Source organism: Rhinoderma darwinii, chromosome 12, assembly GCF_050947455.1.
Source record: "Rhinoderma darwinii isolate aRhiDar2 chromosome 12, aRhiDar2.hap1, whole genome shotgun sequence".
Taxonomy (NCBI): Eukaryota; Metazoa; Chordata; class Amphibia; order Anura; family Rhinodermatidae; genus Rhinoderma; species Rhinoderma darwinii.
The window spans coordinates 76,512,865-76,657,043 of record NC_134698.1 but is presented as its reverse complement, the minus strand read 5'-3'; the positions used below and the strand labels follow the sequence as shown (position 1 = coordinate 76,657,043).

Here is a 144,179-nt window from a genome sequence, read left to right as displayed (position 1 = left end):
TATTGTTAATAAGGTGATGTTCAAGTAATGTCTACAAGTGCAGACACAGGTACTATAATTACAAGGTCGTTACACTTTATGGCCTCTAGGGGGCACTGCCCTGTTGCGCTTTGACAAGTCAAGCTCTGCACTGCCTAAATATTTGTCTCTAGTAGTCCCAGCTCAGGCATGGATCAGTGGTGGTCCCATCTATCAGAATCCCACCCTAAATGGATTGAGAGAATTTGTTCAGTTCCCCCCCCCCCCCCCCTAGTGACATCGCTTGTACTCACTTAAGGCCCCATTCACACGACCGTAAAACGTCTCCGTAATTGCGGACCGTAAAACGGTCATTCAGTTATTTTGGTCGCGGACACCTTTCTGTTTCGCTACGGCTAGGTGTCCGTACTTTAGAACTGTACCGCAAAAGATAGAACATGTTCTATCTCGCGTTTTACGGGCCGTGCTCCCATACTTTGTATGGGGGAACGGGCCGAAAATGCGGGCTGCGGCCGGTCGTGCCAGCAATCGTGGGCCGTGATTACGGGCACGGCCGTGTGCATGAGGCCTTACTATAAGGCGCTCATTAGGATTAGGGGGATCTGCTGAGTGTAACTAACAGGCTGGAAGTGAATTATAGCCGCATCATGTCTATTTTAACCGGACAACAGATGCCATCTCGCTCTCTTTCTGTGCGACACATATTTGGCCTGTAAGGCTGCAATGCTTGCTTCACTTTCCCAAATCTCTATTGGAGTTGTATTTGCTTTTAGCAGCAACTTTTTGAACGTGCCTCTGGACCTCCAACGTTGACGCAAGTCCAGCGAAACTTGCGTAATACTGCAGAGAAAGACGCTAAAACGCTGTATCTATTGCACAAAGGGCTGGACTATAGAGCAGGCTTAAGGGGCAAATGACCAGGGGTCCCAACCGCCTACTCCCATCCAGAACTACCCAGGTAATGAAAGCATCCAGACGTGGACATTTCAACAATTTAAGGGCGGATTTACACGAGCGTGTGCGTTTTGCGCAAAAGGCACTTAACAGGTCCGTGTGTCATGTTCATATGGTGCGCGGCTGCGTGCTTTTCGCGCAGCCGCCATCATTATGACACTCCGTTTGGATGTTTGTAAACGGAAAAGCACATGTGCTTTTCTATTTACATTCATTCTTTTACTGCTGTTCTGTTGCGCGAATAATGCACGTCCCTTTTTTAAATTAACTGGACATGGAGGGTAGTGTGTAGTGATGGCTACAAAGGAATATCAATAAAAGGGGAGGGGGGCACCAAATTTTATGCCCAGGGGGCTCCTCAAAGTTTGATCTGGCCCTGGATTGATTTATTACACTGCCATCTACTGGTAAGGCAAGAATTACTTCATTATCTAACCAATAGGGGGCACTGTATTGGTGCATGAGGCTTTGCAGAGGAAGATGAATGGCTGACATCATGAAGTCTGGAATGTCCTTCGTGTTAGTGAATATTGGATTTGTCCACCATCAAAAGCTGCTTCCACGTCCTTGGTGACATAACGAAGTTGACGTCACTGCATTTAAAATGAGATCAGTCATAAAGATATCTGCATAGCTGACATTTATGGAGAACTCCACCCAAACTGTCACCGACTACTCAACAGACTGCAAATAACTGCAAGCGTGGCCAAAGGGGGCAGTAAGACTAGGAACCAAGGCAATGTGCTATTATCAATATATTTACATTGTACAACTATAGATTATTCACAATATTTGCTGTTCCCCCTTTCTGTGTGCTATGGGCAAGTCCATATAGAACCATATATGCCACATCAGGAGGAATGCCGGGATGGGCGCTATGGATGCCTACTGGGGTTGCCCTGGTATGCTGTTATTCAGGGTTAGACATGGCTGCTTTCTTCCAGAAACCGTGCCATACCGGTCTATGGGTTGTATCAGGAATTGCAGTTTAGCTCCATTGTAGGGAATGGGATGAGCTGCAGTACCAGACACAACCTAAGGACAGGCAGGCAGTTTAACATCTGCCTCAAAATTCCTGAACTAGTGTGAACAGAGCCTAAGGGTGTGTTCACACGTCTTATTTTCGGGCCGAAAAACGGGCGAAAAATCTGAAGCAGAGCGCCTCCAAACATCTGCTCATTGATTTCAATGGGAAAAACGTTGTTCTGTTCCGACGGGCTGTTTTTTTTTACGTGGTCGCGTAAAAACGGCCGCGTTAAAAAAGCCAGTGAAAAAGAAGTGCCTTTTTTAATTGACTCTAGAAAAACGGGCCAAAAAAACCGCTGCGAAAAACGCGCGTTTGATAAAAAAATAAAAGGCTAAAAATCGGGTGCCCTTGAAAACAGCTCCGTATTTTCAGACGTTATTTGTTAAGCGTGTGAACATACCCTAAGGCTGGGTTCACACGACCTATTTTCAGGCGAAAACGAGGCGTATTATGCCTCGATTTACGCCTGAAAATAGGGCTACAAGACGTCGGCAAACATCTGCCCATTCATTTGAATGGGTGTGCCGACGACCTGTCATTTACGTGTCGTCGTTTGACAGCTGGCAAACGACGACGCGTAAATGGACTGCCTCGTCAAAGAAGTGCAGGACACTTATATACATTATATGCGGGACACTTGTATACATTATATGCGGGACACTTATATACATTATATGCGGGACACTTATATACATTATATGCAGGACACTTATATACATTATATGCGGGACACTTATATACATTATATGCGGGACACTTATATACATTATATGCGGGACACTTATATACATTATATGCGGGACACTTATATACATTATATGCGGGACACTTATATACATTATATGCGGGACACTTATATACATTATATGCGGGACACTTGTATACATTATATGCGGGACACTTGTATACATTATATGCGGGACACTTGTATACATTATATGCGGGACACTTGTATACATTATATGCGGGACACTTGTATACATTATATGCGGGACACTTGTATACATTATATGCGGGACACTTGTATACATTATATGCGGGACACTTGTATACATTATATGCGGGACACTTGTATACATTATATGCGGGACACTTGTATACATTATATGCGGGACACTTGTATACATTATATGCGGGACACTTGTATACATTATATGCGGGACACTTGTATACATTATATGCGGGACACTTGTATACATTATATGCGGGACACTTGTATACATTATATGCGGGACACTTGTATACATTATATGCGGGACACTTGTATACATTATATGCGGGACACTTGTATACATTATATGCGGGACACTTGTATACATTATATGCGGGACACTTGTATACATTATATGCGGGACACTTGTATACATTATATGCGGGACACTTGTATACATTATATGCGGGACACTTGTATACATTATATGCGGGACACTTGTATACATTATATGCGGGACACTTGTATACATTATATGCGGGACACTTGTATACATTATATGCGGGACACTTCTTTGCAACGTAATTTGAGCCGTTCTTCATTGAAGTCAATGAAGAGCAGCTCAAGATTTACGAGCGTCAAAGACGCCTCGCATAATGCGAGGAAGAGCTTTTACGTCTGAAACGAGGCAGCTGTTTTCTCCTGAAAACAGTCTGTCTTTTCAGACGTAAAAGCCACTCATCGTGTGCACATACCCTAATGGGAAACTGCTCCTGATTTTCAGCCGTTTTTTTAAGCAAACTAGTTTTTTTCGCAGCGTTTTTTACGGCCTTTTTTTGGTGCTGTTTTTCTATAGTCAATGAAAAACTGCTCAAGAAGTGACATGCACTTTTTCGCGGGCGTGGCGCGTTGGAACAGAACGTCGTTTTTCCCATTGAAATCAATGGGCAGGTGTCTGGAGGCGTTCCGCTTCCAATTTTACGGTGTTGAAAATAAGCCGTGTGAACATACCCTAAGGGTGTGTTCACATGCAAACTCAAACGTCTGAAAATACGGAGCTGTTTTCAATGGAAAACAGCTCCTGATTTTCAGACGTTTTTTTTTTTCAAGCCACTCGCGATTTTCGCTGTGTTTTTTACCTCCGGTTTTGGAGCTGTTTTCAATAGTCTAAGAAAAACGGCTCCAAAAACGTCCCAAGCATTGACCTGCACTTTTTCACAGCCACCGGGACTGAACGCTGTTTTTTCCCATTGAAATCAATGGACAGATGTTTGGAGGCGTTCAGCTCCCGATTTTTACAGCCCGAAATACTGCCGAAAATAAGTCGTGTGAACACACCCTTACTGTTACCGTTTCCATGTTGATTTTTGCAAAAAAATAAATTCTTTATATACAAACTGAAAATCTCAAAATAACATTTAGAATCAATTTTAATTTTTTCTTCCTTTTGTCTTTCAGTACAATGTCTGGAGCAGATGATTTTTCGGTAAGTGATGTTTGATTGTTCCTTGGAAAGGTTGACTACATAAAGTCTTCTCCGATTCTTTACTGAGGAGGCTGCTATATTTCTTGGCTGAATAAATATGCCATTGGTAGACTTCATATAGTGTGATCCCTCAAAAAAAATATATATATATATGTCTGTCCCATTTTGAAAGTATTCCAATCATTATTTATATTAAACTTTTTTTAAATTTAAAGGGCTTTTCCATATTTATTTTTTGTAAATAAAATTTTATAGGAGTTCTACTTGGGTAGAGTACCAGATGAACGTGCATAGCCAAGCACAGAACCTATTGACTATGGTGATGGTTTACTTAGTGTTTGTTTTATATAACTTCTTCCTTTTTCTTGATAGCTGGCAGATGCCTTATCAGATAATGTCCCAGCAAAATCTAAGAATGTAAGCAACCCGAAAGATGGTCAACAATCGGGCGCCTGGTCTGGATCAAACCCTTGGGGAACGAATCCCAGTGCTCCTTCGGCTCCTGGTTCCACACCTTATGGACAAGGTCAAGGAGGAGGACCTTATTCTAGTGGCGGACCCCAGCCATCTGCTGTGCCAACACACCCCTACCCATCTGGCCCTCAGCCAGGAGCACCATCACAGCCGTACCCATCTGGCCCTCAGCCAGGAGCACCATCACAGCCGTACCCATCTGGCCCTCAGCCAGGAGCACCATCACAGCCGTACCCATCTGGCCCTCAGCCAGGAGCACCATCACAGCCGTACCCATCTGGCCCTCAGCCAGGAGCACCATCACAGCTCTACCCATCTGTCCCTCAGCCAGGAGCACCATCACAGCCATACCCATCTGGACCTCAGCCAGGAGCCCCGATACAGCCATATCCATCTGGGCCTCAGCCAGGAGCACCAAGTGCACCTTCAGGTCCCGCTGGGCTTTACCCAGGAGCTGCACCTGGACAACAGCCTTCTGCCCCAAATGCCCCATATCCTGCAGGACCTTCTGGACCCTATCCAGGAGCCCCTGCTGGACATCAACCAAATGCCCCATACTCTTCAGGACCCTATCCAGGGGCTCCTGCTGGGCAGAAGCCAGTGGCACCAAATGCCCCGTACCCTTCACAACCTGCTGGGCCTTATGCAGGAGTGCCCACTGGGCCACAACCAGGGGCACCCACTGGCCCATATCCTAATGCACCTGGGCAATATCCTGCAGCTCAGTATCCTTCAGGGCCTGCTGGAATGCCAGGACCCTATCCTAACCCTTCTGGAGCTCCTAATCACCCATATCCTAATGCTCCAGGCCAAGGTCCCTCACCAGGTGGTTCTTATCCTGCGCCTTATGGTCAGTCAGATCCTGGACAGGGTGGACCTTGGGGTTCTAATCCATGGGGATCGCAGGGTGGCCAGTATCCTACACCCTCAAATATGCCATACCCAAGCTCTGGTCCATTCCCAACTCCTGGTGCTGCATCATCTGTACCATGGGGTACTGTGCCCCCTGGTCAGTGGGGGCCATCGGCTCCATTTTCTGGAGCTCCTGGATCATACCCTAATCCAGGCTCCTATCCATGAAGCAGTCTGTTCCAGTGACTGCCTCCAGACCCCATAGACCCACCCCGGTGAGTATGTTATCCTTTCTGTAGGATGAAAGTAATGACTGACTATGTAATGAGTGACAAACCTTTCCAGATATAATTGTAAACTTCTCAGAAATGTATTCGATTTTTTTGTATCTATGTCATGCAGTCTGATTGCTGCTCATGGATCTCATTATGGGTTGTGTGCCTCTCTTTAGTATTTCGGTGCATAAGGGTGTTTTTAATGGGTTGTAGATCTGATAATTCATTAAAGGGGTTGTCTCCTCTGGACAACCCCTTTTTGCATTAAAGCCACCCCAGCAATGATCAACTCTGCACCATGTGGATGCTCATTCAAAATGTAGTAATACACGAGGCCTATTCAAATAATTGAACAACCATGTATTACATGGCTGCGTCTCCTCTGGCTTTTAAAAAGGAGTCTCTACTTGGGACCCCTCTCTGACTTCTTAGCCGACTTTGGAAAGTGCTTGTCCAGATCAGGGGCGTAACTAGGAAAGAATGAGCCCCATAGCAAACTCTTGACTGCCCCCCCATGTGCCACACGCAGTCCCCCCTTGTAGATTGTGCCATACAGCCCCCCTGTGGATAGTGCTACACAACCCCGCATGTAGACAGTGTCACACCCCACTTGTAGATAGCGCCCCCACCTCCTCCTTGTAGATAGTGCCATACAGCTCCCCCTGTAGAGATCGCCATAAAACCCCCTCCATTTTAGATAGTGCCACACACAGACCCCCTCCCTTGTGTAGATAGTGCCACAGCGCTCCCCCTTGTAAATTGAGCCATACAGCCCCCCTAGTAGATAGTGCCACACAGCCCCCCCCCCAAGTAGCACAAAGCAATGACGCATCCGAGAAAGTTGTACCAGCCAGGGGGATGTCAATCAAGCATGGAAAGGTGGGTTTCGAGGCAGGACTATGTGACTCTTCAGGATGGCAGCACCGCCCCATGACCCTTTTAATGAGTAATTAGCATATAGTGTGCGCGGGTTTAAAAGTTGATTTTATAGATTGTGCTGCATCTGAAAAAAACATACATTTGGGAATACTGTCAAGTAATGTATTACTGCATGGTGTTGGTTCAACGGGTTAAAAGTACCAGACCGGTTCCCATGAAATATACAATGAATTTAAACAAATTCCATCTGCCCTGCAATTTTGTTAATATATCCTATATAATTACAGCTCCAGAACAAAGCTCCGTACATATATACAGCTCCAGAACAAAGCTCCGTACAGATATACAGCACCAGAACAAAGCCAAGTATATAATTACAGCGTCAGAACAAAGATCAGAACATATATACAGCATCAGAACAAAGCTCAGTACATATATACAGCGTCAGAACAAAGCTCAGTACATATATACAGCACCGGAACAAAGCCAAGTATATAATTACAGCATCAGAACCACGATCAGTACATATATACAGCGTCAGAACAAATACAGCTCAATTTAGTGCAACCCCCTACCGTATAGGTTTGTATGGCGTAAAACTACAGCTCCCAGGATGGCCCGAACAATGGTAAGGAGATGCTGGGAGATGCAGTTTTACAAAAAAAATCATACCACCCATTATCTCGCTGCATATCATACAGTACTGAATAGAGGCAGAATAAACACTTAAATTAAGTGACTCACCAGTGACGTCTCAGATTCTAGTTCTTTTTCTCTTTTCTTCTCCCTCTGGTCCAGACCTCTATGATGGATTTCTCCCGGCCATGACCCATTTCTGCAGTTTACCGCTCAGACGTCTTCAGCTTCTCACTTTTAAAACATTTCTGCACCTATAAACGAAGATAAAATTCTCAACACCTCTAACTATAATAGCGCCATACACTGTGTCCCTGATTATAATCGTACCATGCACTGTGTCCCACACACACCATGCCCTCTGTAGATTGTGACCCCCATAGCCCCCCTGTAGGTAGTGACCTACATAGAAGCCCCTGTAGATAATGCCGACGTATGGACTCCAGAGCTGCAAGGCAATAGTGCTAACCACTGAGCCACCATGCTGCACTACATATAGCTGCCCCTATAGATAGTGCTCCACATATAGCCCACCTCTGTAGATAGTGCCTCACATATAGCCCACCCCTGTAGTCGGTGCCCTACAAATAGCTGCCCTTATAGATAGTGCCCTACATATAACTCCCCCCTGCATATAGTGCTCAACATCCCCACATATAGACCCCCCTCGTAGATAGAGCCCCCACTGTAGATAATGCCACTCACAGTTTTAGTAGAAAAAAAACCCAAAACTTTACATACTCACACTGATCCCATTCCCGCGGCGTCTGGTGGCAATGCAGATCTGCTCTTCAGGTCTGCTGGAGCTGAACGATGCAAGCGGCGAGTCGTTGAAAGGCGCTAATTGGCAGAGTGACTTGCCCCGTCAATCAGGGCCTTTCAACCATCATCGCGCCGCTAGCGTCACTGAAAGGCGCTGATTGGCGGGGCAAGTCATCTTGCCCTGCCAATCCACGTCGTTGTAAGGCGCTGAATAGTCTGGCACAGAACATGCCTCAGCGCTAATACATATATGGAGGTACAATTGCTGCAAGAGGGGGTGGCTGCTTATCAGCTGTTTTGAAAGGGCTGCGGCGCTCGTATGAGCGCTGCTCCCCCTTCATTATGGTCATTGCCTGTACTGTGAATCTTAGACGCACTTGCAGCGGCGGTTCACAGTTTTTTAAATGGGTTGTCCGCTATCGGACAACTGATGACCTATCCACGGGATAGGTCATCAGTAGATCATTAGTGCGTGTACCACACCCGGACCCAAAACAGTTAAGTCGCTCCTGCTGGCACCGGACGTACATGCCACAAGCAGTTGGCTCCGGCCCACGGAATAGCGGCCAAGATGCAGCTCTACTCCTACTCAAATGAAGAGAAGCCGTTCTTCAGCACGGCCGCTATGCTGCTTCCGGCTCCGTACATTACATAATGAGTAATAACCTCAGGTGGCCGCAGGTGTCTGGGTGTCGGACCCACACCGATGATATAGGATAGGTCATCAGTTGTCTGGTAGTGGACAACCCCTTTTAAAGCCTTCACCCATTCAAATTAATGGGAGAAGGCTGTAGTACTGTGAACCACCGCTAGAAGTGTGACCACCCGTCTTGCCCTCCAGCCGAGGAATCAATGGTGAGGTGGTCATGCATGTGCACGGTTCTCTCCCTTTTTTTTTTTTTTTAATATATATATGGGAGTTACGGAAACAGCAGAGCAAGCTTGCACCTCAGACCTCATATGCCGTAAATGTCTACGTTCGGAATACCCCTTTAATGAACCTCTAATTGCCGGGCAGCTCAGCATCTAAATAGTATCCGGTATTAATACGAAGACTAATAACGTGTCAGCAGCAGCTTGCTGATGGTTTCCAGTGTCGTGGAAGTCAATGACTCAAAATATATTAGACTGAAATTTAGACGAGTGTTCCAACAGATATTCACGCCAGGAACTTTATCCAGCATCCTAATCAGGAGATTTCATACCGAGAGAGAGATAGATGAGAAATAACACACAGACGCTGCTGGTATGCTCAAAATACTCCTCTGGGGGGTTTATTGCCAAACTTAATTACAATAATATCATTCAAAAGGGGTGTAGGCTCAGGCAATATGACCATTTATTCTTATTCATCCAATAGCAGACCATAAGAATATTTCAAATACAGAATTATAATTCTTCATTAAAATGCTGACATCAGATAACACCTGGAAACAAGTATACAATGGGGTGGTGTTAACAGTTCTTTCCCATGAGGGAGCTTGTTGCAATAACGACCAAATAGTTGCATTTTATGTCTAGGCGTTCAGCCAACCCGCTAGCCATTGATGCATGAAGGCCACGCGATGAACAAAAAGATAACACATTTCTTTGAGACACGAGCAGAACTATGTAGCGGAAAGGTCATTAAAATAATGGAGAATACATATTTTAGTAATTTGGCATACTGCTTGATAATTCATAATGTAATTTAATACAGAGAATATAAGCAAATAGACCATCCTTCACACCAGTATACAGCAGACTTTTCCATATTGCACCCAGAACTTAAAAATTAAGTAAAAAATATAATGGGGATAAATGACACATGTTAGATTCTACACTGGATCATTATATAGCCAATAGTAATCGATGGTGGAGCTCCACTTTAAAGTATTGTGAGCTGTCTATATTTAAGAACTGTAGGGGGTTATGTACTTTTTGTTATGTAAATGTTGATGTTCTCTTTCCTCTTAGATTTCCCTGTATTGAAGAAAAAATCCTTATGACTAGGCCATAAATTCAGGCCATCGAACGATCTGCAACAGAGATGATCAGAAGCCAAAGAGAAATTGTATCTCATTCTTTGGAGAATTTGAATCCAATCTACATCAGATCTCCTTTACCGTTTTCTTGTGTGCCAATGTATCTGTAATATGGAACTCTTCTCCAGGTTCATTATATAGACAATGTTTTGCTTCTACAGAAACAAGGAAAATATATTTGGATACAAAGATAATTCTGTAGCTTCTTGTATTTTTTTTTCTATAATGTTCATGGATGAGCTCCACTTTAAAAAAAAAATAGTATATAAAGGATTAAATAGATGAAATTTATATTTTTGCTTTTCTTTATTTCTTTTGATAATATATACAATCACTAGGAAAGTTCATGTAACTTAAAGGGGAATTCCACCAATATCCTGAGATGTCCTATAGACGTGTCAGAACATAAACATTTATTTTTTTACGGGTACCCCAATGCTAAGAAGATCACAGGATGCCCTTCTGCTGGGAACCCAAAAACATGCGTTCAATTTCCTTGGAGCACCTCTACAGGGGAAATAAAGCATTGCACAGCTCCCATTTTAAATCCATGAGCTGCCCGTGTAATGTATGGACAGGCCGGGTCCTCCTAAGTGAGAGACACTCTTAGTAGCCGCTTTCTAGTAGTTTAGAGACCAATATGCGTAAAGCCACAATATGGCATTAAAATGGGCTTTCTAAACCAGACTCCCTTTTATAAGATGATCTACTGATTTCCGTCTTATGATCATTTAGTGAGGGATTAAGGCCAATTGACCAGAAGGTAGGAACAATGAACATGGAAACCTAAAATAAACAAAAGTGAAAACTATTTGCGGTTTTAGGCTCTGTTCACGTTGGCGTTATTGGTGTCTACAATTCTATTTTTGATATAAAAAACGCCGGTCCCTCCAAGTCAATGAGGTCTCTGATAGATTCGTAAAAACAGATCCGCCATAACTGTGGGGTTCAGAGGTTGGATCATTGTATATATGTCCAGCAGTATGTCTCTACACTACAGCGTCCATTATTATTTTGGAAGTGGTGTATAACAAAATTAAAGGGGTTGTCGATGGTGATATCAAACTACTGACCGTAATGTGCCGATTGTGAAAAAATAATGAACTTACTAATGGGATTTAAAACTCTGCCGGGGTCCCAGTGGCCAAATGTAAACAATGATGATGTCACAGTCCTGTCTCGTCCAGGCTTACATCATGCCCATTAGTCATGGGACATAGTCATGTGACAGCATCGGCCAATGGCTCTAGTGCAGCAATACTGGCATGGCTTTTCCACCCAGGATAGTTAAAACCCCCCAAAAAATTTGACTCCCTATTACCTGCACGTTCTTCTCTGTAGTGTTATATGGCCATATTTTAGGACAATCCCATCACACATGGCTATGGATCACGAAAATGTAAAGAATAATCTATAGACAATCTGCAGGGCGGGGGTAGAAGTGCTAATTACCAAAACATGGCGTAACTTTCAATAGGCATGTCTATTTTTGACCTTCAAATTTTTTGGGTTGTAATATGGAGTTAGAGGATTTGTGCGGGACTCTGGCGTGTTATGGAAAGAGGTATTGGGTCCCTGGCACCAGTGAGGATACCGGGTGCGGGTGGAGTGGTGCCTATGTGGACAAAACTCTATACTTGAATTTAATTTAAGGGGCTGTCTTAAATTAGCAAAAAGGGTCTGCTTGTTTTTGTTTTCAAGACTCTGGTTTGTATCTGGTATTGCAATTAAGTTCTTTTCACTTGGATGATGCTGAGCTGCAATACCAGGCACAACCTATACACAAGAGTGGCGCTATTCCTGAAAAATAAGCTGACTTTAGTTTAAGATCCATGGTCTTATCTACAGTGGGTTACTGGCCGGTTCACATCTACCACAAACAGGTATTTATTGTGTGCTGTTCAAGAGGTTTACACATTGTATTATTGCTGTGTGACTAACCTGGGTGATTTATGGCTTGATGTTAATATATATTTCTGCAGTTATAAAATATTTTTTTGGGGGGGATAGATGTAGAAGAATGTCGGCATTTATTATATTTGCACAGTGTTTTTTATAATAGGAATTCAATAAAAGACAAATTTATCTTCTGCAGTACGTGAATTTTGATATATATAAATAAAGGAACAATAATTCAGCATGACGTTCCAGTTCTGTCATCATTCACAAATAGCGGTGTGGAATTAAAGGGGTTCTCTGGGGCTCCTTAGGATTAGCCACCAATGTTTGATCAGTGGGGGTACCACCTCCAGGACCTCAATCTATTCCTAGGTTTGGGGCCACTTGATCAGTGTGTTGGGGATTAGTGCTGTGAACATGTCAAAACCGGCCGTTTCAGCATTCGATAGTAAAATAACGTTTAGGCTCTGTTCAGACAGAGTTCTTTGGCGTGGAAACCGCGCCAAAAAAAGTCCAAAAATGCCTCCCATTGATTACAATGGGAGGCTTTTTTTTTTTTCTCTCTCCGGCAAACGGGGGAAAAAACGCTCACGGGAAAGTTGTCATGCCCTTCAGGCGTTTCTGTCTCTGACCTCCCATTGACATAAATGGGAGGCAGAGAGAGTGGTTTTCACTGCGTTTTTTGGCCCGCGGCGCTCAATGGACGCGGCCGAAAAACGCAGCAAGTGTTCTGCCATGTGGTCAAAATTTCTGAAGGACATTTGAGGCAGATTTTTCTGCCTGCAAAAAAAACACTCAGTGTGAACTAGGCCTTATGGTATGTTCACACGTAGGAAATTTTGCAGCAAAATCCGCCGTGTGAACTAGCCCTTAAAATTACTTGAAAGGAATCCGGAAAATGAACCCAGCGGCATGCGGACTGTGCAGGTGAAGCCGAAGACCGTGCATGTCACTTTACCGCTAAAGCGAGGCAGATTCTTTATGCCTGTTTCCACTAGAGGGCGCGCATTTGTTACATAGTGTGTGTGTATGTATGTAATGTATATATACACTTATATTTATGCACTTTGGGTTTAAAATTTGAACGAGAATTTTCAATGTGAGACATCGGTCAATTGGGCTAATTTGCTAAGTTGCAACATGTCATCTGTGCATGTTCCCAAAGTGGATTCACACGGTGCGGTTTTGCCACACTACACAACCCTATGCGTTTTTACCGTGGTATCCATGCTAAGGGTATGTTCACACGGCCTATTTCCAGCCGTTTTTCGGGCAGTCAACTCCCCTAAAAATGCGGGGGCTGAACGCCTACAAACATCTGCCCATTGATTTCAATGGGAAAAAAAGGCGTTCCGTTCCCAGGAGGAGTTTTTAAAAACGGGCGCATAAAAAAAAACGCCTCAAAAAAACTGCATGTTACTCCTTGAGCCGTTTTTGGAGGTGCTTTTTCATTGACTCAATAGAAAAATCGCTACAAAAATGGCCGAAAAAAACGCTGCAAAAACGCAAGTTGCTTAAAAAATGACTGAAAATCAGAGGCTGTTTTCTCTTGAAATCTGCGTCGTATTTTACAGACATTTTTTATTTTAGCGTGTGAACATGCCCTAACTAAAACTGCTGCAAATCGCTGTCAAACCACACCATGTGACTACACCCTTAGGCCTTATTCACACAAACGTGTATTACGTCCGTGATGCGCGCGTGAAAATCACGGACCTATGTTAGTGAATGGGGCCGTTCAGACAGTCCGTGATTTTCACGCAGCATATGTCCTATACTTGGCCGTTTTTCGCGCATCACGCACCCATTGAAGTCAATAGGTGCTTGAAAATCGCGCACGGCATACGGGAGCACTTCCGTGTGACGTGCGTGATTCGCGCAACAGTAGATAAAGAAATGAAGGAAAAAAAATAAAAGCACTTCCTTAATTTCTTTTTCTAGACTTCAAAACCGCGTGTCATAAGGGTGGCATATGCGTGAAAATCACGCAGCACATACTGATGACACACGTAACTGCAACGCGCAAAACGCAGACGTTCGTGTGAATAAGGCCTTAGGACAACTGTTCTGGTAACCGATTGTTGATACAGCAGTCGTGTTGATGGTTCCGATCGCAGTATGTGATACTATGAAATACAGTCCAGAGGAAAATGATTTGCTGTTCATTTATTGATCAGACCACCCCATAGACCGATCGGTGTGACACCTAATGTTGAAGTCCTGACTATGCTCCATCCATATACGTGTGTATTGTAAGTGGCGTTACAGGGAGTGTCGCTTTAATTACTCTTTGTATGGTAATAATTATATATGACTTTACAAATGTTCCATTTTCCTCGTCTCCACACATGAATGTTCTAGTTTCATGCTCCTCTTCAGGTCAGGGAACGGCTTAACAAAAACAATCCAGGGTGCGAAATCCAGCCCTAAAGGTGTCCCATCTCCTGGATCCAATTCTGGTTTTGGTTTAAATGCGTGCAAAATCTGCAATGTGTGAACAAGGACTTGAGGCCCTTTTACACCGGCCAATTATCAGGCATTTATATGAAGGCTCGTTCCCGGTCATTGCCCTGTGTAAACAGGGCATCGATCAGACGACGAATGATCATCGGCTGATTGTATCGTTTATGCAGCGTGAAATATTCTCGTAGTCATGATGGAAATGTATGGGGATGAGCGATCATAGTAACGATCGCTCTTCCCCATGCATGGCTCCTTGTGAAAGGAGCAAATGAGCACCGATCAACGAGCCACCGTACAGTTCTCATTGTACCTACAGGTCATAAGGCTTGAGAGGTTTATGTCACACAACCCCAAAAAAGTGTTAGACCCCCCCCCCAAACAGGACGTGACCTGCTCTGTGAGCGTCTAATGGTCTCGTGTTCTGCTGGTGACCCCCATGAGGGCTCTGCTATATCTGGGCTCACTGAAGGATCCATTAGTTCAGCCCAGGGAACAGCATTAAGAAAATAAGTACAATATTTCACCAGGTAGAAATGAAGTCCTGCTCAGTCACCCTCCCGGCAGCGCTCAGTATCTGTAAATAATTGACGGCAGGTCGTCTGTATCCACCGCTTCTCCTGTTACTTCCACTGTATCCCGGGGCTTTTTACACGTATGTTACCACAAGTATAGAATTAGCTTCACTTCTAATGAAGGTTTCTGCCGCAGGACATCACGCAGGATGTGGGCGCTGACGTGCGCTTCCTGTGTATCCATCTCCTTCACAGATTATAGGTTTGACCAAGGAAAATATGGACATTTATTATACGATGAATGAGAAGTTGTATCTAAGTGAACACTGCGTCTAAATGCTGTTAGGGCCAGTTCACACTGAGTTTTTGACACGTTTTTTTGACGCGCAAACGCGCCAAAAATGGCCATTGAGCGCCGCGGGCATAAAACACCGCAAAATACGCTTTCTCTGCCTCCCATTGATGTCAATGGGAGGTCAGAGGCGTAAACGGCAGAAGATAGGGCTTGTCCCTTCTTTCTCCCAAGAGACGGTTTTACCGCTCGCGGGAAAAAGACGCCTCCGCCTCCCATTGAAATCAATGGGAGGCATTTTTGGGCCGTTTTTGCCGAGTTTTGCGCTGCGCGGTTTCCGCGTCAAAAAACTCTGTCTGAACCCAGCCTTAGAGTAATTATATAAATTGTAGAAATGTTATCAAAATAGATATAGAGATATGTTTTAGGATTCCCCATCATTTGATTACATAGGATAAAGATGATGTCATAAGGAATTCCAAAGTAATGACGACCAGATGCTCTTGAAGGGATTCAAGGAGGAAGAATCTTGTTACCTTGTATAGCAGTGGATTACACATTGTGTACTTGGCATCATCTGATTGGTTAATGTGTGTTAAGTGAAGACATGAACCTATAAATAAACGCTCCGTCCGCAGCCATTTTCGATTTCTGTCCATCAGACCATTGTATGTGCAATCTCTCCCGATCGGTCATTTTTGTGAATTTGAATGAATCCTTGACAAATTCTGGTATCGAGAAAAGGAACTCAAGAATGATGGAGGTCACTCTAAGGCCTTATTCACACAAGCGTGTGCGTTTTGCACGCGCGCGTTGCAGTTCCGTGTGTCATAAGTGTTTGGTGCGTGGCTGCGTGATTTTCACGCATATGCCATCCTTATGACACTCTGTTTTTATGTTTAGAAAAATAAATGAAGGAAGCGGTTTTATTTTTCCCTTAATTTCTTGATCTACTGTTGCGCGAATCACGCGCGACACAAGGAAGTGCTTCCGTGTGCTGCGCGTGATTTTTTGCACCCATTGACTTCAATGCGTTCGTGATGTGCGAAAAACGCCCAAGTATAGGACATGTCGTGAGTTTTACGCAGCAGACACACGCTGCGTGAAAATTACGGAATGTCTGAACGGCCCCATTGACTAACATAGGTCTGTGCGACACGCGTGATTTTCACGCGAGTATCACGGACGTGAAATACGCTTGTGTGAATAAGGCCTAAGGGTCACACGCAGTTTTCAGACGTAATCCGGGCGTTTTACGTTTCGAATTACGCCTGAAAAAACGACTCCATTGCGCCTACAAACATCTGCCCATCGCTTTCAATCGGTTTTACGATGTTCTGTTCAGACGAGGTGTAATTTTACGTGTCGCTGTCAAAAGACGGCGTAAAAAGACGCCCGCGTCAAAGAAGTGCATGTCATTTCTTGGGACGTTTTTGGAGCTGTTTTTCATTGCCTACATTGAAAAACAGCTCCAATAATGTCCGTAAAAGACGCCGCGAAAAACGCCAGTACTTGCAAAAACGTCTGAAATTCAGGAGCTGTTTTCGCCTGAAAACAGCTCCGTAATTTCAGACGTATTTTGCTACTGCGTGTGAACATACCCTAACAATGCTTACGTTGAAGCTCCCGGCATATACATAAAATAAATCCATAACCCCCAATTTACTGGATGCCCGGTCGGTATGTGTCAGCAGAACATTTTTTTTTACTGTATAGGAAAGCATAGCGGACTGCTCTTTCATATACAGAGGGCCACCGCAAAAAAAGTATACTGGCAGTATGTTTTTTTGTTTTACAATGAAATCCTATGGGTGACAGATGTGTCGTAAATGTATACCACAAATGCTGTGTATACAGAATCTGTCATGTGTGATTCTGGCTGCTGAGCCCGTGTATCTAAACCTATCAAGTGTGATACTGTTGGCAGAGCCAGTGTATCTAAGCATTTAAAGTGTGATACTGTCGGCTAATCCTGTGTATCTAAGCCTATGATGTGTGATACAGGGACATAATGCCACACAGCACTACATGCCCCATCATCTGTTAGTGAATTACGGGATAGCGCCGGATGACTGGATCAGAGACGGGACTGGCCCTGTACGCACTGAAGAGATGGAAGTCCTGTTTACAGGAGGAGTTGCCTTTTTGTTTGCAGCTGAGGTGGATGGGAATCCTGCACGTAGACTCGTGATTCAGCCGCATGCAACATCAGGTAACACATGGATGATTCATATTCTTCAGCGCTATTATTACCAGTATACTTATCACTACGCAGTGAACGTGATGATGGAGAAGCGGCCATGTGCCAGAAACCACCAATGGCTGCAAAATTAGATTGTTAGCCCATTGGGGGACAGGGACTGATGTGAATGATGACCATCTCTGTAAAGCACTGCGGAATATGTCGGCGCTATATAATAAACTGGTAATTAAAAATATCTGGTATCAGAAGTAGATACTGTGTATCTATAGGACTCCATCTTGAGTATTTATTTTTTTACAAATAAACACCCCAAAAAAATTCTAAAAAATAAAGTGTCACATTCTCTACAAATATACGTAAAAAGAGGGGGTGTATCATCACAAGATTAGGCAGATCTGCCATACAGGAGTCTGGGAAAGTGGGGTGGCACCCATTATGGCTACAACTAGGCTGAATCCACATTTGCTTTTAGGTCCTGTTCACACAGAGTTTTTTTGCAGGCAGAAAAGTCTGCCTCAAAATTCCTTCAGGAATTTTGAGCCAGATTTTGACCTGCCTGCACTCTTTGCCGCGTTTTCCGATCTCGGCCATTGAGCGCCGCTGGCAAAAACCGCTGCCAAAACCGCTCGTTCTGCCTCCCATCGATGTCAATGGGAGGTCGGAGATGGAAACGCCCGAAGAAAGGGCATGACGCTTCTTTTTTCCGGGAGCGTTTTTTTCTGCTTGCGGAAAAAAACGCCTCTGCCTCCCATTGAAATCAATGGGAGGCGGTTTTGGCGCGGTTTCCGCATCAAAAAACGTGCCAAAAAACTCTGTGTGAACAGGGGTGAAGGGAAACCTCCCCAAACTTTTCCATTGGAGCCGTTTCTCTTATCATCTGTAAAGGGATCCATTCCTGTTTAGTGGATAATGATGAACTGGAGAATGGATTTCCTGGTGATTTTTATGTATTTTTTGGGGTATTTTTAGGGGAATATATTTAAACGGAGCCTATATGGTAAAGCACAGAGGCCGTAGGGCGCCCTGGTCTGCTACATACAGGCTTCGTCGTGTGCTGTATGTATGGAGATAGACTGCCATAGAAGCAAAACTATGAATACGTCCGTACATACGGAGTCCGATGGAGCATGCCACCATTTTTTTCAGAGAGAAGACCCGTCATATAAAATCAGAGACATATAGGGTATGTTCACACGCACTAATTACGGACGTAATTCTGGCGTTTTTGCCCCGAATTACGTCCGAAAAATGCGGCTTGAAAGCGTTGACAAACATCTGCCCATTGAAAGCAATGGGCTGACGTTTGTCTGTTCACACGAGGCGTATATTTACGCGCCGCTGTCAAATGACGGCGCGTAAATAGACGCCCGCGTCAAAGAAGTGACCTATCACTTCTTTGGCCGTAATTGGAGCCGTTATTCATTGACTCCAATGAAAAGCAGCGCCAATTACGTTCGTAATGGACGCGACGTTCAAGCGCCTGCACATGCCGTTACGGCTGAAATTACGGGGATGTTTCCTCCTGAAAACATCCCCGTAATTTCAGCCGTTACGGACGCTGCCGTGTGAACATACCCATAGAGGTACAGCAGAGGCCCCAGGCACCTCTATGGCAGTCCTATTACTACTCCTAATTCAAAGGCAATAAAATAGTAATAAGATATTGAATAATATTTTTCTGACAAGTCATAGTGACATGTTAGAAGTTTTGATCGGTGGGTGTCCGAGCACTGAGACCCCCACCGATCGCAAAAACGAAGCTGCAGAAGTGCTCGGGTGTGCGCTGAGCCGTTTTGTTTCTGATCGGCTTTTCACGATTGAGCCGGTACACCGCTCTGAGGAAAGTCGAGCGCTTCTGCCGTTTGCACACGTTGTATAATTTGATGCGGAAAATCTTCATCAGAACTGCAGGTGAACACAGGTAATTCGACAGGTGAAATGCGAACTTCATACTGCGGGTTTGAGGCGTTTTTAGTTTTGTTTTTTACCGTTTGATGCGGAAATATGTGCCGTCTTTATGCTGTGAATTTTGGTGCGTTTTTTTTTTTTAAACTTGTCAGATAAAATTTTGAGAGGGAAACGTGAGATAAATTTACACCTCCGGTCAATTTATGTGTGGAAAAATTCTGCAAAGTAGATGAGATTACTTGACATCTCGTATCTTTTGCTGGCACTGCATTACCCTGCAGGAAAATGCGCAAATAATACGCATGTGGCCTGAAAACTGCGCCCCAGTAGGTTGCTATGGGCAACGACAGTTTTTCCCTATGATTTCATGTCTGTATATGTCTCCGTCCACCTGCCCCTTTACACGTATTGTTTATTTCCCAGCAGCCATTGTTTTATTGTGGTCACATTGGAAACATGAATGATGATGCAATGTCTCCTGTCATGAGAGGATTCCCCCCCATCACCCAGCGGCGGCGGCGAGGAGTGGGCGTGGCGTTCGTTTGTTTATAGACACGTGCCGGTCTCTGCACACGTTTACGTCACCCGTGACGTCACGGAGTTCCCGCCCCCCCCCTGCCCAGGGCCACTTCCGGGTTCGGCTGAAGCTGGTGAGTGATGCTGCTGCAGGGAACCAGTGTGGACATGAGATCCCTCATCCTCCTCACCGTCCTGTGCTGCCTGCTGCCATGGGGGGCACACCAACACAGACCAGGCTCTGCTGCCCACAGCTGCTTCTGCCAGGTGAGAGGTGCCAGCTCGGTGGGCATTCACAGCAGGGGGGGGTGCTCTATTCCCTTATTATATATGCAATAATTAAAATATTGCAGCCTTTGTTCATTTCCTGATTGGTTGCTCTGGTCAGATGGCAGAATGCATCATATAGTGACCTCTCTAGTATTGTGACTTGCTTATTGGGCGTTGTACCTGTCACATGATGTGACTTTTGTATGATTCAAGCCGCCCGACTTTCTCTTTTAACTTGGAGATCTATGGATGGCGATATTGTCAGATGGCACATAAGTCGCAGGCAGATGCAATATTTTTGGCTTTGTTGTGGATACATATGGACTTGTTTTATAAGGTGGAATTTAAGAAAAAGTGCAATGGTAAGGTAAAGCATGGTGGATGATGTACACGGCTTGTTTATAATGGGTTATGACAGGTAGATAGATCTGCTTGGTTATGTGTTGATACTTTGTTGCTCCTAGTCTCCCGCAGGGATAGATCTCCCTGGTTATAGAGTGATACTTTGTTGCACCTGTATTGTTGAATTGCCAGGAAGATTTTCTTGAAAATCTAGTCTAGAAAATCAAGATGACATCCACTATAGGAGCTGGAATGGCTGCTGTTGTCACTTTTTGAAAACATAGAAGGTGCAGAATGTAACAAAAAGACTTTATGGCTCAAGGCTGCTGTATAGAAATATTATATCTGTCATTTATAGGGCTATTCCCATCATAAACATGTCCGTAGGATACAGAGCTGGATCAAAGGTGGGGTAAATAGGGCATTTACCATATGGCCTCTGTTATCTAGTGGCATCAAACTGCCCGTCTCCACTATGTACCACCTAAAACGTGCGTTTAGGTTCATGGGCATCAAAATCATGAAGGAAGAGGCTTCCATCTGGTGTAGACCCTCCCCGGGTATATTATATGGGCACTGTATAGCACAGTAGGATGGTATTATTTAGGCATTGTATGGTTATGCGGGTAGAGCATGATGTTGACCGTGGGCCCTGACACAATGCTTTGCTCTCACAGGATATGGGGGGTACAATTTCTGGGACTTCCCAATCTCTAGAATGGGGGGGGTCCTGTGTCTCTCACTACTAGTTCCTGATGGGGAAGTGAAGTTGTAAAACTTGTGTAACGCTCGGCCGGATGATGCAGTCATTTCGCAGCTACCACCAGTTCTCCTACACTTGTTGTTTTTCTTCTAGGTTGCCGGGTACCTTGACGATTGCACGTGTGATGTGGAGACTATAGATGAATTTAACAACCATAATCTTTATCCCAAACTACAAAAACTACTGGAAACAGACTATTTCAGATACTACAAGGTAATTCATAAGATTTTTTTATTATTTTTTTTCACATTCATTGGTGCGTCTCTCTGCTGACAATCCGGCACTGCTGTTCTATTGCTGCCAGATTAAAGAGTAAGGCCCCATGCACATGACCGTAAAATCGGCCGTACGGGCCCATACATTTCTATGGCCGACGGACACCTTCTCGTATGTCTAAGGGAGGGTGTCCGTACCGTAGAAACCTGCCGAAAAAAATAGGACATGTCCTATTTTTTTTATCTTATGGACCGTTCTCCTATACTTTATAATGGGAGCATGGCTCGTAAAAACGTCCGACTGTCCGCGGCCGTCCGTGACCAGAATTACGGGTCATAATAACGGGCACGGTCGTGTGCATGAAGCCTAATTGCACTTTTGCCTAACTTTTGATATGTCCTAGAGACATCAGAAGGTTTGATTGGTGGGGGTCTAGGTCCTGAGACACCCACCATCGCTAAAATGATGGGACAGAAGCCCTCAGCTGAGCGCTCTGCACCTTCGGCTGTAATTGGCGCTACTCCCCCCCCCCCCCTGACTGAAGGGCTCACATAGAACGTCTATGCGCCCGTCTTCAGCCTAACAAGGAGCGTCAATCACAGACTTCTGCCCCATCATTTCAGCGATGGTGGAAGTCTCAGCACCTGGACCCCCACCAATAAAAACTTCTGACATGTCACTATGACATGTCAGAAGTTTGTTGAACGTTTTGTTACCCTCTAATCTTGGTGTTATAATTCATCTCCGTAGTGTCAATGAAATAACGTGTTTTTTATGTGTAGGTAAATCTAAAGAAGCCATGCCCGTTCTGGAAAGACATCAGCCATTGTGGAATAAGAGACTGTGCTGTGCAGCCTTGTCCGACGGTAAGCACTGCCGCCTGCCTTTGTTCTCCGGTGTGCGCCGTCCTGCAACTTGATTGCTTGCAAATATCTCTGTGTCATAGTGATGAGATGTCATGTGATCACATTTTTGGAGCCTGTCCAAACCCTTCTAGTTTAACAGCTGGAAAGCCATAGGTTTTATAGACCTGATCTAATTCTCCATTTGCCTGATTCACTTCCGGGTAGGAAACCTTTCACTTACCAGCTGCTACCGAGCTGAAACCTCCCATGGGGAATTATAGGTTAGCAACAGCTGGAGAGAAGCGGCCGACACGCAGGTGATCATGTGTGATGGATGTCCGCAGACGCACCTGTAAAGAGAGAGCACTGGGTGCTTATAATTCTGCACTTGTATCATGATTCAAGAGACCTAAAATGTTGTGCTTCATGCGGCGTAAGCCTTATAGCTCCAACTCAAATGTCCGCATGAGGTGCACCAGGTTAACCATGTCCATCTTGGTCATATACATTGGTCATTGTTAAAAAGAATGTTGTTTTTAGGTCTAAAATTCTGCGCTGAATAATTTCTTAATATATCTTTATAGCTGTCTGAGCTCAGTTCTCATGATAACAGAGCTTCAAATCCCCTGCATAGCCATAGAGTTAAATAATAAAATTCTCTCTGCTGGCAGTCACCACTAGGGGGAGCAAACTGCATACTGTTTATACAATGAACCAATTAAGGGGTTTCCCAGCCAATAAAAATTGATGGCCTATCCTCAGGATAGGCCATCGATAGCTGATGACTCCCGGGACCCCCGCCGATCAACTGTTTTGAAGGGGCCGCAGCGCTCGTACGAGCGATGCTTCCCCTTAGTTTCTTCTTGTTCACTGTGAATCTTCAACACGCATTTAGCGGGGATTCACAGGTATTGCAGCCGCCTTCTCCTATTCACTTCAATGGGAGAAAAGGCTGCGATACCTGTGAATCTCCACTAAATGCGTGTCGAAGATTCACAGTGGTCAAGAAGAAATTAAGGGGAAACGGCGCTCGTACGAGCGCTGCGGCCCCTTCAAAACAGCTGAGAGTCGGACCCTGACCCATGAGCTATTGGGTCCTGAGGATAGACCATACATTTTTACTGGCTGGAAAACCCCTTTAAGGCAGTAAGCTCTCCCAAGTGGTGGCATAATTTTTGGGATTTGGAGCTCTATCAGAACATGGAGCTCCAACTGCTGTAAATATATATTCGGTAATTAATCAAATAAAATGGTATTCAAGGGTGGACATTCACTTTAAGTCGTCGTTGTACTATAATTACAGTGACTGCAACGCAACTAAAATATTTTCCCATGGGGAGGGGATGTCCAGTACCATTATAATAAAAAGTCAGACATGCTAACTTTACAATAACTTGCAGGCGATGCTATGTTGCTGTGCAGACCTACCAGAGCAGAATTAAAAATGGTTTAGGTCCGAGCACCAGAGCGGCTGAAAAATATGCAACCTTATGGATAGGTCATCAGTATGATTGGTGGGGGTCTGACAACCAGACCCCACACCGAGCAGCTGTTCTGGCTGCCTCCGGGCACCTGATGTTATGCAGTGGTCGGTGCTGGAAGCAGAAGACACTGGTCCCAGTATAGCGGCTGTGCTGCACTATTCAAGTCAATACGAGCAGAGCAGCGCACGGCCGCTATCGGTGTACGGAGCCATTTGCTTCCAGCACCAACTCCTGCATAACTTCCTGTGCTCGGAGGCAGCCACGACAGCTGATCGGTGTGGGGTCCGGGTGTTGGACCACCACAATGATATATCGATCACCTATCCTGCGAATAGGTCGTCCATATGAAAAACCGCCCTATGTCCGGACAACCCCTTTAATCTGTCTGTTGTGACTGGATTGTTACTGATTTATTATGTATTCATTTTTATTTTTTAATCTTAGGATTCAGTTCCGCTTGGCATAAAATCTCCTGGATTTAAGGTTAGTTTTAATTGTGTTGGAAACGATGATATTCCTTTAATCCGGTAACGTAGAGACTCTTTTATATATCGTAGATCTGTGCTGCAAACAATTGCCAGGCTAAGGCCTCATGCACACGACCATAAAAACACCCGTTATTAAGGGGCGTAATTACGACCCGTAATAACGGGCTCATAGACTTCTATTTTCCACGGGTACCTTCCCGTTTTCTTACGGGAAGGTGCCCGTGCCGTTGAAAAAGGTAGAACATGTCCTATTTCTGGTCGTAATAACGGCACGGACAGCCCATAGAAGTCTATGGAGCTCCCGTAATGACGGGTGGCTACGTGTGTGCACCCGTCATTACGGCAGCGTTGCTAGGCGACGTTGGTAAATAGTCACTGTCCAGAGTGCTGAAAGAGTTAACTGATCGGCAGTAACTCTTTCAGCACCCTGGACAGTGAATTCTGATCAGAATATAGAGCAACCTGTAAAAAAAAAAGACGTTCATACATACCGAGAACTTCCTGCTTCCTCCAGTCCGGTCTCCCGGCCGTTGCCTTGGTGACGCGTCCCTCTCGACATCCGGCCCGACTTCCCTGGATGACGTTTCAGCCCATGTGACCGCTGCAGCCAATCACAGGCTGCAGCGGTCACATGGACTGACGCATCATCCAGGGATGTCGGGCTGGATGTGAAGAGAGGGACGCGTCACCAAGACAACGGCGGGGTAAGTATGAATTTCTTTAACTTTTATTACAGAAAGGGCTGTCCCTTCTCTCTATCCTGCACTGATAGAGAAAAGGGGCTGCCGATTAGTGCAGTGTAATTTTGCAGCCAAAAACGGGTCGAATACGTGTGACACCGGACCCGTATTTACGGGTAGAAAAAAATACGGTCGTGTGCATGAGGCCTAAGACTGTATTTGTACAGGACGGAAAGGCTGCAGATGTTGCACCACAACTCCGCAGCGAAATCCGCATGTGTTACATGCAGATTTTCTTTCGGCTTTCAACTTATCTACATTGAAAAGGGTGAAACTCACCGTGAACATCCAGAAAAGGGGGAGCATGCACTGATTTCTGTCCAAAAAAATGTTCAGCAGCATGTGGATGCGATTTGTTAAAATCTTATCCACATGGCTGGGGCCTTATTCACACGGGTGTTGCGCATCTCGGACGTGAAAAACTACAGTTTTTCACGTCCGAGGTGCATCTGTGCTCTGCGCTGCGGGTTGCGATATCATGCATCCCCATAGACTAGAGTCTATGGGGGGATGCGTGAAGCGTAAAAAAATAGGACATGTCCTATTTTCTCACGGACCCTTCACACGGTCCGTTGAAACAATGGCCGTGTGAACGGCCACATTGAATTATATAGATCCGTGTGACGGCCGATATTTCATGTGAATAAGGCCTTGGACTGTAATCCTCTGCACGGAAAATCCACAGCATTTTCCGTCTTGTGTGAATCCAGCCTTATGTGGCACTTCACAAGACCTGAAGTAGAAACCTGAGCAAAGAGAACCGCTTAGGAAATCTCATGACGATCCAGAATATTTGATATTCCGCAACTATTATTCAATTGTTGCCGGATTAAAGGAATTCAGTATTACATCGCAGCAGTTGGTTGAGATACGCTGTAACCCTATAAGATAAGGAAGCCATCTTTTCTGTACGATCAGATATACGATGCAGCTGCTGTGTCAGCCATATTCAGTTTGTTTCCTTCCTATCTGGAGGGTAATGATGGTATCTGATTTAGCGGTGTCTGGTTTAATTACAGTTTTGTGTGCCTTTTACGTTTCATATTAGTGTGTTTTACTATCTGAATATAATACCACCATAATGTGCACAAGTTATACCGCTATACAATGCTAAAATAGTGACAAGCGGTGCCTAAATATTCACACCATACAGTGCTATCATTGCCTTTTATGAAAATAATATTTTTGATATATTTCCCTCCCTGACTCTCTGCCGTTCCTGTCTGTCCTTTAAAGGGGTATTCCCAACTTAGACATTCATTGCATATCCATATGCCATAAGCGTCTTATAGATGCGTGTCTGAGACCGCACCTATCCCGTGAAGGGGGCTCCGTTATTTCCGTAAGTCCCATTGGAATCAATGTATAGAACCACGCACATTTCATACATGCTTTCTCTGGATGTCGCGGCCACCTCACCAGACGGGGGACTCTCACCTATCGTACATTTATGACCTATCCTGTGGATTTGCTACATATGTCTAATGTGGGAATAACCCTTTAAGCTTCCAAGCACTCCTTGTTTTCCCCGGTGCTCGATGACTTCTACTTGCACTGTGACATTTCGTCCATAGTTACGTCGCCATGGTGGGCAAAAATTGGCTGTCGGGGTCACGTAACATATCAATGGATGGCAGGTCATCTTACAGGGTGGGGTGCAGGAGACCGGCAGTTTGGGAACGATGGAAAATCAGTGAGGTGAGGATATTTAAAAAGTTGTAGACTTGGCCTGTCCGGGGATTCAGGGAGTTGTAGTTGCGCAGCAGCTGTAATGTCGCAGATTGCAGACCACCGGTCTAGATGTTAAATTCAGTTCTATATGCCATGTGGAAATACATGTAACTTCAGAAGTGTGAGGAGGAGCCCTCCCTGTGAGGGTATGTTCACACGCGGAGTCAAAAAACGTCTGAAATCGTGTCTCTTCTGCCCTACATAAATGGTACCCATCTGTACCTGACACATTTTGGCGATGTGGGGCGTTGGGGGGATCCATGTCTCATATTTGGTGGAGTTGCCCCTCCTTGCGGAGTTTTTGGGAGGCGGTTCTTAAAATAATACTGGAAGTCTCTGGGGTCTCGGTCCCTAGTTCTCCCGAGGCAGCCCTTTTATTTATGTTCCCTATGCCACTACCCATTTACAAATGCTCCCTAATTAGGCACCTCCTTCAGGCTGCCAAATCGGTTATCCCCTGCAAGTGGAAAACGGCAGTTCCTCCACTGTTGGATGAATGGTTTCAAGAGGTTGCCTTGATACAGCGTATGGAACACCTCCTGGCTCAATCCCCGGCTGCCTCTGCACGATATACGGACGCTTGGTCTCAATGGCTTTTGTCTCTCTCTTCTCCCACCTAACCGTACTGTAGTGGCTTGAGGCCCAGTACCCATCCTCCCCCATGAGACTTCATCTGAGAGGGAACTACATGCGGGTGCGGAGGGTTTTGCTTGCTCCACCCAGGTATTTATCAGGTGCATAGCTGCTTTTTCTTATTCTTATGTACCCATGCTTTTCCGGAACTGGAGTCCAGGTTCACCATTAACTTTCCTTGTCTCTCCCTTGCCTTTTGTTTGTCCTTTCCTTCCTTTTCTTTTCCTTTTCTTTCTTTCTTTGCTTTCTGTGATTGTGCTCACATGCTATGGCCATTGCATTTTAGGATGTGTAGGAAGTTGACTTATTGTATGTTTCTTTCCCTTTACTTTTAAGCAATGCTCCTTCCTGTTATGATTGCTCAGATGGCTGTCGTACTGTGTGCTCTTCATGGGTTGTGATGTTTACCCTTCTGTTTGGGCTGTGCCCTATTTGTCATGTTCTTTTTATTATGGGGACACATTTTCTCCGAATGTTTTTTTTAATTGTTTGTATTAAAACCAATAAAAATTTTGAATTGGGGAAAAAAAACGGCTGAAAATTCCGGAGCTGTTTTCAGAGAAAGCGGCCTCTGATTTTCAGGCGTTTTTGAAGCTGAAAATTAAGCTTTTCATTTGGAGCTTCTTTTGTGGCGTTTTTCAGTGTTCAATGGAAAATGAGCACCAAAAAACGCCTCAAGAAGTGACGTGCACTTCTTTTTACAAATGGTCTTTTTACGCTCCGTTTTTTAAACAGCGGCGTAAAAAGACGCCCCGTATGAACTAAATGCTGTTTTTCCCATTGATTTCAATGGGCAGATGTTTGTAGGCGTTCAGCTTGCGTTTTTAGTGGCGTAAACGGCCCGGAATACGCCTGAAAACACTGTGTGAACATACTCTGAGCAGTGTGTTAATAAATGTTTGCAGAGGAAGTGCCACGGATCGTGTGTTTGCTGTAGCTATGACAGCCATGTTTATTTATCGTCTTCTCGCTTGGTTTGCGGTATGTGGATCATTGAGGGAAGATACATCTATAAAGCTGCAGATCAATATCTTGTACTAATGGTGTCTTTCAGAATTGTGTGGGGATTTTTATTTGTATGTTGTAAGAGGAACAATTATCTCTTTACAAAACTTCCTTCCTTCTGATTATCTGCATCAGCAGAGGTACATCCTGTGCTCCTGATAAGAGACATGCGTTTACATAAGCTGAGATTTTTAGAACTGAGGCCATATTGTTTTTTATAATATCTTCTTGCTAAGTGACACCAATAGTCCATAAAGGTGGATACTGAGGGAGCCCTGAGGTAGATATATATATATATATATATATATATATATATATATATATATATATTTATTAGTGTCCCCAATGACATGAGGCCTTATGTAGAAAATCTAGTGCAGACAGAACATGAAGCAGTTGCCCATAGCAACCAATCAGACTGCAGCTTTTATTTTCTAAACTACTCAGGTGGAATTAAAGCTGGAATCTGATTGGCTGCTATAGACCACGCCTCCAGTCTATGTAAGAACTACAAGAGGCCTGTAGTGTTGTGGTTGGGCCTGGCTCTGGTATACAGCGGATTTATCGAGCTTAGACTCCATTCACACTGCGTTAGTAGCGTATGTTTGGTGTATATGCTGAACATATCCACGGGGCCCCATTGACACGAAGTGCAAGACAGTATCCATAGTTCACTATACTATTCCATGCAGTGGCATCCAGTAAAAAAGAATACACTGTGTGGCAGTGTGAATAAGCCTTGATCATTCACAACAGATTAAAAAAAAGTCAATTCCTTCAAGTAAAAATAAAATTACCTGTAAATAAGTCCTTGAATTGTCGTCTTCTGTCAAAATGGCTATTCACTATATATGTTTTTAGTAAAGCTGGGTGAATGTAGCATCGACTTCGCAGCATAAGGGCTGTTCTCCAGCTTTCTTAGGCTACATGGACATGTTGCGGAATTTGATGTGAAAAATCCGCACTAAAACCCGCAGATAAGCGCAGGTAAAATCCGCACTTGATATTGTGTTTTTTTTAAAATCCGTTTTAGGTGCAGATTTTATATTTCAATGCAGAAACGGGTGCAGTTGTTTTTTTTTTTTTTGTCCTATACATTTTTGAGAAAAACAAGGAAAGGTAAATTGGAATGCTACGAATTTTTATATTCGCCAGCAGTTACATTTCCGTGCGGAAGATTCTGCAACGTGTAGATGAGATTACTTACTGTCTCTACTTTGTTGGTACTGTATTACGTGCCGATTTACCTGCATGTGGCCTCAGTCCGGTTCTGCCTAATTTTGCAGCAGTAAGTAAAGGGGGTTGTATCACTGCCTAAAAAGGGAAGTCCGGCCCTGTTTGCTTCACATCTAGGGGCTATGTTCGGCATATACATGTTTTTTTTTTTTGTGGTAGCCAACTCTTTGGGAAGGGACAGCAGGCTACGCTTTTTCCATATAGGAAAAATAAGAAAAAAATCTGCCTGGCGGGTCTGCGGACACATTCACAGTCCTGGCGCATAGGCTGAACGTGGGGTAAATAGAGCCTCAGACTGGACTATGGGTCTTGAAGGGGAACAAGACATTGGGACATCATGGAAGCTCTCAGTAGTTCGCTATAATTGAGCTGGTGAATTATGAATGATGCTTTGTGTGGCTGAAGTCAGCTGGCCGCACGTAATGGAGCGCCTGACTGGCACATGGTATAATTCACATGTGTACCAGTGTATATGTAGGGTTAAAGAGCAATACACTGCCGTGCCGTATAAATGATCCGCAAAATATAGAACATGTCCTATTTTTGTGCGCTACTGCGGCACAGACTACACTATGGCCACTTCCGCAATTGCGAACGGCTACGGATGTGTATCTTAGCCGTCGGATCCGTATTTGCTGACAGTAAAAACCCTTACGGTCGTGTGCATGAGGCCCCCGTTAATGCCTGGGCAGATTTGACGTTTAGGAGCCTGGGAAATCTGGGTGACCACTCCGGTGTGGATGTGATGGTGGCTTTATCGTTTCCCAGCCATCCAAATAAGTGACACATTTGCCTAGGTTTGCATGAATATAAAGGTATGTTCACACGGCCTATTTTCGGCCGTTTTTCGGGCCGTAAAAGCACGAAAAACGGCCAAAAAATCGGAAGCAGAATGCCTCCAAACATCTGCCTTCTGATTTCAATGGGAAAAACAGCGTTCTGTTCCGACGGCCCACTTTTTTACGCGGCCGTTTTGAGAAACGGCCGTGTAAAAAAACAGCCGCGTAAAAGAAGTGCCGTTTTTCATTGACTCTATAGAAAACCGCTCCAGAAACGGCTGTAAAAAACGCAGCGAAAATCGCGAGTGGCTCAAAAAAACGTCTGAAAATCAGGAGCTGTTTTCTCTTGAAAACAGCTCCGTATTTTCAGACGTGTTTGAGTTTGCGTGTGAACATACCCTAATAGTGGTAATGATTTACTGACTATGCAGGATTGCCGTTTGGGACCCAGGAAAAGCTGGGTAACAACCCTTATGGGAGCTACAAAGCCGCACATAATGTCACCCAGTTCTGCAAGAAATGGACAGTGTGTGTAACCGGAAATGGTGTAATTTTTATTGGGTAACTATTATCGGGAGCCCTCCACAAGCTGGAAACCATTGCCCCGGGCTACTTGTATTTGAATATTTGCTTACATGTTTAATTTGCAGTTTGCATTCCTAATAATTACAGATAAACCATAAAGGGGAAAACAAATCAGGAAATTATTGTATTTGGCTGGCTCGTTGCCTATGTTAATATTATGATAACTGATTAGTTACCATGGCGATAGCTCTAAATCTATTACACGGTAACTGCTGTTAAACTTGTGTGTTTATTTTTCTCGATGCAGTACGGCTATGTTCACACGGGGTCTTTTGCCGAGTTTTTTGACGCGGAAACCGCGTCGCAAAACTCGGCAGAAACGGCCCGAGAACGCCTCCCATTGATTTCAATGGGAGGCGTCGGCGTCTTTTTCCCGCGAGCAGTAAAACTGCCTCGCGGGAAAAAGAAGCGACATGCCCTATCTTCGGGCGCTTCCGCCTCTGACCTCCCATTGACTTCAATGGGAGGCAGGAGAAGGCGTGTTTTATGCCCGCGGCGCTCAATGGCCGCGGGCGAAAAACGGCGCGATAATTGCTGTTCACACGGAGTATTTTGGGGGAGGAATATCTGCCTCAAAATTCCGTTTGGAACTTTGAGGCAGATATTCCTCCCCCAAAATACTCTGTGTGAACATAGCCTTATTTATACCGGAGTGTGTATTATACTCCAGAGCTGCATTCACAATTCTGCAGACTTTTTTTTTTTAGAGCTGAAATCTTCCAGTGTTTCCTGCTTGCTCTGGTGATTGGCATTCTGGGAAGTGTTCTTTTTACACCAGCCATTGCAGAGTAATCGGGTATAGGAAAATCAAACTGCTTTCTGTATTATAAGGAGCTTAGCTAAGCTAAGCTGTAGGTGTGTATCTGTCAACAAGATTGCTGGCTGTTTTCAATGACAACCACCAGAATAGTGAGTGCAGCTCTGGAGTATAATACAGGATGTAACTCAGGATCAGTACAGGATAAGTAATGTAATGTATGTACACAGTGATTCCGCCAGCAGAATAGTGAGTGCAGCTCTGGAGTATAATACAGGATGTAACTCAGGATCAGTACAGAATAAGTAATGTAATGTATGTACACAGTGACTCTACCAGCAGAATAGTGAGTGCAGCTCTGGAGTATAATACAGGATGTAACTCAGGATCAGTACAGGATAAGTAATGTAATGTATGTACACAGTGACTCCACCAGCAGAGTAGTGAGTGCAGCTCTGGAGTATAATACAGGATGTAGACAGAAAACAGTTATGACCCTGGGTAGTCGGCAGGTACAATAAATATGATCAATAGGAGGAATGCCTGCAGGCAAACAGAACCCTCTTTCCCGACCACCCAATCATAGTATAGGATAAAGTTAAAATTTTTATTAGGCTACGTGTACCCCTGAGGACGCTACTAGATAGCGAAACATGTCGGGGGGGCTCTATGTTTTTTAATTTCCTGCCTTGGCCGAATTCACTTCTTTACAAGTCATATGGTACTTGCTGGCTGTAACTGACTCCTTGTATGTCGGCCAGCATCTATCTCTGGGTGATTTAATACTCTGCTGGATCTCTCAGCGTACCACTTTCCACTCTGGCTTCAGGCAGTGACAGTTTTAAATTCATATATGTGGTCTGGAAAGAGGGTTCTGTTTGCCTGCAGGCATTCCTCCTATTAATACAGGATGTAACTCGGGATCAGTGCAGGATAAGTAATGTAATGTATGTACACAGTGACTCCACCAGCAGAATAGTGAGTGCAGCTCGAGTATAATACAGGATGTAACTCAGGATCAGTACAGAATAAATAATGTAATGTATGTACACAGTGACTCCACCAGCAGAATAGTGAGTGCAGCTCTGGAGTATAATATAGGATGTAACTCAGGATCAGTACAGGATAAGTAATGTAATGTATGTACGCAGTGACTCCACCAGCAGAATAGTGAGTGCAGCTCGAGTATAATACAGGATGTAACTCAGGATCAGTACAGGATAAATAATGTAATGTATGTACACAGTGACTCCACCAGCAGAATAGTGAGTGCAGCTCTGGAGTATAATATAGGATGTTAGTCAGGATCAGTACAGCATAAGTAATGTAATGTCTGTACACAGTGACTCCAACAGCAGAATAGTGAGTGCAGCTCTGGAGTATAATATAGGATGTAACTCAGGATAAGTAATGTATATACACAGCGACTCAACTTTTTATGTAGATTAGTTCTGTATATAAGCTGTAAAATGGCGTTCAAAGGTGGACATATATACGCTTTAATGATTATCATGCTTGTGGGGTTATACTGACAGGTGTAGATAGATGGAAATATTTTTTTATATGTATTTCTTTTTAACGACCAACATCAGAACACCGGTTTTAGATTTGGGGAGGGGGCATCGTCCTCCCATTTATATTTGGCATCTGATCTTTCTTTGGTATATGGTGTCGATGCAAATTCGTGCCAAGCGGTTAGTGAAGCGTTTCTCTGCACTTTCACAATGACTTGTCTGCAGTAACTTATCAGCAGATCGTTTTGTTTGGTTCTTATTGACATCATTGGATGTTATAATTTCATTGCTTCTTTGCTTTCTATACAGAGTTGACACATCATATTGGATATCTATGATATTTAAAAAAAAAATTAACTCCACATTGTATAGGTTAAACCGAAGTGGACGTCCCTATATCCCGTCTACCCTGACCAATTCGTACACCATTTATTTAAGCCAAATACCATATTTGCCCTTATATGGAAAAATGTGTTAAATGCCGCCACATTCCTGCCATCTGAATGCAACTTTACCGTAACTAGAGCAAGGGGAAGTGACGCCGTCCCATAGTAGAAAGATTCCTGCTTTTATTTTTTAGATGCCCTCTGAAAAAAAAACAAAAAAACGAAAGCAGCAATCTAGAAAATCGTTAATAAATTTGTTGCGATCGCATATTTGTTGTGATTTTTATGGAAAATTGTCTGTGACCTCTTGTAGCTCAAGCCTAAATAAGGCTTAAAGGGGGTTGTCTCATCAGAGAAATCTCCCTTCAGAAAGGACCCGGGTCCGGCTCCCGCGCCCCCAGCAAACAGAATTTTTTTACAATTATTATTTTTTTTTGCCGGGGAAATCCGTGGCTGCTGCAGGGGAAATGCAGCATTACATGGTGTCGATGAACTGCCCGAGTCCACCAGACTGGGCATTGCTCTTACAGAGCGGCTCTCTGTTTTGGCTCCTAGAGGGGAGTCCTGAGTTGAGCCCCGCCCCCCCCCCCCATCATTTGCCATAATCGCATAGTATAAAGTTTTGCAACTTTCTGATTTTACGTTGTTTCAATTTCTAACCATCTTTAAGATAAAGACCTGATACTTCTCACAGCTGGGGGTTTGTTACAATTGTATCCAGTCTAGACCATTCTATATAGGATAAAGAGCCTGGACTATAGGCTGATACATTTTACCACCACTGATACATTGTAGCAAACTATTAGGATAGGAGAGAGATTTGTGCTGCTGCTGATGTATGTAACTCAGAGACTTAACCGGACTGGATACAGTTGTAGCAAACCCTCAGCTGTGAGTATTCAATCTGTGCAGGTTTTCAGTCTTTGCATGTAAGCCATTGAATGTTTCTATTCACTGGCAGCAAACAGAGCGCTTGAAAATGGTGAATTGATACGCAAAGTATATTAGTAAGTTGTAGAACTCCTCATATTCAAGCTTTTATTTTTTTTTAAAACTATTGGGGTGTTTTCACGTATTTTGTTTTTTGCTGCAGCAAAATTTTGTGGAAATTGCGTAAATGACCACAATGTGTGACTACACCCTCGTATGTGTGGCCTGATCCACCATGGACTGACGCAGCTGTCGTAGAGGTCTATAAATGTTAAACCTGTCTGGAGAGGAGGATCGCCTCGGATCATTAACATTACTGCTATTTGGAGAAGGTTTATCACGTTTGTGAAGGTCATGGAAAGTGTCGATTTCTTCAGGTATTCTAGAAAGATTATGGAGCCGGCGGGACTGGTGCCAGCCGATCTAATGGATATTTTGGAAAGTCCTAAAGGAAAGTCTAATCCATGTTTGCACGTGAACAATCGCGTCCATCCATGGTATGTTTGTATCCTTCACCTCTATGGGGAAAAATGTGAGATCTTCAGTTTTTGGTAAAGTTTTTCCATGATTGCACATGATTGCAATTTTCGCGGCGTTTTTTACGGCCGTTTTTGGAGCTGTTTTTCTATGGTCCATGAAATACGCCTCAAGAAGTGACATGCACTTCTATATCGCGGCCGTTTTTCAAAAGGGCCACGTAAAAAAAACAGCCCGTTGGAACAGAACGCAGTTTTTCCCATTTGAAATCAATGGGCAGATGTTTGGAGGCGTTCTGCTTCCGATTATTTGACTGTTTACGACCTGAAAAACGGCCGAAAATAAACCGTTTGAGCATACCAAAAGGCCTAGTTCACACTGAGTTTTTTTTACGCCAATCTGAAATCGCCTCCCATTGACTTCAATGAGAGGCGGAGGCTTTTTTTTTTTCTCGTGAGCGAAAAAAAAATAAAAAATCAACATGCTCTTTCTTCAGGCGTTTCCGTCTCTGACCTCCATTGACACCAATGGGAGGCAGAGAAAGTGGTTTTCTCTGCGTTTTTTTGCCCACGGCGCTCAATGGCCGTGGCCAAAAAAACGCAGAAAATTTAGTGCAGGCAGATTTTTCTGCCTGCAAAAAACTCTGTGTGAACATACCCTAATAGTGTCTCTTCACAGTGATGATACTTACTTTAGTACCCTTGCACAGTTTAATGTTCCTATAGTGCCACCCCCACAATATAATGTCCCAATAGTGACCCCCGTGCACACAGTATAAGGCCCTCATAGATCCCCCCACAAACAGCATCGTGCCTCCAAAAATAAAATGATCTATCTCCGTTCTCACGACGAATATAGGAGATCCCTCTGCCGGTCTCCTCCAGTCTGTTCTGTGTGGCTCGGTGCAGGCACAATGACGTCACTGAATCATGTCTGTGTGCGCCTAGTCGCTCGTGGTGGCGTCACAGGGTGAATGGTGGAGCAGAGCGCCACAGCTCGCGGCTCCACAATTGTATTCAGCTGTATCTGCACCCTGAGGATACAGATACTGTTGAAACCAGCGCATGCCGTCGGCCTCCCGGGACATCGCCTGGAATCCAGGACTGTGCCGCTGGATCTAGGACGGTTATGAGGCATGCTGATACATTGTAGCAAAACTATCATGACAGGCAAGCGATATGTGGTGCTGAGCTATCTAGTTCACAGGGGACCGGATACAATTGTAGCAAACCCTCAGCTGTGTAAGTATTGGGTCTATACAGGTTTTAATCAAAGAATATTTCCATTCACTGACCAAGTCGGTATCTTGAAAATGAGGAATTGAAATGCAAAGTATATTAGAAAAAAAAATTGAGAACGTTATGATCTAAATCTGCAGAAGAGGAAGCTGTAATACTTGTTAGGCAGTTAATATTTTTGCTTTTTATTTGACAGTACACGGAAACCGCCAACACGGGCAATGGAGAACTGGAGTGTGAGAAGGAGAAGAGATTGGGTGCGGTGGATGAATCCTTGAGGTGAGTGACACTGAGAATTTCCTTGCAGTGATCGGGGCCGTACCTTTGCCAGAGTTCTAACTGGGTGCTCAAAATTGAACCCAGGACGCCCCCTTAACACTCATATTATAGTAATCTTATTATGTGGCAGAGAGCCCATTGGGCGACTGCAACCTCTGCACCCACAGCAACAGCAGCTGATGGCGATATTGCACCCACTAAATACTCCCAACACCCCCTCCCGAATTTCCAGGAGCGGTGGGCATTATGGTAACAAGCACATCTAAGGGTATGTTCACACGAGGGCGTCCGTTACGGCTGAAATTACGGGGATGTTTCAGCCTGAAAACATCCCCGTAATTTCAGCCGTACCGGCATGTGCAGGCGCTTGAACGCCGCGTCCATTACGGGCGTAATTAGCGCTGCTATTCATTGGAGTCAATGAATAACGGCTCCAATTACGGCCAAAGAAGTGACAGGTCACTTCTTTGATGCGGGCGTCTATTTACGCGCCGTCATTTGACAGCGGCGCGTAAATTTACACCTCGTGTGAACAGACAAACGTCTGCCCATTGCTTTCAATGGGCAGATGTTTGTCAGCGCTATTGAGGCGCTATTTTCAGACGTAATTCGGGGCAAAAACGCCCGAATTACGTCCGTAAATAGGCCGTGTGAACATACCCTAATAAATAATCACACAGCTAGCGCCACAGCATCTTTACAAGAAGGATGCATTTACGGATTTTTAGTTTTTTTTTTTTTTTTAATACCACCCAACCCCTTTGAAGTCGTCCCACTTCTGTCTAGTATTGTGAATCCTGACCTGATCGCTGTTTCTCCTTGCAGTGAAGCGGCCCAGGAAGCTTTCTTTCAATGGAATCAACATGACGATTCCAGAGATGATAACTTCTGTGAGCTCAATGGTAGGCACCCGCGTATCTTCTTATAGAAATATATCCTATATTGAAAAGTGTTAAAGTTACATCCTCTGTAGTTATTTTATGTTTCAAATCTATTTATTGAACTTTAGCGAAAGTCCGATACAAAATATGAATATTATAAGTAATTGGTATCCAGCAGGGTAAAGCAATATAGAGAACGGTAAGAAACCAAACTACTTCTGTAGGTATTTTAAAGGGTAACTAAACTTTCAAAATACTTTTGACATATCCTAGTGAGCGCTGAGCTACTTAGTTTCTGATCGGCTTGAGAAAGGTTCTGTTGAGCTGAATCATTGCCTGGGTGAATAAATGTTCCTTCTTTTTTTTTTTTTTTGGGATGTGCTGCCTTGTCTCTCCTGGATCTGACATGTCAAATGTTTTTTTGAAAGTTTAGTTACCCTTTAAGGATAGAGCTTCATGGTGTCTTGGTTGTGCAACAGTCGTGGGATACTGTGGCCTCGGTTACCCTATGGGGCAGGAAATTGTGCGAAAATCACAAGAGTTCCAAAATAGCATGTATAGAAAGCAGTGGGGTATGTACAGTATGTGTGATATATATATATATTTTTTTTTTTTTCTCTCACCGTATGAATCCAGGAAAGCTGGTAGACAATACCCTTTTCCAGCTACACATGATGGCGCATGCTCCTATTCCAGCTGAATGACTGTCCACATCTCTTGTTTTTTTTTCCAGACGAGGAGTCACCAGATGCAGAATACGTCGACTTGCTCATTAATCCTGAACGTTACACTGGTTACAAGGGAGCCGACGCCTGGAAGATTTGGAACAGTATCTACGAGGAAAACTGTTTCAAGTATGTGACTCTTTAAGAAAAAATAGTGTGGCTGTGACTATGGAGGGAAGGGGAAGTGTCATATCGGTAGACCGAGAACTCCTCTTCAACACGAGTGTTTGTTTGTATTAGTTATTTTATTTTTTCCAAAATTGCCGCAAAAACACAATATGACTGCATTTTGTGAATACGCCTTTCGGGTCCATGCAAACCGCATTTTTGTGGACGTGGACCTTGTATAACTGCACACAGTCCTTGTATTTGCACTTTTAGGCACTCTGTGTAACACTATATGGTGGATTGGGAGGGCGGTTTGCTCAGCAATACAACATGCAGTCCTTCAGGGGGAAAAAAAGAGAACCTTTTGTGTGCCCCGGTAAAACTGGAGGTACGGTGCGAGCCTGCATGGGCGCATTATAGATCCATACAATACAGCCACATACATGATACATTATTCCCTAGACAGCAGTTCTGCCCTGGTGGATATTGCAGTACAGTCCATGCAGCACATTCAGCGTTTGCATAGCTAAGTTTGTTTAGTGTGCGCTCTGCTGCGGCCCCTTTTTTTTAATTTATTTTTGTTATTGCCAAATCTCTTCTTGTTTGTCTAATGTAGATAAAGCTAAAACTGCACATGTAGTCCAGGACAACATTCATTCAAGTCAAATATCACAAGTCGAGAACAACCCTAATCCTCAGGAGGTGCAGAAATAATCCCATGTCTTCCATATTCTTACGCCTCATGCACACGACCGTGTGCGCAGCCCAAGTCCCGTCAGTGATCCCAGGAAAGATAGGACATGTTCTATATTTCCTCGGATCGGAGACTCGGACCATTTTTCACGGACCCGATTCACCCGCTAAAGTGAATGGGTCCGTGAAGACGATCGGATGCCGTCGAAAACGGCCCAAGTGGCACAACGGTCGTGTGCATGAGACCTCATACTTGCTGCATGACAGTCACATGGAAATCTCATGATTGCATGTCCATGCAATTTACTCTGCAACTGTCCTGCTACAAAAAGTCTGTGTGACGTCGTCGTCGTCCACCAAACAAAAAAACTATTTTTTTTTTTCTCTAATAAACCCTCGATAACCTTTCATGAAGTGCTGCAGCCACTTTATACCACTCTCCGTCCCACATGCAGAACTTCCCTTTTAAACATTTCGTAATGCTACAGAAAAAGTTGAGTAACTTTGTAAATACTTTCCTTATCTTGTACCTATTTTGACCTATGGCTTTTTATTCATCATTTGCACACACAGCGAAAGCAAGGGTATATTCACACGCAGTGTTTTCAGACGTAATTCGGGCGTTTTACGCCTGAATAAATGGCTCCATTACGCTTACAAACATCTGCCCATTTCTTGCAATGGGTTTTACGGTGTTCTGTTCCCATGAGGTGTAATTTTACGCTTCGCTGTCAAAATACGGGGCGTAAAATGACACCCGCGTCAAAGAAGTGCATGTCTCTTCTTGGGACGTTTTTGGAGCCGTTTTTCATTGACTCCATTGAAAAACCGTTCCAATAACAGCCGTAAAATACGCCGCGAAAAAACGCGAGTTGCTACAAAAACGTCTGAAAATCAGGAGCTGTTTTCGCCTGAAAACAGCTCCGTATTGTCAGACGTTTTTGGTCACTGCGTGTGAACATACCCTAACACTTCTTCTGGCTCTTCAGAATTTGTATATGGTTTATCTCCGCTCCACTGACAATCAAGTGACCGAACCGCTCTACTCTAAAGCTGCCCATACACATTAAAGGGTCGGAATCAGCTGACGATCTAATTTGCATGGGGAGAGGGATTAAGTATGTTGAATTGGTTGTCCCAAGATTAACATCACATCGCCTAAATGGTGATAAAGGTCTGATCGCTGGGGGCTACATTGCTGGGACCCCCACTGATCACTAGAATTGTGGTCCCAAACCACCTGTTTATCCTCACTGCACGATCGCATGAATGGAGTGGAGTACAAGCATGTGCACCGCCGCTTCATTGACTGTCTATAGGGCTGACCGACACAGCCGAGCACTGTACATTGCTGACTCCGTCAGTCCCATAGACTTTTTTTTTTTTTAAACTCGTTTTATTGAACTTCAAGCTTGCAATAAACAATATACAATGTTACAGCAAATCATACAATAGTAAGGGTAGAATTGACACATATTATTCCATACATTGTCCTACAGTACATGTTACAGATCATACAATACAACCGAGCCTTACATGTTCAGGAAATTTCCAATTTAAATCAAGGTTTATTCCACTATACATACATTTAGAAAGAATTGTTCTAAACAGATTTACCCAGTATATCGGTACTTTCTTCGTACCTTTCTCACTCCCTTCCTCCCCCTGATATTCAATGCAATAAAGAGTGCATACTGCTTCTCGCACCCAAGGTTTCTGATGTTGCAAGCCAACCATCCCAAATCTTCCCAAACATATGTTCACATTTCCTATTTCTGTATACGACTCTCTCAAACGGTATGACGGTATTAACTAGTGATTTCCATTGCTCAACCGTGGGATTTCTATCCGCCGTCCATCTTAAGGCTATAGCCTTACTAGCCAGAAATAAAGTTTCCCTAAGAAACACCCGAGTATGAAATGTCCAGCTCTCCTCCTGCAACTCGCCTATCAAACATACTTCCGGTGTCTTGGGTATGGGCACCAAAACATTGCTATTCAAAACCTCAAGTATCCCATCCCAGAATAAGCTAATACTCGAACATCCCCAGATGAGATGCATGAAGTCAGCCCCAGAGGAATGGCATCTATGGCATTCAGAGTTTGGCATCCGACCCATGCGATGTAGAATAGTCGGTGTAAGATGGCACTGGTGTATAATATACAGTTGGGTCATTCTATTATTAACAGAAGGAGATACCAGTATAGGAGACTCCAGAGCCTCCAACCAGTCTGCCTCTGACAAACCTGGGATAGCCTCCTGCCGTGCCATCTGCACAGAGAGCGCTTGCGACTCAATTTTTGCATTCAGGAGATGGGTGTATAGTGCCGAGATCATACCCTTGGGTCCCTGTGTCTTCAGAACTCCAATCAGCGGGAATTTTGAAAGAGACTTGAGATTGCACTTGGAATTGCGCGGTCAGCGCATGTCTTAATTGCAGATACCTATAGAACTGGGTGCGGTTTAAACCATATTTCTCCATCATTTGAGTAAATGACAGCAACACATTGTCATTATAAACTTTCCCTAAACACCGAACTCCGTTGACCTTCCAGTACTCCGATCCCTCCAACTAATGTAAGTGTGAGAACATGGGATTACCCCACATCGGCGTCCCTTCCTCCATAGCCCCAAAACTACACATCAATTTAGCTGCCTTCCACACCTGATGCGCTAATCTGTGAAGTAAGAGCAGGTTCCCTCTAAACAAAGCGGGATTCTCCAGCACCGGCCACATGACGGATATTCCCAGCACCTGACCCAAAGCGTAGTCGGGAAAGGATTCCGTGCCGTGGCTAATCCACTCCTTCAAATACCGCAGTTGGCCACTCAAAAAGTAAATGTAAAAATCAGGCAGTGCCATCCCCCCCTATCCCATGGACGCTGTAGCTTGGCCAGAGCGAGTTTCCTTCGAGACCTCCCCCATACAAAGCTAGCCGTAAGAGAGTGTAACCTATCAAAGAAATATCTCGGAATGGGACCATCCGCATGTTCCAGTAAATATAATCCCGGGGGAGGGCAACAACAACCAGATGTTTTAAAGAGATTGGGTGCAGATTTACTTATGATAAAATTTAGACGGCAAAAACGTAGTCCAGGCAGTCAGAAGTTGCACCAAATTTATCACAGTGGTTCAAGCTATATGTTAAATTTGGCGCATCTTGCTAGACATGTTGGACTCTTTCCTCTTCCTTATACCTCTAGGTTGACTTAGTTTATGACTGTATTTTTTCAGCAAATTGTGGCGCAATTTGACCCCTGCCCCTTTTTTAGACGTTCATGAAAAGTGTCCTACTAAGACGCAAACGTCTGTTCTCATTGGCGCATTTGCTTCATGATGGGTCTAAAACGAAATGTGACATTATGCGCCTTAAATGTGCTACATTTTCCGACAAGGTCTTGGCGCAATCTGCCCTACTGCCTCATTATTGATGCTGGTAGCGTATCGCTAGAACGTTCTACATCAGCAAAGTGTTGAAATTGCGGCACTCGGCGATCTGTCAAAACAGTCTCTTTATTTTATCCGTTTAAAACATAGTGCGGTAGATACAACCTTCTGACCTGGGCGCTAGAATACGTCACCAATGTCTGATCGCTAGAATTAATTTACAGCTGTGCTAGGAAAGCTTCGTGCCACGTGGCCATCCCATTATAATCAATATTATAGCGAAATGCAACTGTCTATCATGAGACAACCCCTCTAATGTGGTGAGTAAGTTTTCACAAGATTTCTCCTTTAAAGAAAAACTGAAGTTTGGAAACGGCAGAAGTTTCTAGCATCGCCTCCCAGCAGGCTTCCTGAGACAGTCGGGCACAATTACATAATTCTGGCTGCTTACTGCCCCCTGATTGGCTTAGATTAGGCTACTGCATCCAATAGGACTTGACCATTTGGCAGCTGTTCATTCTGTAAACACTGAAGGTCTATCCCCGGAAGATTGGGCTCTGCTACATCTGACAGCAACACACACCGTTCAGTCAGTCTTATGTAACTTCTCATGATAGAAGGTAAAAGTAGCGGCAGAGACAGACAATATAGAAAACATTCTGGATTACTGGTGGGGTTCTGGATTCAAAGTTGTTTTTGGCGTTATTTATCTGCAGTGCCAGAATTGTTGGAAAACCACAGTGTTCATATACCCAGAGCTGATACCGGAATATATCCATGCATATATAGCTGAATTCTCCTGCTGCACTCTACCACTGCCTACTTAGGAGACCAATTCAAGGGGACGCCCGGTTTTTAGAAAATTATTATTATTATTTTTTTTTGTATAATTAAAAAAGTATTACAATCTTCCAATATTTTTTCTGTATTAATTCCTCACTGTTTTTTAAGATCTCTGCTTGCTGTTCTTCAATAGAAACATCATTGTTTACTTCCAGTGGATAAAATTCTGTCCATGGTCATGTGATGTACACACAGGTGCTGGGATCGTTACAGTATTTGTAATAGAGCTGTGTCTTGTAACGATTCCAGCACCTTTCTGTCCATCACGTGACCAGGGACCGCATTACATCCACTGGAAGCAAACAATGAATGTCCCTACCGAATGACAGTCCGGTTTCAGCAGTTACATGGTTGCTTGCAACTTTTTTTTTTTTTTTTTTACCATAGGAAAACATTGTCGCAGCACGGTTGCAGTAATCCTGCGACTTTTGCTTCGACTTGCAGGCAACCGCTTGTAGCTAATTACTCAGCTGTAATTGAGGCTTATAGAGATTCTGCGTGTCGCCGTACAGTGTCTTTGCGGAAAGCTTTGATACGTGCATGGACCCTAAGGATAGGTTCCCACGGTTTCATGGTTCGCGTTGCAGCAACATTATTAGGCTAAGTTCACACAGAGTGAAACCGCGCCAAAAAACTTGTCCAAAACAGCCCAAAGATGCCTCCCATTGATTTCAACGGGAGGGGGAGGCGTCTTTTTCCCGTGAGCGGTAAAAAAGAAGAGACATGCCCTATCTTCGGGCGTTTACGCCTCTGACCTCCCATTGACTTCAATGGGAGGCAGAGAAAGCGTTTTTCTCGTAGTTTTATGCCCGCGGCGCTCAATGGCCGCGGGCGAAAAACGCCGCGAAAATCGGCGTGCAGGAACAGGAAAATCTGCCTCAAACTTCCAAACGGAATTTTGAGGCAGAAATTCTGCCTGCAAAAAACTCTTTGTGAACATAGCCTTATTACTGCGATTCAGGGGGGGGAGTCGCCTCGTGACCATCGCAAAAGGACCCTGGGCTTAGGGTGACATGGTCACTAACTCCAAGCCTCCTGTTCCTCAAAAATTAGCAAATTATCGCGGGAGATGCCTCTGCACCTGGACTTCTTTTCTGACACTGCAACTCTAAGGCTATGTTCACACGGGGTATTTTGCCGAGTTTTTTGACGCGGAAACCGCGTCGCAAAACTCGGCAAAAACGGCCCGAGAACGCCTCCCATTGATTTCAATGGGAGGCGTCGGCGTCTTTTTCCCGCGAGCAGTAAAACTGTCTCGCGGGAAAAAGAAGCGACATGCCCTATCTTCGGGCGCTTCCGCCTCTGACCTCCAATTGACTTCAATGGGAGGCAGGAGAAAGCGTGTATCTCGCTGTTTTATGCCCGCGGCGCTCAATGGCCGCGGGCGATAATTGCCGCGAAAATCAGCGTGCAGGGAGAGGAATATCTGCCTCAAAGTTCCAAACGGAATTTTGAGGCAGATATTCCTCCCCCAAAATACTCCGTGTGAACATAGCCTAAAATTGACAACCTGATCCGCCATCTTAATCCTGTGGCTTCTCATTGACATGATAAAGGTAATTCTATAGATAAAACACGCTGCCTCCTGAGTGGGATTTCTCAATGTTTAGACGCTCCGCGTTGATCGCTTTCTGTTATATTACATCACCTTACAGTACGTTAAGTAACTGCCGCCTTTCGCCAGATTGTGGCAGGATGAGGGGGGGGGGGCGGGGTCTTTTCTTTTCTTTCACACTTTCTTCACCCATCCCCTAACAGTGTCTGTGTATCTGATTGCCCTATTTATAGCCGAGATATATAACGTTACCATGGAAGTTTTGAGGGGCTGTCCTATGAGATTGCCATTGTATTTTTGTGAAGTATAAGGCCAAATGCACACAATGCGGATTACGTGCGGATTTGCCATGCGGCAAATTTGAAGTGTTCTACAGTACCAGCGACGAAAATGAGATTTCAAGAAACCTTCTCTACATGTTGTATGTCAATTTATCTTGCGTTTCCGCTTGCGAATTGTTTCTGACTAGTTAAAACAAACAAACAAACAAACCACGCACCAAAATCTGCAGCATAAAAACGCACCAATTTCTGCATGAAAATGTAAAAAACGCATTAAAAATGCACTATTAGGTGCGGATTTTACCTGCGGAATTACCTGCGGTTTTGATGCAGATTTTCCGCCCCAAATTCTGCAACGTGTACATGTGGCCTAAGGGCTTGTCCACACGTGATGGAATTGCTGCAGAACATTTCTGCAGCAATTCTGCAGAAACTAGCAGGTTTTCCGCTGCAGAAAAAACGCACAATTTCCTGCGTTTTTTACTGCAGAAAATAGTGTGAATTTTGCTTTGTTTTTCTCAATGTTGGGAGATGGTGACATCTGAAAAATGCAGCAATTTAGTCCATTTTCTGCAGCAGGAATTGACATGCTGCGGTCCGAGAAATACGCACCACGAGGTCAACTTCTGCTCGGAAAATTTTCCGTAGCGTTGTTAAATCTTTGCTGCTACTGTATTCTGCGTATCTTCCGTCCGCAATTCTGGACGGAAAATATTCAACAATTTCGCTACGTTTGGTTTGGACAAGCTCTGTTGCCGCCATGTTGCGAACACCCCTCCATTATGGGGTTGTGTATTTCTAGCGGACTTATCCGCTCACACGGCTTCCCAATGAGCATCGCAATTAAAATATGGAGGCAAAATGATGTTTAATACACAGCAGGTCATATTTTGCAGATATAAAGGGCTTGTCTAGTTCTATAAAATCTGTGTTGATCTTGCCCATTCTTGCAACCACATTCCAGTACGAGCGATTAACGAGGCAAAAGCTGATGGAATCTTGACCAGATCTACAGTGATTGAGGGTCATGTGATCAGGTCGTCCATGACCTTGGACCGATTATATCCATCTGCGTATATACGGAGATCACTATGAAAAACCTCCATAGATATGCGTGGACGGTGCGGTCATGTACGTTTATTAAAACCACACATGGTTGGGAGAATTCAGGTGCTGGACTTTTTGAATTATTGGGTGCCAGATTAAAGGAATTTGAATATGTAAATACAGTCTCATTGTGAAGGTGTATGCATGTATATAATCGGTATGGATGAATAGCATGGCAGTATGTCCGTTGCCACCAAATGCGAGATTATTGAACATGTCTGATCTTTTTTTATTTATATATAATATATATATTTTTTATAGGCCCAAAGCAGTAAAGCGGCCATTGAATCCTCTGGCGTCCACACTAGGTAAATATGGGATCAGTCTATCACTGGGCCTCAGGCCTACGCACTGTTGTAAGAAACCATGTCAGTGTAGACCATAGCAACCAATCAGGTTTAAGCTTTCGTTTTTCTACAACAGGTTTGAAAATGTAAGCAGTGATTTGATTGGTTGCTATGGGTGACCCTGCTTCTTGAGGCCTTTATATGTTTTATGATCTTACAATAGAGGATTTATATGTTTGTATGTGGTGTAGTAACAATGGCCGCTTCACTTGACATTACGTTACCCATGTAGACAGACAAAATTTGAATGGCCGTTTCTAAGTTCTGTCCGTTTCTGGGGAAGATGGGTGACAATCAATATGGCTGCCGTTACTGCTTGTTCAGGGATTGTCACCCAGCTTTCCTAGAGTCATCAATGGCAATTCTGCCTAATTATGGAAATGTGGGAATGTACCACGGCATAGCTATGTGGATGATGGGTGACTGCTGTCGTGGCACCCAAGCTGGTGATAAGAGATATATACTATATACTATACAAGGTCCTGGTCACGGCTATTGTTTTATGAGATGTTTGTTAGGTAATTAAACGTAATATAACACAATGTGCCGTATTACCTCTATTATATGGCTGCAGTCCCTTTTATATGATTAGATTATAGTTATTCTTTGACTCTTTCACCGATCTACTTTTTCCTTTTGCTTTCAGGTGAAAATGACGGTAAGGAGAATATAATATAACGTTCTTCATATTGATCCTATTTCGGCTTTCCTATGAGCTGGGCCCTTTTGAAAAGCACGGGTCTGCTTGAACTGGGCCACGTCTGGCGTAACTTATAAGTGGAAATGACTTGCTGAAGATTGGGCAGAAACTGAGACTAAAAACTAATGATTTGTAGGGTATCTAAACCAGATAATTTTACTAAATTATGATTTTATGTACGGACTTGGTGGATGCGGGGCCCGGGGGACCCATTGCTGGGTAAACACAATATAAAATTGTAATGAACATTGCCACCTGCTGGCCAGCTATTGTATTGCATTCCTTTTATAGTGGATTCATATTTGTTTATGATGACATTAACTTTGTATCTTTTAGGCTCTGTGCACATCACGTTTTTGGCCTACGTTTAACGTATACGCCTGGAAGACCTGCCGACATATACCTTAAATGTAGGCTGTGACGAATTCCTTATTAGTGACATCCGTCACCATGGAGTTTAATGGTTAACATACGTGTCATGAACTCTCATGACCCTATTCATGAGGTATATGTTAAACGGATACCAACATAGTCGCCCATAGAAAATGCTATTTTATTTCATGGGCATATGCCGCATAAACGCTATAATGGTATCGGTTAACTTATAAGTTGTAAAGATTATGGTGTAGATACCTGTGACGTACGCTATACAGTGGCATACGTCGCCCATAGGCACCCATGTTATGTTTGCAGGAATCCATTTTATTAAAAAAAAAAATTGCCTCTGGAGTGAGTAATAATATCAGAATGACCGCACATACTAATGATTATAATCCTGTTCGCGGTCTACGTCTCTATAACCGTTTCTTTTGGTATTTTGCAGAGATCATGTTCTACAGCTGGCTGGAAGGTAGGTCCTTGAAATTTGGCAAGAGTCCATATATTGTAAATCTATCTTGTATTTAAAGGGGTTTTCCAAGATTTAACAGTGATGGCGTGCCCGTAGGATAGAACATCAATGTGTGATTGGTGGGGGGGTCTAATCTCCAGTACCCTCACTGATCAGCAGAACGGGCAGTGGTTGTATATGGTACTGCAGCTCTGCCCCAACGTCACTTGAATGATGTGGAGCCGCTTAGTACACGGATGGCGTTGTGTTGTTACTACAATGAAGGGGGTGCGGCGCTCCAGTGAGTGCTGTGGCCCCTCATTTCTGCTGTTTAGTGGGGGTGCATCCATGAAATGTCATGTGATCACGGCTGCCAGTTGAGACCCGCCATTATAAGGTGATGTCTATGCCGACGTCGTGTCGTTCTGCGACTGCCTGCTGCTGTTACCTGACGTGTCATGGACCTCCTGTCATGGCGTGATGCCGAATATATTACTATTTGATTTATTTTGCTTTAGTGATCTTGAAACTATATATAAAGTTAAAATCCATGGTTGTCCATTGACTTCAATGGACAACCATGATCCTCCATAGTCTTCGCAGAGGCTTCGGCTGATTGAGGTACGAGAAGAGGGTTCCCCCTGCCCCTCTCGGTCATATTAAAACCCCTATAAATGAATTGTATTAAAGTCCTGGAAAACCCTTTCAGCGTTGGATTTTAATGTATATCGGGTTGCCTTGTTTTTTTTCCCCTTTTTTAGATGCAAGTTCTTCTTTATTTTTGTGCGTTTTTAACACGCGTTCTTTATTTTATTTTTCGTTCAGGCCTGTGCGTCGAGAAGAGGGCCTTCTACAGGCTCATTTCAGGACTGCACGCCAGCATCAATATTCATCTCAGTGCAAGATACCTAATGCAAGGTAAAGATGAGGGGCGCTAGCTGCAGGCGTATATGATGAAAGTTGCTTTATATAAGGAGCGTGTAACTTTAAAGTGGGTATTTTTGGAAAAACCCCTTTTAAAAATCCTGCATTTGCCCTTGAGTTAGTTGTTGTGTATAAACTCTACCATTGTTGTGATTAAAAATCAGCTTTCCATGCACTGACATCCTGGAGGGCTTGTGCTTATATACAGGAGACAATGTGAGCACACAGAGCTGCAGTGTAAAGCATGGGGGAGGGACTGAGTAGTCGTCTGATGAGGCAGGTGGTAGATTTCATTAGACAATGCAACTGTTGTCCTTATCACAGCTCTGTATGGAGCAGTGCCCCGTTCCGAGGTTCAGGTCACTTCGTAGCCGCGCTGTGTAACCGCTATTTGGTCTTTTTGCACAGACACATGGATGAATAAAATTTGGGGCCACAATACCACAGAATTCCAGATCCGCTTTGATGCCACGCAGACCCAGAATGAAGGTCCAAGGAGACTGAAGAACTTGTACTTTATCTATCTGATTGAGCTTCGAGCCATTTCCAAGGTGCTGCCCTTCTTCGAGCGCCAGTCTTTTTGGCTGTATACCGGAAACGAAACACAAGATCTGCAAACCAAGAAACTTCTGCTCGACATTCTCCAGAATGCCAAGTAAGACCCGTGTCACTGCTGCATTTATTACGCTTTACTACAATGCTGCTTTACTACACTGCTGCATTTATTACGCTTTACTACACTGCTGCTTTACTACACTGCTGCATTTATTACGCTTTACTACACTGCTGCTTTACTACTCTGCTGCTTTACTTCACTGCTGCTTTACTTCACTGCTGCTTTACTTCACTGCTGCTTTACTTCACTGCTGCTCTACTTACTTCACTGCTGCCCTACTTACTTCACTGCTGCTCTACTTCACTGCTGCTCTACTTCACTGCTGCTCTACTTCACTGCTGCTCTACTTCACTGCTGCTTTACTTCACTGCTGCTTTACTTCACTGCTGCTTTACTTCACTGCTGCTTTACTTCACTGCTGCTCTACTTCACTGCTGCTCTACTTCACTGCTGCTCTACTTCACTGCTGCTTTACTTCACTGCTGCTTTACTTCACTGCTGCTTTACTTCACTGCTGCTTTACTTCACTGCTGCTTTACTTCACTGCTGCTTTACTTCACTGCTGCTTTACTTCACTGCTGCTTTACTTCACTGCTGCTTTACTTCACTGCTGCTTTACTTCACTGCTGCTTTACTTCACTGCTGCTTTACTACACTGCTGCTTTACTACACTGCTGCTTTACTACACTGCTGCTTTACTTCACTGCTGCTTTACTTCACTGCTGCTTTACTTCACTGCTGCTTTACTTCACTGCTGCTTTACTACACTGCTGCTTTACTACACTGCTGCTTTACTTCACTGCTGCTCTACTTCACTGCTGCTTTACTTCACTGCTGCTTTACTACACTGCTGCTTTACTTCACTGCTGCTTTACTTCACTGCTGCTTTACTTCACTGCTGCTCTACTTCACTGCTGCTCTACTTCACTGCTGCTTTACTTCACTGCTGCTTTACTTCACTGCTGCTTTACTTCACTGCTGCTTTACTTCACTGCTGCTCTACTTCACTGCTGCTTTACTTCACTGCTGCTTTACTTCACTGACATAATAATAATCTTTATATAGCGCCAACATATTCTGCAGCACTTTACGATTCAGAGGGAACATGTACGGACAATATCAGACATTACATAGTGAAAAAACGTATTAACAATTCAAAACAAGAGGGGTGAGGACCCTGATTCCAAGAGCTTACAATCTATGAGGAAAAAGGGGCTGATCCAAGATTTAATTTCTTGTTTTGTACAATGGTCCAGCCATCTTTACTACACGAACACTTTATTTTCTGCATCAAAATTCTGTGTGCCCTGCAGGGTGCCTTTATTACAGAGCTTTGTCTAGTTCTTATATACAGGAGACAATGTGAGCACACAGAGCTGCAGTATAAAGCATGGGGGAGGGACCGAGCAGCAGCCTGTGCTGAGGCAGGGGGTGGGTTTCGGACTTCAGACCCTGCAATGTAATATGTACTCTAAATGTCCAGTAGTCAGGAATTCCCCATAGGTCCAGTAAATTCCGTAGTCGTCTGGAGCATACAAGATAATGGTCTTTGTTAGGAGGTGCCAGATTATTGGGTTTTTATTTATTTAGCTCCAACGTGTTCTGTAGCGATATGCCAATATATGTTCTCAAATGTTTTTTAATGACTTGTTCTCAATTATTGTAGAGATTTCCCTCTGCACTTCGATGAAAACTCACTTTTTGCTGGGGATAAGAAACAAGCGGATAGATTAAAGGTAAACAAACGATCGAATATATGGGAAATATAAATTGTCCTGTTACAGCCACAACTGCGCTCCTTCTCCTACTGTTCTGCCTGTGTCAGTCTTTACTGTAGTTATGGCATTCTATTCATGACTGGTGTAATAAATCTAGATGACATGAGACTTGGGGTACTCATACACAACCCGACATGGGCCGTGTAAACGATCGCCGATCAACGAGGCAGCTCGTTGATCGGCGCTCGTTCGCTCCTTTCACAAGGTGCTGTGTATGGGAATGAGTTCTCGTTACTACGATCGCTCGTCCCCATACATTATTATCATGTCGGCAGCGAATATCCATGTTTACACACCAAGATGTGCTGCCGATAACGATAATATTTCTTGCTGAATAAATGATCTGATCGGCCGATAGAGAATTTGCCTGACAATTGGCCCGTGTAATAGGGCCTTTCGTGGTCCAGGGATCATCAGATGGCGATCACATGCAGGGGCCGTGGTTTATGGGTTTTGTTCACATGATTGAAAAATTGTGTATCATCTGGATGGACGACACCCCCAGCCAGGCTGTTTCCAGTGGAGTAAAGGAAACTCCGCAAGATCTGAATGTAATCATTTTTTCTTTTTAAACCTACATTGTTCCCTGCCTGGTGACTCTTACAATTTATATTTATAGCGGTCGGAGCTCAGTTTTTCTGATACAGAGCACCAAATCCCCTGCATAGCCGGGAAGTTAAACTATACCATTCTTGCTGCCTACAGTCACCACTAGAGGGAGCTTACTGCATATGGTTTTATTATTGGGCTCCATGAAAGCTGTATATACTGCTGTATGCAGGGAAGCCGGGAATCTGGAGCTCTGTAGCAGGAAAATGGAGATATATTATGAAATTAATCGGCACAGAATTTTGGTGTTACACTTCGTGTAGTTAAACGTTTGACAAACTTCTGACATGTCATAGTGACGTGTCAGAAGTTTGGATTGGTGGGGGTCCGAGCACTGAGACCCCCACCAATCGCTAGAACGAAGCGCTCGTGTGAGTGTTCAGCCGCTTCGTGTCTGTTCTGCTTTTTCCGGAAATAAATGTATCGGTGTACGAACTCAATAGAAAGTCTATGAGCCCGTACTCTGATACATCGGCTTTCCAGAAAAAGCCGAACAGACGCGAAGCGGCTGAGCGCTCACACAAGGGCTTCAGGTGCTTCGTTCAAGCGATCGGTGGGGGTCTCCGTTCTAGGACCCCCACCAATCCAAACTTCTGACATGTCAGAAGTTTGTCAAACATTTAGCTACCCTTTAAATGGGTCCTATTCGAAGTTTTAAAATGTTAAAAACCAACTCAAAAATCCCTGTGGTGTGGATAATTCTGCACGAGGTAGAATCTAAATGGTGGTCGTGATTCATTGATGATGATGATGATGACGATGATTGCAGTGTTCTTTTTCTGGGTTCCGTTACATTGTATTTGACGCCTGAATATAACACCATTTTATCTCTTACAGGAGGATTTCCGACATCACTTCAGAAACATCTCCAGGATAATGGACTGTGTCGGCTGCTTTAAATGCCGGCTTTGGGGGAAGCTGCAGGTGGGTCATGTGACACATAAGATACCGCGGTATGATTGGGTGGTTACATTTAAAGGGAAATGCTGGGATGTTGCATAGCAACAGTACACGGATGGATTAGGTGACACCTGCAGCTCCATCACAGTGTCGGCCTTTGTCACTCAGATCCTCCTGTCCCCTGCAGGTCACCTGTTACCATACAGTCTTCTAACTCCCCCTCTGCAGAGGAGCTCACACCCCCCCCCCCCCTTTAGAGCTACGAATAGGCGTCAAGTAATGACCCTGTCTCGCTGTTCCCTGCCATTAGAAATATAGATGTCAAAAGCTGGGTTACAAAAGGAAAAAAAAAATAATTACACTTCTCTTGGGGGTGGGATGAGAAGAGCACCATGGCGGTAAGGTTAAGTGGTGGGGGTAAAACGTATTTTTTAATTTTATGAATTTTATTTTTTTTTTTTTAAACCATTGAATTCCATCCCGCAGACTCAGGGGTTGGGTACAGCCCTGAAAATCCTTTTCTCAGAAAAACAAATTCAGAGAATGCCAGAGACTGGACCTTCATACGGATTCAACTTAAAGCGTCAGGAAATCGTGGCCCTTCTCAATGCTTTTGGAAGGTCAGTGCGCTCGCTGGTCCAGGGGGGGTTAATTCATTGCCTATAAATAACTTGCATTGTATATTGAAGTTTTTTTTTTTTTTACCATACTTTTGTATTAATGTGTAACAAATTTGCATTCACTGACAGCAGAGATCTTGAAAACTGTGTAGATATTCTGTTATGTCCTGCTGACACTATATCAGGATTTTAGTCTCTGGGTGTAAACCAGAGTATTTCCATTCACTTACAGCAAGCAAATGTTTTGAAAATTGATCAGAATTGAAACACAAAGTATATGAGAAAGTTGCAGAGCTTTTCATTCTACAAGGGCTGTCAAAGATGAGGAAAACATGGCTGCTTTCTTCTAAAAGCAGCGCCACATCTGTCCATAGATTGTGTCTGGTATTGCAGCTCTACTCCATTGAAGAGCATGAAGATGAGCTACAATACCGCACACAACCTCTTGACAGGTGTGGCACTGTTTTTGGAAGAAAGCAGCCATGTTTTTATAGTCCAGGACAACCACTTTTAAGCTTTATTTACTTTCTACCTGTAAACCTCTTAATCCGATCTTACCCTTAGGCCCTATTCACACGACCGGGATTCTCGGCCATGTGACAGCCGTTCTTTGAATGTGCGTCACACGGCCGCAGTAGGAACAATTGACCCCAAATGGAGCTATTCACACGGCCGATTTTTTGATGGCCGGTAAACCGGGTCGTCAAAAAATGGGACATGTCCTGTTTTGGGCCGTTCTCCAGGCCGCACGGCTCCCATAGAAGTCTATGGGGCCGTTTACAGCACAGCTGTCACTCTGATGTGATCCGACTGATGGCCGAGCTTTCTGCCGCTCGCTCACTCTCTTCTCCTCCTCACAATTTTGTTGCTCCCTGTAGGAGCGGAATCCCCAATCCCCGGCCACAGCATTTCCGAAGCTGTGGCTGGGGATTCTGCTCCAGGAGAAGTCCCTGACTTCACTGTCCATATATGGACAGTGAAGTCAGGGACTTCTCCTGGAGCAGCGGTCACCTGCACGAAGGTGCAATCTATGGGGGGTGGCTATGTACAAGGGTTTTGTGTGGCATTACCTACAGGGGGGGGGGGGGGGGGGGGCAGAAAATTTACAAATTAAATTCATCCGGACAGGGAAAAAAATGGATGCAAAACGGGTCAAATCAGCCGTTTAAAAAAAAAAAAAGGGAAAGCGAAAGGAAACGAAACAGATGCAAAACGGATGAAAAACGGCCGACACTCAGGCTCTATTCACACGACAGGGACCAAGTCCGGCATCCATAGGACTGAACACTCACGGTGGCAGCTGCAACCAGCCGAAACCACACCCTCATGCAGCGGCTAATGGACGAACAATTGACGGAGAGATCGTGCAGCATTTACCACCGCGTGGGGGCGTGGTTTCAGGCCATGGGCGGCTGCCGCTCCATGTGTTCTTTCCATAAGGCCGGGTTCCCACATAGCGTAAACACTGTAGAATTTCCGGAACGGTATTCTGTGCGGACATTCCGCAGCATTTAGAGTAGCAGCTAAGTGGATGAAATTTGTTAAGTCTCATTCCCGCGCTGCAGAAAAAAAACGTTTCTGTTGATTTTCTGTTGCGGTTTGAATTCAATGGGGGATACAAAACCTACAACAAAAAGCCCAGTGTTGTGAGTTTTGCGGTGGAATAGCAGTGATTCCGCCGCAAAAATCGCAACTCGGGACAAAAAAAAATTATTCATACTTACCCAGAACTCTCCTTCTTCCTGCACAATGTGGGGTGCGGTTTTTCGGATGGAATGTCCTTAGAGTTCGAGGTCTGATACGCGCAATGATTTTTACACAGCGTATCTGACCCGTGGGAACCCGGCCTAATAGCTCCTGATCAGTGCTCCCCAATTGGTGCCCCCCAGTCCGCTCCATGTGGTGGTCTCGCTCTTTGTGGCTACAGATGCTATTGTACACCAGTGGCCGCAGGCATGAAATGGCATCAGATCCGCAGCACCAGCACCTAGTCAGGCTCCTATAACAGGGAATGATTACAACCGTCATTGTAGAACTGGACTTTGATCCTTCCCTCCGACCAGAGTGTGCGCCCTACAATCCTTCTCTCCTAGAATTGACCTGTATTGCCAGGGCTCCTTACATTATAACACCGCACTGCCATTAAACCCACCAGATGATAGTCTTTTTAAGGTGCATATAACAGATCCACAATTTCAAGACCTGCAGATGTAGCTGAGCTGAGTATGTAACTCTTTTGGGGCTGCATTATTCAGATTTACAGCACATTCATACAGGTCTGTACACTTTTTGCCAAAAATGGGAGCAGATCTTGTCATCGCAAAGCAGGGACACCTTTAGCCACGCCCTAATAGGAAAGGATAGCAGCTGCAGTCCTATGTAAAACCAAAGATAACATTATTTGGTACAGTCTCTGGTTGAAACACAAACTCCTCTCTGCTACATCTGGGTCCTTATGTTTGCCATATATTAAAAACTATTTTTAAATCTTTTCCTGCAGAATTTCTACAAGTATAAAGGAATTGGAAAACTTTAAAAGTCTTCTACAGAACGTGTGATGAGACGGGAAGAAGATCTGGAGGACAGAACTTTGCACTATCAAGGCCCCTTCATGTTTGACAGTAACTCTTGGTCAAAGTCTGAGAATTTTACATTCTCACTGTGAAAACTGGTCCTTGAAGGACCTTCCTGTGTATATTGTAAAATAAATATGCTTCAGATTTTCTATTTAGTGTGACTTCCAGCTGCACTTCTGCTGAATCTCCTGAAGAAACGCTCATCACCTCTCTAAAGTTAGGATAGGTTTTTCTATCCTAAACCGTTAAGCCCAATATACCGTGCCCGTTTCTGTCCAGCGTCCATGCCCTTTTACTTTTTTTTTTTTTTGTCCACACCCAATACTTTATGTATTCTTCCCAACCCTCCATTACTGAATCTTTCATAACCCAGATTGGTCATTATTCCTGCTGCATGAGTACAGAATAGGGTGTTGAAAAAAAAAAATAATACGTCTCTATAGCGAATGTCATAATTTGAAATTTGCTTGATCATATCCCATGCAACCAGCTGGTAAAACAACCCTATTTAAATGCATTTTTAGATTAAAGTTGATCATTTTTCTGTAAATCTGTACATACTACTGGTACTCAGGGACCACTAACAGTTCAGATTCTTATTATACTCCAGTTTCTGTGCAGTTTTAAAAAAATAAAAATTCTGCATGATTTTGCAATGTCTTGCTTATCAAGCGTAGAATGGAAAATATGGCCAGTTGTGTGCTAAAGCTGCCATCTAGTGGTAAATCTTTAAAACTACATTCCTGAAGTGCATGCAGTTTCATAGATTTACCACCAGATGGCAAGCTTAAGCAGGAGCACCTCCTAACTAAGCTTTACAAATTCATAGTGTCTGCATGTAACTGTCTGTTTCCCAAGGTGCCCATACAGCGGTTTTACCACAATTTTGCGATGCGGTTTTTGGCTGAACAGCATGCTACTACTATGTGTATGGGCATCCCCAACTTCTTTTCTTACTTGTCCATTCCAATGTTCTTGTTCAGGGCCTTGTATTAAAATCTCTTAAAGTCCCCCCTAATGTATGTGTTAAAACTGGCGTTCCAGACGCCAGTTTTACTCAAAAGCTCGCTAGAGTTAGGCCGGATTTACACGACCATGTTTGGTCCGTACGTCGGCTGCATTTCCCGGACCAAACGCACTGAGGGAGCCGGGCTCCTAGCATCATAGTTATGTGCGACGCTAGGCGTCCCTGCCTCGCTGCGGGACAACTGTCCCGTACTGTAATCATGTTTTCAGTACGGGGCAGTATTTCTGCGGGGAGGCAGGGACTCCTAGCAACGTACATAACTATGATGCTAGGGGCCCGGCTCCCTGCAGTGTTCGGTCTGGGAAATGCAACCGACATACGGACCGTATATCATGGACCGAACACGCTCGTGTGAATCCGGTCTAAGATGCACATAATGTATGAAACGCGTCTCTGGTCGAGCGCTAGAAAGTCAAATCTACTCCAGCTGCGAGCTGGAGTAGATTTCCTCTATAACTTACACCAGTTTCTGGCCTAAATGATAGAAAACGTATTGGCCTGCAAAAGGCCATGCCCCTTTTGCTAAGCCCCTCCCTTTAATAAAGTGCTTAGAGCATCAAAAAAGCCTCATATCAAATGTTGTGCAAATTGTGGCATTTGCAACTTTTCTATGCCAGAGAACCGGCATAGATTGTATCCCCACCCCCACATTATCTGTACATTGTCCCACTTATCGTTGTTAGACATTTATGACTTAATTACACCGCCTGTCCACAAGAACGAGAATGGAGAATCCGGGCGCTTTAGGGTGTATTCACACGTGGCAGATTTGTCTGTGACTGAAACATCTGCTCCATACATGTGAAGGGGGTATTGCTGCAGCATGTGCATGGATTTCTTTACCACCATTCGGATGAATGTAAGGGTATGTTCACACGGCGGGGGTCCGTAACGGCTGAAATTACGGGGATGTTTCAGCCTGAAAACATCCCCGTAATTTCAGCCGTACCGGCATGTGCAGGCGCTTGAACGCCGCGTCAATTACGGCCGTAATTAGCGCTGCTATTCATTGGAGTCAATGAATAGCGGCTCCAATTACGGCCAAAGAAGTGACAGGTCACTTCTTTGACGCGGGCGTCTAGTTACGCGCCGTCATTTGACAGCGGCGCGTAAATATACGCCTCGTGTGAACAGACAAACGTCTGCCCATTGCTTTCAATGGGCAGATGTTTGTCAGCGCTATTGAGGCGCTATTTTCAGACGTAATTCGGGGCCAAAACGCCCGAATTACGTCCGGAAATAGGCCGTGTGAACATACCCTAACAGTTGCAGAAGTTTCTGCAGCAAATCAGCTGCGTTTCGCTTCACACTTAAGGTCATAGCATTAAAAGTGAGCAGATCACACGCAAACTGTTGTAATGTACAGCAGAAGTAGCAGAGCTGAGTTTGCCATTTGGAGCAACCCTTGATACTCTGATCTTACATGATATTCTGTAGTTTTACATAGGACTGCAGCTAAAACCTCCTGCATTCATGTTATGGATGTGCACAAACAGCGCAGACCTAAAGACAAATGCAGCTCCTCTACCGGTGGTCTCTTAAGGGCTTATTCAGAACGTGGAGGAACTCAGACGTGAAAAACCAGCTGTCTTTCACGTCCGCGATACCCCTCGGTGGGTCCCACTTTCACGGATCCCCATGGACTTGAGTCTATGGTGGGATCTGTGAAAACGGAATAAAATAGGACATGTTCTATGTCTGTCAAACAACGGCCCCATTGAAGTACATGCGTCCGTGTGACGGCTGCTGTTTAAATGGCCATCACGAGGACGTATTAAACGTTCGTCTGAATAAGCCCTAAATCTGTACCATGCATCATCCATGTAGAAACGAGGCCATGGTCAGTCACTGGCAGCTGCCGAATATCAGATTTCAGCTCTGATCCTATATAAAGTCTGATCACCGTGCTTTATACTGCTGCATTACTTGTATGTGACCACAGGTGCTTTGGTTCATGCACTGATATTTCATTACAGTACAGTCCCAGAAACTCTTCCCCTATAGCAGTGGCCTCTGGGGTAGACAACTATTAGTTATCAATAGCTGCTCTATTGCCTTAATTTCCCTAAACAGTGCCACTCTTCTTCACTGGTTGGGTCTGGTATTGCAAATCAGCCCTACTCACTTAAGCACTGCAATACCAGGCAGCGCCTGTGGATAGGAGTGGTGCAGTTTTAGAGAGGGGGGGGGGGAGAGGTCTGTCTAATGTAGTTGCAATTGACATCTGTGAAGTGGAACTGCAATATTGGTGCACACAGTGGACCGTAAATCAGAATTGGTGCAAAGGAGTGAAGTCATGAGTTGGGGGTATAGTCTATAATGGCCATATATAACTGTCCAGGCTCCTCGACTGTTCTCCAGGTCCGGGTGGTGCGGAGCATCTTTAACCACCTTGCGCCACCATGATCTGTCTCTAGATTGTAAGCTCCTGTGAGCAGAATGGTCAGTGCCATTTTGTACTTGTATGTGATGTGTATTTATTAACCCTTCCCACAGAACTGTTACAATGTTGGCACATTAAAATAAATTTCATGTTGATAACGCTGAGTCTTGTATGTGACGATCTCATCACTTCCCATCCCCAGGTGGGCAGCGCACCAGGACATGTTGGAAGTAGCCGGCTCTTAAAGGGGAGGTCCAGTTACTACTGAACGTCAAGTAAATATTTCCTGCAGGATATTGTACTGAAACGCTTACCCATAGAGCAGGCCTGGCATGAAACATTGTATGAGGAGAGCGCAGGGGCTGTGCATTACTATGAAGCCCGGGTGACTCATCTAGATTTGATCTGAACAACTGAGTCACGTGTAACAGTCTGTGGCAGTGAATCCCTAGTAACTAAACTTTTCAATGTGGTCGTCAGGCAGCGTATCCTTAGAGACCAGTCTGTCTCAGATTACACAGGTCGTGTCTAGAAACATTCCTAATAATAATAATAAAAGTGGTGCAATGTAATCTTCATGTAATACCGGGGACTTTTGGTATTAAGATTCATCAAAAAAAAAAAACAGCCTGGTCTTGGTGATTTCTTTTCATCATTTAATGGTGTTTCAGTGTGTGATTATATATATTTTTTTTTATTCATCGCACAATTCGCACTGTAAGAACCACCACAAAAGTGTATTGGTTTCCCATTACCTGAACAGTGCATTGTGGGAGCTCATAAGGGGGAATTTGGGGGTACGCAGGTGCCAAACAAACTAATCTGCTCAGGCCTAACTATATACAGGGCAGCAAACAATCCATTACAAAGCTAGGCTTTACCTGGAGCAGTTACACGCGGCTGGGCTGTTAAGTCACATGTCTGACAGCAGTTCGGCTTCACCCTGTTGTCAGTTTCCAAGGGCAACCAGGAGAATTTCAAAAAGTCTCTTATCTCTACATCTCCGGTAGCTGCTGGGACTGATTGATGGACAAGACCTCAGACCGCAGAGTGCATCCATCTTCCACAACTGGTAATAAGCTTCCAAGTGAGCCGGGGGTTGTGGGTGCGCACAAATATACACACACGGGTGATTTTACTGCAGATATGTTTATTTCAGTACGGTAGCGCTTAGTTACAGATTTAGTGAAATTACTCAATACATTCATTGGCCAATGCAGGCTATAACCAGCAAGTAGAAAACACTGGTAAACCTCTGCTAGCAGAGGGGGTCGACGACATCGAAGTCTGTTGCTGGCAGTCACAGGGTTAAAAAACATCTTAAAAAAAAAATAAGCAATAGCTGAGGTCACACTTGGGCCAATACCTAAAAATGAGGGGAGCCTGAAGTATTCACCACAGCCAATCAGATCACTACTCTTAAAAAACACTAAGTAGGAGCACTGGTATCTGATTGGTTGCTATAAGACTCCTCCCTTTCCTTGTGCCAATTAAAGTAGGCCAATTTTCTGCATTATAAAGGCCGCCATCTTGTAGATAAATATTGAACAGGCCACAGACTACTCGATCCTTCACGGCAGCCGCGTTCTTGTGTCAAAATGGCGGCCACCACTGTAGGTACCAGATAAGTGGAACAGGAACATTAAACTGGCCTAAAATACCGTGAAATTAAAAACATAGTAATTCACAATCGTACAATTTATTTTTTTAACCAATCAGGAGAGGAAGGACCATGAAAGAGGGAGGGGGTGCAGACTAACGACCCGAACTAACCGCATCATAAGGATCCATTAAGCTTGTGGTCAGGCCGGGACTTGCAGCCGGAGAGTATTGAATACAAACAGTATAAGTCTGGGTTCACATGTCGCTTTTTTTTGTAGCATCCCGTGGGAAAACCAAAACCGTTTCAGCATGAATTTTGCCACAAAACTGCAGAGATTTGCTGCAAATCATGGCAAACCCACACTTGGTCTGCGGCGAGTGAACCCCGACTTACTGCCGCCTGAATGGCCTCATCATTCCACGCGCACCGCGGTCTCACATCCCAGCGCAACAATCAGAAGACAAAACAAAAACAACCTGTGCAATAATTAGTTAATTTGTCAGCCCCCTTTTAAATTAGAAACTTATTTCAGCTGCTGGTACCCGCACTGGTAGCGCTGCGGCAGACGCCATGTGTCAGAGCAAAAAAAAAAGTTTGATTCGTGGCTGCACGGCCATTACCGCTCCACGCGCACACCATGTCGGACTAGGACTAGAAAACACTAAACCAGAGTGGAGCTCCGCCTATTACAAAAAGCAAGACCCCCAAATCCTTGATGTTGTTTCACACGACCACATTAACGTCCGTAATTGACGGAACGTATTTCGGCCGGAAGTCCCGGACCGAACTCAGTGCAGGGAGCCGGGATCCTAGCATCATAGTTATGTACGACGCTAGGAGTCCCTGCCTCTCCGTAGAACTGCTGTCCCGTACTGAAAACATGATTACAGTACGGGACAGTTGTCCTGCAGCGAGGCAGGGACTCCTAGCATCGTACATAAGTATGATGCTAGGAGCCCGGCTCCCTGCACTGTGTTCGGTCCGGGACTTCCGGCAGAAATACGCCCGTCCATTACGGACGTTAATGTGGTCGTGTGAACCCAGCCTTAGGCCTTTTTCATTTAATGGTCTATGCAGTGCGGGGGGGGGGGGGGACGGACGGGGGGTGCTAACTGGAAAACAAATAAGCTGCTGTTGACTGATCCCATTCTTTGCTTTTTCTAGGGGTGAGAATGTACGTAATTAATTCAAGGAACACTGTAGCGGACGGGTCTTAGGGCACCTGCACAACATAATCTAATAGATTTAAGATATACCAAGAACAGTTAGAAGCAGCTTGTTGATGGTTTCCATTAGCAGTAAATTCTACACTGGGGGAAAAAATACTACTAATGAAACCAGCAGGAAAGGTGAAGAAATATTGTAAGGAAGTAGACATTTTTATAGCCAATATTAGGGGAAGGTGGAGCTTCCAGTATGACAGGACGGATTAAAAATCAGTGCAAGTTATAATCTAGAATCGGAGACTACGCAGCCCATTGGGCAGAACACAGCAGAGGTCCTCCTCCCAAATATTTACCGAGGTGGTAAACTGTATGACAGCTTCATCTCCTGTTTACCTCAGATATGAGTCAGGCCTGTCAGCCTGGTTGCTAGGGAGCCACTGCCTAACTACTGTATTCCCAATGGTATAGTCAGGCAGCACATCCATAGCAACCAGGGTCTCCTGACAGGAAACTGGTTCACCAGATTTTTATTTTTTTTTGTGCAAAAATATTGGCGAATCCTGCTCCCGGATACATTATTGAATCAATATTGTCCAAGAGGGAATATTCTGTAACTTCACAAGCCCCCCCCCCCAGTGCAAATATTAAGTGCCCTATTTGGTAAGACCCCCCTGTAACCCACCAGTCTGTGATAATTCAAAAAGCCATACCACCAGTGTCTGCAGAGATAAACCCACACTCACGAGAGGTGCCCCATTGATAAGGCGCAGCGCACGCGCAACCCCCCCCCCCCCCAAAAAAATAAAATAAACCTGCACCTAGGCCTCTAATGCAGTCCATCACCGGCGTGTAGAATAGGCAGAATACATTTTAATTGGGAGGTACTTTGTGGCTCATACCTCCCCCCAAAGTCCCTAATCAAAAGAACTGCACAACCAATATAGACATTTATCTGCTGCACCCAGTAGAACGCATGAGAATTTGAACTATCACCCCCCTCATGCTATCAGCTGACATGAAGGCGGCCATTGTACAGACCACACAAAGTAGGAATTGTTCACAGCTCTTGTTTTCAGTGTAAGAATATTTAAGCAGTAAGAAACTTTTTCTAATCAGCTACAAATAGAAAATTGCACCAAGTCGAGGGCGTGGGATTGAAATGAAACAGTTGGATTATAACTCGCGCTATACCCTACACCACCAGCAGAGGGAGACATTTCATAACATGTCAATTAAACTGATGTGATGGCCATGGGAGGAGGAAGAGGAGAGCGGTCATTTGAAGGTAAAGGGGGCATTTTAGGATGTGCCCCATCCAGAGGGGGCACCCTTACAGAATATAGCGATATATGGTTATATGGACCTTCACCAGTCAGTACTTGGCATATACAAGGGCAGTTTACTTTTGGCTGTATGGGAGGCAGAAAAGGTCCAAGAGGACGAACCCCATCATAATGGCAAAAGTAATAGATATCAGTGCATGAGTCCAGGCATGAAGGCTGCACTAAAGCTAAGGGGGGGGGGCATTTATTGCATATCCGCTTTGATTTGTACTAACCCAACGTTTCACAAACTGCACTGAAAGAGCCTACAATTGTTTATTCTATTACAAATGTGCAAGAGATTTAATACAAGAAAAAAAAAAAAAAAAGTCCCCGTATCTTATGACGTTTCGGGGAGTTTACGGCCCGAAAAACGGCTGAAAATAAGCCGTGTGAACATGCCCTAATACTTAAACAGGCTGTTATGGTGACACGTCCCTCCTGCGCAGTCCAGTCTGGCCTCCCTGGATGATGCTGCAGCCCATGTGACCACAGCAGCGGTCACATGGGCTGCAACGTCATCCCAGGAGGCTGGATCAAGAGACTTCTGGGTAAAAAATAAAATTCCCGTAGTTTCGATTTTTGCAGCATAATCACTGCGATTACGCCGCATCACTCTGAATTCAATGGGGATGCGAGTCCCGCAAAAGAAAGCAATGGCAATCAAATAGATCTTTATACATTACCCACTGATTGCGAGAACCGAGGACCTGAACACCCCCCCCCCCCCCCCGCTTCCTTACTGCTCGACAACATTAAAGGAGGAGCTTGAATGGGAGCGGCAGTGGAGCATGTGCGGTGCTGCTTCATTGGACGTGTAAGGGACTGATGGAAACAGCCGGGCGCTGTCCCCTGCTGTTTGTCAGTCCTATAGATTTTGAATGGAGCGGCACTGCACATGCTCGACCTCTACGCTCACAATGGGTGGGGTCCCAGCAATCAGAAACTCATCACCTGCGGATATATAAGAGGGTATTCACAGAATCTACAATTAACTTTATGCAGAGGATTTGGCGCTCTGTATCAGGAAAACCGCTCCAACTGCAATAAAGATATTTAAAGAAAATTATTAAAGTGTAACTAAACCTTTAACATGTCAGAAGTTTGGATTGGTGGGGGTCCGAGCACTGAGACCCCCACCAATCTCTAGAACGAAGCACCTGAAGCCCTCGTGTGAGCGCTCAGCCGCTTCGTGTCTGTTCGGCTTTATCCGGAAATAAATGTATCGGAGTACAGGATCAATAGAAAGTCTATGAGCCCGAACTCTGATACATCGGCTTTCCGGAAAAAGCCGAACAGGCACGAAGCTGCTGAGCGCTCACACGAGTACTACAGGTGCTTCGTTCTAGTGATCGGTGGGGGTCTCAGTGCTCGGACCCCCGCCAATCCAAACTTCTGACATGTCACTACAACATGTCATAAGTTTGTCAAACGTTTAGCTGCACTTTAAGAATAGAAATCTGAACCTGGTTGATGTATTACGGTAGTCGGGTTAACATTCATTAAGTATTTCCACTATGAACACGCTGCCTGCAAAGTAGTAGCCATAGCGCCATCTATTACAATAGAAATTTAATATGAAAAAACAAATCAGAGCAGAATTAAGATGGGAAATTCTGAACACCCCTTGGCATTTCGTCACTACTGAAACACAGCGAGTCTCCCCTTCCATGAAGATGCCCAATGGCATTTTACACCAACGACAGGTGTTTTTTTGGAAAAAGAAAAATCCTATAGAGAGGAGTCTCGGTAACTACAACCATAATAACCTCCCCACGACTAGATAAGTCACCATCAACCCCTTTGTAGAATTTCGCTGCCAGGATTTGGTTTGCCGGGACCGGAGAGGGCAGGAGTCAGTCTTTCCGCATGAAACATTTATGTGCAAAAAGAAACAAAAAACGCACGGTTACAGAATTCCTTAAACAAGAGCCGTCGGCTGCCGTTCCGCTCCTGAAGACCTCTCTAGTACCTCAGCAAGTCTTTAGGACGTTCGCATCCAAGACCGGGGTTCAACAGTCTCGAAAAAGGAAAAAGACAAAATACGGAATGTGTATGCGCGAACGTAGCTTTAACGTAAACATAAGGTATTGGACGCGCCTTACTGTGACAGAGCAACGGACGGCCGCAGAAGGTGCACGTGTAACTGTCCGGTCAGTAGGGTCACGCCAGTGTATTTGCTCCACAAGTGAAGAGGATCGGAGTCCCTGACGGCGGTTCGCTCAGTAGAGGGGGGGCCAGCGCGCAGCTGCTGGTCGGACATATTGCGCCATACCATCCAGAGGATTTTGGGGTGGATGATAAACTGAAAGATAAGAGAACGGATGTTAAAATTTAGACAGAAGACACTTCCCAATGCCACAGGGTAACAACTATAAATAAGTGAACATTCCTTCCTCCCATGCTTATAATTTGACTGCAGGAATCCTCGTTGGCAGATTTTGTAACACAAAGTGGATTTTACCATCTTCTGAGGGACACGTCGCAACAGTCTAATGTGTTTCTGAATTAAAGGGGGTTCCAAAAACAGCGCCCCCCCTGTACATAGGTTGTGTCTGGTATTGCAGCTCAGCTTAATGGGGGCGAGCTGTAAAACCATCCAAAAACTGGACAGATGAAGCGATGTTTATTGGAATAAAGAAGCCATGTTTGTCTAATCCTGTACTATGCGGTATTCATAGACACATTGACATTTGGTATTGCATGGCCTCCATTCAAATTGATGAGTGACTAATACACAATTCTGCAGAGGTGAGCTGCTCTAATTGAGGGAGTCCCCACAACGTCCATATACCCCAGTAGACCATACAGCAAGGGTCTGTCCTTTATACATTACATATATAAAATCCCAGTGTGTACGGAGGACATGGCTGGAAAACTCACCTTCCTCTCTCGGCTCTGGTACCCGCCAGTCTGGGCAAGTCATCATCACTGTCATATCGTCTGGGATTGTCAAAAAAGTAAGCTCTCGATCCAAAGCTGTGACTGTTAACCATACCAGCTGGTTCCTGCAGGAAGAAAAAAAATAAGTGGGAGTCACTGGGGTACACAGAAGTGAGGGGGTCCCTGTAGCAAAGATTAAACGGGACCCCCTCATTATGAGAGAGGTGGAGAGAATCACCGTGCGATCAGCCATGAAACACTCACAAGGTTTTGGTTCAGCTTCTTAGCCCGGAAGAAATAAGTCATCAGGCTCATCGGCAGGAACTCGCAGAACAGGAGAAGAATCCCAAAAATGAGATATTCCAGACTATTGGACTCTTCTGTAACAGCCTAGAGGAGACAGCCAGGTTAGAGATTAGAGTCTCCCCTTACGCTACTAAATGTGTTACCCCCCCCCCCCCCTACAGATGTAATTATCATAAATGATCCAAGCGACTTCGTATAACAGGCCTGACAATCATTACCTTAAAGTGATTGGTTCTGACCCATCGGTGGCTTTGAAGTATTTTTATTTCTTTTTTTATACTCTCAAAGGGTTCAAAAGTATTTTGATTAACTTCATAATATATCTTCATAGGGGGTTGGAGGGACACAAAGCTCCAAATACGTATCCATAGAGTTAGTGATCAAATCCTGACTGCCTACAGCTACCACTAGGGGGAGCTCACTGCATACGCATTCATTTTACAGGATTTATTGATAGCCGGTCCTAAGGATAGGCCATCAGATCGGTGGGGGTCTGACTCACAGCACCCTCACAGATCATTCAACTAAAGGGGCCTCTTCGTAGTTTAACAGACACATCCATAGTGGCTATGCCTGCTAAACTATTAAGAGGCCAGGGCGTTTGCGGCTCTGCAGTCAGCTCATGGGTGTTGGGAGTCGGACCCGCACCAATCTTATGTTTCTAGCCTATTCTTAGGATAGGTCATGAATATCAAAGTCCTGTAAAGTGAGTATGCAATGAGCTCCCCCTAGTGGTAGCCCTTTAGTATGACGTATGACTCCATGTCCATGTTTCAAGCAGTCTTGGTGCTGGGGCCCTTTGTCATTTATTATCTCCAGAGAAATTACTCAGTGACTGGTGTGTCTGATCTGAATAATTATGGGGTACTTTATCGCCACTACCCCCTCCATTACTGCCATATACCCTAAACGAGCATATGGAACAGGCTTAAGCAGAGAAGACAGGTTAGAAAACCCCTTAGATAAGTGGCCAAATCTTAAATAGGGAGAACCCCCTGTATATAATCCTATAGATCCAATTACTTACATGATCGGAGACCCCGCTCCAGCCATAGCTGAAGGGACTTGGCTTGTTCTCTGGCTGGATGGAAACCACAACCAAGTTGTACAAGGCTCTTAATATATAGAGAACGCTGATGACGGAGCCAGTTAGAACGGCTTGACTTCCAGAGGTGCCCTAGATAAAAGAAAACAGATCAGGACTCAAAACACACCAACGTATATCGACAGTGAGGTTTCCATCTGCGGGGGGGGGGGGGGGTGGTGTTCCCTTCCTTTAAGAGGCCCATATAAGTTTAAAACCACAGCAGAATTTCTAGTTACATGCAACCCACTACCATCGGGTGACACTTACCTGCGCTTATTTGCTTCAGTTTCATCTGTCTTTTTGCTCCGTTTCGGCCCTACCTGCTTTCCACGAACGCCACTATAGTAAACTAATGGATTAGGACAGTCATGATCAGCGACTCCAGCTTAGCTGCATGGTCTTTTGGATTCCAAAAAGCCATCTAATTTCTTGTTACAGACTCCGGCTACTTATGTCCCTCTCCCATGCTTTACACTGCAGCTCTGCTTGCTCAGATTTCCTGCAGTGCTTGGACACAGCAGCCAGTCAGTACAAGGAGATCTGATTCCCATCAGTCAGGACAGCCTGATTATAAGAGGACATGCAACTAAACCTCCATAGGAGAAGATCATCAAGTAAGCTCTGCTTACAGAATAGGAGGGGCCTCAAGAATGGGGAGGAGCCTAGATATGGCTTTACGGCACAGACTTTGTTCTACGCGTTATATAACTCCACATTGTAGATTTTGTTCAGTTTCACACACCGTTTTAGGCTCTAGTATTTTCCGTGTACTTTGCACGCCGTCGCCAGACGCTTTGAGCATTGTTATATTTTTTTCTTTGACTATATATCGCTAGCGGTATAAACGCTGTTAGTCACCCTATCATGGATAGAAAGGAGAAGTCCCATATAAAAGCTCCTTTATTATTTCCCCTTTAAAGATGGTATGTGCCAAGTCATCAGCGACAATAAAGGCCATGTATGAGAAGGGCTTCCGCCCGGGTGGTTCAGCTTTGCCATAAAACGGGGCATCAAACATTAGGGCAGAAGACCGGATGAGTTACCCCCTTTTTTTGTTGTGCAGGTAAGAGCTGGATCTGATCAGTTGCCATGAGGTCCAGCGGCCCCATGATAACACTGACATACCCTAGCCTTCCTTATACAGACAGCACGAACGCTGCTATAGTTGCTGGATACATACCTTGGATTCTAGGTAGACATACGCAGGAGACATGTTGGCAATCCTATAGGTGTTGTTGGCCAGGGAGATGGAACAGGCAGCAAAAAGACAGTCGCTAAATATCATCCTGATCATCGTGATCCATCCATGCTGCTCATCTGACCAGTTACCGATTAATATGCAAGATAAGTTTACGATTAGGAAGGCAAGACTAGTGAGCAGAAATCCAAAATGTAGAGGGAGCCTGTGAGGAGAAAACAAAGAGTTAAGAAATCTTCCGCCAATTATTTGGATCAATACTAGAAATTGGCCTCTTTCTGAACACTTGTCATTCAGGGTGTGTAGCAATGAGAGTGACAACCCCTATGGGCAGTTTAAAGAGGACCCAGCACTTCTCCTGACATGTCTGTTTTAGTAAATGCTTATATTCCCCCATAATTTTTTTGGAAACATATTTTCTTAGAACTCTGCATTGTGCCATTCCTCTGTTATTCCTCCTAGCAATTTATGAATACATTGACAACTGGGTGTTACCAGTCCCCTTATCCAAGGGGAGTGTCCCTAAACAGTCTGAGAACTGATTGGACAGTGTCAGTCTGCATAGGGACACACCCCCAACTGGTTACAACCAGTTGTCAATGTATTCAGAGATTTGTAGGAGGAGTAACAGAGGAATAGTACAATGCAGAGTTGTAAGAAAAGATGCTCCAGAATGGTTATTTTATGGGAATACAAGTATTTACTAAAACAGACCTGTCAGGAGAGGGAACGGGTCCAATTGCCGCAGAGATGTAAAGCCGGTCAGATGTAGAGATTTTGCCCAGATACAAAGAGCATGTTTTTTTTTTTGCCCACCGTGCTCAAGTGACCCGACAGGATGTCAAAATACCAACATGGAGAGTTTAGCGGAGGGAAGGAAGTAAAAATTGATTTAGTCTGAAAACACATAAAATGAGCGATACAGCTGGTGATCGAGACCGTGTCAAGATGGTTATAGATATATTAAGGCGCCATCAAATCCCTCCCCATGTTTGTTCCCCCTGGGAGATAAGCAGTACACGAAAAGCCAACAGCCACTTCTCTCCTTGTATTGAAATGATAATCACACTCGGTCAAGCGGAATAGTTAAAGTGGCATTGACGTATTCCCGTCTAAGGCCCCGTGCACACGACCGTATTTTTCATCCGTAATTACGGATCCATTCATTTCTATGGGCTACGGACTCTTTTCAGTATTTTTACGGATGGGTGTCCGTGCTGCAGAGATGACCCGTAAAATATATGACATGTCGTGTTCTGGTCTGTAATTACGGCACGGACTCCCCATAGAGTAATTAAGCTTCGATAATTACGTACGGTTACGGATGTGCACCCGTAGCGGTCCGTAGTTACAGCAGCATTGCTAGGCGACGCCAGGTTTCAAATGTGCAACATCTGCAGTTTTTTTTTCTTGCAGATCCGCATATACGGATGCATTATAGACCATATTGGCAGATACCGTGCTGTATATGCGGGTAAGTTGCCGATGACTACGGATCCATATTTGGATCCGAATTGAAGATACGGTCGGTTGCATGGGGCCTAAGACATTTCTGGCATATCCTGTGGATATGCCATAAAGATTTGAAATGTGCGGGTACCAGAGGTGGAAAACAAGGGTCACTCCCATAGAAGCGACTGGAGAGCCGCACATGAACGACCACCCCTCCATTCATTCCTGGCCTGGATGCAGCGGATCTTGGGGGACCAGCACCCATCAGATTTATGGCATATCCACTGGATATGACAAAGGTCATAGATAAGAAAACCCCTTTAAGAAATAAAGACATCAATACAAGAGGTTGGGTGCCGGTTGCAATTTTCTAGGTGCACTGAATACCAGAGACCTGCAGGGGCATCCTCCTGAAAACAGGCCGATCACAGTGCAGCAAAATAAATTTCAACATTCGGACTCCAATTCTAGCAAACATCTTAAAGGGAACCGGTCACGCTGAACAGGCTGTCCAATCTGCAGGAGGAATGTTATAAAGCCAGAGGAGCGGAGGGATATTTAGTCTTACGAATAAACCTACACGATAACCTGTAGTTTATGGGTTAATGCACAAGATGCATATTACGTGCCGCAAAGCAGCAGCGTAACACAGCAACCAGCATAGTCAATGTACACGCTGCAGTATTTTTCTGCTCGTAAATGGACCCGCGGTGCAGATTTTAAAATCCGCAGCATGTCAACTTATCTTGCGCTTCCGCATTGCAATTAGGTGCGGTTTTGATGCGTATTTCCCGCAGCAAAATATGCAACGTGCACATGTGGCCTATTGATATAAATCACTGCTCACTATCTGCTGAAGAGTCCAGTGGGCGGTCTCAAATATGGACAGCCTTCCGAGTAGGAGTGAGCATACATAGATAGCTACCAATCACTGATTAGCACATACCAGTGGGCATCCGCACTCAGCGACTGGTAGCCATGTATGCACATGGCTTAGGGCTGTCAATCAATCAACCAGGAGGGCTGTCAATCAATCGTTGGGACCACCCATTAGACTCTTTAACTGACAGTAGCAACGGTTTAGATGAATAGAGTGCAGGTTATCCTGAAGGTTTTCCTGCAAAGCTACATATCAATCTACTGACCTCATCCTGCTGCCCCCAGATTGAGGATCATGCACCCCATGACAGGTTTCCTTCAAGAAATCTTTATAGAAGAAGAGACAGGAGTCCGTCTGATCTTGGTACTTACTTGTATCTATTGAATTCGGAGGAGCAGCGAGCTTTAAAAATAACCTGTGAAAGAGAAAGAAGAAGAAGTTCACATTAACAGACGTCAGACAAAGCGCAGAAGTGATCAGAGACCTTTAAGTAAATCCAATGGAAGGCTAGGAAACCTTTTGTACAAATGGATCGCCCAAGGAAGACCCATCGCGGGCACAAAGAAGCGGAAATCCTCCGGGATTTTAGTTCTATGGCCATTCGCACCTTTTTGTTGACTGGTTCGGCCACGCTACATAAGAGGGTGGAAGTTACAGCGAGTAGGAACGTACTTAAAAAAAAAAAGGTTAAAGTTTTCTATGAGTCTTATGTCAGGCTCCTTCAAATGGACCATACCATCTTAAACTCACAGGGGGTGCCTCCGGAACAACGTGGACATCTGTTAAAGTCGACCGTACACATTAGATAAAGTTTGGCAGCACCCGATGATCCCAACGTCCCTCACGGTCAGGGGAAGAAAGGACCAGTTGGGAAACCCCTTTAATTCTTCCTGCAGGTGCATCCCCCCCCTCCCTCTGGCGCAGAATGTCAGACATCCAGCGATGTTATACAGGAATTATAAAGATTTTATCTTTTGTGAAATTCGAAATAGCAAGAAAACCTGGAGATCTGATGGATTTCTCACTTTTGACCATTGTTGTTCCAATGTCTTCCAGAAATTAACCATTTGGAGCCCAAAAAAAGGCACCAGTCAAGTGCTTAACGCAAGGCCGTCTACCACGACCGACTACAACCCCCATCATTCAGCCCCTGGAATGCACAATGAGAGTGAGAGGAGGAAAGATCACACCGGAGCGGAGAACCCGGGCGGACGGTGACGTAATAACTGCCAGGGGGGCAAACTGTACCCACAGGGGTAGAGTAATATATAGTTATCGCCAATGACATCCCCCCCCCCCGCCATTAAGAAAAAAATAGAGCTATAACAAGTCAAGTAAACAGCTTCACCCCCCGGCCCGCTTCTTCCCGTTATCCTTTAATCATCCGGATAAACATGACAAAGATAATCTGCGATAATTTGGAGTTAACCTTCTGCGGTGATATAAGACACAGGAGAGGGGGAGGGGAGGGGGTCCATGTAAAGAATGGCCGCCCAATATCCAGATCCCCTATAGGCAAGTCTCCTTGTAGTAACCGCTCAGGCACTGGATTGTATTTGGTCTCGGGGTGAGGAGATATTTCACTTATTCTCTGTTTGAAAGCAAAAACACACATTGCATCTCCAGGTCACCCCTGATATAGCAGAGGCGAATGTGTCAAAGAGGGGGTTCAGACACTTCTCACCTGTCCTATTAGACTATACCACAAAGGGAAGGGGGGGGGGGGGGCGCGTGACTTGAGTTCCGCAGGTATCCTCTGCTTTTTATTAGGAACCCCAGAAGTTTTGTTTTACCTGTAGTCAGAGATATAACGGAAGGGATCCTCCCTCCTCCCCCTCCCCCCATCAGGGACATCTCCACAGGATACGTCATAAAATGTCAGATAGATGCAGGTCCCACCACCTATCTCTAGAAGGGGCCCCCTAAACCCCATTCGACCTCTGCGTTGCGGCTGAAGCGTGTGATTTCCAACCATGAAGAAGAAAACGCGTTTCCGTAACTCCCATACTAGTGAATGACAGTTACGGGAGCAGCGCAGCGACCTCCGCGGTTTTCTTCTTAAGGCTGTGTTAACACTGAGTTTTTTGCAGGAGGAAAATTCCTCCTGCAAAAACTGCTCCAGTAGGTTTTTGCACAGTGGTTTGACAAAAACTCGTCAAAACACTCGTCGAGGGTTTTTTTTTTCCTCTTTCTGACCCCGTTCTAGAGATGGGTGCAGGTCCCAGATCTTTCATATCATAAATATCCATGATGGGAAAACCCTCTTTGGCCCCAAAGCAAAATCTGTAATAAGGACCCCCCTCCCCCCCACACCTGCCATTTATAACACTGGCGTATTACGTAGCAGAGAGCTCTTCGGACCCCCTTATAGCCATGTCCCTGCCCGCACTGGTGGGAACGTCAAACCAAATGAGCCCTTAAATTATTTGAGGTCCTATTCTCTATGCAAAAAGACCACCCGGCTCCGGTCCTGCACCGCCAATCACTATCAGACCTGTGGACATTATATCCATAGTGACCAATGGGTCCAGTCACTGCAGCGGTGACGTTACTATAAACCAACACTGGCAACTGCACGCCCAGGGGCAACACGTGGTCTTCGGGGCCTTCCCTGCAACCCCTCGACTCTCCCTCATCTTTGCACTGTACATCGCTCCATGTTACATAGAGAATGGGGGTCCCGTGCCCCCAGAGGTGGCCATATATGCCGTCACCCCATGTAATACTGAGTGTGACCATTACTCTATTTCGCATACACTTTAATGGAGAATAACAGGGATATGGGGGGGGGGGCATGTGATAAGTGGCCCCTCAGGTCTCAATAAGGGCCACATCCGTGGTTCCCATAACATGGCAGGTTAACCATCACTGCTACAGACGCAACACAAGCCTGATGGGGACCGGACACAACAGGAATATACGGCTACATTTTTTTTTAGGAAGCTGGGGGGGGGGGGGGGGGGGGGGAGAGAATGTAGATTTGACCACAACTTACACTTCAAGATAATGCAGCAAGATACCCTGCACATCTACATCCCATACTATGCCACATGACAAACTCAGCTCTGCTACACGATCACAAATTATAAAAATAAATCCATAGGCTTCGTGATGCTGCACATTTCATATGAAGCCGATTATATTATAGAGGAGAGGTGAACGATTATATAGTAGAGAGATAAAAAAATAAATCAGACGCACTGGATATTATCCCGGAGAGGTGGCGCAGCAGCTGAGGTCCCAGCACAGAGGCTCTTAGAGGATCAATAACAACAACTCGCAGGAAGTCATCACACCCCTGACAAAGCATGAATAAGCACCCTGCAGCTCCACGGTGAGCAAAGAGTTAACCAATGAGGTCACCTATTGCTGCACAGATTTACCTGATGATCATTGAGAATCACGCCCCCTGCAGGCCAAAAGAGCAAACACTACAGAGAACTGAGGTGCAGAGTTAAGTGACGTCACTTACTGCTGCACTGAGAGAAAACAGGAACATAACTGGAAAAAAAAAAATACATGAAAAACCCAAAGAATAATAGACATTAGCACGCCCCCTACAGGCCAGATAGTGAATTGCATTAAAGCTTTGGAATTCGCACAAAAAAATAAATAAATAAGTCAGTGGAGGCATGCAAGGAATAAAGACTATCCTAGGGGAGAGCAACACGCCCCCTTCAGGCCACATGAGGAACAACCGGTGATGTCATCCTCCATTAGAATACAACACTAACTAGAGGGTGCAAAACAAGAAAACACACTAGAGGGAAACAGCACGCCCCCTACAGGCCACAGGGTGAATAAGCACCCCTAAAGTCAGCAGCGAGACGTATAGATTCATCTGGGGTGGGGGGCCCGCGCCCCCTGCAGGCCACAGTAGGAACAAACTTACACATCGCTCCAGTGAATAAAGCGTTAAGCAGCGATTTCACCCCCCCCCCCCCTGCACTGTAGAAAACAAGAACTTGTCGTAAAGGCTAAAGAAAGAGCCATGAGACGATAGCATCCTCTTTTATTCCGGAGACCAGCGCGCCCCCTGCCGTCCCAGAGTAGAATAGCACTCCCTCAGAAAAAAAAAAAAAAAGTGTCAGCAGAGCGGCCACCTACGAGAACTCACCTGTGAAAAATAGAGGTTGAGGAGACACAAGGTGAAGAACTGCAGGCAGACGGGGGAGCAATAGAGGAGCCAGTGAGGGAAAGGCTGCAGAGCATTGGCCTGGGCACAGTTAGAGAGATAGAAGGAGAACAGGACGGTCCTGAAGCCGGCCCAGAGCAGGCACAGGAACAGGAGCAGGCTCTGATAACTAAGCCTCTTCTGTTTATAGTGCAGGAGCAGCCAGAGCTGCACGTAGACCGCCAGGAAGAGAAGGGAGCACAACACCGTGTACAGCACCGTCAGTCCCAGCTCCACTGCCCAGGGGATGGCAGCTTTCATGTTGAGTCAAGCAAGACAGAGCATGTCACTGTGCCTGCCGCTCTCCTCTCCTCCTCTGCAGTTCTCCCTCTCTTCAAAACAACTCCACTGGAAGACATCAGCTGAGCCCGACCATTTGAGGTACTCTGCGACCAGCTGATTGGTGACTCACAGTTCCGCCCATTAACGTTTCTGTGTTCTCATAGGACGCCGGGTCTGTCAATCATTATAACAAGGACCTGCCTCCCCAGAGCATGGATAGTGCTAAGAACGGATTGGACGATGGCGACTCCGCCCAGCAGAGATAAAGGATGTGATAGGTTATGTAGAACGCCTGTCACTCCTTTGTCTGCGCTTACGATCCGCCCACCGCCGGATGGTGGTTGGTCCGGAGTGATCGCTATGGCGACGGGTGGGCGGGACTTTTAGGTGGCGCTGCTTGGGACAGCTGTCAATCTAGTAGTTAGTGGTACCCTGGCTGCTGGTGGGTGAGGAGGGGGCAGCGCAGCTGGAGGAGGCAGGAAATGTGACATGACGTCTGGAAGGGGGAACCATCAGAGGAAGTGAGTGTCTGTGATGGTAAGTGAGACATAGGATCAGTGAGTGAGTGTACGATGCAGAAGAATGGCACAACATGGGCAGCTGTATATGCCAGTGATGGCTAGGGCATTGATCAGTTATGAAACTACAACTCCCAGCATGCACTGATAGCTTACTGCTTGCAGGCCAATAGAGATGCCCAGGAGTGGCCATGCTGCTACTAAATTTCCCATTGACTAGACTGATCGTGAATATATATATGACTTTCCTCTAGAAATTGAGGACCAGCCAATCCCTATTGAGATCCTGGTGGAACCCCCCAAATGTAAAATACCATAAATGTCTCTAGTGGGAAACCCCCTGTAAAAGGGTTGTCTCAATGACATCATAGAGGGGTACATTTATCAGCTGTTTGCCGGGGGTGTCTGGAACCGTCCATCCCATATGACAGGGGGTTGTCTGTGATGAGACAATTCCTTTACACTGACCATGAGATTACTGTTGCCCGAAACCTACAATTCGGACTGTTTTTCCTAATTGCCGGCCTTCTGTAACTTCCTAACTTACATTTTGTTTAGATTCCTCTCCATTTTCCAGATCTCTGTTTTCTGTCAACGAATGGAAACATTTTTAAAAAACCTGTCCTGATCAAGGTCCCGCTCACACAGGTGCAGAGCTTGTCACAGTGTAGCAGAGCTCTCCATCCGTCACAGGACAATTTTTCTTTCATCCACTGACAGCATACAGTGATCTTGAAAGCAGTGAGGAATCTAAACACTAAATAGCAGCAGGGAGCAGACATGTTGGAGACGACGGGAGTACGCTCCCTCTCTGGATTTCCACAAGAATGGGCACATCCATTGTTGTCACCCACCAGGCCCAAATATAAGCCAGGCGAAGAACTGAGTCACTGGGGATAATTACATTGTACTTCCTTATATTCTGGAGTTCCCCTTTAAGCCGGTTACAGTAGGGAAATAAAACTTTATTTAATATTTTATATACATCCCATGTTGACATTTTCTTTTCGATCCAGGCTGCTGACTGATGACGGATGACGCAGGTGTAGTACTGTGGTTGGTTTAGTGCTGCACGAACAGGTAAGGTTCACAGACAGAGACGAATCTTAAGGTTAAAGTACAATGTGAGATATAGAACGGAACGCTGACTGCGGATAACGGCGTCTGCCTGGTTTATGGCGCCTCTTATCCTTGTTTAATGTTTAAAGGGGTTTTCCGCTCGCAGGGGGAAATTTATCAAAACTAGTGCAAAGGAAAAGTAGAGGAGGTGCCGGGGCAGCCAATCAGATTGCTTCTTTCATTTTTAACCCCTTACCGACATTGGACATAACTGTATGTCATATGCGGTAGGGGCGAAGTATGTAGCGGGCTCACGGGTATGTTGCAGCCGACACTTCACTGTAATGGCCGGGATCAGAGATGGCGCCGATCCTGGGGGTTTAACCATTCAGATGCCACGGTAAAAAGGGGCTGCGGCTTCTAAGCCATTAGAAAGAGAGGGGGCCCCCTCCATCATCCTATCGCCTGCGATGTGATTGCGGGATGCTGATGGTTGTCATGGCAGCCTGGGGGCGTAATGAAGGCAGGGCTTAATAGGAGGCGGTAAAATGGACAATACGCTGAAAAAAAGTAAAAAAAACAGTAAAGATTTTAGTAATGTACAAAAAAAAATGTATATATATTAAAAGGCAAAAAAACCTCAAAAATAAACATAATTTGTATCGCCACGACCATAACATTTCTAACTCTTCGAATATAAAGTTTTTTATCCTGCACCGTAAAAATATAGTCGTATACACCCCAAAATTATACCAATAAAGCGACAGCTCAACTCGCGAAAAACAAGCCCTCACACCGCGCCAACGACGGCAAAGCAAAAAAGTTATGGCTCTTAGAATAGGGCGACACAAAACAATTTTTTTAATAAATTTTATTTTGTAGAAGTGGTAAAACATAATAATAATAATTAAAAAAAAGATTGGTATCGCCATAATCGTATCGAGCCGCATAATTAAGTTAACCTGTTATTTTTAGCGTACGATGAACGTCGTAAATGCAAAACCCAAAAAACCATGGCGGAGTCGTTGTGTTTTTTTCATACCACCCCACAAATAATTATACATTTTATGGTACAATAAACGATGCCATTAATAACGAAAACTCGTCTCGCAAAAAACAAGTCCTCACACGCTGAGTTGACGGAAAAATAAAAAAATGATGGCTCTAGGGATGCGGGGAAAAAAAACGAAAAATGAAAAAATGAAAAATACTCCCAGCGGGAAGGGGTTAATTCAGTGCAATAGTGTAAGAGCGTATAGCACTGACTGTATATTACATTATACCAGGATGTACGTAGCATGGAAGCAGATCATGGGGCCCCTAGAGAGAGAGCCCAGCCCAGGTCAGCTGCAATCTGTGGGGGATCCCCTCTCCACATGTCCTACAAGATTAGCAACCAAGGGTGTGGGGAATTAACCCAAGGATCCTGGATAATAAGTCCTCCTGCCCCAGGTGGTTAGGGGTGTTTAGGGGCCCTATGGGGCCCCTCATCAGTTTGTACACCACTGCCCATTCTCAGAAATGTTTTCCGGGATTTGGGGTGTTTTAGAAAAACTCTAAGGAACCTGTGGAAAAGAGGGAGGAAAATAGAACTGTTCAGTTCTTGTGAAACTACAACTCCCATCATGTCCTGGCAGCCGCAGGAGTTGTTGTTGGAGATGGAGACCCCCAGTTCACACCATAGAAAATAAAAGCCTTAGTCATCGACCGTCACACAGAAATCCCTCATGAAAATTGCATTGCCGAGGAATCCATGGTACACAAAGCATCTCATACACGGGGGGCTCGACGACAGGCGATACTCCACATAACATCCATTCAAAAGAAATGGATTTATTTATGTATGTCAGCCGTGTCATACTTGTGGTTAGAATGGAAGATGTCAGTTTATCTGAGATGAGGAACAACTTTTTAAAGGGATTGTCCCATCAGGACTACCTTATTAGTGTGGCAGTACCCCCATCGTTGAGCTGATGAGCTATCATTGGCCCTACAGGGCAAACATACTATTACAAGCGGCCATTAAAGTCACTAGATGACCATGTAATACGTAGTTATGCCAGGTCAAGACCCAGGGCTTGCTTTATGCCTAGCAACAGGCCTTGCCACCCTGAGTTACATCCTGTATCATACTCCAGAGCTGCACTCACTATTCTGCTGGTGGAGTCACTGTGTACATACATTACATTACTTATCCTGTACTGATCCTGAGTTACATCCTGTATTATACTCCAGAGCTGCACTCACTATTCTGCTGGTGGAGTCACTGTGTACATACATTACATTACTTATCCTGTACAGATCCTGAGATACATCCTGTATTATACTCCAGAGCTGCACTCACTATTCTGCTGGTGGAGTCACTGTGTACATACATTACATTACTTATCCTGTGCTGATCCTGAGTTACATCCTGTATTATACTCCATCGCTGCTCTCACTATTCTGCTGGGGGAGTCACTGTGTACATACATTACATTACTTATCCTGTACTGATCCTGAGTTATATCCTGTATTATACTCCAGAGCTGCACTCACTATTCTGCTGGTGGAGTCACTGTGTACATACATTACATTACTTATCCTGTACTGATCCTGAGTTATATCCTGTATTATACTCCAGAGCTGCACTCACTATTCTGCTGGTGGAGTCACTGTGTACATACATTACATTACTTATCCTGTACTGATCCTGAGTTATATCCTGTATTATACTCCAGAGCTGCACTCACTATTCTGCTGGTGGAGTCACCGTGTACATACATTACATTACTTATCCTGTACTGATCCTGAGTTACATCCTGTATTATACTCCAGAGCTGCACTCACTATTCTGCTGGTGGAGTCGCTGTGTATATACATTACATTACTTATCCTGTACTGATCCTGAGTTACATCCTGTATAATACTCCAGAGCTGCACTCACTATTCTGCTGGTGGAGTCACTGTGTACATACATGACATTACTTATCCTGTACTGATCCTGAGTTACATCCTGTATTATACTCCAGAGCTGCACTCACTATTCTGCTGGTGGAGTCAATGTGTACATACATTACATTACTTATCCTGTACAGATCCTGAGTTATATCCTGTATTATACTCCAGAGCTGCACTCACTATTCTGCTGGTGGAGTCGCTGTGTACATACATTACATTACTTATCCTGTACTGTACTGATCCTGAGTTACATCCTGTATTATACTCCAGAGCTGCACTCACTATTCTGCTGGTGGAGTCACTGTGTACATACATTACATTACTTATCCTGTACTGATCCTGAGTTATATCCTGTATTATACTCCAGAGCTGCACTCACTATTCTGCTGGTGGAGTCACTGTGTACATACATTACATTACTTATCCTGTACTGATCCTGAGTTACATCCTGTATTATACTCCAGAGCTGCACTCACTATTCTAGTTGTCCCTCAGTTTTATGTAGCTCAGATCTCTCTAGTTGCAGTGCAGACATTTTAGCAGCGCCATCCTATATGTTAGAGGTTATTCAGACAAACGTTGAATACGTCCGTGTGACGGCTGTTAAAACAATGGCCGTCAAACGGACACATGTAGTTCAATGGGGCCGTTGTTTCAATGGATCGTGTGAAGGGTCCGTTGAAAGGTAGAACATGTCTATGGGCATTCGTGAAAACGGGACCTGCACGCGGGCAATGCGGACTTGAAAAACGGTTGTTTTTCACATCTGAGTTTCCCCACGTTCGTCTGAATTAGCCGTTCGTGTTATGCTGCATTATTATTCCAGTTTTCTGACATTTCTTTTCTCCTTTCTCTATTTCAGTTTTCTTATGTGCAACCGCATCTACGGAATTCCTCACAAATTAGAAAATGATTTCTTCCCCCGGATTATTTTTACTGCTTCTCTATGTAAATCCATTTTTGATGATCAAAGCTGAACAAGTCCTACCTGAACTGACCACCGATAACTATTCAGACAGTCTGGTGCCTGGGAAAACTTCACTCCTGTATTTCAGCAGCTCAGGTAAGTGAACGGACTATGGTTATCCTTTATATACTAAACACATCAGCAGCACAAATCTCTCTCTACTGGCCTGATGTTTGTTACACTGTATCAGTGCAGGTAAAACGTATCAGCCTGTAGTCCAGAGATTCTCCTAGTTTGGTTGCAACTGTACCAAGCTTTCTGCTGTGAGAAGTATTAGGTATGTACAGGATTTTAGCCTCTGGATGTAAACAATAATTGACCATTCACTGACAGCAAGCAGAGATCTTGAAAATAGTTAGGAATCGAAACACAAAGTGTATTAGAAAGTTGTAGAATTTGTGATGATACATTGGTGCATTCTTAGTGGTGTTTTGAAAACCTTAAACTTACCCAGAAGTCTGTGTTTTTCTTCCTCCAGGCCGGCCTCCTGGGATGACATTTCATCCCATGTGACTGCGATTGGCTGCAGCGGTCTCCTGGGATAAAACATCAGGCCGGCTAAGTACCGCCGTTTTTCGCAGCGGACGTTCCGAGCGAAAAACTGCACCACAGTTTGGTGTGGCTTTTCGATTGGAATACCATGACATGTCAGAAGTTTTTTAAAAGTTTATTTACCCTTTAAAGAAGTATCCCATCCCATCCTGCAGACGATTAATTAGTGTATGAGGATCACAAGTAATAGGTTGTTCAATTTTCAAATTCTGTCAATTCTGCTGCGGATTTGTCGCAGAATTTCACTGCGGATTTCACCTTTTGCAGTGCGTAGGGATACGGTGAAATCTGCTGCAAAATACGTATGTAATACAGGCAGATTTTGCGGCAGAATCACTTCAGATTTGTGGCGAAATCCGCAACGCTAAAAGTTTGCGACGTGAGGACTCAGCCTTAGTGTATAAAAATGACTGTATTACTAGGCCGATGAGACAATCAGGGCTACAGGAAAGCTGAGTGGCGTAATCCCTGAAAACTGGTGGCCATATTGGTTGTCACCCAGCTTTTCCAGAAACAGATATAACGCAGAACTTTTAACAACTTGACAGATGGGGACGACTCAAGGACTTATACTTATAACCGGGTGTACGGAGCAGCGCGTGAGTGATCAGTATATTTTATGATCCGTTTCATTGCAGGTCTGGCCAGTAACGTCCTATTCCTGGAAGAATTACAAAAGTCATCCGGTGTTCTACATGACTATGGGATTTCCGTCGCAAAGGTAAAGAAATATCCATTCTCAAAAGATAACGCGATACATATCGGAATCACCGACGTAATGTATAGAAATCCCAGGTTCATTTCTGGTACGCGACTACAACTCCCAGCATGACCTGACATCCTGCAGGAGCTTCTTAGCATTGGACATACAGGCAATAAAGTAGTGATCATGGGGGGCAAAGACTTTTTGTTTGGGTTTCCTATCAGTCATCCCATTGAGGATCATTACAGTCAGCCTCTCCTCTGCCTGAAGTGGCTGACAACAGGGAACAATAGACAGGCTTTACATTTCAAACCCAGGATTTTCTAAGTGGATTTTGCCGCAGATTGTGCTGCAGATGCATGGCATGAGTGAATTCCGCAGGGGAAAATCTGCCGCATTTCTGCACAAATATAAATATCCGCAGCATGATCTGATTTCCGCGCTGATTTTTGAGCTTCGGGTGAATGACGTTTTGAAATCCACATTTATTCTACTGTATATTCGTCCAATTCCGCCACATATGAGCGATGCACTTAATTCTGCTCACTTTGTTACAGCTCATTTCCATGTAGCAATTACCGCTACAATTCAAATGATTCCAAGCAGTGTTCAGGGCATGATGGGAGTTGTAGTTTTTCAATAGCTGGCATGCCGCAGGTTGCAGACCACTTGCATAGGCTCAGATTATCATTTATATTTTATCGCCGTCAGTAGGTGTAGTGACGGCGCTGCTGTCTGTGTGGAGCGTTTCCAACATTCGTATGCTTTGCCGTTACTCGTTAGGTCAGCTGTGTCGAGGAAATGGCGCTACGTTTCTGTGCCGAGGAAAATGCCTATTTATTCAGGTATGAAAAGAATGGAGAAGGGGTCATATACTTATATCAGGTTATATCTTGCTGCATAGAAAAAAGAGAAGGGTTAGGTCTGAACAGGTTTTTAGCCCCTGGATGTAAAGAAGATTGTTGCCATTCACTAACCGCAAGCAGAGATCTTAAAATGGAGAAAAAAATTCAACACAAAGTATTTTAGAAAGATACAGAACTTTTCCCTTTTTTTTGCAATGATTAAGCTTTATGTATATAAAACCCCTTTATATTTTATATATTTTTCTGTTACCGTTTAATAAATATTCTCATCCAGTAATAAACTTTTGTAGATCAGTTGGGGTTGGTTCACACTTGCAGCTTTTGGTGTGGTTTTCTACTGTCTTTTTTACCTGTATGAAAAAAATTACTATCAAATCCTCTTTTTCTCCCATCCTTTCCTTCTCGCTCCCTCCTTCCTTCCTAATTTCTTTCTTCCCTCCATTCCTTTCTTTCTCCTTTGCCCGCTTCCTCCTGCCTTTTTACTTTCCTCCTCCACCCCCATTCTTCTGGTTTTCCTACATTTTTTTTTTCAATTTCTCCTTCCTTCCCTTCTTCTTTCTTTTCTTCTTCACTTCCTTCTTCCCTACCTTTTTTACCTTTTTGCTTTACTTCTTCTCTTCCTTCTGCCTTTCGTTTTCTTTCTACCTCGCTTCTTTCCTTTTTCCTCGCTTTTTTCCATCTTTCAGTTCTTACTTACGTATTTTCTTTCTTTTTTTCTTCTGCCTTACCTTCATTTCTTTCTTCTGTCTATCCTGTCTTCCTTCACGCTTCTTTCCTTCATTTTTTCCGCACTTACTTTCTTCCCTCTTTTTATTCCTTTCTTTCTCACGTATTTTCTTTATTTCGTCTGTTCTTCCTTCCTTTGTTACGTCTTTCTTTATTCCATCTTTCCTTACTCACTTCTTTCCTTCCCTTATTCCTCACTTCTTTCTTTTCTTTCATTCTTCCCTCCTGTTCTTTTCTTTTTTTCTTTCTTTTTCCGTCTATTTCTTCCTTACTCCCTTCCTTCCTTATTTCCTTCCTTCCTTATTTCCTTCCATACTTCTGTCTATTCTTTATTCCTTTCTTTCTTCTGTCTTTCCTTCCTTCCTTCCTTTTTTGCTTCTTTCCTTTCTTTCTTCCGTCTATACTTCCTTCCTTACTCTCTTCTATCCTTTGTTTCTTCCTCCTCACTTCTTCCCTCCCTTTCTTCCTCACTTCTTTAATTTCCTTTATTTCCGTCTTTTCTTCCTTCCTTTCTTCTGTCTTTTCTTCCTTTCTTCCTTCCTTTCTTCCGTCTTTTCTTCCTTGCTTTCTTCCGTCTTCCCTTCCTTTCTCGCTTCTTTCCTTCCTCACTTTTTTCTTTTCTTCTCTCCCATTCTTCCTTCCTCATCTATGTTTTTTGTTTGCTTTTGCTGCAGCTTCTCAATATGGCGGTGATGATTCCTACGAATTAAACTCTTGTTCATTTAAATGTCTTATAACGAGCAGCTAATTAATGCAGCGCGCAGAATATTACTGTTTAATCACAGACGCATCGTTTCTCTTTCTCCAGGGGATCTAAATTATTAAGGCAATTCCCCACAGATACGCTGTTTGATGTCAACGCCATCGTCGCTAATGTTTTATTGTGAGTCGTTTCTGTTCTTCTCTTACATCAATATAATACTTAAAGAACAAGCGTCTTGTGATCTCTTTTATAACTAGTCTAGTAGTTATTACAGTACATGGCCCTTTAAAAGAAATCACCAGTAAAAATAAGATCTCTGTTTCTGGGAAAGCTGGGTCACAACCAATATGGCCGCAAAGGAATTGACTTTCACAGGCAAATCTGCCCAGTTTCTCCTTCATTGACTGAAGATTCTCCAAGCGCTCCCCCTGGCAATAACAGCTGATTATGGGGGGGGGTCATCGCGGCAACAAGACCCCCATGATCGTGTTATCTGGGTATCTTTGAAATTGATAGGGTGTTTTCTGCCTCTATAGAAGAATCATAAGCGTTAACACAAATTTGTCCATTAATTTCAGCGTTCTACTATATAATGAAGTCAAATACATCACATCCATCTTGGAACTCCAGAAGTTAGAAGACGCCGTGAAAGGGAAGAAAAATATTGTTTTCGCTTACGTCCGGGCAATTGGAACGCCAGGTACAAAAATGCAAAGATATAAAGTAGCTGAAAAAAAAATTAAAGAACCGCTACACCTGTAGTCTATCTTCTATCCATTTTCTGTGCTGTTGTAATAGCTATTGCTCCCTGTTATCAGCCCTTTCTGGCTCGGGAGAGGCTGACTGTATTGATCTTCAATGGGATGACTGACAGAAGTCTAGAAAGATCCCGGTCCCCATGATTACTACTATATATATATATTTAGGTTCAGCGTTCCTTTCAAGGGGGTTTCCAATGAAATACTTCAATGGTGGCCTTTCGGTGGTCGGAAACCCCACTGCTGCCGAGAACGAGGATGCCGAACGCCTTTGGGGCACATGGAACCAACTGAAAATGGCTATCCCTCCCACAGACTGTAATAGAAAGTGACCCGTGCATGCGCAGCCTCTTTTCTGCCAGGAACGGGGATGATCACTCTCTTTTTCGTGATCATGGGGGGTTGGTACCACTGGTCGGACCCCCACTGATCCAGTCAATATGCCATAAATGTCTTGTATTCATCATGTATAATGAAAGTGGAACAGTGGTCCATAGCAACCAATCAGATTTCAGCTCTCATTTTGCAGAGGCTCTTTGGACCCTGAAAGGAGCGACCTGATTGGTTACTATGGGCAACAGCTTCAATTCTCCATAGTTTTGATAAATCTCCCCCCTATGTCTTGATCTAATATATTGTATTGATAAGCTGGATATCTCTATTAGGTATTTCATTTCTTATATTTCATATGCGTTATATTGCTGTTTAGTCAATTCTACTTGTTCTTACCTCGTGTTCTTAGAGCACCGTTATGTGATGGAAGCCGCTTTTGCACATGGATCGACGCACCAGTTTGTTGTAACCACAGAGACTAATGTGCTGAAGAATATGAGGTACAGATATTGTGTTTTATGCTTCATAAATGTTCTCTTTTGTATTGGGAAGAAAATCTTTTTATACAATAGATGAGGTTTCCCTTTGTTTGTTTTTGTTGCACTTTCCCCATCGGCCAGCAGAGGGCATCGTTGTATCATTTCACATCAGATCGCTGCGCAATGAGTTCTCCGCAGCCTGTAGCTCTCCAGATGTTGGGACACTACAACCTCCGGCATGTTCCTGTCAGGGCATGCTGGGAGTTGCCGTTTCCCTTCAGCCGGAGAGCTAAAGGTTGCAGACGACTGATCTGTAGCATCAAGTAGCTTTTTATTGTTTTGGAATAACTCACAATGATGTTATCCACAGCCTTTCTCCATGTAGCATATGGATAGTATTATGTATAATGCATAGTTTTTTTTATTGTATATAAAGTATAGACCGTATCTCTAGTTATTGCTCTCAGGGTATATTCACACAGAGCGGATACGGGTTACTATGGATTTCTATGCAAAAAAAATATAATAGCTTTGCATTGCAAGATCAGGGGCTATGCATTTCTGGGTGACTCTGTGACTGAAGTATAGCTCCATAGCATCTAAAAATGGCTGCTGTAACTTAACTCCTTCCAGTAAGAGTTTGTAAACAGAGCTGGCTGACATAGTGAGAAAATATAACACATATTAATAGAACAGGAAAAATGTATAATATTCCTGCATGTATTTGTTTTATAAAAAATATAAATATATTATTATTTCTTAATGGTTTATTTATTTTATAGCGTCGAAGATCCCAGTCTTATACCAGCAAGACTGGCGTACATCCATTGTAAATCGGTCACGAGCGTCAATCAAAAGTGTCAGAGAACGATGTCAGATCAGCCCCTAACTACAATCAATGTCCATAGCTTTCTGAAACTTATGGCACTCCCTCTAGTGGTATGTGTGTGCACTGCAAGAGTCTCTAATCCAAAAGTAATAGAATAAAACTTTTTATTTAAAGTTTTTACCAAAAATATCACGTTTGTCTTTCTTCTGAATTGGGCATAGTTTGAGTTCTTTTCCTTGATCTACTATGGTGTGGAAGCAATAACGCTAATATAATCTAAATTATTGGACACCTAGTGAATGACAGATCAATGATACCTCTAAGGGGGCTCAAGAATCGTGGTCCGCTATCGTGCAAGGAGTGCTGTCCTGTATTGGAATTTACTGCGCCCCGGCCCTTTAAAAAATGTATCTTTGTCATTGTACCATTATACACAATATCGTCCTGTGTTACATTGCAGCCTGCTGCCCTTTACATCTCTATTTTTTTCTAGGTTGAGGTTTCTGGTGATCCTGATAAATTTCACAGCGTTCACCTCCAGCTTGGTTTATCCGTGATCTTCATTCTGAGCCAGCAAGAAACCTATGAAGCTGATCTGGAGACAGCGGAGGATGTAGCCTGGCAGCTACTAGGGAAAGCCGGCGTGACCATATTACTGAGGTGAAGTTCAGTTTGGCATCTGTAGTATAAACTTGAAGCCGGACTAGTGGATTTTTTGGAGTATTAGACTTGTTTTTTGTTTTTTTTAGCGTCCAATCAAAATGCAGGAAATAAAAAGGGTTTTCTACTTTCTGACAACTGATGACCTATCCTCCAGATAGGTCATCAGTATATGATCGGTACGTGTCCGGACCCCGCACTGATCCGCCACTTTGGCTGCCGCCGTGCACCGGATGTTTGGAACGGTATGCAGTATTTGGAGTCGGAAGCAGATGGCTCTGACTACTGCATAGCGGCCGCTATTCTTTCACCGGAGCCATCTGCTTCCGGCAACATCGTTCGGTGCCACGGAGGCAACCGGGGTGTCGGACCGGTGCGGGGTCCGGGTGTCGGACACGCACCGATCATATACTGATGACCTCATCAGTTGTCAGAATGTGGAAAACCCCTTTAAGGGAATAGGGCTAAGCTGCAATACTAAACACAACCATGAAAAAGAGAGGCGCTGTTTTTGAGAATAAAGCAGACTTCTTTTCTAATCTCATACGACCTCTTTATCGACCATGGACATTAGATTTCTGTTAATAGATCCCGATGGGGACCGTTAGCAATATAATTTCTAAGGGACCTGGTAAACCCTCGTTCAATGGCTGCTATCTCGAGGAAACAAGTATCCAATAGGATAGATTTTTCTTGTCCGATTCTATTGCTCTTTGCCATAGGTGTCAGACAGACGCTTATATTACCACACTCTATTGAAATTACATGTACGCCTGCATGTCATCGTGGGCATCAAGGGTGACGTCTTTGGCTAGTGACTTTGGCTAGTGACTGGGACTGGGGTTACAGCTGGTCATAGTAAAGTTATTGGAGCTCTATCTTGCACCTGATCATCACATTACCAGCACTGATTTTCATTCTCTCGATGTAAACCATTCAATGACCACAAGCAGAGATTTTGAAAACACAGCGGAATTGTTACACAAAGTATGTTAGAAAATTCCATAACTTTACATTGTACAATAAATAAGTGTTATTTCCTGAAGCTGGAATACTCCTTTAAGATGGCAGGGCTCTCCTCCGACGTCTACATCTGTCATTTGATTTTTAACATACCCCTGTCTTTGTTCTCTTGGGGATAAGCGGCGCCATGCGAGTCTGTTAGCCGCTCATCATCGTCTTATTATGGCACTAAACATATACGCTTTGCCTTTTCAAGCATGCATGTTTATGGGGGATTTGAGGGAGATCTTATTTGTATGGCCAGCTTAATATGTTGATTTAATAGATGAGTCTTCTGTATAGACAAGTATTTTTCAGTTTTAGTCATAAATTGTTATATTCCAGGGAGAAGTCGGGGGTAAACATTCCTCTCAATTACAACGTGGCTGTGAAGAGACCAGATGTAGTAAGTATGTGCTGAATATCCAAGGCTGCAATACAAGGTGCCCCCTAACACCCCATTACTGCCAGACTCCTACTAAAGTCCGCCGCCTGTATTGGTGACCCCTGTATTTAATAACCTCTCTGTTTACAGAAGTCACCAGTAAAATACCTGACATTGGAAGAGACTCGGCAAGTCCTAGACCTCGTACACGTGACTAATGGGGAGCGACCGGAGAAACCTGAAGAAAAACAGGGTGACCCAGGTAATCTCCTCATCCCTTCCTGACCCTGTCCCTACTTTTCAGCCACTGCATGCGCCATCTCTTATAATGGGAGCTTGCAGACCTTCAGCCTCTTCCTACAGGAACATTTTAACCCTTTCTGATTGGTTGTCATTTTGTTCTAACCCACATTCGGTGTTTGGCGCATACACAGAGGAAACGTTAAAACTGCATTCACTATGGCGGCTTCCCCGTTCCCTTTATGTATGGACAGGGACACAGTGACATCATGAATGTAGGCCTGTATAAATGACTGGACATGCGGGGTCCGGCACGGCGCACTTCTGTGGTGGTCATAGCAACGACTAATATAAACATATAATATGCAAAAAGTTTATTTAGTCCACATGCACACAATGCGTATTACGTGCGGATTTGCCGCGCAGGTGATTCTGTGGCAAATCCGCAGCGTAATACAGTAGCAGTAAAGTCAATGAGACCCCAAGTAATCCCATCTACACGTTGCATAATTTTTCTGCACGTAAATTGATTATAAGATCCGCTGCGCGTCAATTTATCTTGCGTTTCCGTCTCAGAATTGTATCTGACAAGTTTATAAAAAAAAGAATGCTCCAAAAACAGTATTTATTTCCGCATCAAAATGTAAAAACCGTAGCTAAAAAGTCATAAAAAACACAATGAGAAGTGGGCTAATGTCTTGGTGAATAATATACTATCCCCATCATTTGCTCTTCAAAGGGGTACACGTCAGGGATGCCCCCTCTCGCCCGCTTTATTTAGTCTGGCAATTGAGGCTTTAGCATTGCGGATACGTTCCTCTCCACTCATTACAGGTATAACCATAGCAGATCGTACGGACACCATTGGTCTCTATGCAGATGATATGGTGCTTTTCATGGATAGAGTGCAGGATACCCTTCCCTCGGTAATTAATATAATTGAACGTTTTGGACAATATTCCGGTCTTTCTATTAATTGGGGGAAATCATCTCTTATGTCCCTATCCAAAGTACAGCCCCCGGGCCTGTCTGAGCTGTTGCCGTTGCCTCTAGTAGATAATTTCAAATATCTGGGCATATTCATCACTAAACTCCTAGATGTTGACCTTTCCTTAAATATGTTACCGCTATTGGGCTTCACACGGTCTAAATTTCCCACATGGGGTAAACGGCCTTTATCAGTATCGGGCCGTATAAACCTGGTTAAAATGATTTTGTTGCCTAAATTTCTATACGCCCTTCAGCACAGCCCGGTTGTTGTACCTAAATCCTTATTTAAACAGCTCAACCCATTGCTATCACCGTTTATATGGGGGAATTCTAGACATAAACTTAGGTTGTCCACGCTCCAAAGGCCTAAGGCACTGGCAGGGACGGCCCTACCAGATTTCTTTTTATATTATTTAGCGGGTCAACTGAAAACCTTAAGCTCCTGGATGCCTGAAAAGGATCTTCCCAACTCCGAGCACCATTTGGCTCATGTACTTGGGAGTCAATGTCTGCTCGGCTCCCTTGAAGTAAACTCTCTCCCTGCTCATATTAAACCCCTGCCCTTACACAAGCTGGCCCGTGTGGTTTGGAGACAAGCGAAAAAGCAGCTGGGTTACAGTGATATTGTGTCTGAAATGCCTCTATGGAACAATGCTTCTTACTTTCCTTTAATGCCCCCGCGGTTATCTCCAGCTATTGGAACTATAGGGGACCTATATGAGGATAATGTCCTACTTTCTTTCACTCAGTTGCAGACTAAGTATGACAGACCACACACCCATTTTCATAGGTATCTACAGACCCGACATATTTTACAAACCCAATTCCATCACTTGAGAAATAACTTAACAATCTCTTCCTTTCCACTGATAGGGATTCTTAACTCCCAGGGTCCACGAAGCCTGATATCCGCTCTCTATACCCATTTGTTATCCATCACGGTGAATTCCACTCCACTTGCTATAGAGAGTAGATGGAAACGATGGATTCCTACCATCCAGACAGATGAGTGGGATGATATTTTGGAGTCTCATCTTCGGGTTTCCCCATCCGCAAACAATAAAATGATCCAGCTATATATAATACACCAGGCATACGTGACCCCGGTTAGGATACACAAAATGGGACGTTTGCCTTCTTCAGAATGTCTGAGATGCCGTGTTCCGGAGGCAGATTTTTGGCATATGATATCGTCATGCACGGTCATTAGGGATTTTTGGAACGATATACTATCCCTGTTATCATCCTTATTACATGTAGGCATCCCTTTATGTCCTAAGATATGTTTGTTTGGTATACTGGATGGGGAGACATGGAATCACCACACTAGAATTTTCTTGAGAGAAACTCTGTTTCTAGCACGGAAAACCATAGCACAACATTGGATGAATGATCGACCTCCATCCATTGGTTATAGGAAGGGATTGGTAAATTCTGTAATACCTTTTGAGAAGGTTGTATTTCTGAATGGTGGTTGTAGTACTAAATTTTCTAAGGTTTGGGATATTTGGAATAACTCCCCTCTGACAGTCAACCCCGCCGCTGGTTCACCAGATACCGTGAGATAGTAATATTGGTGACCCGCAAAATTTTTATTATGTATCTCCATGAACTTGCTGTACCAGATTTATCAGATGCTCGTGGGTAACATGGGTCCTAGGCTGTTTTGTTTTCCTTTATATCTGTTTTTGGTTTGTGTCTTTGTTGAATTGTCATACATACGTCCTAGCAAACCAGTCTAAGCGCCATTATTTATGGGAAATCATCCGTTTGTAATGCTTTATATGTACTCATTACTTGACTTGCTATTTGTACATCTCCTTGATCTAATATGCCGTATATTGTAATTAGCGATGTGTGACTGTTTTTATACTTGTTACTGTAACAGTTCTTAATAAAACGAGTTTAAAAAAAAAAAAACACAATAAGAAGTGCGAATTTTACCTGCGGAATTATCTGTGTTCATCTGCGGATTTTCCGCTTCAAATTCTGCATCGTGTGAATGTAGCCTAAGGAAAAAAAAAACATACCACTGTTGATCCAAACATCTTTTTTTAAGCTTTTAAGACTTTTTAAGGTTTCTCAGCCGCATTGAACATCCCTGCAGTCACACGGTCAGAAAGTAAATTTTGTTTTTATATATTTTGAATGGGTTTTTATTATTATTTAGATTTTTTTTATTTAATTTTATTAATAATAACTTTTTTTCCCCCAGAATTCCTCTTTTTAATGATGCTTTTGTGTCTTTTTTGGGCACTTTTCCTGTTGACTTCTTTTCCCATCTGCGCGTCTATCCAGTCTGTGCTGTGAATGGCTCCTGTCATGTGTTCTTACTATTTCATTTCTCTTTACGGGACGGGTATTTAAACATGTGTCAGCTCCATGTAAATATTTAGGCTGTGCATACTTTCCTTACTGTAGGGGTCCAGGATGATGAGGTAGCGGAGATCATATACAGGAACAGAAGGCCCAGATTACCCTTGCAGCTGGTTCCTTCACTGACAGATGACACTTTCAAGATGGTCCCCTCCGGCTCTCGTCCTACGGCCGTTCTGTTCTACATGATCTGTGAGTTCTTTCCTGGAGGTAGAAGTCGATTTGATGGGACAATATACATTTACGTGACAGTGTTTAGATTTTCAGTAATCTTACTGTAGTGGAGAAAATAATTCACATTAACTGGGGGGTCCGTAATGGAGGGAAGTAAACATATAAAGATACTTTGCCTAGTAGAAATATAAGGAGCAGTCAGATATTTTTTTTTAAACACAATTAGGCCTCATGCACACGGCCATGTTACGCCTCTATTTTGTATGGAGTCGTAATAGGACACCCATATAAGTGCATAGGGCCTTACTGTCCCTGCATATTCCTCTGATTTCACACAGGGGCATATGGAGGTTTTTTTTCTATCCTGATTCTGTACAAATCCAACAGTGCCGATGGATCCACTTGCCATTTTTGGAAAAATATCTTGTAATTCTGCACCAGTTGGGTTCACTATAGATATATTGTCGTAGGACTCGTCTAGCGGTTGGCTCTTACTGCTGGATTCTCATTGAGACTTGCTTGAAGTTCTGGATAATGCGGTCATGTTACATCATCTCATAGGCCCTGTTCACATCACCGTTCATTTCCGTTCCGGGGTTCCGTCGGAGGTTTCCCCGCAACGGAAAGTGAAAGTGAAACCACAGCATCCGTTTCAGTCACCATTGATCTCAATGGTGACGGAAACATCGCTAATGGTTTCCGTTAGTCACCATTCCGGCAGGTTTCCGGTTTTCCGACTGAATCAGTAGCGGAGTCGACTGCGCTATCAATGGTGACTGAAACGGAAGCTGTGGTTTCACTTTTACTTTCCGTTGCGGGGTTCACCCGATGGAAACCTCCGATGGAACCCCGGAACGGAAAGCGAACGGTGATGTGAACAGGCCCTAATCCGTTTAAAGGATACCGTTAAAGTCTATAGTGATGGATGCCACCGTTGGGTATCTGTCACAGCTTACGTTTAACATATATACGTCGTGAGCTTTTACCCGACATATATGTTAAACGTAGGCAAAAAAAAACATGGTGTGAACATAAACTTACTGATTGTCAGAAACCGAAATACCCCTTGGGCAAAGAAAGGTGAGGGGGAATTTTATATCATTATTTATGTTATTAATTTATTATGTTTATCTCTCGTAGGGGAACACGTGTCTTTAACTTTTCTACAGTCCTTTCTAGAGGTGGCCGAGAAATATAAAGGTACGTAGCTTCCTTCTCTCTTATTTTAGACAAGCTCGTGGCCGTTTAGCTAAAAAAAATGTAAAGGGATCGGTGGAGATCCCAATCTTGGTATCCCTACGGATCAGCAGAACAAGGCAGCAGTACTTGACACAGTGACATGTGTGGCTGCGACTGGTACTGCAGCTCAGCTCATTCAAGTGCACAGAGCAGAGCTGTAGTAAGTCACAACCACATGTGTATTGATATCTTTCCAGAACGGGGGCTACTCGACTGCCGTCCTGCCTGGTGAGGCAGATGACGGCTGCTGCATCCAGGTGCAGAATAATGGAGAGGTGGCCGCGCACCAGTATCACAATGGAATCTCCGTTTTTTTTTTTCTTAGTGTCGAATTTTGTTTACATGGAAATGCAACATAAAATTTTGCATTAAAGCAGGTTTTGGAGCCTTTACCAACAGCGGGTTGATGGATACACAAGAACATTTGTTTCTTTTCTCTGCGTCGATGTTTGTTTGGTGTAAGCTTCGCTCGGAGTACTTTTAGCCTTTGTTTGCATTCCGCATTAATAGTCCTTAAAGGGGTATTCCCAACGTTAACATTTATGGCATATTCATGGGATATGCTATAAATGTTTGTTAGATGCGGATCACTGCTGTTTGAGCCGCACCTATCTGCAGAACAAGTGTCACCCGGCCCCCAGCCCACCTGGCGAGGTGGATGCCAGGTGGAGAATAAATGAAGAGGTAGCGCTCACATGTCTCTATCCATTTATTTATATATATATGGGAGTAAAGGGCCTTTTACACCGGACGACAATAGGCCGGTGCAGCGAGTGCCGATCAACGAGACATCATTGATCGGCGCTCGTTTGCTCCTGTCACACGGAGCTATGGATGGGGACGAGCGGTCGTTACTCCGATCGCTCCTCCCCATACATTATTATCATGTCGGCAGCGCGGCTCCCTGTTTACACAGGGGATGTGCAGCCGACAAGGATAATCTTTTAGTTTTTTAAAATGATACGATCAGCAGATGAACCAGCGTTTACTTGTTCATCTGATGATCGCTGCCCTGTCTACACAGGACAATTATCGTCAACGAGCGCTATATGAACACTTGTCTGCCCGATAATCGCCCAGTGTAAAAGGGCCTTTACAGAAACAGCCAGGCCTTTTGGGAATACCTCTTTAAGGATTATGGGTGTTAAATGCAAACAAAGGCTGAATGTTTTCTGAATGAAGATTACACAAAACAAACATCGACACAGAGAAAAAAGCTGGAGGCTCCACTGTCACACTGTAACAAATGTTCTTGTGTATCCATCAACCTGCTGTTGGTAAAGGGTAGGAGACCTGTTTTATTGCCGATTTGGAAGCGAAATTTGTATGATGCATTTCCATGTAATTTAGCAGCAGTGACAGTATGAACCTTAAAGCCGCTCTCTGATCTCAGGACAAAATGATAAACATGATGGTGTATATGGAGTAATATCACCCTTCAGTTGCTCCTTCTGCCGTGGACCCGCTGTTTTAGGGTCCTTTCTGTATTGTCTTAAAAGGGCAACAGCGCTTCTCAGACTGAGTCTAAGACACTCCCACTATTCACGGATTGGACAGAATTGCTCACGTGAGCAGCTCTAGGCCAATCCGAGTACAGTGGGAGTGTCTCAGACTCGTAGTCTAAGAAGCGCTGCAGCCATTTTGGTACAGCACAGAGGGTGCCCTAAAACGGCGGATCCACAGCAGAGGGCTAGGGGGCACCAGGTAATAATACTCCATATACCCCATCATATTTAAAATGTTGTCCTGGGACCGGAGGATGGCTTTAAAGGGGTTGTCTGGTTTAGAAAACTAAAGGGATATTTGAGTTAATACAGAGGGTCCGCCGTACAGCACCCCTATCTATCCGCCAGAGCTTAGACAGGCTACCAAGATTGTCTCCCACTCTGGAAGACCCAACATATCCATGCATTACACAGACAGCTCATTGATTTCAATGGAAACTCTGTCATTTTTGTCACTGCAGGGAAATACTTGGCGACGGGTTCTCCAACAGATTACAATTTGATTACTGGGGGTTTCAGCCCTAGGACACCCTGTGATCAGCTTATTATTGGTGTGTTCTGGAAGTCTAATACAAAAGGATTGTCTAAAGCAGACAAAGCCTTAAAATATTAATATAATGAACTCCACAGTCACACATGACTCCATCAGGAAAACGTGTAGTATTAACAGAACCAACTGCGACGCATTTCGAAACCTTCAGAACCTCTTCCTCAGGAAGGTCATATGTAAAACCACAGAAACAGATCATGAGATATGTCAAATGACAAACTCAGCTCTGCTACATCTGTCTATAATTGCCGCACTGATGTAATATTGGGAATTTTTTTTCCTGGAAATTGCTTTGATTTGAAACAACAAATGTATGAAGTGCAGGAATTAAACTTCACAGACGTCGCTCTTCCGCCTTCTGAGACTCCGTCCTCTCACCTTACAAGGGGCTTTTCGCTGAGAAGTAAATATTTAGTTCCTATAAAGACATGAGGGAAACCTGAGCTCTATAGGATTTTGTCATGGATTCTTTACAGCTGAAATAAGGACCTGTTCACATCACGTTTACAGCCCTACATTCGGTGTATTACCCAAACGTATCTATAGGCCCTCATTCTTTTCGCGTATGCCGAAAAAGTGTCCTTTTGGCATATGCTGGGCCGGAATTATACTGTGTGGAGGCAGTAAGGGTGTGTTCACACGCAAACTCAAAAACTTCTGAGACTACGGAGCTGTTTTCAAGGGAAAACAGCTCCTGATTTTCAGACGTTTTTTAAGCACTCTCGTTTTTCGCTGCGTTTTTTACGGCTGTTTTTGGAGCTGTTTTTCAATAGTCTATGAAAAACGGCTCCAAAAACGTCTCAAGAAGTGACCTGCACTTCTTTTTCGCGGCCGTTTTTTTACGATGTCGTTTTTCAAAACAGCCGCATAGAAAAACGGCCCGTCGGAACAGAACGCCGTTTTTCCCATTGAAATCAATGGGCAGATGTTTGGAGGCGTTCTGCTTCCGATTTTTCTGCCGTTTTTCGGGCGTTTACGGCCCGAAAAAAGGGCAGAAAATAGGCCCTGTGAACATACCCTTATAGGGGCATTACTCTGTGTGGGGCAGTTATAGGGGCATTATACTGGCAGTGATATAGGGGAAAAAAGAGAGACACAGCGCTCCTCTGGAATAATGCCGCAGAAACAGGGTGGTCAATTATAGCACTAGTGTGAGTGTGGAATACACTCACCTTTTGGAGTTGTGCTAGGTGGTCGGCACAACTCGATCATCAAGCGTATGCACGCTTGATGGTCCGTATATAGGCAGTCTGCTGGCCCTCAGAGTGGACACCGGCGGCTGGAGAATCAGCGGTAGTCGATGTGGAGAGGAGGTTCCAGATGATTTTGAAAAAAATAATCACTCTTAGTAGAAGGCCTGATGAAGACCTCAGTTCGAGGTCGAAACGCGTAGCTTCTGTGACCACCTTTGTGACACATGTTTCCTTACACATGTCTTTTTTAAAGAAATAAATTTCCACACATTGTGATACTCTGCCTCAACTGGGAATTTGGTCCAATCCTTCACACTAGCGCACGAGCGCCTTCTACTAAGAGGGGCATTATACTGTGTGGGGGCATTATACTGTGGGGGCAGTGTCAGGGCGTATATTATATACAGCAGGCTCAGGGGATAAATATAAATTCAATGGTGTAGCATGCAAATAGGGGGTGTGGCATGCAAAAGGGATGTGACCTAAATAATCATTCAATAATCGTAATCGAGGTTACATATTCAATAAATCGTGATTTTGGTTATAATTGCCCAGCCCTACTAAGGGAGCGATTTAGCTGTATGCCTATATACAGTAGGATACATAGCACCCTTCCATCGGAGATATATGATGGGAGATCCTCCTCCGACGTAGGGCTGTGACGTGAACCGCCTAATACGTTTTATTTCTTGCTTATGAACTGATGTGTTAGTCATTAAATAGCGGTATCTAGACGCTTATAACCATTTTCCAACCAAGGCTATGTGCTCACAATGAGTTCTTTGGCGCTGATTTTTCTGTGTCGGAATCAGCGCCAAAAAATGGACGAAATAGCCCCCTATTGATTTCAATGGGAGGCAGAGGCATTTTTTTTTTCCAAGGTAGCTTTTGGCCGCTTGTGGGAAAAAAAAGCGGTATGTCCTTTTTTGTCTTAATGGGAGGCAGACAAAACTCATGGCGCTCATTTTCGAGTGTTTTTCGCAGCATTTTTTGGGTGAAAAAAAGTGTAGGCAGTTCAAAATCTGCCAAAAATTCTTGCAGGTATTCAGAGGCAGATTTTTTTATACCTGGAAAAAAAAACTCTGTGTGAACAGGGCCTAAGAGCACAATATGAGGACAGTGCAAGTACCCCTTGGAGACATGGCGATTACCCCTTGGAGACGTGACGTGTACCCGCTGGGGTACACATACCATAGGTCGACAACCTAGGACTTATAAGATCCCAGCATGACAGGTCCATTGCTCTAAGGCCAAGGTCACAATGGTTGCCAGTAGCAACCAATCAGGTCGCTGCTTTCATTTACCAAAGTGACTTTGAAAAAAGGAAGCTGGAATCTGATTGGTTGCTATGGGCAACTGCTCCTCTTTTGCTTTGCACCAGTTTTCCTAAATCTCCCTCTATACTCACTAAAACCTGAAAATGATCTGCTCCCTTGTGTTTATTTAGTCAGTGTGAGGTATAAGTTGGTCCATGAAGATGACGTGTGACGATGGCGAGAAGTGATGGGTTTATATCTGTACAATTTCCAGTCTTACTGTATACAGTCCCGTCGCAGTGTTTATCTGACTCGTATAGAAGATTCCGCTAATTATCCATCTGTTTATATGAGTAACAGGTGACCTGTGTGATTCATCCTTCTGTCATGACACGGCTGGGCACGTTCATGAAAATTGGCGCAGACCATTTAGATACGGAGGACACCTCAAGTTTATATATTCTCAAGCAGTCAGTTTGATTTTCCTGGGGACACCTATGAAACGGTCGTCAACTTTCTAATATCCTTTTTGTCTCTGTTTCTCACCATTTTCAAGACCTCAGTTTGCTGTCATTGAATTGAAACATTTATAGTTTCTTTCTTGCCAGAGATTGAAAACCTGTCAAAGTTGCACGGCAGGTTATAATGCATCAGGCTGTCTTGACGCGCACCATTCTTGCGTGATTAGCGTTAGTAATTCCGTATTATCGCAATATTACTCTTCATTTTTCTACTTAATGTGACTAATCCTTTTTTTTTTTTATATTTTCCTATAGAGATGCTGGATACTTCTTTGGCCACAGTGAATTGCGCTGACTGGACAGATGTTTGCACTAAGGAAGAAATCACTAGCTTTCCCTCAGTGAAGATATACCAATCAGGGCAGGAGCCATTTCTGTACAAAGGCATGATGGGCACCGATGAACTGGCAAGATTTCTGATGTTGTGAGTTTCTATCTATCTATCTATCTATCTATCCACAGAAAAAAGCTGCCGCTACTGCTCCTATAGTCACCCAGCTTTCCAAGACTTCTGAATATCAAATCTGCCTATGTATCAAATTATACATCTTCACTTTCTATATCCCTACGACTAGGCAGATTAGCCATTCAGGAATCAAGGAAAGCTGGGTAACAACCTTTGTAAGAACAGTGATGGCAGTCATCTTTGTTTCCACCCAGCTTTCCCAGGAACAGATATAACGAAGAACCATCTGAACACTTTCCCCCCCATTTTCTAGGAAGACGTGAGCGTTAAATGTTCAAGTAAAAGAGTAAATGTATTCTGACAATGAAGTTGAGTCACATAAGAGATATGTCCTTTAATCCAATGATACAGAAATGTATCAGAGCACGATGCGTTGTAATGGGAGTCCGCTCCTCTCAGGACCTCACATCCTTATTTTATTATAGTTTTATTAAATGACAGACTTCCCCTAATTTGCTGCCAATTAAAGGAGGAAATCAATTACAGGCATTCGGAATTACGTGTCATTATAGACTCCTGCCTGGTTTATCAAGAGTAGTGCAGAGGAGAAGTGGAGCAGTTGCCTATAGCAGCCAATCAGATTTCAGCTTTTTTTTTCAAAGATCTTTTAGAAAATGAAAGCTGGCATCTGATTGGTTGCTATGGACAACTGCTCCACAAGCCTGTAACTCAAGATCAGTGCAGGATTAGTAATGTATGTACACAGTGACTCCACCAGCAGAATAGTGAGTGCAGCTCTGGAGTATATAACAGGATGTAACTCAGGATCAGTACAGGATAAGTAATGTAATGTATGTACACAGTGACTCCACCAGCAGAATAGTGAGTGCAGCTCTGGAGTATAATACAGGATGTAACTCAGGATCAGTACAGGATAAGTAATGTAATGTATGTACACAGTGACTCCACCAGCAGAATAGTGAGTGCAGCTCTGGAGTATAATACAGGATGTAACTCAGGATCAGTATAAGATAAGTAATGTAATATATGTACACAGTGACTCCACCAGCAGAATAGTGAGTGCAGCTCTGGAGTATATAACAGGATGTAACTCAGGATCAGTACAGGATAAGTAATGTAATGTATGTACACAGTGACTCCACCAGCAGAATAGTGAGTGCAGCTCTGGAGTATAATACAGGATGTAACTCAGGATCAGTATAAGATAAGTAATGTAATATATGTACACAGTGACTCCACCAGCAGAATAGTGAGTGCAGCTCTGGAGTATATAACAGGATGTAACTCAGGATCAGTACAGGATAAGTAATGTAATGTATGTACACAGTGACCCCACCAGCAGAATAGTGAGTGCAGCTCTGGAGTATAATACAGGATGTAACTCAGGATCAGTACAGGATAAGTAATGTAATATATGTACACAGTGACTCCACCAGCAGAATAGTGAGTGCAGCTCTGGAGTATAATACAGCATGTAACTCAGGATCAGTACAGGATAAGTAATGTAATATATGTACACAGTGACTCCACCAGCAGAATAGTGAGTGCAGCTCTGGAGTATATAACAGGATGTAACTCAGGATCAGTACAGGATAAGTAATGTAATGTATGTACACAGTGACTCCACCAGCAGAATAGTGAGTGCAGCTCTGGAGTATAATACAGGATGTAACTCAGGATCAGTACAGGATAAGTAATGTAATGTATGTACACAGTGACTCCACCAGCAGAATAGTGAGTGCAGCTCTGGAGTATAATACAGGATGTAACTCAGGATCAGTATAAGATAAGTAATGTAATATATGTACACAGTGACTCCACCAGCAGAATAGTGAGTGCAGCTCTGGAGTATATAACAGGATGTAACTCAGGATCAGTACAGGATAAGTAATGTAATGTATGTACACAGTGACTCCACTAGCAGAATAGTGAGTGCAGCTCTGGAGTATAATACAGGATGTAACTCGGGATCAGTAAAGGATAAGTAATGTAATGTATGTACACAGTGACTCCACCAGCAGAATAGTGAGTGCAGCTCTGGAGTATAATACAGCATGTAACTCAGGATCAGTACAGGATAAGTAATGTAATATATGTACACAGTGACTCCTCCAGCAGAATAGTGAGTGCAGCTCTGGAGTATAATACAGGATGTAACTCAGGATCAGTACAGGATAAATTATATAATGTATTTACAAAGTTACTCTGTTCTTCATGTAGATTAATAATATATGTAACTTGTAAAATTGTGTTCAAAGGTAGATATACCCCTGACCGTATTTCTGCCCAGTGTGTCTGGCTTTCATGTCGGTATCCCTGTCTTGTTACTACAGCTGCTGGGCCATTAAGTATGGATTTTTTCTCTAGGTTTACACTGGATTGTCCTCAGCAGTTACAGACAGTGGAAGAAGCAGAAGATTATATAAGTGGGACAACGCACAAATCATTACTGCCCTATCATGACATAGCAATACTAGGATTATTCACCCCTAATATGAAAGAAGGTACTGGAGCAAGGAGAGGATGAGCGGCAATAATTGTTTGGCCTCTGTCCATATGTCCGACTAGAGCATATGGACAATACAGAGGGGTTTGCGCACTTGGCAACCTCCTCTATTAGCAAGAGTGACTCATTTATTTAAAGGCTATGTACACCTTTGAACCCAATTTTTTTTTTTTATAAATCAATGTTTGAAGTGATTTCCAACAACTTTTAAATTGACTTTGATTAAACTTTTGTTTTACTTTTTAAGATACATGAACTTAAAGGGGTTGTCCACCTTTGAAAAACAATTGGGCAATACATTATACATATGTAATGAAGTATCTTTGTAATATACTTACCGTTTCAAAGGTGTAGATGTCTTCTTCTGCGGCGGAGTAGTGTCACGTGACTCTGCCAGCAGCGTAAATCTTCTCTTCCGCTGTTCTTCTTTATTCTGTTCTTCCGGACGAGCTCTTCTTCCGGTCTCCTGCTCGAACGGTGAGTCATCTGTGACGTCCCTGTCGTGGGCTCTTCCGATCTACTTCTTCGTTAACTTGCGCCTACGCGTTTCAAATTTTTCACCAATTTTTCACAATCACGCATGCGCAGTAAAAATCAAATGTATTACGCCTGTTCATTAACAGTTGATTTATTGCCCCTGCGCAGTAAAATCTAATTTATTTCGCCTGCAAAACAGATCTATTGCTTTGAATGCGCAGGCGCAATACATTTTATTTTTACTGCGCATGCGTGATTGTGAAAAAAAAATTGAAACGCGCAAGTTCATGAAGAAGTCGATCGGAAGAGCCCACGACAGGGACGTCACAAATGACGCACTGTTCGAGCAGAATACCGGAAGAGGAGCTTGTCCGGAAATACAAAATGAAGAACAGCGGAAGAGAAGATTTACGATGCTGGCAGAGTCACGTGACTCTACTCCACGGCAGTAGAAGACATCTACACCTTTGAAACGGTAAGTATATTTCAAAGATACTTCATTACATATGTATAATGTATTGCATAATTGTTTTTCAAAGGTGGACAACCCCTTTAAATGTGATCGTTCTTAGTTGGATCCTGCGTGTCCGAGACAGACAGAACCAGCTTTCTGCTGAGCCCGTCAGTTCAGCTTCTGTGCATACAGGATATATAGAAGCTGTATCTTAAATAGTAAAAAAAATAAAAGTTAATTTAAAAGTTGTTGGAAATCACTTAAAACATTGATAGATTAAAAAAAATTGGGTTCAAAGGAGTACATATCCTTTAATGTGTCAGACCAGTTATACTCTCCCGTCTGAACTAACATCGGGCATGAAGAGACGCTCCTGCATGGCGGGCGGTACTGTTGCCGTGGCAACTGCACGACACTCCAAAGATTATTGTGCACAAGTCCAATTAACTGGAATTGGATCCGTGCACGACACTCTCCGGTTGTGGCACAGTTGCCACGGCAACAGTAGCGCCCACCATGCAGGAGCGTCTCTTCATGCCCGATGTTAGTTGAGACGGGAGAGTATAACTGGACTGATACTTTAAATGGATATTATATAATACTACATTTCCCCTGCAGTGAAAGTGGTTATCCAGTTGGGATTATTTTACAGACTATAGTCCAGCAAGTCCGATCTACTCTATAATCCTTATACTAGCGACAGAAAGTGACACTGGTCTCCAATGGCGTAATACCGCAATGGTACCACTGGGTATAAACAATGGGTTTATTATACTCACAAACATAAGCCGTTTGGCGAAACTCGAGTCGGGACACAAATTGGACCTCAGCGTTCGGTTGTTTGATTCAATCTGATGTGCCCGGTTATGTTTGTGAGTAGAATATCACCATTTACTTACAGCAAGCAACACAAGCAAACACAAAGTACAGTCTATTAGCGGGTATGTTCACACAGCTTATTTTCAGGCTTATGTAAAAGGCTCGTACTACGCTCCCGAATACACTTGAAATAATTCTGCAAACCGTTTCCCATTGATTTCAATTGGAAATACACTGTTGTTCACATGAGGCTTATTTTTACACTGCTGAATTGAAAAAAAAAAGCCTTGTAAAAAGAAGTAGAATGTCACCTCTTGAGGCGTTTTTGGAGCTGATTTTCCATTGGCACTATGAAAATCGCCTAAAAAAAAATGGCTTAAAAAAAGCTTCAAATTAAAGAAAAAAAATCTTCATTTTCATCTTCAAAATCGCCGTGAAATCAAAGGCTGTTTTCGATTGAATTTACAGCCACTTTTTGTACATGTAAACGTACCCAGAAAGTTGCAAATCATTTTACCTGTCCATAGATACAGCCCTTATTATATGTAAGTATTTTTGTTCTATACAGATGTACTATAATCGCTATACATTTTTTATTTACTTTTATCTGGAGCAGCTGAAGATTTTGTCAGTGCCGTAAAAAACCTAAGAGGTTTCGCAGTAGCGGGAATTTACACCGGAGAAGCCTCGTCTGCCTTGTGAGTCCATTTTTTTGTAATATTGATCTATTATTTTTATCAACGATTGAGAGAAAATTATGGCCCCCAATGGAAATCTACAAGAGGTACCGGACATTTATAAATATAACGGCACATAATTCCCAAATAATTTTCCGTATACAATTCTAAAAAAAATACTTCCATACAGTTTCCACATAATACTGCCATACACACCAATAATAATACTGTCATAAAGTGCTCCAATAATACTGCCATAAAGTTCTCAAATAATACTGCCATAAAGTGCTCCAATAATACTGCCATAAAGTGCTCAAATAATACTGTCATAAAGTGCTCCAATAATACTGCCATAATGTTCTCCAATAATACTGCCATAAAGTGCTCCACTAATACATTCATAAAGTGCTCCAATAATACTGCCATAAAGTTCTCAAATAATACTGCCATAAAGTTCTCAAATAATACTGCCATAAAGTGCTCCAATAATACTGTCATAAAGTGCTCCAATAATATTGTCATAAAGTGCTCCAATAATACTGTCATAAAGTGCTCCAATAATACTGTCATAAAGTGCTCCAATAATACTGTCATAAAGTGCTCCAATAATACTGCCATAATGTTCTCCAATAATACTGCCATAATGTTCTCCAATAATACTGCCATAAAGTGCTCCAATAATACTGCCATAAAGTGCTCCAATAATACTGCCATAAAGTGCTCCACTAATACATTTATAAAGTGCTCCAAAAATACTGCCATAAAGTGCTCCAATAATACTGCCATAAAGTGCTCCAATAATACTGCCATAAAGTGCTCCACTAATACATTCATAAAGTGCTCCAATAATACTGCCATAAAGTGCTCCAATAATACTGTCATAAAGTGCTCCAATGATACTGTCATAAAGTGCTTCAATATTACTGCCAATAAAGTGCTCCAATAATACTGCCATAAAGTGCTCCAATAATACTGCCATAAAGTGCTCCACTAATACATTCATAAAGTGCTCCAATAATACTGTCATAAAGTTCTCCAATATTACTGCCAATAAAGTGCTCCAATAATACTGCCATAAAGTGCTCCACTAATACATTCATAAAGTGCTCCAATAATACTGCCATAAAGTGCTCCAATAATACTGCCATAAAGTGCTCCAATAATACTGCCATAAAGTGCTCCACTAATACATTCATAAAGTGCTCCAATAATACTGTCATAAAGTGCTCCAATAATACTGCCATAAAATGCTCCACTAATACATTCATAAAGTGCTCCAATAATACTGCCATAAAGTGCTCCAATAATACTGCCATATTGCCTACACAGTATTGCTACATAAACCACTCAATACTGCTATGCATAACCCACTTATGACTTTGATAGACAGTACCTATATAATACTGCTCTATAGCGCCCACATAGTACTCCCATATAGTGCACACATAGTACCCTCATACTGAGTCAAAATTATTTTGATGTATAATGTTCACATAAAATACCTAAATAATATTCCAATTACCCACCTTGCCGCCCGTGCCAACCCTGACAATCTTGCATTTAGCCCTACTTTGTACCTCATTGGTACCCCATACACATTTTGTCCTGCCACAACTGACTCATGCCAGGTTGAGTTTCATGAGATGATAATTAAGGATCCATTATATGGGGGGAAACAGAAGTATCCGGAAAAATCCCACATGATAAAGCGGAGAAATGATGAGAGTTACAAGTCGTATGAAGTTGCACTAAGCCTTCCCCTAAGCCATAAAAAGTGGTGGTTTTATTGCAAACCTCGTACCCCCAGGAGGTCTGATAACATCTAGTCCTGCAGTACAAGAAACGGATGTTATGAGTCCAGAACCGACCAAAACAGAAAACCCATTACAGACGGAGAATGACTCTAACACCGTGGCGGGGCCCCTTTATGGAACGTCCTTTGAAGTTTGACTGATCGCAGTGGAAGCATTTTGTGGTCTTAGTGATCGCCTTATTATTTGGTTTCCTTCAAGAATACAGGAATAACAAATTAAGTAAAAGATTCCTCATTTCATGGAATTATTTCTTTTACCCGCTGCCAAAAGTTGGTTAACATTGATTAATGCGGAAAGGGGTTGAGCAAACATTTATAGCATGACAAGATCTGCAGCAGCTCTACCATATGGCTTTCTTGCATCCTCCTGACCCCAGATCACAGTATAATTTAGGAGTCTGGTTCCTCTAAATGACAGTTTCAAAGTCTGAATTCCCCAGGCTACACAAATAGGAAAATCTGGGAAATATGGATGGAAGCGCGGACGTCCGATGTGGGAGCTGCTGCCTCTATGTATGTCGTGCAATATTAGGCTGTGTTATATATGGCTGAAAATACGGAGCTGTTTTTAAGGGAAAACAGCCCCTGATTTTCAGAAGTTTTTTTTAAGCAACTTGCGTTTTTCACGGCCATTTTTGGAGCTGTTTTTCTATTGAGTCAATGAAAAACGGCTCCAAAAACAGCTCAAGAAGTGACATGCACTTCTTTTTACGGGGCGTCTTTTTACGCGCCGTTATTTGAAAATAAGGCGTAAAATAACGCCCCTTCGGAACAGAACGCCGTATTTCCCTTTGAAATCAATGGGCAGATGCTTGTAGGCGTTCCGCTTCCGATTTTTCAGCTGTTTTTTCGGGACGTTTACGGCTGTGCTATGCGTGGAAATCACTCGCAGCACACCGACCCATTGATTTCTATGGGGCCATTCACACATGCAGGAGTTTTCACGCAGCAAGAGTCCATTGCGTGAAACTCACTGCATGTACTATATTGGTGCGTTTTGACGCACCTACGCGCCCATTGAAATCAATGGGTGCGTGAAAACCAGAAACCGCACACGGAGGCGCATCAATTCCTTTGAAAAAAAAAAAAAAGAAGTGCTTTGCGAGTGCGTGAAAAACTCATGCCACTCACAAAGCACACTGATGCGTACCGCAAACCACACGGACAGATATTTGTGCGTTTTTTACGCGCGTAAATCTGTCACGCTTGTGTGAATGTATCCTAAGGCTTTATTCACACAAGCGTATCCCGCGTCTGTGTTACGCGCGTTAAAACAACGGACGTCACGCGGAACTATGCAATTCAATAAGGCCATTCAGACATTCAGTGTTTTTCACGCAACAGTTGCTAAAGAAATGATGAGAAAACCAAACCACCTCCTTCCGTTTTTTTTGCTGACGTAAAAAACGCGTGACATACGCGTGTAAGAAATGCAGACGTGCACCGTACACGGATGTCACACGGAACCGCAACACAAGAAAAACGCTGCGCAAAACGGACACGTTCGTGTGAATAAGGCCTTACGCGCGTTAAGACAATGGACGTCACATGGACCTATGCAATTCAACGGGTCCATTCAGACATTCAGTGTTTTTCGCGCAGCGTTTGTCCGTTTCTTGTGCGTAGTTTGCACATCACACACCCATTGAAGTCAAGGGGTGCGTTGAAAATCACGGACAGCACACAGAAGCAATACTTACCTATCCTTGCCCCCAGCGATCCAGCGCTGTCGTTCTGGCGGCAGTCCTGGTGCCCAATCAGAGGGCTCTGCGGGGCTCAGTGGCCATATGTTGTATTTCTGGCATTATACCAGAATCCGATTAGTCGCCAGAGAGCCCCGCTGAGCCCTTTGATTGGCTGCAGCAGTAACATGCTACGTGCGTGTAAACAACAACCGGGACTGCCGCCGGAGCGATGGCGCTGTATCGCTGGGGGCAAGGATAGGTAAGTATTGCTTTTTTGTTTTATTTCATTTGTAGCCCATAAGAAAAAAATTCATTTCCCGGACAAACCCGTTAAGGAAATGGGGATAATAAATATATCTTTATCATTTGCAAGAGTCATGAACAGGGGCGCTGAGGTGAAGAGTGTAGGGACCGAGCACATAAAGGGGGGGATGAAGAGGGGAGAATATTTTTCATTCATTTACAGTTTTTTTTGCCACGTTTTTTTCCTGCGATTTTACCGCACATTTTGTCGAGTGTTTTTTTTTCTGTCAATTAAAAAAAAAAAGTGTCAGGAGCGTTAAAACTTTTACGGAAGACGACCCTCCCAACTTCCCCTGTAGTCATAGCAGACGACCCCCTCACTTCCCCAGTAGTCACAGTAGGCGACGTTCCGACTTCCAGTAGTCACTGTAGTCATAGCTGGCACTTCCTCACTACCCCAGTAGTCACCAGAGCCACCGCTCACAGCAAGCGGAGATCTTGAAAATGGAAAGTTAAAGAACTTTAGCAACGATCTTCCTTTTTGTGAATCCTGTCTACATCACAAGCAGTTTAATTTTATTCTATCTCATTCTGTCCGGCGTCATTATCTCATATGAATTATCGGTGATGTAACATTGTATTCTCCTTCCTTTAGGGCACAGCTGTATGGCGCGCTTCCCCCCGCTGTCCTGTTCTTCAAGCGCTCCTTACAGAAAGTCAACGTCGTCTCCATCCACAACACTCCCGCAGATGAAATCCTTCCACTTCTAACACAGGAACTTCTTGGAGAGTTTGTGAGTGTTATGCATTTAATAAGATATGTTTCCAGTGATCAAAAATAGCAGAAATATAATTACAGCCCGCACGTGAGCCCCTCCCCCGCACAGTGTATAGAATAGCTGGATTTCACTCCTCTTATCTTTTTTTTTTCCTCACATCATGACGCAGCCCTTGTCACATGCAACCGCGTCCTCACTGATATAATCACTTAGAGTGGACAGATCAGCACAATTTTCTTCTGAAATACTCTGTGCTGCTGGAGAACACAGCATCTTCTGCTTTCAGTCTGTGACCTCTCAGTTGTCTGTAGTTCCTCCTCATAAAGTCCTGTCCTCTCATATATGAGGTCAGGTTCCCTCCACAAAATATACACATTTTTTTTCTAAAATACTCTGTGCTGCTGGACCATTGTGCAGTGACACTTGTAAAATGGGCAAACGCCTGTCCTGAAATTCTCTGCGCTTCTAGGATACTGTGCCCATTCAATATGAGGTTCTGACTCCCACAGGATTAAACACCGTTTTCCCCTGAAATACTCTGTACTGCTTTTTCACAAAATAGTCTATCATCTCTTACTCGTCTTTTTTCCTCTCCTTACATCATGCCCTTATTACTTGCAGTCCTGGGCTCACTAACATGGCATGAGTGGACCAGTCACTGCCTCCCACAAGCTCAGCTCACTACTACCCTGAAATACCCTGTACTATGGGGGGGACTCTGGTCCTTCCAGTAGGAAACGCGGTCTGTGTCCTCACGCATGTCTCAGTTCATGATGCTACCCCATCTATGACAACCCCGTCCTTTTTAAATGAATCACGAGTGAACAGGTCACTCTCCTGAAATACTTTGTGCTGCTTTCTGCTTGTTTTTCTGTTACACATAGACAAATTGGAGAGGAATACTGATAATTATAAGACCCCAGACTAACATATGATAAGGTACGATGCCGATGATAATGGTTTTCTCCTAGAATGCTTTTGGCCAGAATATTTTTCCGTTCCAGAGTCCATCACTAAGCAGCTGTTAAATTACATTCATCTCTTTGTAAATTAGTCTTAAAAAATAATAAGCTCTAAAACTAATTTTAAAATATTGACCCGCGCCGTGACCGCTTCCCATAATCCGCGTCTTCCAGTAATGGATCTTGTAATTGATGTCATATTTTCACCTTTGGGACCCGATAATTATCCCGCCCCAGCCGTAATGTAGAACTGCGTATACAGGGAGGATATTTCCATCACTGGCGCACTTCACATACACAACTCTGCCAAGGGCTTCATTAGGGGAGGTAATTATGGCGCTCTGATCCTCAATGGGGACATCTCCATATTCCTATATTATTACCAGTCACTTACATTCTGTTTGTCCCAAGCCGAGCAGTACATCACGCAGCAATGGCTTTTAATGGTTATCTTTAATTTTTTTGCTAATTTTTCCAATTACAAACACGACTTTTTGTAAAATTTTGACTATTACAACATTTGCATTGATGTGTATGTATATAATTGTTGGAGATTATAAGGTATGTCAATGGGATCAGTATTACAGGTGCATTCTGACATCATAGAGCACCCATTATACCTATACCCAATGTGTAACCAGGCAGTGGAACATGTTTAAGGGGGTGTCTGGTTTCAAAAACCTACTTTTATATACCCTATTAGGGAATTCTGAGTTAGTAGAGGGGGATCCTCTGTTCAGAATCCTCATCTCTTGGCCAGAGTACTTATAAAGAGCGTCTCTCGCCCTGGGGGACCTGACCTGTCCTGTATTACACAGACAACGCATTGATATGAATGGGCACTCTGTAATACTTCATTGTCCCTGTGGAGGCGCTGCAGGGAAATTGAACACTTACTGTCAGGTTTCCCCACAGATTACAGCTGATCACGGGGGGTCCCAGTAGGGGGATACTTTATGATCTGCTTATTGTCAAGTGACCCTTCTAACAAGTATGGATTGTCCAAAGCGGAGAACACCCTGAAAGTGGTCATACAGGTGGCTCCCAGCGCAATGATGAACATCACTAAACTGTGGCCCTAACTGTGCCCATAGTGAAAAAACTTCCCAAGTCAGCGATTGGCCAGTGCAGTCATGTGACATGACCTCATTATGGAGGACATGTCGTCTCATCAGAATCAAAACACCAAAGGACTTGTATCTCTTACAGAGAACCAGTAGCCGGAGCCCCACCGATATACCTATCCTGTGGAGAAAAAAAATTGCATGTGACTTGAAAATATTGCAGAATGGGTAATAATAGAAATCTCATACAACTGTGAGTGGCATACCATTTTAAGTCTTCTAATACTGAAAGGGGTTATTCTCATTCGACAATCCATTTTTGTTAGAAGGGTTCCCTAATGATTAGCTGATCACAAGATGTCCAGCTGCTGGGACACCCAGCAATCAGCGGCAATCTGTCCAGTTTCCCTGCAGCATCGCCACAGGTGAAATTAAGTATGACACAGGTCATATTGAAACCAGCGGCTGCCGGGGTAATGCATGGACATTCCGGGTCCTCCAGAGCGAGAGACACTCTTTGCAGTTGCTTTGGCTAATGATAGATGAGGGAATGCAGGTCATGCCGATTAACAGTTTTTGCTGCAATCAGAACTACATCGCTTCACAGGGAGATTCATTCTAATCCTTGCAGATATGTAGTGTATACCCCTTTAACAACCTGCAGCCCGAATACCAGAGTGCCGATCGGATAGGATCGGTCTTGATCTTGAGTTTTTTATTTCCCTCAACTACCATAGCTTTATTTTGACAAGAAATAAATAGTTAATACTGGCCAGGCTTTGTATTCAAGCTCATACCAAGTCCAACAGAGCTTCACTTCTTGGTGTTTCTGCAGCCAGAGGTCACTGTGGAGTCACTCCCCGCCCTGCTGAAGCGCCAGAAGCCCCTGCTCATCCTCTTCTCCGATGGCGTCATTAGCTCCCACAACAAGAAACACATTTTGAGTTTGGTGAGAGGGATATACCTGGAGCAGTATATGACTTGCTGGTTAAATCTGTAAGTAACAGACAGGTAATGTTTATTTTTACTTGCATCATATTAATGGGGCCTCATATAGGGTACATTCATGAGTATGGAAGCCGCAACTCTACCGCTGCGGGGTAAATCATGCAAAAATGCTGCAAAAAATGCGTGCTAAATATGTACAAAAATATATATTTTAGAGAAGCAGCACACAGTTTTTATGGAAAACATGGAATTTTGTTGTCACCGATTCCATTGTACAGTGAAGTCGGTCATCGAATGGAATTATTCAGTCCGTTTATCATGTCCAACTGCTACAAATGCAAGGCAAGCGAGTGCGCTGACACGCGGTATTGAGCCCTGCACCTATGTTACTTCGACATGTTCAGAACAGGCCTTTGGATGTGACTGGTCATGATGGATCGCAATATATTCTATTGACTATGATGGCTAGAATAGCGCAGAAGGTCTAACAGAACAGTCTGAGTAAAAATGTTTAAAGCGTCTCTGTCACCACATTATAAGAGCCCTATCTTGTACATGATGTGATCGGCACTGTAAAGTAGATCACAGCAGTGTTTTTTATTTAGAAAAACGATCATTTTTGACGGAGTTATGACCTATTTTAGCTTTATGCTAATGAGTTTCTCAATGGACAACTGGGCGTGTTTTACTTTTTGACCAAGTGGGCGTTGTACAGAGGAGTGTATGACGCTGACCAATCAGTGACCAATTAGCAACATACACTTCTCTCCATTTATTTACACAGCAGATAGCGTACTTACTAGATCATTATGTGCAGCCTCATACACACACTATAACGTTACTCAAGTGTTCTGACAATGAATATACATTACCTCCAGCCAGGACGTGATGTGTATTCAGAATTCTGTCACTTCTGTAGCGTCTCTGTGATATTTACAGCAAGGCAAGCGTAATCTCGTTTTAAATGACAGGTTACATCGTAATCTCGCGAGATTACGCTTGCCTTGCTGTTGATATCATACAGACACTACAGAAGTGTCAGGATTCTGAATACACATCACGTCCTGGCTGGAGGTAATGTATATTCATTGTCAGGACACTGCAGTAACGTTATAGTGTGTTTATGTGGCTGCACATAGCGATATAGCTATATTGCTATCTGCAGTGTAAATGAATGGAGAGAGGTGATTGATCACTGATTGGTCAGCGTCATACACTCCTCTGTACAACGCCCACTTGGTCAAAAAGTAAAACACGCCCAGTTGTTCATTGAGAAACTCATTAGCATAAAGCTAATATAGGTCATAACTCCGTCAAAAATGATTGTTTTTCTAAATAAAAAACACTGCTGTAATCTACATTACAGCGCTGATCACATCATGTACAAGATAGGCCACTTATAATGTGGTGACAGAGACGCTTTAAATTCACTGAAACAAGCAAAGATCTTGAAAATGGACAGGTATAGAAAAAAAAGGGGTAATTTATTTATAAATGGCATGCGCCGTTGATTTTACTCCAGTGCAGTTTAATATGAAATGCCAGTCTTAAATGGGTTGTCCAGGTTGGGGGCTGTTTTTTATACTGATGACCTTTCCACAGGATAGGTCATCACTATATGATCGGTGGGTGTCTGACAACTGGACCCTGCATCGATCAGCTTTTCTGGCTGACTCCAGGTGCCGGAGGCTATGAGTGGTCAGTGCCGGAAGCAGGAGGCTCCGACCATTGTTTAGTGGCCGTGCTGGGTTACTGCAGCTCTGCTCATATTCACTTGAACAGCTGATCGGTTCGGGGTCTGGGTGTCGGACCCCAACCGATCATATATTGATGACCTATTCAGTGGATAGGTCATCAGTATAAAAATCAGCCCCTAACCTGAACAACTCCATTAACAAATCCCCTCCATAGTATATTAGAAAGTTGAAGATCTTTTTTTTTTTTTTTAGAAAATGATTAAAGGGCTATTAAGGCATATGGCCAACATAAAGGAGGCCCCCCGCTCGGGACCCCTCTCTATTAGCCAGCAAACCGCGGCTCCAGCTCTTGAGGACTCTATAAAAGTCTGAATGACAACACTGCACATGACAAATCATAAAGGGACGTGGTGTCATCAGAATCTCTCAGTAGTGCAGCCTCAGGCTTTGGGCCTGTAACTTCAATGAGTCTTAATTAAACCTAGAAGGAAGATATTAAAACACAGTTTTCACATTATTAATATACTCTAAAGCACTTTTATAATAACTTGAGATCGACTTATCTTTTTCTCTGTACACTTGGCCTGTTACCGTACATCCTGAATCCCAACACCTGCTCTCTGTTCACTTTCTTACAGAGAGAACACTCCGGCGGGGTATGTCGTGCTGAAGACGTATTTCAGTGTAATCCCACCTTTGCCTCAGCTTGTCCTGATTACTTTTGACTCACTAGGACAAGTCTTTGCTCTTCCCGTAGATGAGCAGATCAATGAAGTCAGTATCTTATATTGGCTGGAAATGATAAAAGCTGGAGAGGAAGTTCCCGTCTGTGAGTCACAATCATATAATGTTTGTCTATCTGAGTGTAGCGTTGTGTCGGTAGAGGGCATCCTGCATGCAGCGCAGTGGCCGGAAAACTGAATTATATGTTTGCACAAACCATTGAAATGAATGGAAATCCTAAGATGGGGAGTTTGCATTGATAGTTGGCGTGTGGGCTGTCATGTGGGCGTTCCAACCTCAGAGTAGTAGAGCCTTACCCTTGTCTAATAATCCAAGTAGGCACAGGAGTAACATACACTAGATGGACACGGAGAGGAAGGAGCAGGAAGGGTTTTTTCTTCTCGTAGCTTGTAAATCCCCAGCACACACCGCAGTGCGATACATATATTGTCTCCATTCCCTGACCCCAATGGAGCACAGATCTAATTTACCAGTTGCAAACACACACTAGAGCCAGTTTCATAGAAAATCAATTAGCCTATGAGTATGTTTTCGGAGTTTTATATTATTGTATGCATTATGCGTGACGAGTGACCAAAGACTGGTGCCCATAGCAATAAAATGGCTGCCAATGGTTGCAACTTCCTGTCCTCAGCTATAGTAGGAAGAGCAGCACTGGGGCACAAACTTCTGCTCTATAAAGTTAAAATCTGTGCAGACTGAAAGGGGGGGATGGTTACGTTTCCTTTTTTTTTTTTTTTTTCTAGTTCTTAGTCATAGCCATGTCTGGCTATAGTGATGTAAGGTGACAACCAATATGGCTGTTGTAACAGCTCTCTAAGTTGTTGTTTCCATTTTACAGAATGTCAAATCTGCTTAGTTATGCAGTGACATGGGATGTTTTTTTGGCAGATTTGCTATCTTGGAAAGCTAAGTGACAACCCCTGTAAGAGCTGGCAGCCATGTGTATTGTCACCCAACTTTCCCAGATAAAGATAGAAAAGCTGTAAAGAGTTTGTAACAACTCAACAGAAGAGGACGACTCATAAAAGTATATTTGCCCTTTAACCCCTTAACGATGAGCAACGGATAAATCCGCCACAAGCGAGTGCTAGTTCCCTCATCGTGACTGATATATGCGTCACTCAGATCTCGTGGGTACTGCCACAGTACCCCCACGATCAGCTGCAAGAGGATGGCTGTTATACACCGCTATGATCCTGCCGGGTCTGGAGATTACTCAGATCCTGGCAGTTTAACCCCTTAGATGCCGTGGTCAATAATGGGTTACCATGGCAACCAGTGGCCTAACAAAGACACCCAGATCTGCCATCAGTAACTGTCTGTTAGACCACTGCCTGTCAGTGATACACTATACTAAGAATTCCATAGCATTATCCAAGCAATCGAAAAATTGCTGCTTTGTTTCCTAGTGGAACAAAAAAAAAAAAGGTAAATGTAGTTTAATAAAGTTTAATAATACAAAAATTTGTAAAAATGGGTCACCGTAAAAAAAAAAACCTGCATATTAGGTACTACCGAAATCGTAACGACCCGTAGAACCAACATAATGTATAAGCTATACTATTCGGCGCATGTTATAAATAAAACGTGCTTTTTTTTTGTTTGTTTTTTTGCATTCCCCCATCAAAAAAATAAATAAAAGCTAATCAATAAGTATTATATACCCTAAAAGGATACCAATAAAAAATACAACTCATCCCACAAAAAATAAGCCCTCATATGGCTATATCGAGGGAAAAATAAACAAGTTATGGATCTCAGAATGGCGCATGGAATGTGAGGATGAAAAAAATAAATAAATAATGGTTTGGTTATTAAAGCGACCCTCCGGTCTCAGGACAAAATGATAAATGTGATGGGGTATATGGCGTAATATTACCGGGTGCCCTCCAGTTACCCCCCTCTGCCGTGGATACGCCCTTTTAGGGTACCCTCTGTGTTGTCTCAAAATGGCCACAGCGCTTCTCGAACTGATTCTAAGACACTCCCTCTGTTCACGGATTGGACAGAACTGCTCACATGAGCAGCTCTGGCCAATACGGGAACAGTGGGAGTGTCTCAGACTCATAGTCTTAGAAGCGCATCAGACATTTTGGGACAGCACAAAGGGGACTCTAAAACGGCGGATTAATGGCACAACCGGAGAGCACCAGATAATACTACTCCATATACTCATTCATATTTAAAATGCTGTCCTGGGTTTGGAGGGTCGCTTTAAGGACCAAACAGACCTGGTCGTTAAGGGGTTAAAAAAAACCATCTCACGCAAAACAGATACACTACGTTATGACTAGTGCAGGACCTTAAGGGGCGGAGCATGACACAGGGATTCTACCTTTGGTGTTCTTTGAATTCCTGTGTCATGCTCCGCCCCTTAAGGTCCTGCACTAGGCATAACATAGTGTATCAGTTTTGCCCCGGAGTGTAGCAGTGCTGGACTTGCGGTTGAGTATAACAGTTGCTCTGTGTGTATGAAGTGTTTATGGCACAGCTGTGCCTCCGCAGCTTTCTTCTGAGTACTTTGGTTTCCTTCCCTTAAACCTAATTATGTCTAATTAGCCATAGAGCCATTATTTCTGTCTACTCCAGATTTGTTAAAACAAAGGAAGTGCTGTAAATGCTGCGGAGATTTTACTGAAATAATTATTCTAAATAATTCATCAGCGTAGACAGCGATTCTTCTGGTATCAATGGAGCTTCATTTATGTCTCTGCTGCGTGCAGGGAATTGTTCACTGTGGATAAGGGTTTGTCTGTATGCAGCCATTCAAGTTGGAATTAAAGGGGTTTTCTAGGGTATAACATTGATGGCCTATCCCTAAAATTGACCATCAATGTGTGACGTGTGCCATGTCTGAGCCCTCAGAACCCCCTGAGATTCCTACCCTCTCAGTTGTAACAGACACAGCGCCATCCATGTAATTGTGGATATATCTGGTACTGCAGCTCAGCCCAATTGAAGTGAATGGAGCTTAGACGCTCAATGTTTTCATCGTTGTTGTCCTCTGGTGTGGACCAATATTTTTATTGTTGCTTTTACAGACTTTTTATCTAAAGATGATTGGGGGGCTCCACTTCCACACTATGATTTCCTTGCCATGATGGACGAGGCTGATCCAAACTTGGCTGCTCAGAAGATTCGGATACATATGAAAGTCGTCAGAAGTAAAAAGGCTGCACTGTCCACCAAAGACGGGGAGGAGAAGCAGCAAAGGACATCGACAAGCTTACGGGGAACTATTCCAAAGATCTTAGACAGCGAAGAAGAAACGGGCCAACATGAGGAGCTATGAACAAAGACCTGTAGAGGTCAACAAAGGCATCCAGTGTCCGTAAAACAGTCTTATTTGTCCATATAAGTCGATGTCCAGTTGGTAAAAATTACAGGTCACTATAGGTATTGCTTACCTTCTTTCTTCTTTGTTGGCTGCTTTTGAGCAGGTGCTCTGTCTCTCCACCATGCTTTACTCTGCAGCTTTGCTTGCTCACATTGGATTCTTTATATAAGTTTACCAGTATGTCAGTGATTATTAGACTATGCATCTAAGGTGAAGTCACTGTAAGGAAGCAAATACGCAATATCTATGGAGTAGTGATTTACATATAATTATTACACCACAAATGGATATCTGCTTTAGGCACCAACACGGTATAACTGTAGGATGTGCAGAGGTGGCATTTGCACCCGGGTCCTGGTGCCTGAGTGGGCCCAAAGGCCCCACTGCTGCATAAGAAGACACCAGTATTATGAATGGTACATGGTAGGTATGAGGCGGGGGGGGGGGGGGGGTAATAATAGATTTTGTATTGGGGTCCAGGAGCTTCACGTTACATCTCTACATCAACACAGAAACCGTTTTATACATTCAGGCAAAAGTGATGTTAGTTTGGACTTGTAACAAAAATGTCCCCATCCCAACATGGATTGTGCCTTTGCATCCTTAATAAATTTATTTTACCACATGGAATATTAGTGGATTTGTTCTTTTTATTTATTTTTTGTATGGATTGAGAGTTACACATCTACTGCCTGGAGCATTTTTAAGAGTGACAACCACCACCTTTTATCATATGGATTGTCATAGCCATTATCCTTTGTCATTGAAGTAAAATCCCAATCACATAGAGTGGTTAAGTGGGTTTTCCATGTCATAAATCACTCATTGGTGCCAGTCTGACTGCAGGGTCGTAAACCGGACCATTCTCAAGAAGATGAGGGTCCCCACCATCCTATTGACATGTCATAAGAAATACCTCTTTAAAGGGCACCTTGTCAACTCTCCTATATGGTGTAGTATAGAGGAGCTGTCAGCTCTCCTGTGTGGTGTAGTATAGAGGATCTGTCAGCTCTCCTGTGTGGTGTAGTATAGAGGATCTGTCAGCTCTCCTGTGTGGTGTAGTATAGAGGATCTGTCAGCTCTCCAGTGTGGTGTAGTATAGAGGCGCTGTCAGTTCTCCTGTGTGGTGTAGTATAGAGGAGCTGTCAGCTCTCCTGTGTGGTGTAGTATAGAGGAGCTGTCAGCTCTCCTGTGTGGTGTAGTATAGAGGAGCTGTCAGCTCTCCTGTGTGGTGTAGTATAGAGGAGCTGTCAGCTCTCCTGTGTGGTGTAGTATAGAGGATCTGCCAGCTCTCCTGTGTGGTGTAGTATAGAGGAGCTGTCAGTTCTCCTGTGTGGTGTAGTATAGAGGATCTGCCAGCTCTCCTGTGTGGTGTAGTATAGAGGAGCTGTCAGCTCTCCTGTGTGTTGTAGTATAAAGGATCTGTCAGCTCTCCTGTGTGGTGTAGTATAGAGGATCTGCCTGCTCTCCTGTGTGGTGTGGTGTAGTATATAGGAGCTGTCAGATCTCCTGTGTGGTGTAGTATAGAGGAGGTGTCAGCTCTCCTGTGTCATGTAGTATAGAGGAGCTGTCAGCTATCCTGTGTGGTGTAGTATAGAGGATCTGTTAGCTCTCCTGTGTGGTGTAGTATAGAGGAGCTGTCAGCTCTCCTGTGTCATGTAGTATAGAGGAGCTGTCAGCTCTCCTGTGTGGTGTAGTATAGAGGAGCTGTCGGCTCTCCTGTGTGGTGTAGTATAGAGGAGCTGTCAGCTCGCCTGTGTGGTGTAGTATAGATGAGCTGTCGGCTCTCCTGTGTGGTGTAGTATAGGGGAGCTGTCGGCTCTCCTCTGTGGTGTAGTATAGAGGAGCTGTCAGTTCTCCTGTGTGGTGTAGTATAGAGGAGCTGTCAGCTCTCCTGTGTGGTGTAGTATAGAGGAGCTATCAGTTCTCCTGTGTGGTGTAGTATAGAGGAGCTGTCAGCTCTCCTGTGTGGTGTAGTATAGAGGAGCTGTCAGCTCTCTTGTGTGGTCTAGTATAGAGGATCTGTCAGCTCTCCTGTGTGATGTAGTATAGAGGATCTGTCAGCTCTATTGTGTGGTGTAGTATAGAGGATCTGTCAGCTCTATTGTGTGGTGTAGTATAGAGTAGCTGTCAGCTCTCCTGTGTGGTGTAGTATAGAGGATCTGCCAGCTCTCCTGTGTGGTGTAGTATAGAGGATCTGCCAGCTCTCCTGTGTGGTGTAGTATAGAGGAGCTGTCAGCTCTCCTGTGTGTTGTAGTATAGAGGATCTGTCAGCTCTCCTGTGTGGTGTAGTATAGAGGATCTGCCTGCTCTCCTGTGTGGTGTGGTGTAGTATATAGGAGCTGTCAGATCTCCTGTGTGGTGTAGTATAGAGGAGGTGTCAGCTCTCCTGTGTCATGTAGTATAGAGGAGCTGTCAGCTCTCCTGTGTGGTGTAGTATAGAGGATCTGTTAGCTCTCCTGTGTGGTGTAGTATAGAGGAGCTGTCGGCTCTCCTGTGTGGTGTAGTATAGAGGAGCTGTCAGCTCTCCTGTGTCATGTAGTAGAGAGGAGCTGTTAGCTCTCCTGTGTGGTGTAGTATAGAGGAGCTGTCGGCTCTCCTGTGTGGTGTAGTATAGAGGAGCTGTCAGCTCGCCTGTGTGGTGTAGTATAGATGAGCTGTCGGCTCTCCTGTGTGGTGTAGTATAGGGGAGCTGTCAGCTCTCCTGTGTGATGTAGTATAGAGGATCTGTCAGCTCTATTGTGTGGTGTAGTATAGAGGATCTGTCAGCTCTATTGTGTGGTGTAGTATAGAGTAGCTGTCAGCTCTCCTGTGTGGTGTAGTATAGAGGAGCTGTCAGTTCCCCTGTGTGGTGTAGTATAGAGGAGCTGTCGGCTCTCCTGTGTGGTGTAGTATAGAGGATCTGTCAGCTCTCCTGTGTGGTGTAGAATAGAGGAGCTGTCAGCTCTCCTGTGTGGTGTAGTATAGAGGATCTGTCAGCTCTTCTGTGTGGTGTAGAATAGAGGAGCTGTCAGCTCTCCTGTGTGGTGTAGTATAGAGGATCTGTCAGCTCTCCTGTGTGGTGTAGTATAGAGGAGCTGTCAGTTCTCCTGTGTGGTGTAGTATAGAGGAGCTGTACGCTCTCCTGTGTGGTTTAGTATAGAGGAGCTGTCAGCTCCCCTGTGTGGTGTAGTATAGAGGAGCTGTCCGTTCTCGTGACTTAACCCCTTCAGGACTCAGCCTGTTTTGGCCTTGTGGACACAGCCGATTTTTTTCCAATCTGACGTGTTACTTTATTTAGTAATAACGTTGGAATGCTTTTACCTATCCAAGCGATTCTGAGAATGTTTTCTCGTGACATGTTGTACTTTATGTTAGTGAAAAAATGTGGTCGATAATATTGGTATTTATTTCTGAAAAACACCAAAATGTTGAAAAAATGTGCAAAAATTAGCATTTTTCTAAATTTAAACGTATCTGCTTGTAAAACAGATAGTAATACCACACAAAATAGTCACTAGTTAACATTTCCTATATGTCTACTTTATGTTTGCATAGTTTTTTGAACGTCCTTTTATTTTTCTAGGACGTTACAAGGCCTAGAACTTTAGCAGCAACTTCTCATATTTTAAAGAAAATTTCAAAAGGCCATTTTTTCAGGGAGCAGTTCAGTTCTGAAGTGGCTTTGAGGGCCTTATATATTAGAAAGTCCCCAGAAGTCACCCCATTTTGAAAACTGCACCCCTCAAGGTATTCGAATCAGCATTCACTCAGGTGTGTCAGCAGTGATTGGACAGTGTAGGTGCACGCGCCATTGAATGGTAATGCCCAGCTGTCAATTTATTCATACATCATTTCCAGGAGGAGACGCCACAATACAGGATCATCAGAACATGTAATCTCAGCACTGGTGATATTGTACATTTATTCCTAGATAATCCTGAGAGATGATCGTAAGAGAAACAGATGTTGGTTTCTGCTGTTGTTCTGAACCTCATGTTTTCTAGTGACCGTTCTGTGTTCTTGTCCGCAGACAAACACTCCTGGGAAATGTTACAGACGCTCTTCTCAGTCGTGTCGTTGGTCTATAAAGCGCAGCGCCGCTTCTGACATTTGCTGCTTCTTTTTACAATTCTGGTAGTTGCTCCTCAGCAGCTGACAAAAATATTGCCTTGTTAATAAAGTGGTTTTCCACTCTTCGGCCACATTCACATGCAGATTCGCAACGTTTACAGTAGCAGCAAAGAGGATGAGATTTAGTAAACCTCGTGCCCACGCTGCGGAAAAAAACGTCAGCGCAAACATTAATAAATTGGCCTGCGGTGCGGAATTTTACTCCCCATGTCAATTTATGCTGCGTTTTCATTGATTTTTCGGCTGCGGGTTTTCCCCATTGAATTCAATGGGGATGCAAAACCCGCAACAGAAAGCCAAGCGTTGCGACTTTTGCGGCGTATTCGCAGCGTTTACTCCGCAAAAATCGCAAAGCCAGAAAAAGAACATACTTGCCCTGAACGCCCTCCTTCTTCATGCAGTCCAGCCTCCCTCGATGACGTTTCAGCGTCACATGGCCTGAAACGTCATCCAGGGAGGCCGGAGCGGACTGAGAGTAAGACTGGCATATGAAACGCCGATCTTAATAAATTCCCCCTTTTGTGTTTCAGTTCCCCACCATTTTTAAGATCTCTTCTTGCTGTCAGTAAGGCCCCATGCACACGGCCGCGGACAGCCACCCATATAAAGTATGGGAGCACGGCCCGTAAAATGCAAAAGAACTGACATGTCCTATCTTTTGCGGTACGATTCTACGGCCCGGACACCTTCCCGCTAATATACGGTAAGGTGTCCGTGGTCAATAGAAGTGAATGGGTTCGTAATTACGTACTGCGATTACGGTCCGCAATTACGGACGATTATTATGGTCGTGTGCGTGGGGCCTAAATCACGACATTTTTGTTCAAATTTCCTAAGATGTGTCTTGATCATGTCATCTTACACAGTGCTAGGAGAGAGAGCTATGATAAATTGTAACAACCTACTGTGTGAGCAGGCCTAGGCCAGTACAGGTTTTGGAGACACGAATATTCCCATTCACTGACAGCAAGCAAGAAATGTTGACCCATTAAAACTTTAAAAGGGTTGCCAGATTTTGTTTTGCAAGAAATTGTGGCACTCTTTTCCATGCACTGTAGGATCAGAGTACCCAGGTTTTGTTTGTATTCTGTAACTATGGGGACACACAGGTCTGCATAGGAGCTGAGGACACAAAACGGTAGAAGAATTGTAATCAACTATTGCAAAGCTGCTCCATTTTATATCTTGGATGCATTGGAGCACAAAAAAAAAATGTCAGTTCTAGGAAAATGTACGGAAACTACAATGGTGGTCCTTCTTTAAAAAAACACAACTGTTTTTGCGTTTGTTTTTTCAATGTCTCTCCAGCTGTTGCAATACTACAACTCCCAGCATGCTATGACAGGGCATGCTGGGAGTTGTAGTTTCATGTTTGGAGACCAGTGGGAGGTGCAGACTTTTCCCTATTGTGCTGTGTAATCAGTGCACAGTGGTCGTAGCTGTGTGTAACCTGCTGACTCCTGACTGTCATGCGCAGTTTGTAGGTGAAGGCCAAAGACTGAGGGGTAAGTGTCTGACTACAAATAGAAGGTTTAGTTCAGAATTTGTAAAAAAGGTGAGGATTTTTTTTTTCAGGATATGTTTCTATGGAAAAGTGACTAAAACACATAATAAATCTGGTGCACACCATGCCGTCTAATTCTTGGTGCATTTTGCTTAGTAAATCTCCCCTGTGATCTATGAGAGGATTGTTCTGAAGTGAGATCTGGGGGAGGGGGGTGTCAGCGTCCGCTACTACTATCTATATATATATATATATATATATATATAGCACTCACGAAAATGGCGACAGCACTCTGCGAACACTAATACCACCTAAGGCTTCATGCACACGGCCGTGCCCATAATTACAGGCACGGCCGGCCGCGGGCAGTCGGCAGTTCTTATGAGCCGTCCTCCCATTATAAAGTATAGGAGCACGGTCCGTAAAATAAAAAAATAGGACATGTCCTATTTTTTCGGCAGGTTTCTACGGCACAGACACCCTCCAATAGACATACGGGAAGGTGTCCGTCGGCCATAGAAATGAATGGGCCCGTAATTACTGGCGATTTTACGGTCGAGTGCATGGGGCCTAAGCCGCTAAATATAAATAAATCTGCATTACTGCTAAATCTACTCACAATAGGGAGGTTCTTAGCGCACATTTTGTTCAAATTGTGTGAGCCAACATGCCACGACAAGGCGACCTCTATGAGGTGGGAACCTACGCTGCACATACACCCAGAATATATATATATATTTAGCAATTTTTTTGGGCCACGGCCCCACGCCTGATAAATTGTCATGAGATCTATGAAATGTCATAACATCGCGAGTCATGCGTCCACGATCTTGCGATTTCCAAGAAATCTAACATTCTTATGCGTTTTGTAAGATACGCAGAAATACAATTCTTGTCCCTTCCCCAATTTCTGACAATCGTGTATAACATTTGATACGAGTTTTCCCTGTCAACTTGCATGAGATTGTTTGTCAACACATCGCGGGCGTTATGTTGCAGAAACTTCGAACTAATGCGTCGGTTTTCCAGCTGCGGATTTTTTTCAGGGCGAATGTATCCTATTTGTTACCAATGGGTTTAACTGCAGCCACTGCAATTGTCGTTTTAGGCTTGGGCTGCACAGCGACTTTGCGCAAGACATATGTCGCTTTGTCAATTATCGCTACATCCTGTTAACTGCATCGCATGTAAGTGAATGTAGTCGCTTTACAGCATGCAACTTACCACGATACAAAAGTCGCAAAATGTCCAGTGGGTTTGGATTTCTTGGGACTGTGGTGTCGCGGTCGTGGCAACTTTGAGGTCGCACTGCGATCGTGTTCACTTATGTTACCTGTGATGCACACCGAGCGATACCACGATCTCTGTCAGCTGTTATTGCCGGGGGGACTACAGCTAGCCATTTAAATCATTGCGCAACCCTGTAATACGTGGACACGCCGGGTCCACCAAAGCCGCTCTTGAGCTCCTGGAGCGGGTGGGTCCTCTTTTCGCTATGTTCTCACAGGGCGGATACGCAGCGTAAAAGTACACAGCGCATCTGCCCTGTTTCCCTGCACGGAATTACGGCTGAAAAACCACACCAAATTGTGGTGCAGTTTTTCAGCCTGAATGTCCGCTTCGGAAAACAAAACTTAAAAAAAAAAAAGCTTATACTTACCCATAGCCATAGCGACGCGTCCCTCTGGCGTCCTCCAGCCTGGACTAATGGGATGAAACGTCATCCCTGGAGCCTGGGCAGGATGCAGGAGCAGAGAATTCTGGGTAACAATGAGATTTTTTTTAAATATATATGCGTACATATATATGAATTAATATATCAAATGGTGTGAACTTTAGGGCTCCTTTTACATGGGCAAATTATGTAATATGGCGCCCATACACGTATATGGACACTTACTGTAACTCTATAGCTATTGGACTCCATTTGTACGGAGCTATAAGGAAGATTCGCTTCTAGGGGAGAATATTTCGGTACGTCTGGCAACCTACGGCACACTATATGGCGGCACATGATGGTCGCGGGACTCTGCACTAGGGAGCCGCATGTTTTCTGCCGAGTGCCTGATCCCTTACCATGAGGGTGTCACAAATCGTGGGGGATAAAAAAAAAAAAAAAAAAGTACCATGAAAATCTTTTTTGTCTATCGCGACCTGTGGCTTTGTTTCTCCAGTGATACCGGCGGCTTTTCACCCGCTTTTTTTGGTATGTGTCCTTGAATATAGGAAATCCTTTTTTATTTTTTTTATTTTTATATAGATTTTTATAAACCAGTCCTTGTCCTGCTACATGAAATACGCTTTTTATCTGCGTGGGGGCGATGCAGGCGCTCGGAATACAATGGTTGTTTCCCTTCCTCTGTCTTTTGCGTTGGACCGGGCTGATAGCGTATCTTCTACAACAATATGTTTGGAGCTGAAAGGATGTGGTACCCCGGATTTAGGCTTAAATTAGAACAAAAATATCAGAAATTGGAATGTTTATTATAAACGGCTGTGTACAAAAGCAGTGATCATTTTATGTGTTGGCTGACTGGGCCGGGAAGTCGCCATAGTGACGTCTCTTAAAGTGGCGGTACTGCATTGTGCTGTGTATGGTATCAAAGATGATTGCTCTGTTTATAGGCGGCAGACATTATCTACAAAGTATGAAATCTACTATAGAGTGTGTTCTTTATATGGAATATATAACATAATGCAGCGTTATATTATATCTATATTGCGCAGGGAGCTCTTGGTCCGTAATATACTTTCAATTGGTAGGATATAATATCCTGGCCATACTATCTAGTCTTTATAAGGACCCTGCAGTCCTCCACTGCCAAGATCTTTGCGCGACGTAACTATTAGTGGGTGTCCCGAGTAGGCACCCCTCCCCCCATCCATTGGTGAAACATTTGTCAAAGACCAGACAAATTCTTTTAAAAAGGTATTCCTCTTCGTTTCTGCAAATAATTCACCTTCATGATGAAAATTAAAGCCATTTCCTAATATCCTTTGTACATCAATTCATTCTGCTTTTCAAGATCTCTGCTTGCTGTTATTGAATGAGAAAATTTGTTCTGGCCATGTGATAGACACACAGGTGCTTACAAGACAGATTTCCAACAAGGATATATTCACTCGTACAGGTTTTGTGGAGTTTTCATGCCACAAAAATGCTTTTTTTCTGCAATTTTGCGCCAACGCCTAATTTTTGGATTCGATAATGACAAAAAACACTGACTACACTGTAACGAGCCATGCACCTGAGTGGTCTTAACATTACCAGGACAGGTTTTTCAGCCTGTGAGTAAACTATGAGGGTTCCCATTCAATAACAGCAAGCAGAAATCTTGAAAACTGAGAAATTGATACACCAAGTATATTAGAAAGTTGCAGAATTTTTCATTATTTAAATCTTAATTTGCTGAAATTGGAAAACCCCTTTGGCGGTGTCCACGTGTTGCGGCCGTGGAGAGGCTGAAACTGTGCCGACATGCAAATTGCCGCGGTTTTCTAATTGTGCAGCTAAAAACAGTTTGATTGTTAATGGCTTTGCGATATTGCAGCTGATACCGACTGTACCGTGCGGGCATTAACCACGAAACTGCTTTTAGCTGCACTGAATTTGAAAACTGCGCCGACTCGCATGTCAGTGTGGTTTCGGTCTTGCCGCAACGTGTGAACACAGGGGTTAACTCATTTACAATCCCATCCATAACAGGTCAGAGGCGTCTAAACTATTATATCTACATTTCGGCACAAAAATAAATCTGATCCTTCCGCTCACTGATTTTCCTAAGAAAGCGCCGTGCATTCAAATTACATTTCCATATTCAGTCTCGCAACATTTCACTAGGAAATTAGGATGATTACGGTAGAGGCAGATTTACACAGCAAAATAAAATCGATCCAGAGATGAAAAAATTCGGCAAATGTGCAGTGAAAGTCCTTTAATCCGGCATGTGATGATCCAGAGTCTGATAATCCGGCAGCTGTTTCAAGCACTTTCAAGTATCACAAAGAGGGACTACCGGTGCGGCACGCCTCTAACCTAGCACAATTCTTGCCCATACACACCCGGTTCAGCCCACACAGTATCATGCTCCCATAGTTTCTCCCCATAGAACCCCACACACAGTATAATGCCCCTGTCGCTGCCCCCAACACAGTATATTACCCCAAAGTTCCTCCAACACAGTATAATGCCAAATAGCTGCCCCCATAAAATTTAATGCCCACACTAATTCCTCCATACAGCATAATGCCCCTATAGCTGTCCCCCCTACAGTATAAAGCCCATACAGCTTCACCCTAGCTGCCCCCATACAGCTTCTCCCTAGCTGCCCCCATACAGCTTCACCCTAGCTGCCCCCATACAGCTTCACCCTAGCTGCCCCCATACAGCTTCACCCTAGCTGCCCCCACTGCTGCCCCATACAGTATAATGCCCCCATCGCTTACCCCATGCAGTATAATGCCCCCTTAGCTGCCCCCATACAGCATAATGCCCCCTTAGCTGCCCACATAAAGTATAATGCCACCATACACTATAATATCCCGTAGTGCCTAATAAAAAGAAAATTAAATATTCACCTATCCCTGTTCCTCCTCTCTGCTGTGAGTGGCTCGGCGCAGACAGGTGTTGATGATGTCACTGCATCACGCCTGTCTGTGCCAAGCCATTCATGGCCGCTTCACATAGTGAATGCTGAAGCAGGGAGATGACGGTTCCTTGCTTCAGCATTGGATTCAACTGTATCTGCGTCATCTATGGTGAAAACGCATGCGGTTTCCAATGTGTTTTTTTCTATGTGGTCCTAGCTGCATCTCAACCCTTAAGATGCTAAATGCCACTACCTTTGAGCAATAACTTGTCGGCTGCTTGATAATTTTGCTCTATTAGGGCAGTGCTATAATCAGGGACTCCGTATAGCGGCATTGTCTCATTAACCTGTCTCATTATAAGCTCAGGCTGCTTTTTTTTCCTCCTTCCCCATGCTTTACACTGCAGCACTGCTTGTTTAGATTGGCTAAAATGGATACAAATAAACCCAGTGGGAAGTCATTGCATGGAGAGCTGATTTATTTTAAGGTAATGGTAGAGCCACCATAATAAGGAGCAAAGGAGGCAAGATTATTACAGAGCTAGAATTATTTGATCTTGAGAAAGGACTTACTGACCATTCTGGGCATTAGCCACTGCCTGAGGGCTATAAGTATTAATGGGGCCCTAAGCCCTTCACCTAGAAACTAAGCTATCTTTTAATATAAGGAGTGGGCGCTCCGTTTTTTTTTCCCCTTATACCTGTGTTATGGATGGTAAGGAGTCCATGACTTACATGACCGGGGGGCCCATACAATTTTCAATCTGTGTCTGGTTTCAAAGCGGCCTGCTTTCGGGCTGGAGACCAAGGGTTCATTGGCCAGCAACATAAAGGGTTCTTTACTGTAAGAGCTGTATATCCGGGCAGAATGGCTCTATACCTGGAGAAAAGCTCTCTTCCAGAAGAAAGAAACTGTCTTGTCCCACCTATAGGTGACTCCCCTGTAAGTCAATGATCGACCCTTTATAGAGCCTGAAGCGGAGCAACAACTCCAAAACAGTGCCGTCTACAGATGGGTGTCTTTGGTTTAGCTAATCTTGTTTCAAGGCTCTATAAAGGGTCTGACATTGACTTTCAGGGTAGTCACCTCAAGGTGGCACTAGAGATACCGTTCCGTCTAGAGGAGAGATATTTTGCATACCTTTCCCAGGAAGCATTGCCCTTTACCAGCTCTATCTCCGCAAGGAGAATCAGGAGCTGTATACCTGGAGTTGATCTTGGCCGCCATATTGCTTTGGTGCTGATGTGATCCTCATCTGTATATATTGTCCATACATGGAGCCTGTAGTTTGGGATGACCACTCCGCTGTGAAGTATATACGACGTGTTTATTATAAGGGTCAGGTTTGCGGCTGCGTAGTACAAGCCACAAAGTAGAAGCCAAGATCTGCTGCTGGGATACAGTTAATCTTTGTTTAAATACAATTAAAAGTGGTTTTGGGTTGAACAAGCAATGGGAAAACACATAACCTCCGTGACCCGAGGTCTCTACCACATCTGTCTACATGTGAGAGCCAGCGGCCTGTCTATATAAGGACCCAGCGACATTATAACAGACATTTCTTCTCCTCGCTAATGATAATTAAGAGAATATTCACAGAGAGGAAGTAGAATTGTCGTGGTTCTTATAGTAACCCCTTAAAGGATTTTCCCCAACTCTTAAGATCCCATTTAAATATGTAGGAAATGCAAATATTATTTGTTCAAATTTGGGAAAAATTTTCAATTTTGCAAATCGGCATACCTTATTTGTGTAGCCAATCCTTTGTATAGGTTGCCATTGGATCCGATCATGAATCGCTATTATATCTATGGCCGCACATGTACAGGTGCCGACCATAGATTCAGATTGTGGCCGGCTTTCTCTTGTGTACACCCTTTTTTTACATCTTTTGGGGCTCATTATTGTGTCAGAGACTTGGCCCGCCAGAGGAGTGGGCTAGTCCAAACCTGGACTTGGTTAAGAATCTTCTACCGTTTTATGTATACAGCTCCTATGTAGACCTTTGTGTCTCTTCCAAGACTGCAGGATCAGGCTACATATAGGGTTTGTTTTATTACTATCTTTTTGTTTCCTTTTTTCAATTGTTTATATTTTAACTCTTACAGAGCCAGTCTGTAAAAACTAGAGTATTTTTTGGGTAGAAATCACATTTTGCATTTAGAAAGCATGGGTTTTTTGTTTTGTTTTTTTAAACAATCCCTAATGAAGACTCATGAGGAGCGGGGCAGACACTGACGGCAGAGTTCCCCTATGCAAATAGTGTGTGAGCCCCCCTTTGTGTACCACTCGCATGCTGGACACACGCCAGCCACACTGGGCAAATGCCGCGTGGGCGACTCTCTCTTGGAGAAAAAGTGATACTAGTAAACCACTCCCTCATACCGGTATGCCACGCCCCCTCCCATCGCCACAGTCACCCGCTCCTATCATAATAGGGAGAGCCCCCTTCCGCAGGGGGCGTCTGTCCAGCTTCGCTAGCAGTATGTCCGCCCGTGATGAGGAGCAATTTTGACTGACATGTCGATGAAATTCAGGGGTTTTTGCAATCATATAAATGTCGTCTTATTGGTGGGGGTATGAATACTGGGATCCATCAGGCCTGCACGGCGACACGCCGATGTGGTTCCATATTACAGAGCTGCCGCATATCCGTAATCCATATCTCCCAATCACTAAGTGTATGCTCACACAGGTCAGATACGTTTGGTAAAAGTACACAGCGTATCCGACCTAGAACCCGCAGGGAATTCTGTCCGAGAAATCACGCCAAATTGTGGTGCAGATTTTCTGCGGAAATCACCGCTACAGAAGACAGCGGTTGCTATAGCGACGCTTCCCTCTGTTCGCGGTGCAGGCTGGCCTCCTGTGATTGGCTACAGGAGTCACACGGGATAAAACATCAGCTGGGGGAACAAGGAGCCGTTACTATGACAATGCCCGCGGCGTAAGTATAGAGTTTTTCTTATTAAATTTAAACTTGAAATGTGGTTGCTTTTGTTTTGTTTTTTAACATATTTGCAATTTTTGCGACCGAATCGCAGGTTTTCGGCTGCAAAAATCGCAACATTTACTATTTGTTGTGGCTTTTACCCCAATTGGGAAAAACTGCAGCAAAAATGCAGATTAAAAGACCGCACCGCAGGTCAATTTATTCACGTTTTCTCAGCTGATTTTTTTCCGCTGGGTGTGGATGAGATTTGTTAGTCTCACCCACTTTGCTGCTACTCTAAGGGTATGTTCACACGATTAACAAAATACGTCTGAAAATACGGAACTGTTTTCAAGGGAAAACAGCCACTGATTTTCAGACGTTTTTTGAGCAACTCGCGTTTTTTACGGCCGTTTTTGGAGCTGTTTTCAATAGAGTCTATGAGAAAACGGCTCCAAAAACGTCCCAAGAAGTGTCCTGCACTTCTTTTGACGAGCCGTCATTTTACGCGCCGTATTTTGACAGCGACGCGTAAAATGACAGCTCGTCTGCATAGAACATCGTAAGACACATTGCAAGCAATCGGCAGATGTTTGCCGACGTATTGGAGCCGTCTTTTCAGGCGTTAAACGCCTCTATTACGTCTGAAAAGAGGTCGTGTGCACATACCCTAATACGTTCCAGATTTTCCGCAATAAAAGCCGTTGCGGAAAATCCGCAGCTAATCCGCCCAGTGTGAACATACCCTTATGAAGAGAAGCTGAATATGTCTAGAATAATGTGTCCCCGGTTTCGTGTGAGGACTGCGCGCTGTTTCCATGGAGTTACATCGAAAAGTAAACATCAGATATAACATCTGTACTAATCCCTGGAGATTACAACATATCTGCTTTTTGTATAATTGGACATATCAGGGGTTTATACAGCGGTTGATTCAATCGTCTTTCCACAAAAAATTCTCCGGCAACAGTCCTCTAGACCGGAGGGGCAGGGGGGCAAAACAACCTTTTCTAAGGCCATTTTCCATTACCTATAGGGGATATTATAAAATTTGCATTGAATGAGATTTATTTAAAGGGGTTTTCTATTCTACAACATTGATGGCCATCTGGGACCCCCACCGATCACACATTGATATCCGACTCATCATTGTTAAAAATCCCGAAGGACCTCTTTAATATAAATTTTTGCTGTGTTTATAAAATATTCCGATCCCCTTCGACTGAGTGCTCATTGTGAATTATTGTGCTCGGTGCAAGTGGGGTCATGTAAGCGCTACTGAAGCTCGGTTCACGGTAATAAATTCTGATTACTGCAGACAAGGAACATCTAAGAATACAAACTCCTGGATAGGATGAAATGTTTATGACGAGGGTGGACAAAGGTTTCACTTATACAAATAATCAGGTTTCTGGCTTCTTGCTGTTCTTAGAAAACCCATTTACGTTTTAGAGGATTTGTCCTCATGTTTAAATTATAATTATTAATGGAAGTTTATAATATATGCTCTTGGGAACATTCAATTGTATTGCGACTTTAATAAGTCTAAGGGGCTTGCCTGCTGCTGAAAGAGTCTTTGGGGTGGAGCTTGTAGAATTGAAATCTCGTATTGGCATTAGACATAACTTCTGCTTGCAAATTTTTTTTTTCCCTTAGGACCACTACAATTTAGTTGATTGAATACTTTGCATTCAACAGAAAGCGATTATTAATCTATTGTGCTGACGCTCTATTAAATGAACCTGTACGTCTGAGAAATGTTGTATTCAGGGGCATAGCTAGAGCAGGTACAGGGGTAGCAGTCGCAAACAGGTACTGGGGTCTGAGGGGGCCCAAAAGCCCCTCTGCCACATAGGAAGACACTAATATTACATGGTAGATATGGGGCCCTGTTACATATTTTGCATTGGGCCCAAGAGCTTCAGGTTATGTTTCTGGATGTGTTGTCATTCAGGTAGCCATTGCTAGAATTAATAATGATGTTCTAATTTAATGGAAACCCGCTCTCCATGCACCGACTTTCTGGTGATTTGTGCTTTTAGACCGCTACCAATCTGCATAGGCAGAGCTGCACTGTAAAGTATGGGGGAAGAACAAGGCAGCAGCCTGAACCTAAATTGCAATAGCTGCTGATCATAGCGTTGAATGGAACTACTAAGCAAATAGATAAGCGTTGGCCAGAGGTACTGAATTGTATATAAGTTGAAGCCTACAACTGGACATTGTCCTTATTAAGTATATCACTATCTAATATAAGAGGCGGCCGCTGTAATCTAGCAATATTCACATTTTATCATCCGCCTTATGAAATATGTGACATTTTACTACTCAGGATACAAAGTTCAATGACCTTTATATCAACTCAATATAACACTCCCAACATGTAAAAACAGTGGGCACAACTCCCAGCAGCTTATGTCCAGGAATGGAACCTACAAATACACCTAAAAACCCCTGGAATTGTTATGGATTTTTCATTTTTTTGTGAATAAAGCTTTAGGGGTGTTCCCCACAATCAATATTTATCACCTATCCACAGGAACCCTGGGATCCCCACTGATCGAGAATGATCTTACCTTGCCCTTCCTGGGAGCCCCATAGGAATGGAGCGGTAGTGCGCATGCTTGACCATCGCTCCATTCATTTCTATAGGGCTTCGAAAGATAGTGGAGCGGCAGCCCCGTAGAAATGAATGGAGCGGTGGTCAAGCATGCACACTACCGCTCCATTTCTATGGGGCTCCCAGGAAGGGCAAGGTAAGATCATTCTCGATCAGTGGGGGTCCCAGCGGTTGGGCCCCCACCCATCAGATATTTATTGAGAAATAATGATTAGGGGAAAACCCCTTTAATCATTGTAGCATGAAAAGTTCTACAACTTTCTAATATACCTTGTGGTTCAATTTCTTACCGTTTTCAAGATCTCTGCTTGCTTTAATGGCTTTGTTTGGGATTGCAGCTCAGTCACATTCTCTTGAATGGGAGTACGCTGTAGTACCAGGCTCAGCCACTATCAAATGTACGGCGCTGTGCCTGGTAAGCAATAAGGGGAACGCCACTTCAGTCAGCTGATCGGTGGGGTTGGCGAGAGTCGGACCCCCACCTATCTGATGTTGATGGCCTATCCTTAAGGGTAAACCTCTTTAAGGTTCATTTACATAAAACGAGAAAACCCCATTAAATAAAAATAAATCTAAAAATGTAAACGTGACTGATGTGGACCGTTGACCCTCGGTGATTGTAATGACTCGAGCTCTGACATATGTGTATGTAATATATTTCTTGAATTAAACCATTTCTCTGAAATCTAGAAGGATATAGGACTGTAGGAATATGTCTGGCATTTCCTATATTTACATTAGTTATTATACATTCTTGTCATGGATTTCTTGGCACTTGCGATATTACAGCCAGCGGCCATGTTGAGGTTCAGGACTTAATAACATTTACTGTATGTCGTATCTTGTATGACTGCAGTTACACCTCCTGTCACAGTGATCTTTCAATGTCCTACATACCGGTGAGAAGATCTTATTGCTAAAGTCTATGATCCCGGGGACCACTAATCTCTAAAACAAAAGGTTCTTTAGAGCTTTGACGCTGCTCAGAAATGTCTTAGTGGAAATCTGACCCAGACTTCCAATGGTCTTCTTACACGGGCCGTGTAAACGAGCGCCGATCAACGAGACCACTCGTTGATCGGCGCTCGTTTGCTCCGTTCAAAAGGAGCTATGCATGGGGTTGAGCACTCATTACTACGATCACTCGTCCTCAAACATTTCTATCATGTCGGCAGTGCGGCTCCCTGTTTACACAGAGGGATGTGCTGAAGACAACGATAATATTTCATGCTGCGTAAATGATACGATCAGCCGATGAACGAGTGTTTGCTCCTTTGTTATGACACTTGAAATTTATCTCTGGGGCCTCCCGTTTCTCTTGATCATCTTTGACAAGTTTCTACACCTTGGTTGGAGTCCACCTGTGGTAAATTCATTTAATTGGACATGATTTGGAAAGACACACCCCTGTCTATATAAGGTCTCACAGCTGACAATGTATATCAGAGCAAAAACCAAGACATGAGGAGGAAAGTACTGTCTGTAGAGATCAGAGACGGGATTGTGTGGAGCCACAGATCTGGAGAAGGGTACAACAAAAATTCTACTGCACTCAAAGTTCCCAAGAGCAGAGTAGCCTCCATAATTCTAAATGGAAGAAGTTTGGAACAACCAGGACTCTACCTAGAGCTGGCCGCCCCACCAAACTAAGTATCTGAGGAAAAGAGCTTTGGTAAAAAAGGTGACCAAGAACCCAATGGTCACTCTGGCTGAGATCCTGTGTGCTGATGGGAGAAACTTTCAGAAGGTCAACCATCACTACAGCGCTACACCAATCTGGGGTTTATGGTAGAGTGGCCTCTCCTCAGAAAAAGACAAATGAAAGCCGCCTGGAGTTTGCAAAAAAAGCACCTAAAGGATTCTCAGACTGTGAGAAACAAGATTCTGTGGTCTGATGAAACCAAGATTGAACTTTTTGGCCTGAATTCTAAGCATCATGTCTGGAGGAAACCAGGCACTGCTCATCACCTGCCCAATACCATCCCTACAGTGAAGCATGGTGGTGGCAGCATCGTGCTGTGGGGTGTTTTTCAGCGGCTGGGACAGGGAGACTGGTCAGGGTTGGAGGAAAGACGAATGGAGCAAAGTACAGAGATATTCTTAATGAAATCCTGATCCAGAGTTCTCCTGGACTTCAGACTGGGCCGCAGGTTCACCTTCCAACAAGACAATGACCCTAAGCACAAAGACGAGACATCACAGGAGTGGCTTAGGGAACAACTCTGTGAATGTCCTTGAGAGGCCCAGCCAGACCCCTCACTTGAACCCAATCAAACGTATCTGGAGAGACCTAAAAATGGCCGTCCACAAACGTCACCATCCAACCTGACAGAGCTTGAGAGGATCTACAGAGAAGAACTGCAGAAAATCCCCTAATCCAGGTGTGCAAACCTTGTGGCATCATACCCAAGAAGACTGGAGGCTGTCATCGCTGGCAAAGGTGCTTCAACTAAGTCCTGAGTAAAGGGTCTGAATATTTAGGTCAATGCAATATTTTAGTTTTTCCTTTTTCAATAAATTAGCAAAGATTACTAACGTTCTGTTCTCACACTCTCATTATGGGGTGTTGAGTGCAGAAAGATGAGGAAAAACTTGAATATTTTTTTATTTTAGCACAAGGCCTCAACATAACAATATGTGAAAAAATTGAAAGGGTCTGAAGACTTTCCGAATGCATTGTTTATATATTGGTGTCTGGGCTGGTCACTTGAGACTTTTCAAGAAAGATCATTGCCAATTTAGGCGCACTCTGTAAAAAAAAAAAAAAAAAAAAGTGTGCCGCCGCTGCTTTGTGAAAATGTATTGTGTGCTATCGGATATCGGTGTCTTACATCATATATTTGTATGAAGATTCCTTATTCTACCTATTTGGACCCTACAGCGTCTACCGTAGAAACTGGGGTCAGTCCCTCAATGCAAGTCTATGAGACTCACATGGAGGCTTTGCGAGTCCGTCTTCCGGCCCCTACAGCAGACGTTGTAGGATACAGAGACTCAGAATGACGATCACGTGATCCTGACGGCGGCCTGGAACGTGGCGGCATCCCATGAAATCCAGCACCAGGTAAGTGAACACACGTGTCTACGTTACATTGGCAAATGAGGGGCGAAAAAAAACCTTGGTGGGGTCTTTAGACCATAATTCCCTGTGGGTTCCTGGTCAAATTTGCTGTGTACTTTTACGCATCATATCCGACTTGTGTGATACCTTTAAAATGATACAACTGTACCAGAGGAAGACCTACAAATAGGTGAGACCTGTGCTGCTGCATAGGGGCCCAGTAGGTAGGGGGGGGGGGGCACTGTCCCCTTCCTACTGTCTATTAAGTGGCATAGGTCACAATTACTTGTGGATATAAATGGGGTGGTATTTGATGAGCTATTGATTACCGTTCTTGCACGGTCTATATCCGCCCACGCTTGCTCTACAATCAGCGAGACTGGTAGCCATTTAACCTCTGTAATGGGTATTGGTACTTGGCCAAACAGAATGGAGACTTAATCAGTCAGATACTTATAATCTGATATTTTACCTAAGATAAATGTTGGTATTTAAAAGAATAAACGCAGCGAAGATGACCGGAGAGCGTGAGAAAGATGGGGGTGGGGGATGGGTTACTGGCAGCAAAAAAAGAACTTTCACAGACATTTCGCTGCCTTAAGCCATTTTATCTTATTTATATCCATGTGATAAAGCTCTAATAACAGTCAAATTTTAATGGTACTTGTGTCTGTTTCACAAAAGAAAAGCAAAATACGTTTTTGTAGCTCCAGTTATATTTGTGAAATTGGAGCATATGCTTTAAAGGGGCAAGCAAATATAATAAAATAAAACCCAAAAAGTATTGTTAATGATTGTAATGTGTCTTTTGGGTCTGGTTCTCCGTCTGTACTGTATTTCACTTGCTTGACAGCTGTAGTTTGTGCTCCAGAGCTGCTCTTCCTGCTATAACTGGACAGCCAGCTACAACTACGGTCAGCCATTTTGGAGGCTATGAAGCTGAGTCACTTGGTCACCCAGACAAGTTTACACACTCTTGCTCTCTTGGCTATATATTGGTCAGTGTTGTGCATGCTCTTTGTTATGTCCCTGTGTCTTCTCTGCCTGCTTGGATTGATCTAAATGTCAACATGGCAGCCCACATACGCTCTAGAAGCTAGCCATGCCTGCCCCTCCGTTCAGGCATTGTATAATATTACCATATTGTGTAACCTCTTGTGCTGCAGCCAGTTTGTTGTTGACCTACCAGGGCGCTGAGTATAAGGGAGGATCTGTATCCAGATGACTGATCTGTGGTCCACATCATAAAGGGCCATGCTGGGCCCTATATGGAAGCCTGTCGAGTAGCGGATCTATAGGGATCATAGTCTTTTATAGATATGCAGTCTCCGACAAACATACACACACACACACCTACACATACATACACACACACACACACACACACACACATACTGTTTGTGTGTGTGTATATATATATATATATATATATATATATATATATATATACATTTTGGGGAGACAACATATGTCTTGGGGCTATAGCCCCTGACTTCTTAAGACCTTCGCAACGTCCCTCGCTACTAGTGCTGCATTGGTGGCTCACTTAGGCTGGATTCACACGAGCATGTTACTTCGATAATGGATGGAACGTATTTCGGCCGCCAGTCCCGGAACGAACACACTGCAGGGAGCCAGACTCCTAGTTTCATAGTTATGTACGACGCTAGGAGTCACTGCCTAGCTGCGGGACAACTGTCCCGTACTGTAATCATGTTTTCAGTACAGGACAGTAGTTCCACGGAGAGGCAGGGACTCCTAGCGTCGTACATAACTATGATGCTAGGAGCCCGGCTCCCTGCAGTGTGTTCGGTCCGGGACTTGCGGCCGAAATACGTTCCGTCCTTTACGGACCGAACATGCTCGTGTGAATCCAGCCTTAGGGGACCCAGCGATGCAGTTGAAAGATACTGGCCATTGACCTTAAAGAAGTTGGGTAGAGGGCCCAATAAGAACTGTATCGGGGCTTTAGCTACGCCCCTGCCTCCAGTGGTGACATCATTTCGTCAAATAACTGAAAAGATGCTTGAAGTAATATGATTAAATGAATAATACCGCTTCCCCTATGTGTTGCAAAGCATTGTGGAATTTTGTGTGAAAGCTAAACACTTGTTTGTTTCAGTGTGTTTTTTTTTTTTTTTTTTTTTTAAAGCCTTTGAGTCACTACAGGAGTAAAATAAACACTTGTGTAATGCTTGAACTGTTAGGATTTTAGAATAAGCTGTCCATCTACGAACAGCCTGTTTCCACCTTGTTTCTCCTCTGCAGTGCCGGATAGGTTGTTACATTATTTTAGGTTGAATATCTTCATTAGCTGTTTTACTGGCAGCGATGCCCACCAGACATCTATTCCCCTTATAGAGCGGTGTCATGGCCGTCAATTGCCAAATAGTTAAAGTGCATCTTGGTTTATATAACTGTTAGAAGCATTTTTGTCGTCTTGGGTAGTGAGCCGCATGTCTCCACGTTCGTAAGAGTATTCTTCAGATCTGTAAATACAGTTCAATTACGTTACAGCGCACGTCAGACTAAGTACAGCTGTTTACTTTTACAGGAGACTCGGTTAAAAGTCCCATATCTGGGAAACATTTTCAAGTCATTAATCCCGAAGACAGTGGTCTCCAACCTGTAGCTCGCAAGATGCAGGTTTTCTAAAACATCGGCCCTGGACAAGCAGCAGAGTAGGGGCCCTATTATCTACATCACATATACTTATGCACTTTTCACCTTCATATTTGTTGGCGAGTACTGGCATACGATGACAAAAATTATTTCAACACAATTCCCGCACGATGCTGCCATTCAGTGCCCAAGTAATACCTCCATATAGTATCAAAAAATTAACTACCATATAGTGCCCACATAACGCTACCATACAGTTAACACTCGATAGTGCCATTAAGTGACCAAATAATGCCTAAAAAATGGGTAAATACTGAAGGAGTTAATAGTAAAATCCATGGAGGTCAAGGCAGAGAAGTGGTGGTCCAGGGCAGTGAAGGTTTACATGCTCCACTGTCAGGTTGCTCCTGTGGGTCCAGTCCATGGGGGGCCACCTAAGAAGTTGCATGGCTTGCCACTCCCTAAAACCGGTCCTGCTCGCCGTATTTGATCATGTTGGATAGGTCTTGCTGCTGGAAACCCTGCTCTTAGCCAACTATTTCTGGTTAACGGAGCAGCTTCCAGGGGGAGGGCCATCCAGGGGCATACCGCTTGTTTGGACAACTAGGCAGTGTTCGGCCTTCAGTAGGGACCGACAGCTCTTCACTCGGCACCGTTCAACCGGCACAAGTATATAATAGCTATAATGACTATGATAATTATTGCCTAGAGGCCCTGATCACTCTCAATACGCCCCTGGAGCCGAACCACCCATTGTTTACAATGTCTGTCCCTCTGTGCTTCATTGCAGCGATATCTTCTAAATACCGCTATCGGTTTGAGCCAATGGGTAGAGTCTGGGGTGTGGGATACCCGCATTTTGTAAAGATGCCCTAAAAGGGCATTTCAAAAATAACCGATGCCATTACAAAAAGTTGCACAATTTGTAAAAATGTTTTTGTATTATAATTTTTTTGTAATTGTTTTTCTAATCTAGCTTTTTTTTTTTTTTCAAAAATAACCGATGCCATTACAAAAAGTTGCACAATTTGTAAAAATGTTTTTGTATTATAATTTTTTTGTAATTGTTTTTCTAATCTAGCTTTTTTTTTTTTTTTTTTAGGAACAGGACAAGTACAAGCATTTGTATGATACTTTCCCTTTTAAATTAAGAAATCTTTTTGTTTGTGACAAGTGTGGGAATTCTCCAGAAAGTCGTATAACCCCTGCGGGAGCCCTCATACAGGATGTGTAGCATGAAGTGTATATAGTCTTCCACGAATATGTTGAAATGCAGCTGATCTATCCACTACTAGATGGACATATGTTTCTAGGTCCCATGGGTGATTCATTTGGCAAAAGTTAAAGGGTATTTTCCTAATCAAAACTTCCTGTAATGCAAGAAATGGGTGTCATTATGTCCAGCGTGTAGTGAATGAGGTGACATGTGTGAGAATATTACTTCTAGAGCTTGGATAGAATTATAGTTGCTTTCTTCCATTAGTAGCGCCACACCTGTCCTCAGGTTGTGTGTAGTATTGCAGCTCAATCTCAATCACATCAGTGGAGCAGAACTGCAGTAACACAAACAACCCGTGGTCAGATGGGGCGCTGTTTTAGAAAGAAAATAGCTGTTATTATTTTGCTGGGAAAACTCCTTTGATTGTCACGTGTCTTACAGAGGTACTAAGGTTATCATATGTTTAAATTAAATGTAGTTATAGGATCAGTCACGCTTAGGCCTTGAAGGGGGCTGAAAAGCACCTCTGAAAAATAAGACAACAGTATTATAAGTAGTAGTTACACATTTTGCATTGGTGCCTAGGAGCTTTGAAGGGGCTGTCCAGTTTAGGGGGCTGTTTGTTATAGTAATGACCTATCCGCAGGATCCAAAGGGGTTGTCTAAGATTAGAAAAAACTGTATCCTTTTTTTCTAGAAACAGCGCCACTCTTGTCCACAGGATGTGTCTAGTATTGCAGCTCACACCAGTTACGTGAAATGCAATACCAGACGCAGCCTATGGACAGCCGTGGCGCTCTTCCGGGAAAGAAAACAGAAAAACAGACCTTTTTTAAAAAGACAAATTCTGGACAACGGCTTTTAAATCAAATTTTTTAGACCTCAATTGATAGCCGTTATGTGCAATATTATCATTTGTGACTACATGGGTAACAATCAACCTCCCCTTCCCCACTGAGTCCCATTTCGAGTCCTCCACCTGTTTCCTGTTTACTCCCCGAGTCAGCAATAACCAAATTCTTGCTCTGAGAATCTACACCCTGGAACAGTTTGCAAGAACATAACGCTCAGTGCCACATTACCACCACCACTGACCATGGCTGCTCTCCAGTCCCCGTCCTTGACACTGGGTGCAGAGTCCTCAGTATTAAACATTTCAAGCCCTGAAGACAAGAATGTTATTGTTAACATTGGCGGTAAATAAGCGTAGACCTTCTGTCCGTGGGACGCCCATGGTCTTTGTATTTGGGAGTGGGTTAGCCAGGAGAAGCTCGGTAGTCGTGTTTATGCCTTTGATGTGGGATGTAAACCTTGATGGTTAGTCACGCATTGTAGACTTTTTTTTTTCTTTAACCTTATTTTTTTTTTTTCCCCCTCCTTTTGGTTTTATTTTGTTGCAAGAATAGTTTAACTCTGGTGTTTAGGAGCTGCTGCCTCCATTCTTTTCATTGCTTTATATACGGGTGTATATAAGGAGTCTTTGTTAACCCTAAGAAAAGTAGGGATTAAGTCTTTATTATAATTTATGGGACAGCCCTCTTTTGTTCCTCCTTGTACCCTTCAAAACCATGACATTAAAACATTATCCAAGAAATCCAAGGAAATCTACATAGCTTCTTGAAGATCTTATGGTGTCACAGGGCCTGTTGCAAAGCAATGGGCCAAACCTCCCCAAAAATATCTGAGTTTTTCTTACAGAAAGGTCACTTTATGGCCCATCAGACTTGATTGCCATTCGAGAGATCTCCACAGCTCCCCTGGTAGACTCTAGCTAAGCCTTAAAGGGGTTGGCTGGCCTGAAACAAGCTGCCCAGGAGATGAATAGATGGTCACATTGTGTACGATCACTCATTTGTAGTATTCTATATAGTACCGATCCAAATGAGTCCTCCAGAGGGAAGCCTCTCTCTGCCCTGGGTCATCGGGAGAGGTCCCGAGCTGGAGTTGGTTGCTTTTAATGATCTCTGACCAGGGCTTGGCCTCTGGCACATTTTCTTGTATTACTTTTGGTGCTCAGACCTTGAAAATGTTGGACTATGTGGTGATCGGAACGAGCTCTGGACCGTGTTTTGGGAATTGATTGAGTTCTTTTTCTTGAAATTAGGCAAATGCAAGGAACAATACCTCCTTTCAGATGATAGATCCCGAGTAGCACATAGATGGGCAAAAGCCATTTTTGATATGGGGTTCCTCTCGATGTATGTCTCATGATAGGTGACTCTTTTTGTAGGTTCTCGCACCTCAATCTTACTTATTCTGAATGCGACTGCCTCTTCTGTGCATCGTTCTTCCACATCATGTCTTGATTTTATCAATTTTGGTCGTAGCTCAACAAACCTAATATTAGATCAAGATGTTGTTTGTGTTTGAATTATTAAATTCCATCCGGCTTGAATTGCGTGACAGATGCCTCGCTGCTCGCTCCCTGTGGTTTTTGTTAACCGTGAAACATTTAAGATTTTCCTAAGATCATCAAAATACCAGTAGATATAAAGATGAAGGGTAGGGCCGGCCCTGCGGTGAAGACCAGATTTAAGGTGATGGCACCTTAGTGGCATCTCTTTCTAACAAATACTCCATTAATACAGTATATGGCCAAAAGTATACGGACACCGGATTATCACTTACATGTGGGTTTATTGAACATTTCATTCCAAAACCATTGACGTGCAGTTGGTCGTCCCTTTTGTTACTATATCGGCCTCTACTCCTCTTGGAAGGCTTTCAACTATATTTTTGGAACATAGTTCCGCCGTTCCAATTCCCCCAGAAGGTCTTCTATGGGGTTGAGCTACAGGGAGTTTCTGCACTGTGACCTATACATTCAGTCTGATGATTGTGCAGGGCACAGGGCTTGTGCCCTTGTGATCACCCACCGGAGGGCGGCTGTAAGTTGACAGCGCTAAAATCTGGAATTACATTGTTAAAAAAGTGAGGGGCTCCCTATGTTAATGGGTTGTCTCACCGCAGGCGCCCATTTAATATCAAAGCTGCTGTGGCGATCAGCTGGACACCATGAGTCTGGCCACTGCAGGAGAAATGCAGAATTATATGGCACTCATTCAGATGAGTTGCCATCCATGATATACATGGACGACTCCAGTCAACCAAAGTGACAGTCACTGCTGGTTATCGTCTCTCTGCTCTGGGTCATAGAGGGTGTCCTGAGCAGGGGGCCCCCATCTATGATACCCCTATGCCCTAATAGGACATATGGACAGGGGTTGCCTTCATGAGACCATTCCTTTAAGGTCCTGTTCCAATTGACGTTGTATCCATGAACTAGGTTATGTGCGCACTTATACGCTCTGTCCTTTTTTCCAACCAGGGGGCAGTCAAGCATTG

At 43.8% G+C, this 144,179-nt stretch overlaps 4 protein-coding genes across 8 annotated transcripts in view; 3 read left to right on the top strand and 1 right to left on the bottom strand.

The window, feature by feature from the left end:
• MAPK1IP1L (mitogen-activated protein kinase 1 interacting protein 1 like) overlaps positions 1–12,422 on the top strand; it is a 22,677-nt gene extending 10,255 nt beyond the window's left edge. For all 3 annotated transcript variants that reach the window (XM_075844131.1, XM_075844132.1, XM_075844130.1), the window contains exons 2-4: positions 4,350–4,377; positions 4,750–5,978; positions 10,212–12,422. In XM_075844131.1, coding sequence (XP_075700246.1) covers positions 4,354–4,377; positions 4,750–5,931 — 1,206 coding nt within the window. In that variant the 5' untranslated portion in view covers positions 4,350–4,353 and the 3' untranslated portion in view covers positions 5,932–5,978; positions 10,212–12,422. The remainder of the gene's footprint in view (positions 1–4,349; positions 4,378–4,749; positions 5,979–10,211) is intronic.
• Positions 12,423–20,151: 7,729 nt separating this feature from the next.
• Positions 20,152–56,398, top strand: ERO1A (endoplasmic reticulum oxidoreductase 1 alpha). Its single transcript, XM_075844129.1, has 16 exons — positions 20,152–20,339; positions 21,541–21,660; positions 22,446–22,529; positions 24,437–24,475; positions 36,688–36,770; positions 37,596–37,672; positions 38,385–38,505; positions 46,614–46,660; positions 47,346–47,357; positions 48,223–48,249; positions 49,054–49,146; positions 49,561–49,807; positions 51,435–51,504; positions 52,993–53,079; positions 53,542–53,675; positions 56,176–56,398. The coding sequence occupies exons 1-16, from the start codon at positions 20,214–20,216 to the stop codon at positions 56,231–56,233; spliced, it is 1,425 nt and encodes a 474-aa protein (XP_075700244.1). The 5' UTR covers positions 20,152–20,213; the 3' UTR covers positions 56,234–56,398.
• Positions 56,399–65,117: 8,719 nt separating this feature from the next.
• On the bottom strand, positions 65,118–76,158 carry GPR137C (G protein-coupled receptor 137C). The gene is made up of 7 exons (XM_075843444.1): positions 75,676–76,158; positions 71,930–71,973; positions 69,209–69,431; positions 67,969–68,118; positions 66,900–67,025; positions 66,636–66,760; positions 65,118–66,057 (listed from the first exon to the last, which is right to left on the bottom strand). Exons 1-7 carry the CDS (start codon positions 75,991–75,993, stop codon positions 65,916–65,918), a joined length of 1,128 nt encoding a protein of 375 aa, XP_075699559.1. The 5' UTR covers positions 75,994–76,158; the 3' UTR covers positions 65,118–65,915.
• A 210-nt stretch (positions 76,159–76,368) lies between these two features.
• TXNDC16 (thioredoxin domain containing 16) lies at positions 76,369–118,803 on the top strand. Of its 3 annotated transcripts, none has more exons than XM_075844126.1 (21): positions 76,370–76,551; positions 77,549–77,612; positions 81,394–81,594; positions 82,689–82,771; positions 83,537–83,598; positions 85,154–85,228; positions 85,627–85,748; positions 86,549–86,639; positions 87,401–87,557; positions 87,941–88,107; positions 89,455–89,515; positions 89,645–89,756; positions 93,146–93,292; positions 94,415–94,474; positions 99,794–99,962; positions 102,333–102,469; positions 104,835–104,919; positions 109,295–109,433; positions 112,280–112,440; positions 114,728–114,918; positions 117,878–118,803. In XM_075844126.1, exons 3-21 carry the CDS (start codon positions 81,441–81,443, stop codon positions 118,126–118,128), a joined length of 2,424 nt encoding a protein of 807 aa, XP_075700241.1. In that variant the 5' UTR covers positions 76,370–76,551; positions 77,549–77,612; positions 81,394–81,440; the 3' UTR covers positions 118,129–118,803. The 3 variants fall into 3 exon arrangements, with proteins under 3 accessions (XP_075700243.1, XP_075700241.1, XP_075700242.1); XM_075844127.1 differs by having other exon boundaries at positions 76,371–76,551; positions 104,838–104,919; XM_075844128.1 differs by lacking the exon at positions 117,878–118,803 and having other exon boundaries at positions 76,369–76,551; positions 112,280–112,455; positions 114,728–114,813.
• The last annotated feature ends 25,376 nt before the right edge of the window (positions 118,804–144,179 follow it).

Bases quoted from the DNA above. Each gene is read 5' to 3' on its own strand.
- GPR137C (XM_075843444.1), bottom strand. From the start codon at position 75,993: ATGAAAGCTGCCATCCCCTGGGCAGTGGAGCTGGGACTGACGGTGCTG. The intron at 67,026-67,968 runs GTAAGTAATTGG...TGTCTCCTCTAG, and splicing joins GGAGCGGGGTCTCCGATCAT to GCTGTTACAGAAGAGTCCAA. The intron at 66,058-66,635 runs GTGAGTTTTCCA...CTTATCTTTCAG, and splicing joins ACCAGAGCCGAGAGAGGAAG to TTTATCATCCACCCCAAAAT.
- TXNDC16 (XM_075844126.1), top strand. From the start codon at position 81,441: ATGATTTCTTCCCCCGGATTATTTTTACTGCTTCTCTATGTAAATCCA. The intron at 87,558-87,940 runs GTATGTGTGTGC...ATTTTTTTCTAG, and splicing joins TTATGGCACTCCCTCTAGTG to GTTGAGGTTTCTGGTGATCC. The intron at 112,441-114,727 runs GTAAGTAACAGA...ACTTTCTTACAG, and splicing joins ATGACTTGCTGGTTAAATCT to AGAGAACACTCCGGCGGGGT.
- ERO1A (XM_075844129.1), top strand. From the start codon at position 20,214: ATGCTGCTGCAGGGAACCAGTGTGGACATGAGATCCCTCATCCTCCTC. The intron at 37,673-38,384 runs GTAGGCACCCGC...TTTTTTTTCCAG, and splicing joins TAACTTCTGTGAGCTCAATG to ACGAGGAGTCACCAGATGCA. The intron at 49,147-49,560 runs GTAAAGATGAGG...CTTTTTGCACAG, and splicing joins TGCAAGATACCTAATGCAAG to ACACATGGATGAATAAAATT.